Here is a 110982-nt window from a genome sequence, read left to right as displayed (position 1 = left end):
AAGTTCTTCGAGTAATTATTACAGTTGATATAAATCTTTGTCATTGGCTATTTTAAATTACGTCCAATATTAATGCGAGGATCCAAGTACTGGCTATTGAGGACATCCATTTTTCTTTCGTCTGCCCCATGACCCGTTATTTCTGCCATTACTCATCGGTTTGCTTTCGCTGTTTTCGCCGGAGGGCCATTGACTTTCTGTACCTCACGTGTTTTATGTAACCTCCCCCTCTTATTTCTCCCACACAACAAAAACCAATTCTCTCTGACATTCAACAATCAACGGTTCACTAATTTTTACTTCTTATTCCAAAGGTTTTACAGCCCAATATTGCTTGTCACTGATTTACCCGTACGTATCAACTTCACGAGTGGTCACTGCGTCTTCAGATCTTGTACCTTCTTCAGATGAGTGACGATGGTTAATACACTTTACACCTCCGTTATAAAGTTGAGAATTACTTGATTACTTAATTCGAAGACTTGTGCGCGCCGGTTCTTTAGGCAACTTGTCTTTTGCGGCTTCAGAAGTTACCCTTCGATTAACAACACCTGTGTGACGTGGTAATAGGGTAGAATTTCGCTTAAACGTCAGTTTTAGAGGTGTGTAGTAACATTTATGTTTTAAAGGAAAAGCGTCTGTTGAAAACCGGACACAGGAACGCATGTGAAGAGAACTTTCTTTCATTTTTTACGAAAGGATGTCGTAGGTGCGTTTGACCTACATATTTTTGGATGACGTAATAAGAATGCCTACTGACGCGTAGCTTCAAAAGAATGTTATTGTGCCTTCCAGACGTCATTTGAAGACGGATCTTGGTCATTGACCCAATAAAAGGAAAGGTAGAAATAACAAAATGAAGTCGTTATATTATTTTGATTGCAACATTTCGTGAAAATTCTTCCTAGTCAATTATTCTTTATTCGGCTGACAACTAAATCCGGTAACTGTTTAAGTGTTAATTAACGCTAGTAGTTATTAAAATAAGCATTAAAATTGATATTTTGGATCAAATATTAGATATCAAATTGGATTCTCGAAAAATCCAATAGTATAGAAGTACAAATGAAAAATAAAAGAAAGTGTGTACCTACTTTGGAACATAAAATTAAATTCCAAATGAGCAATATTTTTTATAATTGCTAGTTTTAATTGCGATTTGTTAAGTTCTAACAAAATAAAAAATTCATTGGTTGGGTTTTTGTGGCGGTCAAGCTGTAGATCCTGGCTACACAGGAGTTGCAGTGGTGGGAACGAGAGGTGGGAATAGTCCCGTAATATAAAAAATGCTGAAAATTTCCTACAGTTTCAAGATAAAAATACTGTATTAGCAAAATATTGTTGATCTGGTAGTTTGACTATTGGATTACAACACGAATTGCAGGTTCGTATCCCGCTGGGAGCAAATTCTTTTCAAATATTACATTATTTACTTCAGTCATATTAATTAGCAATTCGTAATGATCTTTGAAATTAAGACAATCACCATCAATCCATAATTTTTAAGTGGGTCTATGATAATACTTAAAAGGCATTTTGTTTTCATAGAGGTCACTTAAAAATTAGGGATTGATGGTGAAAACGGGCATTAGTGTGCTGTCTGTAAGGAACTGATTAAAATACATACGATCATAATTATAACTTTAAAATAATAATGGATAATGTTAATCTGTTAAGATACGTAGTATAACATACTGTAGCATAATTCTACGTCATTCATTCACAACTTTGAGTTATAGTTTCCGGTAGTTGAGTGTATAACTTGACTCATATCTTCTTGTCACTACACCTTTCACTTGAGATATGAATAAAGACAGTAGTAAAACGAGTATTTTTCCTTATATGTTTTTATAGGGAACAATAATTCTTTAACAATAGATTTTCAATTAAATAGACAAATTAGTATAAATAGGAGTAGCTAAGCTAAGCTACGAGTACAATAAAGAAAGAAAAATAGTACATACTATTTGGGATATGAGTACAAGAGCATTATAAGACATTCCATAAGTAAAACGTTGCTTCCAAAGCGTAGTTTTTGATTTATGCGAGTAGAAATTCACAGCCTCTGCATCACCAATATTAAGTCGTCAACCTATACCATACCTACATAGTAAAATAAGAAAGTGATATCTAGTTTCTGTGACAGGATGTAGACATTACGTAAAATATTCTCACGTGCCCACAAATTTTAGTACTACGTTAGATAATTAGAGAATCTCAGATTTCATTAACCATCGTGTTTGTATAATCACGAGAAAACAGGTGTTGCTTACGTAAAACGGGAATCCTGATTTCAGTTAAGCGTTTGAGTTTGCCGCCATTCATGTTTAACTTGGTCTTATGCAATACCAAATCGATTTGTGATCTAATGAATGGACGTCTGTAAATCGCCAGACTGTCTGTTGCCACCTGCCGAAATGTATACTGGTTTTGTTGCGCAACCGATATGAGGTGTCCTACAAGGCAGTATTTTGGAACTACCACTATTCCTAATTCAGAAAAGTGTTACGTTTGATGTGAAGATAAGTAAATTAACACTGTGACTAATTTTCATCTATCAAAGCGGGAAATCGCTGTGATCACGCACGTCTGCGAGAGAGTAACGTGAGCAAACAATAGGCCGATGCCTAAAGGTGGCCGTACATCTAAGCTCCTTTTTTGGCACAGGTCAAATTGAAACGTACGTGTAAAAATGTTACTCATAATCCCATCTCATAGTGAAATGAAATAAGATAGATGTGAATCAATTGTCAATATTTGGCTATTTTTAACACGGGTGATACTCTCAATCTAGTCAATAACAACAGCAACTGCAACATCAGGCGTTTTCTTCCCTACAACCTTTTAATTAAGAATCTTACATAATAAAGGTCTGATGCCCGCGCCGGTCTACTGCTGGCACTTAGTAAGTATGTAATTTTTTCTGATTTATCTGTTTAAATATGCATCTTTATCCGATCTTTAGGATTTTTCTTTGAATAGCATATTTCTTATCCAAAAAACCGTTAAAAGAGAATACAAAGATACGAAGTTACCATTAACGAACTTGTGTTACATTACAACGCAACACTTCAATGTACAATCACCTCAAAACTAACACGGATACAATCACAACCGGAACAAAACCAACTAGGCTCAACGCAACGGTGTGTTTCTATTTCTCTTCAGCGTCGATAATGCCACGATTCTTATTTATCGACAATTAAAGTTAATGAAGCACTTCCATTTTAGATTACTTTTTTTCTATAAAAACGGTTGATGTGGGAAAATGGTAATTTTATAATTTTTATGTGTGACTGCTTTGATTTACATTCATGACCAAAATTAGTGAACTGATATTTTGAGATAAAGGTTTATTATTTTGTGTAGCGGCCGCAGCTCACACTAAGGTTTTAACTTGACGCAGATGGCTCAGTTATTCTGTCTATCTTATTGTATGATGTAGGGTTCATAGAGCGTAAATGACTGTAATATTCATTAGATTAAAAGTAGACCTTTTTGAAAAAAACCTACCACACTATCCTAATAGTCCAGTCAATAAATAGTCCAGTAGAATTAGCTTTTAAATCGGAAATAATTCCTACAAAAGATTTTATTGTTTTAATGGCTTCATTGGTTGCCCATTAAGACTCTCCTAAGTTTTCGACTTCGACGGAGTTGTGCTTAAGTGGTGGGGGCCCCCGAAAGAGGCATTTTTTCGGTTTTCCGGTTATACCGCGTAAAGGACTTACCCTATCAAAAAGTGGTCTTCATAACGGTTGAAGGGCACTTAATCCTGCATTGAATAAGACCAAATTGATATGTTTTGGACAAACCGTTCTCGAGCTAATGCTCGGCAAAGTAGAAAATATACGTATAATTAATGACCCTCTCCACGTCCAATGGTTTGTTACCCACAGGCTTGAAAGTCTTGAAAAGGGCCACCTCAACCAGTGTAACCCTATCAAGGCTTACGAGCTTGATGCGCCTATCCTTGTTCGTCCCAGCCGTTCCTTAACTGCGGTTGCTGCACCTCTTCCTGGCACTCACCTGAACGACTCTGTGTTACCTACTGTGGCTGCCCCTCTTCCTTGTATCCTCCTGCATGACTACGTTGCCTAGCTGTATGGCTGGTCTAAGGTTCGACGCCAAAAATCAACAACAACAAGTTCATATTAAAACGCTGAAGAGTTTTTTGTTTGTTTGTTTGAACGCGCTAATCTTAAGAATTACTAGTTTGATTGAAATCATTATTTTTGTGTTGAATAGCTCATACATTGAGGAAGGCTATAGGATATATACAATCACTCTACGACTAATAGAGGCGAAGCAGTAAAGAAAAATGTTGCAAGCACGGAAAATAGTATTTAAACTATTTTCACGCGTACAAAGTTGATTTTGTGGCGTCGAACTTTGGACCAGGCATATAGCTAAGCAATGCAATCGTACAGGAGGGTACAAGGAAGAGAGGCAGCCACATTAGGTAACACAGAGTCGTTCAGGAGAGTGTCAGGAAGAGGTGCAGCAACCGCAGTTAAGGAACGGCTGGGACGAACAAGGATAAGCGAATCAAACTCGTGAGCCTTGTTAGGGTTACACTGATTAAGGCGACTCTTTACAAGGCTTGGAAGCATGTGGGTAACAAGCCATTGGACGTGGAGAGGGTCATTAAATATACGTATATTTTCTACTTTGCCGAACTTTAGCGCGAGAACGGTTTGTCCAAAACATATGAATTTGGTCTTATTCAATGCAGGATTAAGTGCCCTTTAACCGTCATGAAGACCACTTTTCGATAGGGTAAGTCCTTTACGCGGTATAACCGGAAAACCGAAAAACGCCGCTTTCGGGGCCCCCACCACTTAAGCACAACTCCGTCAAAGTCGAAAACTTAGGAGAGTCTTAATGGGCAACCAATGAAGCCATTAAAGCAAAAAAATCTTTTGTAGGAATTATTTCCGATTTAATCAATTTTTGTGTTTAATTCTACTGGCCTAAAAGCATTATAGATGGAAATCATTTATCACGCATTTCTCTCTACGCCGTCGTTAAAGCATTCATTGACTGGACTATAATTGAATTCGGGTAGGTATTAGGTATTTAGATATTACGCATGATTGCGAGAACTTTTCTGAAAATTTTATCTCACAAGTTAAAAACTTCATTTCTGTTTTTAGCGATTGCTTAAATTATGTTGACTGTAGACAATGATACCGTGGCGTGGTGAAATCCGGTAAATTGTTAGGCAGCTCTAATTCGTAGGCTGAGTTGAACCACCTAACTTTAACCGTAACTGTAACGATAACCGGTGCTTTTTGTATGGAGTCCGCAGATTTTTGACGTTTGTCAAAGTTAAAGTAAGATGGTGCAACCCAGCCTAAGCGGTGTGTAGCCGGTTGCTAGGTCTAAAGCTGTCAATTGACATTGACAGCTGACATGTTTAGATAGGATGTGAGACGCGCGTGCGCCGAATGATGCCAATTAATGTTTGTAAAGCATTATTTTAGATAATTATGAAAGTATTAGCAAGTTAAGTTGGATATTGTGTTTAATTTATCAAATTACAGCCTGTATTCATCAATCGTGTTATTGCCGAGTAGATTTTTTCACTAATGTCAGTTTTTTTAGGTCCCGCTAACTCCTCGTGTTAAGCTAAATGTGCTTGTGTAACGAGTGGGTTCGCCACAATAGTCACGCGGCGGGGTTCGATCCCGCGTACCTTGGATCTCGATTCGGCTAGTCTATGACCGAGACTACTGGGGTGTTGTCACTTCAGAACTTTACATGTCATATTATTTATTTACTATGTTCGTTCGTGTTAGCCAAATGACGTCCACTGCTGGACTAAGGCCTCCCCCAAGGTTTTCCACAATGAACGGTCCTGCGCTGCCCGCATCCAGGCTCTTTCCGCGACCTTTGCCAGATCGTCGGTCCACCTAGTAGGAGGCCTGCCCACGCTACGTCTTCCAGCCCGTGGTCGCCACTCGAGAACGTTCCTGCCCCAACGGCCATCGTCTCTACAAGCTATGTGCCCCGCCCACTGCCACTTGATTTTTAGCTATTCTGCGAGTTATGTCGGTTATTTACTACGTAATTATGAATATTCTTACAATGTTCTTTAATTTATTAGTGTCGTTTCTTAAATTTTCTTTACCAACAACCATTAATTTAAAAGCAGTAAAAATGTCATCAGTAATTAATCATTCAAGCTCGTTAGCTGTCAATAAAAACTATTCTAGGAGTATAGATTAAATATGAATAATACATTCATCATATTGTAAAACCGTTGTTGAGACTTCATGTGTAGTAAGTGAAAATAAATTTGCTCATATTCATAATCCAAGACTGTTTTGGAATAATTGTCGCATGGCTTAAGACCCTTGTCCTCAATTTAAGTAGTTCCTGTTATTTTTATCAGCTCCACATGTTCCTTGTGCTTTAATAGGTCCACAGTCTAATAAAAGAGTGAATTAGTTTGGTTAGATCTCCAGCTTTTTTTTTTTCAATTAATAGCAACCATCTTCTTTAAATGGCTCTTAAGTGTGTAGTGTACCCATCAGCCAGAGTAAAGGTACAGAAGGGCTACACACTAAAACCTGACGTTGCCCTAGGTAGCCATGTGAATCTAACTGATGGTCAGGATATCACCATCCGCAGTAATTTCAAGTATTCACTCCTTTTCCCCCTCGTCGTTTGGCTTGCTTTATGAGGATCAAGCGCTATCCATATTGAGACGACAATTTCTACCGCTGAATATGTCACACTATCATCATCATTTTTTGTTTTCAGCCATAAGACGTCCACTGCTGAACGTAGCCGCCCCCAATGATTTCCATATTGACCCATTGGTAGCGTCTTCCTGCTACCTTTATAAGGTCGTCGGTCCACCTTGTGGGTGGATGTCCTACACTACTTACGCCTTCTCTTATCTTACACAAGCCAGACGTCAAATACTGTAAAACCTGCTGCGAGAAATGTTCCTGCAAAATATTTAGTGCTGACAAAAACCGTAACAAATCCGTCGGGTACGCGGATAGCTGATAAATGTTCAGCAGTGGATGACTAAAGACTCAAATGATGATGAACAGTTATTTGGATTAGCCGGAAAAAAGATACAGTTCTACGGACCATGAAAAATGGTAGGTGTTCTGATATATTACTTTGCGCATGATTGGTTTCAGACGTTCGATCGATTTTTATTTTATTATATTTTTGATAAAACCTTAGGATTACTGGACTTGTGGATTCCAGTATATATTTGTAAAACAATCTAATATTGCTATTATTTTTCAGATTTTAACTTAAACATTATAAGCCTCGTGCCCAATCGTTTAAGGGCTGATTTTTCAATCGTCGGATAACTGTTAACTAATAAGTTTGGCACATTGAAAGTTTCAGTATGGGAATTATGTCAAAATGATATCTTATCATGATGATGAAAAAAGATATCTGACGATTGCAAAATCAGCCCTAAGTAAATTATACATTTAATTTAACAAATTATACAACACATGCCCATTAATTCAGGTAACCGGAGCTAAGTAAGCGGCTATGCAAAATTACTAAAAGAAACCATCAGAAATTAATTTCATGTAAATCTAACACATTTTTACCATCATCATCACTTGTCAACATCATTTTTACCAGATCAATTAGGTTCCACTTCAAAAGCATTATCCTTTATTCTCAGAAGCATGCAAGCGGTTTCAATTTTGAACTTATTACAAAACACAATCTGGGGTATAAATACGGCCCCGTCTAGCCAACAAGAGGCGTTTTTTTCGCCTCATCTAACTTGTAAACGCGATCATGTAGCGTGATCGTCCCACATTCAAACAACGGCACCGTATCATCTGCTGTTAGAACGTTATCATAGCGGTATCGAGAAAAATAATTTACTTAGCGAATATAATGCGTATAACGTACGCGCAAGAGTGGATCGGGTATGATATGATTGTAAGATAGAAATGTCAGATCCTCGGTATGAATACGGTGATTTGGAAATTTATTTTGTTCATTATGACCGCCGCCTCTGTGGTCTAGTGGTAAGACCACCTGCTTCAGATTGGGTTCGATTCCCAGTGGGGGCAGATTTTTCTGTTCGGTTTGGTTGGTGGTAGGGCTTATTCTAAGTCCGCCTGGCTAGCTACCACCATCTTACCTAAGTCAAGTCAACAACAATGTTAACAGCATTGTTGTGTTGCGACAGTTCGAGTTACCTCTATCTATCTAATTAAATCTATCTAGGCTATCTTACGATAGCCAGTTCCTTCGTGGTTGAGGATTCCGGGTGAAGCTCGCTTCCACCTTCGGTCTGATCATCACTTACCATCAGGTGAGATACAGGCCAAGAGCTTCCTCGTTGAGGATAAAAAAAAAAGAAAATATGAACCTACTGCATCTCTCCAATACTCGAAATCATCTCATTGATCTCTGGAGGGCGACTGATGATACTAGCTTACTTACTACAATTCCTTGACCCTACACGCTGGTGTTACCCGAAGTCTTAATCAATCCAGGGTCAATTGCTTCTCTTAGAAGCCAACGCAAAGTGACAACTTGATAATTGTATCTTTGGCATGAAACGGGGGTTTGATAGTAAAATTGAGCATGTACAATAATTGCATAACAGAAAACTAAGTGCAGAATTTCCATGAGCATGACCGTGACATAACTGCCTCTAGATCTAGACTACCTGTCTCACGTGTCATACGTACCGGGTTCAATCCTAAATGTGATGAAGCAAGTGCAGTTTTTTTGAAAATTCTCTATGTTGATTGAAACCTACAACTTAGAACGAAGAACAAGTGCCAAAGTCTCAGCAGTTTCAAAAATATATAATTTTGTACGACTAATGACCCACAGTCATCATCACCCTAAAATTTAGGGTGATTTAGGGCCTAAATCATCCTTATGTAAAAGATGAGCACGCTCAAGCTGTAATTCTTGGTTCAGAAACTGTCACAAACGTTTTTCATCCTGATAGAGTAAAGACCACTAGGATGTAACACGTTTGTGTCTGATTGATTTATCAGAATATTTACTGAATCCTTTGTATGTGATTCGAGCTCAAAAACAGATAATAATGTAACGTTTGTAGGACCTTCAGAACCAAAGAGTATCAACTCTCTAGTTAGTACCTATACAACATTATAAGCATGATGTAAGAGATCTTGGACTGTGCATTTTGTTCAAAAATAACCCCTATTGCCACCACATAACACACCACAGTGTTTGATGAGACGTCGATACAAAATTTTGTCGTGATCACAATGTCGATTAATATGGCACTTATTTTGCGTGTATTTAATCGATCGCGTTTTTCTCTTGGTTTTCTTGATATTGAAATGAAGAGTTTTTCTTTGGGGTGTATGACATCATTCATGTGTGTGAAAGTCGCTCATGAGCTATAAGTGGTGATTAGGTTTTTGTATGAGCATTGACTCGATTTGGATGGAAAATTAATGGTCAGTGCGTTCGTTTCAGCCGAATGACGTTCACTGCTGGACAAAGGCCTCCTCCCCTAAGGATGATAAGTGAAAATATACACTAAAATATTACGCAAACTTTTAGGACTAGGGATTAAGTACTCTGCTGTCTGTTTTTAGGTTTCCGTAGTCCTGACAAGGAACCCTTATAGTTTCGATATGTCTGGCTGTCTGTCTGTCCGAGGTTTTGCTTGGAAACTAGCTAATCCGTCACATTATAGCACATAGCACGCAGGGCACGTAGCACGCACAACTGGGATGGGGCAGCAAGGTTCCGGAGTTGAGGCTACGTACCGGTCAAGCGCACCGTAAGACGTCAAATAATCCACCTTATGGGTTGACAACTTACACTGAAGACCTCATAAAGGTAGTAGGAAATCGCTGAATGCAGGCCCCTATAAACCGGTTAATTTGGAAATCATTGGGAGGGGCCTATGTTTAGCAGTGGATGTCTTAATGCTGAAATAATGATTATGATGAATGTAGGACTCTTATTAAATTTCGTTTAGTTAGTTCATTTCAGCCAAATAACTGCTGCCATTGTCCACTGCTGGACAATGGCCTCTTCCAAGGATTTACATACATTACTGAGAAAATGAAATGAAATTAAAAATAAAGGGAGTTCCTTTTAATTTTAATGTGCTTTTAAGATTACTTTTTGACATGTTTTTTTGCTTTTGTTTCATTTAAAGTAAAAGTAAAATAATTAAGTGTTATTGACCGACGCGCATTTGCCAAGTTTTTATTTTTTGCTCAATAATAAAGATTAAATAATTTTGTATTGTCATAAACGTTTAAAAGTCTGTTTTCATGAATGAGTAACTTTCAGTATTCAATAGTGAAATTGAAAAACAAAATAGTTTTATACATTCTAGTCGACATTATTGTTTGTACCGATGATATAAATTGTGGTTATTGAAAAATTGTTTCTATAGTTTGAAAGATTTTATGGAGCATAAGGAATAGTTTTGTAATTTTATTTTTTTTAATTTTATTTTAAGAGAAATGTGTATACCTACACCTGTAATGGTAGGATTTGGCGATCTAACTTTATTATTGCAATAACTACTGCAAATGTAATGTACCTACCCAAATTTATGCACAATAAATTATTTGATATTTGATTTGATTTGAATAATTTTATTTCACTATCGCACGTTGATTTATTTTATTCTCCTAAATATCGTAGTAGATTTTATGTGGTGAGCTTATAGATTATTTTTTGGTTTATTCAAGTCAAGAGAATGATGATAATCAAGATCTCCCCAAACCGTCTGGCCAGTGTGGGGAGTCAAAATCCTCAATTTTGCCTCTGGTAAATTAGAGAGGGTCGTGCTCCTGCAATGGAGACAGACTGATTGAACTGATTCTAAAGTCGTAGCTATTTGAGGAAATAAATTAAACGAACGAACGAACATATTATTTTGTAATTCGTAAAAATTTTGGTAGATAATGCTGCGGTCTAAGACTAGTCCAAAATAAATATTAAAAACCGATCAAATGCATTAAAATTTTTGATATCACGCTTTCTCTACATGCTGTTTTGTAAATAACAAAAATATTAATAACTGATTACTTTCATTGATTTGCAATTCCGAATAGTGCTTATTACCGTTTTTAGCAAATCAAATTCTAAATAAATCATCGTATATATAAATTTTAATCGTATATAATTAATTGGTTTTTTACTTCCTACGCAGTAGGAGATAATTATTGTTTATAGCAAAGCGGTTTTGTAATGTTTAAATAATTTATTATTTATTATTAAACTTATTTGCATCAATTTAATCACATAATATGCCTAGACACTATTTACACTGTGAGGAAATTGTAAATAACATAGTTATAAAATTGAATAACTTTTAAAATCACTTAAAAATTGAAAGGAATACAAAACTGTTGAGCATGAAAATTTATTTTTCACTAACTTAGATACGGGACTACTCCCACCTCTCGTTCCCACCGCTGCAACTCTTGTGTAGCCAGGATTTCAGCCAATAAAAACCCAACCCAACAACTTCATAAAAAGTGATGGTCAAGTTTGTCCCGGGTGTAAGATAAACTGTCATTGGACCCGCAACGAAATTAATGAAGAACACAGAAGGAGTTTGAAGGGAAAGAACTAAGAACTAACTTAACTCTACCAACAACACCAATATTATGGTCATAAACCTTCAATTTGAATAAAAGCCTACCCCAAGGATTTGCACAACGAACGGTCCTGCGCTGCCCGCATCCAGGTGCTTCTCGATACCTTCATCAGATCCGAACGAGAGGCTTGCCTACACTAAGTACGTACTACATGTAAAAATCGAGTCTTAGGCCTGAATACTAAAATGGATTATGAATCAATACTCAATAATCAAGTGGCAGTGGGCGGGGCACATAGCTCGTAGAGACGATGGCCGTTGGGGCAGGAAAGTTCTCGAGTGGCGACCACGGGCTGGAAGACGTAGCGTGGGCAGGCCTCCTACTAGGTGGACCGACGATCTGGTAAAGGTCGCGGGAAGAGCCTGGATGCGGGCAGCGCAGGACCGTTCATTGTGGAAAACCTTGGGGGAGGCCTTTGTCCAGCAGTGGACGTCATTTGGCTGAAAAGAAGACTCAATAATAGGTTTAACCCAACCTTGACTCTTCAATCCGGCGACGTGGACCGTGGACCAAGCTAAAAGTGGGCCAAATCGCTGGAAGGCTCCTCAAAAATTCAACAAGTACAGAATGTAAATTGGCACTAAATAATATATTCAAAACTGCCACGCGGTCTCGTGCTAGATGGGCTGTCTTAAAGGCCACCTTCTATCAACAGGAGCGCGTGGTAAGTAACCTGCTTCTGAATGTATTGTAACTTCCTACTTTTTTATATTTTTAAACCGGCAGACAGTGGTGACTGAGTTTGTTGCGGCGCTTCTTCTCAGCACTTGCCAAATGTTTGTCTCGAAGCGCTGGTAGGGCAAAAAAAGAATGAGACATGTATAGGCTCCTTAAGAGCATTAAAATTTGACGATTTGCAAGAACTAATTTAATTAGTCTAAACAAATAAAGAAAATTTTGATTTTGATTTTCGATTTTTGAAATCAATGCTCCAATTGTTTCTTTGACAGGGTGATTTTTTTTTGCATTTATTTGAGGTTTTCAAAACTCCTTTTGATTTCAAGATTTGCGATGGAACGAGACAACATGAATGGCATTGGACAGTAAACACTGTTGCCAATAGTACTAAGTGGTGGATGATTTACTTTTAGTATACTCGTACTTACTTACATAATTTACCTTTTCAACCTAGGTACTCGCTTGGGAACTCAACTTACAATATTTGAGCCAAGAGAGTCAAACTGTATATCGCTAGATGTAGCGAAGCGATCACGAACTAAAATTGATAATTGCCCGTGTTCACAAACGATGCTTACTTAAGTGAAGCAGCAAGTCGAACGCACAGCGTTAGAGCTCTGTGATTGGTTCGTGTGTCACCCTGTACGTTCACGCGCACTGTGAGACCTCATAGTAATGTTTGTGAATACGGGCGAATCAATGTTGACAATGCTCATAGCGTGACTTAACGCCTTTAGCGGTAGGTTCAACTCCCGATCAGGGCAATTAAGTTACATAATAGCTCATTTACTATATTGATGTGTTGTTATGAAAAATTAACATTATTAATTTAATGTTGTGTAACTATGGACTACAAATAATAGTAATTAATTAACGTAATTTATTTGTTTACTCCTAACCAAAGTTGTATCGGTTATTGAAATTTTTTTTCATAATTTTTCATTCTTCATTTCTATTACGTTTGAAAGTGGCAGTAGTTTTCCTTACTCTGATGTAATAATCGTTTGCAAACCCCTTTTGAATCTTTTTCCTATCGTGTCGACAACAAACCTACACAGTGTCAGCCCAAAACTCCGCTACAAGAGTGGCGTTGTCAGCAGCATTCATTAAATCCTCCTGCGTGCAGTTGTTCGGACACTCAGAGCATACCATGTGCTTCATCGACTGGGGAACAAAACTTTTTAATGGAGCTTTATTAGGCACTGTATCGTTTAAAATAATCCTTTGTGTTTATTTTCTAGTCGTTACTTTTATATCGAGCTTGCTCCATAGTTAACGGTTTCGCTTACAGTTTCTAGATTCGCTGGAAATCTTTAGTAGGTACTTCTGATGTGAAATTTTCTTCTATAAGAAATACTGTTAAATTAACTGCTCGTAGTGTCGGTAAACTCTATACTACTCGTAATAAAATTAATATCTAATAATGTTTTGCTATCACCTAACTCCTGGATTAATCGGCAAATTTTTCTTAACAAATATTGGTGAAAGCCTCTTCGGGATCCAACGAATAAGGCCCAGTTTTTTGATTCGTAGTTAAAATAACTAATTGTTAAATTTTGATACTAATAAAATGTAAACTAATAGTTAAAAATGTACTAGAAGTCGAGCTAACCATTGTTCGAAATAAAATATTCTGATATTATTTTAATCACTTGTCATTTGACATCTGTCAAATTTTGACTATTGGTTAGTTAAAATATCCAATAGTCAAATTTGACTCATCATCATCTCAGCCAGTCGTCCACTGCTGAACATAGGCCTCCCTTAATGCTTTCCATGTTGCCCGGTTGGTAGCGGCTTGCGTCCAGCGCCTTCCTGATACCTTTATGATTTGACTATCGGTGAGTCAATTAATCGAAATAATATGAAAATTAAACATTGTACTAAATTATTAGTAAACTCCATGTGCAATGCAGCTTGTACAAGTTTAAATAAAATAAATTAATTGAAAATTTACACCCTCAGGGTCCTATAATATCATCCCCAAACTAAACTCTCTGATATCAGTCTATCAGTACTATCACTGAAGCTCGGTTCAATATACTCACACTGATACAGTCGACGAGAAAAATGTTATTTTTTACTGTTAATTTCATTTTCTTTTGATACGCAGTGACGAACCTAAATTCTGTTTTTTTCCCATGCTATGTCAATTTTGTGGATAGTTTAAAATTTAAAAATTCGTTAAAAATCTAGTCACTTTATAACTTTACTATTTTAACAATATTTATAAAGAATATTATCAGTTTCACTCTAAAATCCATGACCATAAAACGGCATAATTAACGTAAATTGATGCAAGTGCTCATAATAGTCAACAGTAAGAGCCAAATCACACGATGCGTTGCGGTGGCGGTGCGACGCCGGAGCGGTGTCGCTGCGTCTTCTTTCATACAAATATCTGCGGCGGGCACTCAAGCCGTTACGGCGCCGTAGCGCGCGATACGTCGAAACCTTTGCGATGCAGCGCCGCATCGCATCTTGTGCTTTGGCTCTAAGATTGGAACCCGCAACCCACAGCTGGCATCGTAGTCTGATTCGCAAACCACCAGGCCAGTGGGCAGGCATTGAAGGGCCTTTGGACGGGCCTTCCAAAATAGTTTTTCGTAAATACGCTCTAAGCCTGTGAACGTCCTATGCATCTTTATACACTTTTCATGATGTAAAATCTCCAAATATTCTTATGATGCAATGAAAACCTATGAGTGGGTTTTCATTTTGACCTCATCTATGATCTGAGGTTTTGACAGTAATGAATTGCTGAAACTGGAATATTAAAGACTGCTATGCCCTACAGGGTCTATTCTGTACCTACTATATTATTTTGAATTTGAATTTAATTTGCCTTAATACAATTATTTTGGTTAGACAATAAAGAAACAGTAAGAGCACTGTCAATGCTTGAATTCAGTTTGGCAGTGTTGATGGAGCTGTTGATTTGCTTTATTGCCGGTCATAATTTATTGCCTAAAAATACAAAGCCTACGATCAAGTCAGATGGCAGTCAGAAAGAGCAAGGTAGAGCCAAAAACGTTTCAAAGTCAAAAACGAACTAACAATTTTATCCACAACAGTCCGACTGACTGCATAAATGCATCGATGCATCCCTCTCAGTAACGTCCACTGTACCGTGAAACTAAGCGCATATAAACGCTTACAGTGCTCTAGTTTAAAACACAGTGCCCATACAGCGAACGGCGTGAAGACAACGTCACGATGGTACCACATTACCTCCTAATTTTGACCTTGGCAGTCGCTGCCAGCGCCAGGACGGCGTCAACAAACAAAAATACCCTGGATGAAGCCAGGAGTACAGAGGACAGTGTTCTAGGCGATCTGAAAATCGCATACGAAACATACAGGGATTGTAGTGGTGGCGACCTCTCTAGCTGTCTTAAGAGAAAACTGGCGAAAGCTATTACGAGGATATCGAAAAGTGATGAGGTGTCAGTCCTTAGTGGAGTCACGATAACCAAAGATAAGGATGCGAAGGTCAACGACGTTGAGGTCGAGGAGGCGATCCCTAGAGGTCTTGACGAGAGCTCTCTGGACAACCTTATCTTGGACAAGATCGTTGGATTCATGCAGACTCACACAATCCAGGTAAGGATCAATCAAATTTTAGCTTCACCGCAAACAGAAAATTCTAGGAAATACTTTAGTCATTAATTTTCTAAAACCAATGACATATTTTAAGCTCTAAGCAATCTTCTACACAATCCAGGTAAGGACTGTTCAAATTTTAGCTTCACCAGACAGAAAATTCTAGGATATACTTCAGTCATTAATTTTTTAAAGTTTAATTATTGTAAGCTCTATGAAATGAAAATAAAATATAAGAAAATAAAACAAACGATGTTCATTAGTTGGTTCGTGTCAATTGCTAATAAGGATATGCTTTACTAACATTAAAAACTTTTCTTTGGCTTTTAATTGTTAGTTTTGTTAATTGTAACTTTGTTTTTTTTTTTCATCCTTATACATTCAATTTTTCTTTTAACTTCCTAAGTAGATAATTCGAAAATTATTTAATTTAACTTGGTTATTAAAAATATTCAAATAATTAGTTTTATTGTAAGTTTACAGTACAGTACTTATCTAAATGGATCTAGACAACCGTCGAATACTTATTTATATTATATATGAAATCTAAGAATCTTGTAAAGATAATTAACCTGAAACTTTAATAACTATCACAACTAAAACTAAACAAAAAATACTGTACTAAAACTGTACAAAAAAAGAAAAGTAACAATAAACCTACCTAAAGTTATGAGCCAGTCAATACATTTCTTATTGCTGTTGCTAAAAGAAAATCAATTGTCAGTCGGTGCGTGCGCATGAAATTGATTAGCGACGACAAATTACGCGCTTTGACAGGTTGATGGGCAATTATGATCAAAGATGGAGCGATTATAGTTGTTATGTAACTAATTGTTACTTTAAATAGTGGTAGGGTCAAGGTGACAGTATTATAACGTCTAACGCCGAAAAAGGACGGAGACAAAGATATTTTTCATGATACAAAACTTTAACCTTACGTCCTTTAAGGACCTCCAAGTAATGTCCATGCAAACTAAAAGATGAAGACGAGGGTGCCCTGCTCGATGGACTGACGACCGAAAGAAGATATGAAGGTGATGACTGGATGAAAATGGCGGGAAATTGTGCAGTACTGGACTTCTATAGGTTGATATTATTAATGATAGTGTCAAACTATTAGAGACACAATAAGGTTGAAATTGTAGATGACGTCATCGTATTCCCAAGAGGTTTGAAATATTTTAGAATACTCATAGTATAAAATAATAAAATCTGTCTTAACTACTCTCACCCATGAACTTTGTCATGAAATACCGCATTTTTTGACAGAAGGTTACGTTTTGAAGGATTTTTTTAGGTAAGGTCGGATGTGATATTTGTGGGTAAAAACCCAGTAACTTTGAGGGCAGCCAGGGGATATAATAACCCCTGGCTGCCCTCACAGTTACTGAGTAAATGTTAAAAATTGACCCCAGTATGCAAGTCCGACCTTATTCATCCCTTACCTGCAGACCCAGAAGGGTCCGTATCCTTACCTACACCGTCTAGAAAATACTCACTTTTTCAGCCCATATGATGACATTATTCTGACACTGAAATTACGTTGGATTTAGTAACGACCATAACTTTGAAGATTACATGTCTTCCATGTTACATAACTGTAAGAATTACATTGTTGATGGAAAAAAAATCAAATTAAGAAGATTTCGGATTCGCTCTTTACATGCCTACTATAAGATCTTGTTTCTAGCCAAATATCAATTTTATGTTAATGGGTAGTTAAAGGTTTTGGCAAAAGGCCAACGAACTGATTTAATTGGGGTTATTTTTTCCCTCTGAAGTACGGAACCTAGGATCCAAGGCATGCAGGCAGACAATAACATCTTATTACTAATTAAATTTTAATTGATACTAATATTGCAGTACCTTACTGGGTAGACCTACCATCTGTACTGTGCCTAACTACCCTTAGAGCACGCAAAAAGGAATATGAACTCTTTAAATTGCACGAGTGTAGATTCATGTTGATAAAATGCTAATTTTGAAATGAGCTTCTTACGAGTACGAACAAAGCACACTTTTAAAGTCTATCTTTTAGTTTATCTCGTGTTTATTTTGATTGACATCTTCTATTTCTACTTTAATAATTCTTAATGCCTTTGGTGTTTGATACCTTATTCTGCATTTATTATGCATGCAATAGCTTCTAGAAATTAATCCTTATTTGTTAAGTAAACATGAGCTGAATTTCATTATAGCGATCGAAGATTCTTCTCGTGGTGTCTTTGATAAATTATTGGAAAATTCGTTCCGAACGGCTACCAATCTTGTAATTACCCCCATTTCTAACAATCAAAGCTTATTAATATACATGTTTCCAATAACAACCAAGCAAAAAAGGCATACATAAACCAACGGATTGCACGAAATGCATAATGCACAGCTTTCTACTGCATCTCGGTAATTGCATGTTATTAATTTATCTTCACTTTTTTACAAGACACAGTCTATTTAGCAGTTCTCAGTCCAGCCTACTTACGGCAGCGTTTCTTCGCTAATTGGTGTGCGCACGAGTCGGTGGCGTGAACGCACTGGGGTGGTTTCTACTAGTTGGTACTTGATGAGTTGACAAGCTATTTTCGGTCTTATTGCATTAGATTTAGGAGGAATATAGATAACAGTCATTAGGAAACCAATGAGACTCAGGAAATAAAGACCATTTGCTAATTTACTGATTTGTGAGACTCTTTCCTTACAATGGGACAACAATAAAGTTAGTTGATATTTCGCATAGCACTGGGATGGTTTCTAGTAAATAGTTCTTGATGCGAACATCGAGTTAGTAGACAAGAAACTTCTCCTCACAACAGCCTCATTGGGTTAGATATTAGAAATTAGGAAATAAAGAACGTTTGCTAAAAATTTGCGCGTTTGAGACTCTTCTTTCCACAGTTTTATTTTACCATTTTACGATTAGAAGGAATACCTTACAACACGGCAACATTGATAGTTTGATGTTATTTCATCGGACATCATGACCTTGACATCATACAATGTACAATTTAGGGACACTTTTTTTCTCATGACCTGGTCTACTAATGTTCATAAGATTATTCCCACCTTTGGTTCCCACCGATGCAACTCTATGACCAGGATTTACAGCTTGACCGGTGAAGCCAACCAGTGAAGGTCAAGGCCAAGTTGCTCCCAGGAGAAAGTTTAATTGTCATTGAACTCAGGGCACATCTTCATATACGTTCAGAGTTCTCGGGTTCAAAGGTCAGTCAGGTCAACAAAAAGTAAATAGAGAAAGACTTATTATTTTGATGAAATATCAAATTTTTTTTCCGTTTTATTTTGATGCGGGGTCAACTGATTCCCCTGCAGGATCTTCACTAATTGAATCTTAGTTTCTTCGGTTTTTGTGCAGTTCCAATAATTACTCCACATGATCTTTACTAGTTGAGTTTTATTGCTGGTCCAGCTGTGGATCTAACTTACACAAGAATTGCAGAGGTCAAACCAAGACTACGACTTCATTCAATTGTGTGCATTCATCTTTAGTTATCATTATTATGAAAATACAACATGTGTTTTCATTTGTCTTCGAAGTAATTGTCAATTAATACATTATGAACAGTTAAATTTGTAAAGTTAGTCCAAGTTAAGTGATAATGTAATAAATCGATTCCAATAATACTTATTGAATTGTTTCCTGAATATTATTAATAAGCGATTTGTAAGCCTCATTAAGCAAATTATAGTGGCTTTCTACTTATGTAAGGATATTAATATAAGAAAACACGTGTTTTATATCTAGCACCTACCTATACTTAGAAAATTATTCCATTAATGCTTCGGAAATTAAACTTCTTTAAACACTTGTGTATTTTGTCTGGCAACCTAACTTTGCTAAGTTTGGGACTAAATTGTCCAGTACAAAATACTGGTAATTTATCGCCACAACAATCAGAGGTCAACATGGATTGAACTCGATCCTCGATTTGGAAGTCCAGTACTTACCTAAAATGTTCGACCATTGTCGACACTTCGGAGAATGTGCGAAGGAATTACATGACCTAATTCCACCAGCCCCCTTCCATCACCGGGGAACCAAACGCAGGTTAGCGTACCATCCCTACATTGTCGCCATTCCACCAGCTCGCACTAATCGTTTCGATAATAATTTTATAATGTGAACAGCTAGGGACTGGAATTCGCTGCCTGCTGCTGTCTTTACCGATCACTTTAACATTTTTTTAAGGTGAGAGAGAGTGAAGAAGCATGTAGGTACGTAGGGCAGATTTGTACCATCCTAAACTGCAAAAAAAGACTGGCTTTTAAATCGTGCTTATACATAACTAGGTTTAATTTCCTTAACCAATTTTTATTTTATTGGACTGTCATTAGCTGACTTATGCTACAATTATCTTAATAGTGCGGAAGTTCCGAATCACATGAAGCACGACTGTTTTGTAGGGTTGTCACGTGTAGGGTTATAAATATTTAATTAAATGAATTAGTTCACAGAAAAAGTATAAAAAAGATGAGTCCCTTAATGCAGAAAGACCTCCATTAATGCTCATTTTTATATTATGAAGACCTCAATTAATGATCATCTTCATATTATGAAGATGGATGTAAATCTATCGATAGCAGCCTTTGTGGTTCGTCTTCGAAGATAGGCCTCCTCTTCAACCTTCCACCTACTTCTGTCCCTGGCCACTTGCAGTTTATTCCAGCTCATTGCCGGATGTCATCTGTCCATCTTTTCGGCGATCTTCCTCTGTCGCGGGTATCATTGCGGGGGTCTCTACTCTAATGTATTTCTGCATTAATGGATACTCATATTTTTTATTGTCGTAAGTCAAGACTCACTTTAGGTCAATGCGCCATCTTAGTTAGTTATGCATCATCTTACAATTATTTACTTACGTTCAATAATTATACATAATATTATGTTCTTCTTCTTCTTATTCGTTTCGCTCTTGGCAGAGCGGTCGTGGTCACGTTGAGGCCTTGTTCATTTCGGTTGTAATTAGGTATATGCTGTATGCATAACTTTATCTAACATGGCAAGGCATTATAGATTGTGATATAATCATGATATAAAAATGTTCATTACATAATATGCAAATAAGCGTTTTGCATCGTGTGAAAAAAAAAGTTTAACAAAATCAAGAAGAAAGTGACAGCCCTAATTTGATTTGTAGGAAATATTATTACTTTATTTTTTTCCGCACTTTCGTTAGTATCATGTAGGGTAGGTATCGCATGTATACTGATATAATCGACCTATGTGGACCTAATCATCTATTGTATTAGAATTTATTACTTGAAATTACTAAAAATGAAGTAGTAGGGATTGAAATACTTTCTCATAATAATATCATATGAACAAGAGTAGAGTTAATGATTTCCTACTTTAAGCTACTAGATTTTGCCCGCGGCTTCGCCTATGCCTTTTGTCGGGACTCAAACTTTAACTCAACTGGAGTGCTAGACCTCTCTTTATGGTAATCCTTGACTAAAATAAACGAACAGACGCCTATCATTGGTTAAAGTAAATCCAACCGATCGCAAATTATAAACTACTAGCGGCCGCCCGCGACTTCGTACGCGTGGATTCCGTTTTACTCCCTTCATCTATCTTACGCGGTTTAGATTTTTTCATACAAATGTTTTTCCCGCTAACTCCCGTTCCCGTGGGAATTTTGCAATATTCTGTTGTAACTAAGCTTTAAGTTTACTAAGGTACCTGCATGCTAAATTTCAAGCGTCTAACTTAAGCGGTTTAGATTTTTCATACAAAAGGATTTTCCCGCTAATTCCCGTTCCCGTAGGAATTTCGGGAATTCCTTTCTTAGTGCACCTCTACGGTACTTAGGCTACGTCCCTTCTAAATTTCAAGTGCCTACGTTTAGCCGTTTAGGCTGTGCGTTAATACGTCAGTCATTCAGTCAGTCAGTTTCTCCTTTTATATATTTAGATTTTGGATGTTTTTTCTTTCAATTATTAAGATCAGAAACCTCTCCGTACTTCCAGGTCAAATTCCCCACCGGCGCTGACCTGCAGTCCGCCGAAGGTCGCAGCAGGAGGAAGAAGCTCGCCCCTCTCCTGGCTATCCCTCTCCTAATCGGTGGTATGCTGGTACCCCTGGCCTTTGGAGCCCTGGCTCTCTTAGCGGGCAAGGCCTTGATCGTGTCTAAGCTGGCGCTGGTGCTGGCTGGTATCATTGGGCTGAAGAAACTCCTGTCGCCGAGCGGTGGTGGAGAGGCCCATGAGGTGGTGGTTTCGTCTGCTGGGCACGGAGGCTCGGGATGGAGCAGGTATTGATACTTTTAGAAGATTTATTGATAGAGTTTCGTTGTTCATATTTTTACGGTTATCTTGAAGTCAAATAAATATTCTAGGAGAAAATGAACATAACCTTACTCGAGCTTCAAATTAAAGTACTATTACACTACACTTTGTCATGTTGAATAGTACCTACATACTTGGACAGGATTTTTACAAACACCTTTTGTCAAAATTTATTGCATACCTTAATTATCTAGGAATCAAATCAAGGCCTGGATAATAAAGTCAAAGTTTTGCAACGTCCTGACTATACTGAGAACAAAATGCAAGAAGTGGTTTTACGGGGGGTCATTTTAGGGGGTGTCATACTTGCTATCGAACGTCGAAGTATCTATTGTCTAGATATTGACAACTATGCATCAACGGGTCGCTACATCTACGGTACTCTATATTAATTAGTACGTTACAATGAATGTTTTGTTATCGAACGTCGATGTATTTATTGTCTATATATCGACAACTATGCATCAACGGGTCGCTACATCTACAGTACTCCATAATAATTAGTAGGTACGTTACAATGAATGTTGCTGTATCTATTTGTATTCCCGCTTTGGCATGGGTTTTTTAACGTACGCCCGCAACCCACGGATTTGCTCGCAAGGACTTCGTCACACACACGCACGCGTATGTACTCAAATGTCTCCGCAGCGCCTAGTCGTTGTTGCCCCGTTCCGTTGACAGCAATATGGGATCATCTTTAATATATCTGTAACAGTTTCAAAATCCGATTAAAAATCCAATGTCGCTTAAAGTGAGAGAAATGTCTAAAGTTCTAATAGAATTGAAAGTTTTATTCGGTCAAAATTCTTATAGCAATAATTAGTAATACATTTCAAATATTAAGTACCTATACAGGGTGGAAACGATAAGTGATCTAACTCGATTATTTCTAAACTACACAAGATACCGAAAAACTGATTACTGATCCTGAAAGTGCTTCACGAGCTCTTTCAAACGATATTAGTAATAGGTTACAGACTGGATAATATCCGAAAATTCAATGTTACTAGCTTCCATACATTTAGTACTGCCACAGTAATGGCACTCATTACTTGATAATGTTAGCAAGTAAAGCCTAAAACCAATGTTTTCCATGAATAATTTTAAATAAGAATGCAAGTTAAATAGGTGGTAGTAAATAATAATTATTTTATCATTAAAATTGAATATTTTGATATTGATAAAATTGAATATACCTTTCGATTCAAATACCGAATATTTTTCAATCGATAAATTATCGAGAACTGTTAATAATAAATTGGCATTTAATAATTAATTACTTTATTTCATTATTTAAATACACAATTATGTATGACTAGCGGCCGCCCGCGACTTCGTACGCGTGGATCCCGTTTTACCCCCTTCATCTATCTTACGCGGTTTAGATTTTTTCATACAAATGTTTTTTTCCGCTAACTCCCGTTCCCGTGGGAATTTTGCAATATCCTGTTGTAACTAAGCTTCAAGTTTACTAAGGTACCTGCATGCCAAATTTCAAGCGTCTAACTTAAGCGGTTTAGATTTTTCATACAAATGTTTTTTCCCGCTTACTCCCGTTCCCGTGGGAATTTTGCAATATCCTGTTGTAACTAAGCTTTAAGTTTACTAAGGTACCTGCATGCCGAATTTCAAGCGTCTAACTTAAGCGGTTCAGATTTTTCATACAAAACGATTTTCCCGCTAATTCCCATTCCCGTGGGAATTCCTAACTATCCTATAACCTGCCCAGGAGTATGAAGAATAATTGTACCAAGTTTCGTTAAAATCCGTCGAGTAGTTTTTGTTTCTATAAGGAACATACAGACAGACAGACAGACAGACAGACAGACAAAAATTTTACTCATTGCATTTTTGGCATCAGTATCGATCACTAATCACCCCCTGATAGTTATTTTGAAAATATATTTAATGTACAGAATTGACCTCTCTACAGATTTATTATAAGTATAGATTAAAAAATTGTTTTTTCTTAATACTTTACCTTTTAGTACAAAATTTGGTAGGAAAATATTACTTACCCACCCTGAGAAGTTCGTTATTTACCCACCGCGACTTTTGATGTCATGACACTGATTAAACAACCGATTGATTTCATGACTTTTAATATGGAGTACCGTAGATGTAGCGACCCGTTGATTTCATGACTTTTAATATGGAGTACCGTAGATGTAGCGACCCGTTGATGCATAGTTGTCGATATCTAGACAATAGATACTTCAACGTTCGATAGCAAGTATGACACCCCATTTTAGGCACCCTTTCTCTTATGTGCCAACTTGTATCATTTGAAACATTTTGCGCAGCAATAGATGATTCTGATTCTATTTAAGTATGTCCCATCTAAGCATCGATCTTCTGACTCAAGAGACGCCTATTTCTGTATTCACTACTATGTTGCTGATTATTTTAAAGAGTGAGTCTTCAAACACCCATTTAGTTAGTTCACATGGATTTGTCGCGAAAGTCGAATCGCCGACATCCGCAGGGCGTGGGTATATGGGCCGTAGAAATCGTAATGGCCATGTAATTTTCTAATTATACATCTTCATCGGCTAATTGGAGCGCATTGCGGCTCGGCGGTTTGGGAATTTTCCTCAAACATAGTAGAGTTAATTAATAAGCATTTATTTATTACATGTTTAATTTATAGTGTCGACAGGAAAAGCTTACCTTTTTACATATTATGCCTTTTACCTTTAGATTTAATTCTCACGATTAAGCTGTAACATGAGTACCTTATCAAGAGCGAGCGTGCAAGAATGTCATTCTCCAAGTTTTTTGTGAAAAATAACGAAATACACCTTCAGGGGACTTTCCAGATGAAATGATGGTGATTTTTTACAATAAAAATTATGTTTTTTTTTATTTTCATTATTTGGCAATAAGCTTAGACGTGCACTGCGTCGCACGTTCAACTCCCAACAAAATACAGTGGTTATCGTTATAGTTATGGTCAAAATTTCGTCCGATTTTCTTTGCCTCGTCTGCTACAGTGTTGTCATTTAATGTTGACATTGTGGATTAATTGATTTTATTATAATTTCTAGTATTTTGTATAATCAATTTTTCTCTCATTCCAGGTCGCTGGAGAACGCCCAAGACTTAGCGTACAACGCGTACTCCCAATAGTCTGAACCCACCAAACAATTCATTATGCTACAAGGAACAACCGTAACGTTTTTCCTACTACATAATTATTAGCACTTACTGTATAATACAGTGAAAACCCACTGAGTTTGGTAAGACCCAAACGGAGTTAATCAATGTTCGACATACTGAAAATTGGTAACTACAGAGACGGATTTACACGACACGATTTTTGTCCACGACTGATGTAAAGTCCATGTTGGTAGCTTGGTTGTTTTTGTTATATTTTGGAAAAAATAGGTCTACGTGCTTATATAAAAAGCACCAAGCTTTGTCAATGTGTTCGCGGCTAGCTACGCAACATGGATCTGTGTAGAAAATTAAGTTTTTAATTTTACGCAGGGGTCGCAGCAAATGTTTGATCACAGATTAAAAAACTTGGCCTTGCATTTAATGCTGGCTGGTGACCGAAATCGGTGCGTGTAAATCCTGCTCGATTAAAGAGTAACGTCTTTGTTAGATAAAATCGTGACATAACAGCTTGTGAAAAACGTGGTCAGTATTATCGTGTGAGTGGTAAGGACGATTTATATGTTGCGTTTTTTTCTAATGCGGATTACTACGACATAATGGCATGCATGAATGGATTTTGAGACGTAAAATAACATTGAATGAGTTAGAGAATACTATTCGGTTTCTCTTAGCATCGACGATGTTGAAATACCTCGTACTCTTCTGGAAAAGGTTATAATATGCACTGTAAATTATTTAACCTACTTATTTATTTATCATAGTTAGACCAACAGTAAAACGTAAGTGTATTTTTAATTTTAACATATATTTATGTACAATGTGAACGAGCCTTTGGATGTTGCTTTAATATATGTACGTATTTATTTTGCCGATTATATTGTTTTATAGATTTATTTATCCATTTTGAGTTATTTTTTATTTTATATACGTAAATGGTGTGTACAAAGATCATGCTTATCTATCACGTATTTATTTTAGTAACAATTATTTATTCAATTATTATATTTACGTATTTATCATAAAAGTATATTTTTTTTTTGCAATGTACATAATGTAAATAAATTATTGCATTTATTTAATTTATATAATAAAATAAATATACATATCAAAGTATATATGAAATAAACATATTATTTATATTATTTTGTGTTAACACTATCACAGACTGATCTCATATTATGTATTCGTCTACTATTTAATGAAATATATAAATAATATTGTTATGGTGCTCATTATTGTAATGTAAATATATTTATACTTGTATTTCTCATTGAATGTTATATTCGAGTCAAACGATTAATTTATTAACTTATTTAATAGCAGAATGTTATCATTATAACTGTTGGTTACGCGATGTTTGTATTTATTTCGGAATCCCAAATCCCTAATTCCCATTATTTATCATTAAATGACGAAGCACATTTATCAACCCCGAAACGGATCGTAGTCGTATCAACTCGAGGCGGTCAGTATTCTTTGTATGAAACTCCATACTGCAACGCGCGAAAGGTGATGACAGCTCGCAAAAGGCGATACCGTGTTGATCCCTTTCCGAGTTGATAAGTCTGCTATGAGTTTAAATCGGTTGACTAATGACGCGCGTCCACCCACATGGTGAACCAACGACCTCATAAAGGAAGGCGCTGGATGCAGGCCGCTACCAACCGTGCAATGTGGAAGTCATTGGGGGAGGCCTATGTTCAGCAGTGGACGTCATGGGGCTGATAATGATGATGACTTGCTCCTAAACTAAGCAAAGCTTCCAATAAAGCAATTAGTTAACGCATAAAAATACTGAAATAAGAAAATGTCGAATGTCGAATCAGAAATGAGGAGATCCGTAAACGAACCAAAGTCGCTGACATAGCCCGACGGATTAGCAAGCTGAAGTGGCAATGGGCAGGGCACATAGTACGCAGAACTGACGGCCGATGGGGCAGAAAGGTTCTGGAATGGAGGCCGCGTACCGGAAAACGCAGCGTGGGACGTCCACCTACAAGGTGGACCGACGACATCGTAAATGTAGCAGGGAAGCGCTGGACGCAGGCCGCTACCAATCGATCAACATGGAATGCATTGGGGGAGGCCTATGTTCAGCAGTGGACGTACTATGGCTGAAATGATGATGATGATGATCATTAAATGACGAAGCACACTTATCAACCCCGAAACGGATCGTAACCGTATCATCTCGAGGCGGTCAGTATTCTTTGAATGAAACTCCATACTGGAACGCTCGAAAGGTGATGACAGCTCGCAAAAGGCGATACGGTGTTGATCCCTTTCCGAGTTGATAAGTCTGCTATGAGCTTAAATCGAGTGACTAATGACGCGCTTCCACCCACAAGGTGAACCAACGACCTCATAAAGGATGCAGGCCGCTACCAACCATGCGATGTGGAAGTTATTGGGGGAGGCCTATGTTCAGCAGTGGACGTCACGTAAATGATGATGATGATTTGCTCCTAAACTAAGCAAAGCTTCCATTATAGTGATTAGTTAATGCATAAAAATACTGTGATAAGAAAATATACGACATAATTTTATATTTCGTCAATTCTGGAATTCAATTCTGGAATTCGCAGGAGAACCAAAGTAACTAACATAGCTCGCAGAATTGCTAAAATCAAGTGGCAGTGGGCGTGGCACATAGCTCGTAGAGACGATGGCCATTGGGGCAGGAAAGTTCTCAAGTGGCGACCACGGGCTGGAAGACGTAGCGTGGGCAGGCCTCCTACTAGGTGGTCCGACGATCTGGTAAAGGTCGCGGGAAGAGCATGGATGCGGGCAGCGCAGGACCGTTCATTATGGAAAACCTTGGGGGAGGCCTTTGTTCAGCTGTAGACGTCATTTGGCTGAAACGAATATTGTCGTCAATAGATACTGTCAATTTTGCGAACTTTATACATGTCAAACTTTGCATATTCTTAACGATAATAATTACTCAATACTTTGACCAAAAAAACATAACCACCAGACACATTCAGACACGTACTCATGCATAATGTAAGCGGCTTTTGTGTCCAAAAATTCATACGTCCGAAGAATTATGTCAACCATTTTGTATGCTGGTTGACGTTAAATTTGCAAATCGGGTCACCGTACGGAACAGATTTTTGAAAGTGAAATTTTATTATGTAGATCGAACTATTTGCAATCAAATGAAAAGAGAAATGGCATAGCCAATATACATAGATTTGTATTCGTATGGGGGAGGCCTTTGTCCAGCAGTGGACGTGACGTCATTTGACTCGAACGAACAAACAAAATTGTTATCGTAGCTATAAACTAACAAACAATTGAAAAATAATAGAATTGATACTGCATAATTTATTTGGTCTATCCCTATACTGGTTACTTATGCACTGTAGGTACTGACTAAGTATAATCGTCACGGGACTATTCCCACCTCTCGTTACCACCGCTGCTACTCGTGTAGCCAAAATCTACAGCTTAACCGCCAATGAAAACCCAACCAGTGAAGGTCAAGTTTGTCCACGGGGAAAGTTAAACTGTCATTGGACCTGCAAGGAAATTAATCAGAATAATATTGGAGGAGTCCGGCTTCTCTCCAGTGTAAAGCGGATGACAGGTGACAAACAAGTAAAGTTTTCTATGGAAACCACGTAAATCTAACTGCACCAGGCAATCTGCTAACAGGAATAGAGGGCGGGAGATCATGCGGAGAGCTGTATCCGCCTCTACAACAGACGTGAACGCCGACCACTCTGCTAAAAGCAAAACGACTAAGAAGTAGAATTGTTATACTCATTTAGGAATTATTTTTATGTGATAATCAGGCCGAGAGTGAAGGTCACCCTACATTAGAGTCTTCTACTTTCATGGAGGCTGTAACAGTACGAGCTAGAGTTAATGAATTTTGCAAATGCTAAGATCTACGTATGGTCTTACAGGAATACATTTTAACCAATTCCTAGAGAATCAAGGAATTATTATTCCCTTTAAAAACCGAAAACATCGCCGGAGTGTAAAAGCTTTTTTTTAATTAAATAAAAGAATTTAAGAATTAAGTACCTCAAGACATTTTTAAATAATTTTCTTTTGTAAAATCTTTCTTAATTTCTGGACATAGGGTAAACCGACAGTCATTGGACAAAACAACCCTTGAATTTTCTTAAAATGAATATTCATTCAAATACAATGAATATTCCTTAAAAAAAACGCCCTTTTATCTCCATCAGTTGGAATCTCTCAGTTGTTGAAATAGAAATGCTATTTGTAATTCAGTAAATAACTGTCCAATAACTTTCTTAAGTGTTCAATGACTGGAAGTTTAGTTTACTATAATATTTTTAATTGTATGGTCAAGTTACTAAAATTCTTCTTATATCACAAAATCCGCATACACCTGATCTTTATTTGACTCTACCACTTTTCCTGGCTACAATAAAACTTGTTAAATAACAAAATTTATTTCCAGCGAGTTCAATAACATAGAAAACTTAACAACATTGTCACTCACATCGTACAATGAACTTGGTTACTTAAGTGAGTAATATATTTTACCCATAAACCATTTGTAGTAATTTTCACATGTATTTGCTTTCGCTGGGAAATAATAGGATAGAAAACAGTGCGTTTAGTCCTTGTGAAGATAATTTATTTATTTAAAATCTTTGTTGCACACATAAAAAACAGTGGTACAACAGGCGAGCTTAATGCCATGTGGCATTCTCTTCCAGCTAACCAGAAAATTAGACAAAACAGAGAATTTAAGTAGGCGGTGCAAAATAGTACAAATACTAAAAAATTATACTAATATAATACATAAAATATTATACTATACGACATATTAATACAAAATACCTACATAAATACATACATATCGTCGGGGATAGTCCAATACCGCGCAAGTAGCACCTGCAAATACCGCGTAAGTGTAATATTATTCGCATAATATTAATAGCTAATCCTAAAGATATATTTCATTGAGCCTAAAGCTGTATAAATATCACATTTATATCTCTAGGTAAATTTATATTAGTTCCAAAGGAAATCTCTCTATATTTATACATGTATGGTGTCTGGCTGTTGCTTAAAATTATAGAAGAAAATACGCTATTCTTTTATAAAAATACATATACAGGGTGTTAGGTAAATGGGTATATGAGCCGTCACTAGCCCATGTTAACATATGCATATAAATGGTATGGTGAAGTCAGAAAATTGATATCATCATTTTAATTATTTTAATTTTCATACAAATCTGATTTTATAAATTTTATTTTGTATGAATTATTTTAATTTTCATACAAATCTGATTTTATAAATTTTATTTTGTATGAACATTAAAAAATTTAAATGATGATATCAAATTTCTGACTTCACCATACCATTTACATGCATATGTTAACATGGGCTAGTGTCGGCTCATATACCCATTTACCTAACACCCTGTATATAGAGACAGGTTGTTTTTGAAGAAGAAAAATGTCAATGTAGAGATCTAAGATAAAACTGAAAAACTGAATGAAAAAATAACTTACAATTACAAGTCTCTAATTATTCAAAAATGGAAAATTCGTAAGCTTAAGGGACGTAGCACACTCATAAATGCCTCTCCTAGCGGTTGAAAGCACGCGAAATACAATGATAGCTCGCGAAAGGCGATACGGTGTTGATCCTTTTCCGAATTGATAAATCTGTTATGACCTTTTTGACGAATTAATGATCGTTGTGGTCATAGAGTGAAATCCAAGAGGCTAAAGAATTTTCCATTTCTCTCTCATTTCCATAAGATAAGAGCTGCTGTATTTCCTGAACACTATAATCCGGGCGTTTTCAAGGCGAGAGTGAATAGGCACCTACAGGGCAGATATATACCATCCTAGACTGCATCTCACTTAACACCAGGTGCGATTGCGGTCAAATACCTGCCTTGTCTAGCATAAAAAAAGAGTTACTGTATTCATTTTCACTGTGAAATACGTACAGTATCTCTAGAAAACTTCCCATATTTTCAACCTTACTAGCTTAGACTTATGGAACTATACAACAACTAGTAAAGTATAATAATCCAGTTAGTGTAAGCCTTCCAGTTCTATTAGAGAACTGAAAGTGACCGCAGCTCTCTCATGGTAATAATGTGTTGTAGTGATGCTTATATCATATAGTTACACATGTCGTGGTGTAGGTGTTAGATATATTATTATGAGGAGACAAGTGAAAAAGAACTTTTGTGTAGAAAACAAGCGTGGGTACTAGTACTATCCATTTCACTGCAAATTATGTTCTTTTAAACTTATATTAGCTGTGAGACTCTGAAATTGGCCAGAGTTATGTAATGTACTACTCTATAACATGTAAATTATCGACAAAGCTGTTGAGTTTCCAAATAAATAAAAAAATACCGAGTTGAACTGAGTTGAGTACTTTATAAAAAGGTTGAAATGTATATTAACTGAAATCGAAATTATTTCAGTTTTTCACTTATTAAAGGTGAATGATATTTTAATTCAGGGTTCAACGACCCTAATATCAGAATAGTGGATAAACAATAATGTTATATTTATCTACCAAATTTTAAATATGTCATAATATGGCCGCTAGACTATTTATTGTGGTGAACCCACTCATAATACAAGCATTATTTAGCTTAACTGGAATCGCTAAGGGGACTATTAGTAATTTTGTGCAATGAATTTCTAATATTATTTTTAAAAAGAAACCCCCGGGGCCAATTTTCTTTACTGTAGATCCTGGCTACACAGGAGTTGTATTTATAGAGAAAATCATAGATGGAAATGGTCAATCAATCAATCAATCAACCTAACCTATATAAAAAAGAGGTAAGTTTCAAAAACATCTCACCACGTGTTCATTACATTTACTTCATCTATACTACTGATAATGACCTAGAAACATTACATAATGGAATGCATTACAAAAGAAAAACCAAACGACAAAAGAAGAAGTAAAAGTTACGTCACGGAGCTGTTTTTGTGCTACTTTCTTTCGTATGAGTAATTTGATTTTTTTGGTGAGAGTATTTGTAAACCATGTTAGTAAAAAAGATTGGGTATTACACTATGAGGTTACAAAAAATGTGTGGCCTACATTCTTTAGTTTTTTGTTGGTTACTGGCCAGATATTGATACGTAGATGAAAACAAAAAGATTCTGTATTTGAGTACTAGAATCACTTCTAGTACTCAAATACAGAATGAAAGGATGATGATGATGTTAATGTAATATCATCATCATCATCCTTTCAGCCACAGGACGTCCACTGCTGAACATAGGCCTCCCCCAATGACTTCCACATCGCACGGTTGGTAGCGGCCTGCATCCAGCGCCTTCCTGCTACCTTTATCAGGTCGACAGTCCTTGTGAGTCGCCTAATTCTTACGTTTTTGAGACCTAGTGGATACATGTCAGATATATTCAACTCATGGGATAGGTAGAATGTAGTAATCTAACACTAACTATCATCAGGTCATTTTGTCTTCACTAGGAGAACACAGCTTACTCTAATTTGCCAAAAGAGTTCAGGAGGCCTAATGTTCACTGGCCCGTTTATAATCCCCAAGCAGTGGTAGGGTTAACACTGGGACATGTAAAAGTGCTTTTTAAAAGCCTACTTGCAAAAATAAAATGAGTTTTATGAGTTTCTTTGCTTTCCAAATGTATTCCGTTTACGCATTTGTGAATCAGCAGTATTTACCTTTCTCTCAAATTAATTGGGCTTAACACCTCGTTATGCCATGCATACGAATATCTTGAAGATTAATTTCATCATGATGTTATCAGATCTAAAGAGTGTGTTAATATAGATAATGTTATGTCCATTTTTGTTCATACGGTTCATAGACAGCTTTTCCTTAGTTATTATGATAGAGTTAAAAAAAAGGAAAAATTTGAAAGCAGACTTCCAAAATCCCACGAATCCATGTTATAATTTTCTAAACAATGAAACAACAGATGTTATTGAATTTAATAAATAAGCCACGGGCAAGAGCAAATTATCCAAAGAGTTTCATCATCATCATCATCATTTCAGTTCAGCCAAAGGAAGTCCACTGCTGAACTTAGGCCTCCCCCAATGATTTCTTAATTAGCCGGTTAGCAGCAGCCTGCACCCAATGCTTCTCTGCAACCTTTTATGAGTCATCTGTCCACCTATGTGTGGACGTCCAACGCTGCGCTTACCGGTATGTAGCCTCCTTTCCAGAAACTTGCTGCCCCATTGGCCGTCAGTTCTGCGTGCTATGTGCTTGCCCATTGCCACTTCAGCTTGCTAATACGTCGGTCTATGTCAGTGACCGTGGAAATCATTGGGGGAGGCCTGTGTTCAGCAGTGGACGCCCTTTGGTTGAAATGATGATGATGATGTCAGTGACTTTAGTTCGTTTATGGATCTCACAATTTCTGATTCGATCTCTAGTTTATTGGGTATAAAAATTCCAATAGCGAACATTATCCCGGCATTAATGTTATGAAGTTCGTTGTGTCATTCTGCTCCTCACCGACATTAAAGCCTAAGGCATAGGCTCGTTAGTACTTTAAAACTCCTTATTTATTATTAAACTACCGTTGCAAACTCTCTGATCAACAGATAAAGGGAAATTAGCATCAACGCTACTATCGCTGTAAAATCTTTTATATACTTGGACTGGTACTCCGAAATTGGCTAAGAAATTTAATTATTACACCGGATGTGTTTTTAGATATAGGTCAAGAATAATGCAGTCTACACACTAAAGCCACATGAGTCGGTGTCTTTGGACATGTTGTCAAAAGTCATGGAAATTACAAGTCATCGACATGATTCTCTTGAAATAAAGTCGCCGACATCAAGGGCTTGGTGTGTAAAATCTTTAACACGCACTCACGTACCTACAAATACGAGTATATAATATAAAGTATGAGTTTAAGTAATATAAGTAGGTATTAAAATTTATATTATTACTTTGGTCCATTTGATTATTTCGAGTAGATTTTCGTTTGGAACCATATTATCAACCTCTAACCGCAACTAAAGATAAATTGATAAACCTAATAGACTTTTCTTAGCCACCAGAAAGTTTTATTAATAATACTGTGTATAAATTATGTAAATATATTAATACAAAAATGTTAAGATTAATACTAGATCTGTAACAAATAGATTTCTCATAAGCCTTCAGATTAAATCGAACAACAGCCTTAGAGAGAAGTAATAAGCCATTAGAAATTTTAATGAAATTATAAGTTACATGTATTAAAGTGAGTATGGAAGCTAATTTTCCAAGACCTAAAGCCAGTGAAAATGGAAAGTAAAGTTATCACTGGTATCTTTTCATTGTTCTTAGTCGAGTGGGAAGAATAAAGGTTACACCTTTAGTTTCTGTGGCCTTGCCAGGGCCCTAGCTAGGGAATAAAATGCCTTTAGGTGACCTAATGAAAGGCCTAACAGAAATTGTCTGTCTTCAGTTGTTTGAATGATCAAAGATTTTGGAATATTTCGGTGTGATACCTATGGATTATAAATTAATGATACCTTTTAAAACTAAAGAAATAAAATTGATAGCGGTTTGAAGTTCTGGGACATTGACATTGCTGTAAAATATAGTATGGTTCATCTTAGCTTCTTTAATTTAATGAAAACCATAAGATGAGTAAAAAAATTTGAAAATTATAGATTACTTACGTAACTATTATCCGTTAAGCTAGCACCCATAATACAAGTATTAAGTTGCTTACTTTGGGGCTGGTGCTGTGTGAAATTGTCAAAAGATTTATTTATTTATTGTCTACAAACAACGCTCACTTTCATTAATTGGAATATTGAGTTTTCTAGGAACTAGTTCCTAGAGGTTATACGTGTAAGCATGCGTAAGTATGGGCCCATAACCTCTAGGGGCTAGGAACTCTACAAAACTACATGATCGCTCCCTCATCTCTCTCTTTTTTTTCTTTTAATAAATCTTAGTTCCATCAGCACTCTGTACTCTGTACTTTTGTACTGATTTATTGGAAGATATTGGTATCTTAATACACCTCTGTCTGTAACAATAGATCGTCTATGCACGTTTTGACTTGGGAATAAATAGTAGACATTATTACTAGGTCCGATAAGATCTTTGTTTTTAATCAAAGAAATTGTAGCACAGAACGTGTAGACTTTTCATCAATGCATAGTTAATTATTGATTAGACAAACGAAAATAATTAGTTCACATTGTTCAGTAAACTCATGAATGGAAATTTTATGTTTTTGTGAGACATTTATGAATAGAGTAAATTTTCCCTTATTTATGTGCTTTGGTAGAGATCTTATAAGTTAACGTAATAGAAAACATTTTAATTCTGTGGTATAACTCACAATCGATTAATTTGTGCACACTTAAAAATAGTATAATTTATGTACAAATAACAAAATTTTCTTTTTTTAACAGTCCCGGAAAAGTGCTCTTAATTACAAACAAATTACCTATACATGCAACTACTATCATTAGTCTAAAACCTGCTTTTCACTATCACTTCCTTCCTTAATCGAATTCCGAGCTAGATTAAAAATCGATTCGGCAGTCGATTACGCAACGAACACCTGTAACAAAACGCGCGCGGGTGCATCTCACGCAAGTGGCACGACGACCATTGATCCGGAACGCACACAGCGTCATCTACACACACATACACACCGTAGAACCCCGAAAATGCGTACACGCAAGTGCTCGTATTGAAACAATTTCGTCGTACGCGTTTTAATCGGCCGTTTTCGGACTTGTCCGGTTGCGTAGTGGGGTGAGGGACTTAAAACTGACTGGCATTGAATCGACGCTACATTTTGTGCTAAGCTTTCCGTAGGGGTAGTTCTACCAGTCATGAGGCGTTACGTGTTTGCCCTACTTTTAGTCGCGTCGGCGCGGGCGATGCCTGCGGTCGAGAGCGAGAATGATCCAGGCCTCATGGGACGCGTTTTAGGAGCAGTTAAGGAGTGTGTTGACGGAGATGTTACCTTGTGTTTGAAGGTGGGATCAGTGATAAGTGAAATAAGTGTTGTGATCAGTGATTTGTGGAATTACTAAGTATATCTTTTGGTTGCAGGAGAAAGCGTTGAAGTTCACGGAGAGTTTTACGGCGCGGGAGATGAGTTTGGCTGATGGGGTGACCTTGCTGGGAACTGGGTCTCCGAGGTCTGCGAGGGCTCTGGAGCCGTTGTCTGAGGAGCCTAAGGCCAGGGAAGCCCAGGTGGAGTCCAGGCTGGTCGACTCCGCAGCTGACTTCCTGGAGAACCATGTCATCCAGTTCAAACTGCCCACATCAGCCGTCGAGGGAATGAAGAGGTCACTTGAAGAAGGTGCGTATTTTTGATTATTTATCAGGAATAATTAATTTATAAAAAAAATATCAAAGTGATCTCGTTTAGCCGGTTGTAAAATAACGTAAATTATCAAATAATGTAGATATTATAAGTATGTTTTTGCTTAAAAAATTATAGATAAATCTCATTAATTTAAAAAAAGTAAAATAAACAATATTGACAACAACACAAAAACAAATATTTAACACACATCTCATTTTCTTCTAATGAAATTACTTTTTTACTCACTAATTAAGTAATTTAAGTTAAAAATTACTTTTGAAATCATTAAAAAAATAACAAGAAAACAAGTAGATACATTAGACAAATCTAATGTAAAACAAATAAGTCTTAACGTGTGACATAAATATTACCAAATCAAATCAATAGGACAGAAGATGACTGCTAAATTATGCTAATTTGACAGTCCGGTTAGTTTATTATGTTCTCGTGAGAGAAACCCTAAATCTAAAAAGATTTAAGCTGTTTGTAAAAATAATAATAAGACAGATTAATATAGTAATTACTGTATAAAGAGGCATAGGACAATAAGTAAACAGTTTGTGAGTTCATTTCAAAATCAAATCAGAGATAAAGCTTAGAAATCACTAATTAATATAATTGCACTAAAAATAGACGTCGTTTTTTCATTACGTAAACTCTACAGAAGCTGATAAAAAAGAAAGAATCATTACATAAATCAAAGTAGAAAAAACAAACGACGAAAAAGAAACAAATGCAACACAATAAAACAAAATAGAAACGGAAGAATGAAATAAGTCTAAACAAGCAGATGTAATGGTTCGTGGTACACTTTATTTCAATGTTAAACAAATAGAGCAAAAATGATTGCGGTTTGATAACTATTATAGTTTTGAAGTCACGACGACCGGATGCTAAGTGATATCGGGTTTCAAATTAATCTGATACGAACAACTTTTACTTTTTGTCTGCCGGTCTGATTATTATAGTTAGTAAAGTATACTGTAATTTAAATTCTTCGGTTTATCTTAACGGTTATCTTAACTTACGTTATACTAATCCACTTAAGTGTAAAATTGTTGAAGTGAACTAAATGGTTAGTTATCATAATATCAGTACACTCGTAAGTCATACCAATTTCATTTTATAATGTTTCATCAATTTTGATTGAATATTTTAAGAAGAGTGATGATAGATCGTGTAGACAATTAACTTCACACCATTTCACGATTTATTTCCTGAAAAAACTGTTAAAATAAATTAATTTAAGTAATTGGGTGTCAATAATCAATCAACAAGCCTGAGAATAATTGGAAGGAAATAATTGTGAATCAATGAACTGCAAAGAAGCCGCTTCCGTATTATGATTTATTTATTTTTAACAACTTATCAAGTACACTCTAAATTCTTATTCTAAATTTCTAAGTGTGACTCGTTTACAACTTAATATTCCTGATATGGACTCGGACAACGGTACCGTGTGTACAGTTGCTGACAAAAATTTGATTACATTTCTTTATGTTTATTCTCAATATTTGTTCCGATTGCGATAGAAATAACATTTACATTTTTGGTTTCTTCGTGGTCATGCTTCGTGGATTAGATGATAGATCATCATAAATCGTTTGTTATGACTCACTTCACACTACCATTGATCGTAGGCTTAAATCCGGTCAGTAACAATATCCAAATTAAACTCGTTAAAGTATTAAAGTATTATAATATCCGGAAGCTAAAGATAAATTATCAAAAATGTCCTACCATTAACTCTTATCTCGGTTCGGCCGAGAAATTATTCTGTCACTTTAAACTATATGTAAAATTTACGAATGTATTTTTTAGAAAATGTCAAATAAAATAAAATCATAAACTACGTGTGATATACAGGTGCGTGTTTTTACATTCCACCAAACCTTTTTCCATTCGACTGTACCGAACTTGTTTGCTTTAGTTAACTAGCCGCTTTGACATACTAGCTTAGTTTATTATCACTTGCTTCTAGTTTCACCTTTTTGAACTTTACGTTTAACGTGTAGGAATCTGCTAGTCATGCAGTGAAATTATCATCGTTGGTGCTTCCAACGAGATTCCGCGAGTAAGGTTTATTACAAATGTAGTACTCGTACATGTGTTATCATTGCAATATCTACGTAAATGACAGTTGGCTTTATCATAGTACATTAAACGCAAAACCATGAGTTTTCATTATGTATCTGTTATTAATTTTAATACCTAAATATTGTTCAATTTCTCATTCATGGTAGTAAATTCAAATTGTTAATTGGTATTTAGGCCTACCTTTTCAGGTCACTTTGTATAAGATTCTAATATAACTTGCTAGCTAATGATAAAGTATCAACACAATATTCCTTGTTGATCCTCAGAATTACGAAGATATCATTTATCACCCATTCGTTTCTCTATACATAAAACGCCACTGACCTTGCTCAATTCCTAATGCAACTTAATTTTACTGTCCAATAACATTCTAGCTACTTCTTCATTATCAAACCTCCTTTCTAAGAGCTAAGCTTCACTATCATCCACCAATTCTTGACACATTTCACTATCTAATCAAAATTTACTACCAACCGTTTCTTCATATCGCACCTTAGAATTCCATTCAAGTCCAAAAACGTTACGCACACTGACTGGGTCAGGAAAGCGGCTCGCATTCCTGCCTATTAGACAGGTTTAGTCCTTCTGAACTTTCATGATGGAACCTGTTCCAAGCCGGGGCCAGTCATCGTGAAATCGAGCCATAACTGAGCATCTTCTCCGAAGAAAGTTGTCTCGCCTTTCCAATGAAGCGAGCCTTTGATATTCTTGCGGTAATTTGATGTTTTCCTTTGTAATTGAGATTGTTGACAACAATTCTATTATGAAGGCGATAAACACTAGATTTACACCCGTATTCACAAACATTACTATGCGCACAGTGTGACACACGAACCAATCACAGAGTTCTATTCAACGCTGTACGTTCGATTTGCTGCTCCACCAAACATCGTTTGTGAATACGGGCGATAGTATAAAATTCGAACCTTTGATGAATGACAGTTTGAATTATTTGGTACGAAGAGCATCTGCTCTTTTATTTTGAATCTCTATGGTGCAGCTAATACTACTGATTTCAAAAATGATATTCACTCTTTAATTATTTTTACTAGTGAAAGTTATATTTTGCATAATTTTACCAATAACTTGTTTTAATCAGAGGCCTTGAAGTAGAGAAAGTGATCTGAATATTTTTTATTGAATGAAGTTCACATTTGTATACAATCAGCGTTTTCTTTGTCCTTGTTTTATTAAACATCTGTACCTTATTATTTTCTTAATACTGTCTTCTTATTCTTATTCATGGTTTGCTATGATTTCAAATGAGAAAACCATTTTTATTACTAATTGGTTTACTCAAGCATATAGAGGTAGATTCAAACAATAATCTACCGAACTAGGACATGGAAGCGAACAATTAACTAGCAGGCCAACATGGTTCTAATAATACAGGAAATACTACTAATGCAAATAAAAACTCCTCTGCAATTTCGAAGCACGCAAGTACAGACCGCACATCAAGCTGGTTACTGTAGAATCTTATTTCGTAGTAATAGGTGAGCTTTTGCTATAAAAATGTACAGCTTGATGTGATGTCGCCCGTACATGGGATGTTTTATAGGTTACCGGTACTTACTGGAGTGTACTCGATACGTAAGATGACCGGTTCACTGAATATTGTACAAGTAGGCACGCATACTTAATTAAATATACAGTAAGATATTATCAGATGGTTTCAAGAGTAGGCTAACAATAAGCATTTGCATACTTTCTTGAATAACATTTTACTTGTTTGTTTTTGTGTTGAAATGAACTTCCTTATTAGCGTTAATAAGTATAAACGCTGGATGATTGGATATAGGTGACCGACATATTTTGAAGGAATATTCTTGTGTTTATAATTTTTTCATTGTTCTTTTTGCCTCTGGTAAATTAGAGAGTGACTTAATCTTCTTACAATGGAGACAAAATGACCTAATGATGGTGATGATTATACAAGATACAATAAAATTCTCTTTTACAGCTCGTGGCAAGAAAAAGAAGATCAAGCAGCTCATCCCTCTCTTCGCTTTGGCCAAGTTGAAGATCACCGCCCTCATTCCTTTGTTCCTCGGCATCATCGCCTTCGCCGCCACCAAAGCCCTGCTCTTGGCCAAGGTCTCCCTCCTCGTCGCCGGTATCATTGCCCTCAAGAAACTCCTGGCCAGCAAACACCATGAAACCAGCTACGAAGTTGTCGCTCATCCACACCACGAAGAACACTTCGCTAGCAGTGGCCACGGGTGGGGCAGGTCAATCGATGACGCCCAAAACCTAGCGTACGCTGGCCATATCAAATCTGATTAAGCTTTTGATTTAGATAACACATTGAGGGGCAACCCAAGGGTGTATTTTAAGTCCCTCTTTGTATAACGTGTAAAATAGTCACAATATCGTGTCTACGAATGTGTATATTGATTTTATTTATTACTAGTTAAGGTTTAATTTATTTCGTAACTTATTCTGCGACCCTTTGTAAGGGATGAACGAAATCTTGTTGTTGTTATCCAAAAAGTGTTCCAAGTTTGTATGATTCCTCGTGTATGTTATTAGTATACTATATTAGTATTTTTTTTCACACCCTATACGGTATCCGTATTTGTGTATTTTGTTTAAAAAACTCTTTAGTTTCTACTTATTATGTGTTTAACTGTTTTAAGTATGTTTTTATACTTTCTAGTCCTACTACTCTAAGTCCTTTTATTTTCAACCGACTTCAAAAAAGGAGGAGGTTCTCAATTCGACCCGTATGTTTTTTTTTTTTTTTTTTTCTATGTTTGTTACGCGATAACTCCGCCAATTATGAACCGATTTGAACAAATCTTTTTTCGGCGTATAGGTAATACCTCAAGGGTGGTCCCATTTAAATTTAATAATAGAAAAAACAACCCCCAAGGGTGGAAAATTGGGGATGAACTTTTTTATACGCAATATCTCCGCCGATTATAAATCAATTTGAACGATTATTTTTTTGTTGAATAGGTATTATCAAAAGGGTGGTTTCATGCGAATTTGAAGAAAATATTTCACCCCCAAGGGTGGAAAATTGGGGATGAACTTTTTTATACGCAATATTTTTAATTTTTAGTTTTTTTTTTGTGTTCACGCATTTGAAGTCGGTTTTATTTTTTTAAAAAGTTAATTATTATCTTAATAATTTTTATCTTGTATGAAAGCATCTAAATATTGGTTTATACGTTCAAGTATTTATATTTATTATTATTTATATTATAATATTATATGTATGTGATATTTATTTATCAGTTTATATTATTTTTATCATATTTGATTATTTTGTACAAAGTACAATATTTTTATTTAGTATTATTGTTTATCTGTGTATATAATTATTATTTTGTGATATTTTTTGTTTTATAATATTGTTCCGCCTCGTATATATCATGATTTGCGAAACAATAATTATTATTTGTGTGTATTTGTATTATTTATATAACACCAATCGTACAAATAAAGAACTGAATGTTATTATGCTTTTTAATTAACTTTACGTGTTTAATCTTCCAATTAAAAAGGATACGCTAATAATAGAGCAATTATCATGATTGATCACTTTATTAGTCATGCCGATGGATCTAAGAGTTAAACCGTCTTTAATTCATTAATCGACTAAAAATAAAAGAAATTAAAATACTTTCAATACATCCGAATACAATAGCCATCTCAAGCCACAGCTTTATTAAGTCATCTTTACAAGAGTTATGACTATTACGATAATTTCAAAGTTGCAAGATAGTCCAATTGGTCACAGTACATTACAGAAGTGTATACTTATTACATGCGGTACTGCGATGGTATGTGGTTAGAGAACTGGCTGTTTTCACGGTCTTGCATGTTAAGTAGTTAATATCAGGGTCATTTGGAAGGGCGAGGCAGTTGTACTAACGGGACTGAGGACTCCTTTGGTGACAAAGTTTATACAGATTTTTTTTATAGTTGTCATTCCAAAGTTCTGTAACCCATCTTGAAATAACTTTCTTATGAATCCCATCTCTACTTCTTACTATTAATTTATTGATCTACCACTGTATCGGATAATAATTTAGGAGTTGACGGGTAACAGTCGCAATTGTGGAAATACCACCATAGTCCTACCTACACAAACCTCGAAATCCTGGATTATAATTTATAATGCATTAACTGTGGAGAGACTGGATTTGAGAGTAACATAGTTTTAGTAGTTTATTGTACTTTCTTTTCCATGTAGATTGTCTGGTAGCTTTAGCGATAAGTCCAGCTAAAGTCTGATCTTTTGTGATTGATGAATTGTTACTGTTTATTTTTGCGCTCGTTACAACGAGCGCAAAAATAAACAAGCTTACAAGCTCCATCTATCTCTATCACGACTAAAAATGGACTCTACTAAATTCATGAATCAATTTTTGACGAAAGAGTCAGCTAAATTAATCCCGAAGTGACAAATATTCCTATTTTACTCTTCGGTTTCTTGACACTACAAAATAAATAAGTCAACTTTGTCTCGAGGTGAAAATAAAGCATATCAATAGATAATTGTAATACATATTTGAAGTAGAGACAATTAATTTGATTGATAAAATGCAATGCAGTATGCAATCGAATAGAGCGAAACCTAGCTAAGAATCTAGATAGGATATCTTCCGCAAAGCAAGCAGATCTAACAACAAAATCAATTAAAGAAAGCACACGAAGAAAAGGCGGTAGAAGTTCAATGGGTTTTAAACAGATGGCGCTGTAATAAACTTTCACTGATTTGAAAGCTTTTAGTTTTAGATCGCATGTTTGAATGTTTTTATGATTTTGTAGATTACCCACGGTTGGGATCGAAAGAATTGAAGAATGTTTTATAGCAATTAGTCAATGTTAATTTCTACAAGTAAAAGTTTGTTTATTTGCAATTTCATATTCCCACAAGTACAAAAACTATGTAACATGTCAGTAGATGCACTTAAAAGTTGAGTCAATATTAAAACAGGTTGCAGGTCCAATGACAGTTTAACTTTCCCCGGTACAAATTTGACCTTCACTGGTTGGGTTTTTATTGGCGGTCAAGCTATACAATCCTGGCTACACAGGAGTCGCAGCGGTGGGAACGAGAGGTGGGAATAGTCTCGTTTGGTATTAACACAGATTAAATTGCTTACTTTGGTCATAAATAGGGTTGGGACTCTCTCAAAAGTTTTGCAAACCCTATATTAGGAAAGGCCGAGTTTCAATCAAGTTAAGAGAAAATAGGGCGTTTCTTCCGTCTCTCTCAAAGAATTCTCTCCTTGCATCACCCAGGCGTTCCGTGGGCTCAGGTTGGTCATGTCATATGCGTAACATCCACTTTCTTCGATGGGCGTGCCGGATCTTCGATATTCGTGATTCACACGGTCCGCTCCGATGGCACGGCTGTCAAATATTACACAATCAAGCTCGGGTCATGAATAAAATTAATGGTGAATAAATTGTCTGGAACTAAAGGCCTGTCCGATTATTTAAACAAAAGATAGTCGATTGAAAAATATAAAATGTAGACGATCTATTTCATTTATGGAATAATATACTTAGGCTGGGTTGCATCATCAAATATTTAACAAACGTCAAAAATCTGTCAAAATCCATACAAAAAACACCGGTTATTGTTATAGTTACGGTAAAGTAAGTTGGTGCAACTCAGCCTTACTGTTTACTTTGTAATTATTATTAATTTATGAGATTTTACACCAGAACCCTACGCTCTAGTGGTTTGAGATGCTAAATCCGATCTAGGTACCTACAGAAAATCACTTCTTTTATTGTTTCCCAGTTTGGTGAGTCTGAACCAGTAAATTCTGATTTTCTCTACCTGCAAAAATATAGGTGGGTATGCAGAGGGTATGAAAAATCGGCAATTTACTTGAACCATACTGAACATAGGCCTCACCCAATGATTTCTTTCCATATCGCGCGGTTGGTAGCCCGCATCCAGCGCCTTCCTGCTACCTTTATGAGGTCATCGGTCCACCTTGTGGGTGGACATCCCACGTCAGACGCACATAACAGCTCATAAAATTTAAACTCAAGAGACCTAGATTATATAAGGTGTTATTTTTTGTACTGATCATACTTTACCAACGCATCTAATAAAATCATACAAATACAACCCAAGTGTTTTTAAAAAAAAATTCAGGCTAGTTTTCGAGTAAAACGACAAAGAATGTTTCGAAAAAAATAAAAAATAAATCATCCTTTGAGCGCGGTGAGTATTCGTTTGTACGCACTATCGTAGTAGCCGGCCGAGGGCAACGACCACTGCCACGTGCCGCGCCGCGTGAGTCGGCCATATTGATATCGCTGCCAGTCGCTCCGCGCCCACAGCCCGCGCCGAGCCGCCGATCGGCATGCGGGAGCGCAACAACATAAATAATCGTCCCAGTCCGTCCAATGCGCCCAAACGTATTGCAGTGTATGTGTGATTTATTACAATGCCGCGCTTGATCAATAACAAAACGCAGGTGAAATTATGTTTCGGGCACACTAACTGGCCGACGAGAAACATTGACGAGTCGAAAACCTTCATACCTTGCTTGTTTGGAGCCGCGCAGCGCTTCAGGGAGCGCAGCCGTATCCTGACTTGACGAGATTCCGTGCGCTTCGAGGACGAAGTTCTGGATTTCAATTTCAATCACCGGCACAGTGCTGGCGGTACCCAGATGCGAGCGCCGCAGACGGCGGCTTTTGCGTAAAAATACGGAATGCCTTATCAAGGAGTTGTTGCCAGAGGGCCACGACCGCGACCTAGTTCTATCGATGGTTATTGCGGAAGTCTACCTAGGTACATACCTACAGTGTGATTTGGACAGATGAGTGCTTGTTTACGCGAAAGGGACTTTTTCCGTAAAAAAGTTAGTGCGCGAATTGTGAATACAACATCCGACGTGGTGTCTAGTGAACAGCAAGCAAGTGTGCAGCCCGAAAGCATTACCTCAATTCGATCGTGGCTAGATTAGACAGTGCAAGACAGTGTTTACGTGAACATTCAACAAAGGCTTGACGTTCAAAATGTATTGTGATTAGTGTAATAATAACCTAGGAACTTTAAATAACAACATTCAAAATAGGTAAATGTGTGAATAAGTAAAATCAATGAATCTAAAGTGTGATGGCAAATCATAATTTAGGAATTAAAACCAGGAAAATTGATCAGTGAGTTTTATTTACAACACCTATTCATATTCAATATTAGGGTGCATTTCCACTGAAGCGAAGCGAAGTAGTAATAGGTATGTACCTATCAATTTTTTATTACGTCTCTAAATAAATTGCGTAGGCATTACGAAACCGTAGATATTGAATTCCAATTTCTATCCTTTTTTAAATTTCTAGTTTAACGCGGATGATTCGCCTCGGTTCGTTGGAAAAGTCCCCCGCTATTACACTAATGAAAATACACTTATTTACCTACTTATGTAGCTAGATTTTGTTTCTCCCAGCGCGTAGTACCTATTAACATGACGTAACATCGTACATACTCACGAGTGATAATTTTTGGTAACGTAGGTTTAGTGTAATCTAACCTTTATGTGTGTGAACGTTGAATGAATGCGCGCGGCCATTGTTCGTACTCGTATGAATGAAATGAGTAAAGAAAGAGAGAGAGGCAGTGAGTGAAGACAGGATGGTTGTAAAAATAATATCTTTTTTTTGTTAGGAAAAGTAAAAACAAAAACTAGCCTGAATTTTTTTTTAAAAACACTTGGGTTGTATTTGTATGATTTTATTAGATGCGTTGGTAAAGTATGATCAGTACAAAAAATAACACCTTATATAACCACAGAAAATTCACATTTAAAGACTTTTTGATGAAATGATTACGTTAAGTGCTTTTTAAGGGCTTAACTATGTTGTACTTTCTTCAACAACTTCATTGAGTAGGAAGTTTGGCTGTCACAATGAACAATACAATAAACTCACATTTATTCCCTTATGTACCACGAATTCCACCTTTTTACTCGACTGGCCAGAATGAGGGTTATTCCTTATTCCAGTGTTAGAGTGTATGGATTTATGCAGCAGTGGACGTCTTTTGTTTGAAATATTAGTTATAATAGATTTAACACTGAATTTGAGCACGCAACGAGTGTGTTGTGGTATGGAACCGCTTTAGACTTGATTGGGCGACTTGAAACCTGCTTATGTGAATACTCGTAAATGAAATAACTATAGCAAGTAGGCTAGTACCCGTTTTCACCATCAATCCCTAATTTTTAAGTGACCCCTATGGTAACACATAACAGGAATTTTGTTTTCATAGGGGTTACTTAAAAATTTGGGATTGATGGCGAAAACGGCCATAAGACGCTCTTACTTTGTGGAAATCACTTGAACAAAAACGGAATAAACCAACACATGATAGCTCTATGTTTTATGATCTTGTGTGAACTCGAGAAAGTTTGGATGAAATTTCTACGTTTAATGTGTGGATATACTGCATTGTTCACATGTCGCATTTTGAGAATATAACTTACGGAAACGTTGGCAGCCATTATAACAATATAAAGAATTTAAGAGGGGTTCCGTAACAAGCAACAGAATTTTATTAATAAGGTGGGTTTTTAAATGCACAATAATTTTATGTGTAGAAGACTCATGTGTGTCATCAACTTCAAAAGCTATTAAGGCAGAATTGGCACACAAAATATTTGCGAAAACACTCGTATGAATGAAATACTATATTTTTTTTTTCTTTTTTATTAATAGAGCATTATTTCTACATGATATTTTATTACTTTAAAGGAAGAAAAACACCAAAATATTTTTGCAAGTAGGTAGGTATTTACAAAAGCTTTCGCAACCTCTACAATGTCCCACTAACATGTGCTTAATATTCGTTTTTTCAGTGACGCCACAGTTATCCAACTGACGGATGTAGGTAACCGAATGCGCGTGCGTTGAATGAACGTCGGAAGTTGAATTAGGTAATCGCGAATCGCTCGAGTAACGTCTCAGCGCTGGTTTGTAGCGTATGCAAAAAAAAAAGTTTTTGACTTAGTTGTACCGCAGAATCGCTAAAATCAAGTGGCAGTGACATAGCTCATAGAGCTGATGGCCGCTGGGGCAGGAAAGTTCTTGAGTGGCAACCACGAGCCGGAAGACGTGGCGTGGTGGACCGACGATCTGGTGAGGGTCACGGGAGATGCCTGGATGCGAGCGGCGCAGGACCGGTCTTTGTGGAAATCCTTGGGGGAGGCCTTTGTCCAGCAGTGGACGTCTTTCGGCTGAAACGAACGACACCTAGTAGACAACAGATTAATTAGTTAAGAGATTAAGATTGGGTTTTTATTGACTGTAGATTTTAGATCTTAGGTACATAAGATTTAGTTGGAATATGCTCCCTTTTTTTGGCGATCAAGCTGTAGTTCTTACATCCTGCCTGAGAGTTGCAGTGGTGGGAGCTAGAGGTAAGAATAGTCCCGTGAATTTTACCTGTAAGATAGAATCTACATGATGTCCTATGATCTGAGATGATGTCACAGTGTTTAAGGCGTTTTGTACATAGAACCGTCATTGTTCGGCAGTGTTTGGGAAAAGATTATGCCTAACATTGGACATGGACATGAAGTGGATCCGATGATGAACAAACTAAACTTGAAAAGGTTCAGATGAAAATGAGAACTCATTTAATCAACCCTTTTGTTAGGAAAAAGCAAGGTGTTTTGTATACATTTTGTAGCGCTATATTTGAAGGATATTAAAATAACAAAACATTTTTAAAACCACCCAGTTGAATCCACGCCACCACGGAGAAAATTCATGAAATGCAATAAGTTTTTAACATTGAGTTTTGACAAGTAATTTAAGAATCAAAACTTCACGGTGCGCGCTGTCTAATGGATAAACGACCAATGATTCATCGTGCACTGAACTAACAACTTATTATGCTATAATACGCAACATGTTAGAGATTCCAAACATTATCAGACAGCCTGTCTAGACCGGATTTAGCTGCTACTTTGTTAAAGCTCAAATTGTACAGCCATCTCTTTTTCATCATTCATCATCATTTCAGCCATAGGACGTCCACTGCTGAACATAGGCCTCCCCTAATGCTTTCCACGTTGCCAATGATTTTCACGTTGACCGGTTGGTAGCGGTCTGCGTCCAGCGTCTACCTGCTACCGTATGGTGTCGTCGGTCCACCTTGTGGACATCCCACGCTGCTAGTAGCCTTTAACTCATGACATTGGCATGGAAATTTTAATAAAGAGTCTAATAACAAGAGAACATAAACAAAAGAAGACGAAGGTAGAGAAATAATTACTTACCTACTGTTTTTGTTTAACTTGTGCATGAAGAATCTTTTTCAGTTGAAATAGAGGCGATTTTACAACTTCAATGTGTAAGTCTATTGATGCTGTCGACTGTATATGAATACAGATACAGATAGCCAAATACAAATGTAGGCTCCCTTAACTGACCACCCACGATGACACCGTGTTGAACATTGTATGTAGGAGTTTTGTTTGAATATGTGAATTTAAATCAACGCGTAGGTTTATCACGTAAAAGAAATTTTACCAGAAAAGCTGGATTCAAACGCTTTCCTACAAAAGCAGTAGAAAATTCTACACAAAAACATCTTGGAAGCAATGGCCTAGAAGCTGAAATGATATTCCCTGGGTAAGGTTTCCGAAAACCACTAAAACAGGTGCTTTGGAACAAGTGGGAGGCCCTGATCTTCCGAAGTTTGATAATGATGATTTTAATTGTGGACAAAAAAGTCAAACAATTTTTTTTTCGTGGAACCCAAGCTGCCCACCTGAATAGTAAAAGCACACCAACCGGTTTAGGTAACAATCGCACGCCACCGCTCATACATCATTAACACCTTACGGCGCGTACGGGAGAAATCCCAGCACACTTGTATTCCGTGGGTGATCTGCCCGTACCACACAAGCGGCAAACACTGTTCTAGAATGAAAAACTTTACTAAGACCAAGGATTGATGATTGTGAGATGCTTATTTACTTTAGAAAAACATAGGTAGGTACACAAAATAATAATGAGATCCGACAAATATACGCTTGCAATCTGCCGACAGTAGTTTTCGTGTTAATTCAGTAAAAAGTACGACTGACGCTCAGTGATGTATATTGTCTTCAAAACCTTTGCTTTAGGCTTCTAATGAAGGAGACCATGCTCATTAATTAAGTCTTTTGAATGTTGGTTGCAGTTACTTTAATCACTTTGGTTTGGAGGCAAGGTCGATTGCAATTTTTGAACGATTTAAACTTACTCTCAATGCGTGAGACCATTTTCTCTGAATATTGCTGTATTTTTTGGTGAAAGTAGTACTTACACAATTCAGATATTTTTTTAAACTAACATTCAGGTATAATAGTATCAATTACATGCAAAATTGTTTGAACGTGATCCTGCACGCAAGTATTTACAGTAGGTTAGCGTGTATTTTAGTTATTTACCTATGTTTTGAACTGGCTTTTAGTCAGAATAGTTAAAATCTAAACCAATTACTAACATAATTCAAAAACTGGTAATTTTATTGATTACAGTTTACTAAATCACGAACAGTATTTACAGCAGTTGCATTAAACATTATAGTATTTAAAAGTTATACTAACCATTAGTAGGGCCTACCAGTGATAAACAGATCGTTCTAAGCGCCAACTTTGTGCCTAGAAACCGTGAGTTCCTGCAAATGGACTGTCCAATCAATTTGAAACTTAACGTGTCCAGTTAAGATCTATTTCAGAACCGTCCATTCTCCTCGATGAATATGCACTGAACTCTCACCGATTTGACTGTCATTGTGAGGCATAATAATGGCTCGTCGTTTAGTGCACCATTAGCCAATTATTCTGTATTATGTTCTTTGCATTATTGTAATTGATTGATAGCTTCTCACCTCTTGTTAGGTAGAAACAATGATGGAGCGGCGAGAAATGAACGGAATTAACGACTTGATCTTTGTTATTTGCAGTGTTTTGTTTTGCTTTAACTTCTTAATTAGCTTTGGATTGGGCTTAGAGTTCTTTTGCTATTTCTTATACTAATCTTTATTCTGTGACAGTTTTTAATGATACACGATTTCATACATTAGTCTTCTTTTTAGACTTATTTACTATCTGATTGCTATTTTTTATAGAATTTGGAATCAGCCTATGTTTGGTTTATGATGTTTAGACGATTATCAAAATGAACATTGTTTATAAAACTAAGACCAAGAATCGAGAACAGGTAAGCTGCGCCGGGCTGCTAACTGCTGGACCATTACATCATCACCGTACCACAGATAATCCCATAAAGTACTTTCTTTATTATTAATAGTATGCAATTAAGCAGAAAAAGTTATAGCATTCAAACACTGACCTATGAGATGATCAGCAATATTTCTCTCACGGACGATTTGGCTTGATCTAAGCCGACATTTTTGAATCTCTTGATGAAGCGGCATCTCTATTGTGTCAAACATAATAAATTCACTAATTTATACATCGAAGGGACGTAATGAAAATTGCGTAATGCGTTTCCTCATTTTGATTATAAATTATTCATGCAGTTAAAGAAAGCTTATGTTACATCATTCTGAGGTAACAAAGGTTTGATGCGCCGATATAATAAAACAGGTAAGACCAAGAAGTTTTGTTATAACATAATTTTGTCGTTTATATGCTACAATGACGTTCCTGGCGGGTAATTTTAACTTTCGCTTGCTGTACCGCCTTCCAATAGTCAAAAACTGTTAAAGAATACAAATGGTCAGTAAAATATATAGGTAATAGGCAATATACAGTCCAAAGCGATAATAGGTAAAATATTATCGGTTTTAGAAAGTGATTTTGCAACCTTCGCACCACATTTCTAAATTTCTGTTAGGATTACTTACATAGGCTCAAGAATTTAGTAAGTATGTAATAAATAATATTTTTTTAGCCTATGTGAATCAGTAAAATGAACTTAGTAACTTTATTTAAATTTTTCGACTAAAGCCCTTAATGAATATCAAATTAAGACAAAAATATAGGTCATGTGTGTGTATTGCATTAAGATGACCCTTGACTTAAGAAGTAGACATTTTAAAAGGATGTATAATTTTATGGCTGTGACCTTAAATTGATATTTGATATGACTAATTCTGCGAAACCGACCCGAACTCAACCCAAGAATGTGCCAGTGCCCAAAATCGGCAAATAAAAATCGGCCTACAAAATTTAAGGATCGTCAAAAATTTTAAAAATCCACCGCCTCCAATACAATGTCACCCTAACACACTTTTATTCCATTAAAAACTAGCATAAACGTGTTAATACGCTCAACATCTGAGCTTTAGGCTCGATTTCGTCATTCGCATTGACAGCGAGCGTGACATATGAAATTGAGAGGGGGGGACTCAAAATAAAACTCAGCGTCTTACAGCCATCCTCAACAATTGGTGCTTAGCAACGAACATGAAGGTTTACGTGGTGGCTTTGTGTGTGGTAGCAGCTGCCTCGGCCCTGCCGATGGCCAAGGAAGAAGGAGCAATGGAGAAGTTCATCACCACATTAAGGGATTGCGTGGAGACCGACACCTTGCTGTGCTTGAAGGTGTGTTCAGTGAAGTGAAGTGATGTGCAGTGATTAGTGATAAGGAACAGTGTTTTAAATAGGCCATGGACGTTAAGGATGTGATTCCAAAATTAGGTCATCAGTGAATCTGAGAATTTTGGAAAATTTTCAACATTAAATCCAAATGGATCTGGAAGTGATACCGTTATTTTTGGAAGTGGAACGATAGTGGGTTCGATTCCCAGCGTTGACGCTGACCATCTGTAGAGGCAATTAAGTGGTTGATGAGGCGGTATCATTAAGTCTAATTAGGCAGTGGTTACGGAGTTAATTTAGTCACTTTGAACTTAACGACCGAGATAAAACTAATTTCGAATTTTAATAGCCACTAAACGTTACTAAGTCAGAATTGGAGTAAAAACCATTTCAACTTTTTTTTAAACTAATTTTGACTCTCTCGAATTCATTGAGTAACAAAAAATATTAGTTATCTTCCTTTTTATAACAATACATAATTTATTCCATATTTTTTCATTGATGAAAAAAGAACATTCATTCACTCGCTATATTAAAAATCAACTTCGAGATGCAAGTCTTAACGCTAAAAATTTTAATAACAATTAATTATGTCCACAGGAAAAAGCAATGAAGTACACAGAAAACCTCGCAAACTCTAAGGACATGAGCGTCGTCGATGGCATCTCCTTCACCAGAACTGGAAGCCCCCGATCAGCCCGAAGCTACGAGCCTCTCCCTGATGACCCCAAGGCCAGGGAATCCCAGATAGAAGAAAGGATCCTGGACAATGTGGTTGATTTCCTGGACAACCATGCTCTACAGCTGAGAATGCCCAGGGTTTTCGAAGACGACAACTCAGTAGGTGATGAGGAAGGTAATATACATTGATTTGTAAAATTTTTAGATGAAAATATCTAGATTATTTTCTAAATTATTTCATAAATTCTAAATTGAGCTTTTAAAATTGACCAGATCACTTAGATAATTCACTTTGTATCCCAAAGTCAACAGTTTAATTTGTTTCCTTGTGCATAAATCAACATAAATGTGAATAGCAAATGCAACAAAGACACGAGCTAGATGATTGATAAAGTTGAATCTCATTAAATGTATGCTAATGCAGTATGCGAATCGAATATGTAATTTATTTCGGAAATACAAATTACCAATCCCAACAATTGGTCAGTATTTTTAAGATAGAAATCTGGTTTGAATTTGAAAATTTTGGTATGAACAAGTCAAGCAACTACCAAATGAAAGCTTGGTTAAAAAAAGCTACTGATTTTAGGCGCCAATTGCACATAACAGAACACTTAACTTTTGAAATCGATTGTTTTTGTAACGGTGAAAACTATTAATCTTATTCACACGATTGTGAACTGGGATGGTACGTGTGAACATGAAAATGGCGGTGCAAGTTCATAAGGCCAGAAACACACGACGGAATAGAAATTAGGTGACATGATAGAGCTATTAACCTGGTACTTATTGTCGTAACTAGAATTAATTGCTATTAAAAGTAATTTCTAATGTCTCATAATTATTATTGCAAGAAATTTTACTTGAAAAGTCAAACCTAAGGTAAATTGATACTCAAAAAAACCTCAATAAGGAGCTGCTTTTCCAAAATTGATGCTCCATAACGTATTACGCAATCAGTAAAAAATTACGTCACAAAATGACCCTTACGTAACTTATGTTAACTTTCTCATTATGAAATCGAAATGAAAATGTCCTTTCAAAAGGAGCCAAATTACTGTGTTGTCACAAAAAAGTCACCGTGACTAACACTTCGCGAATGCAAATCTCTCAAAGATTGCAACATTTACCGCAAAGTGAAAATTCGAAAAGCCGCTAACCACTAACGTTATGGCCATTTCTTTGTTGTTGTCCATATGTGTCCGGGACATAGTATTGTGCCCTGAGTTGACCTCGTTAGTTTGCGAGACTGGACGCATAACTATTGCTGTAATTGAACAGTGCATTTTGTTACATGCACTTTAAACAATTATAATAAGCATTTACAACGAAAATTTTGTTAAGTAAAGACTTATTTTTGTTATGTACACGTACAAGATAGCAGTAATAAAAAAAAACAATTTCCTAGATAATTAAAAAAATAATCGTCGTTTTGTTTTCGTATTATGTATTTATTTACAGTTATAGAATGTTAGTGCTTTTAAGTACTATTTTTTCCAGTATTTATAAATTAATACACTGTTGCAACAAGTTTTTCTAAACCTGTCATTTGTTTCCATTTCTGTCAAAGTACTTGAGACGATACCCCAAATTCAAAAGTTCTTAAAAAATGACGATTAACACTCTCATCACTTGACATGTCCCCGAAAGCTCATGCACACCAAGCCTTAGCAGTTTTAATTTCTTTTCCATAACCATCGTTTGAACTCTCGAGACCTTCATCTTTTGTGCAGGTACCAAAACTAAAGAGAGATTCAATTGTTATACCTCATTAGTATCTTGATTGTAATTTGTCTCGTTATCCGAGTATTATCTTGTCAAAGGTCCATTGTATTGTCCTAACTGACCCTTGGGTAATAAAAGATATTAAGATTTGTCTAAGACGCCCATATAAATGACTTACCGTTATAAATGTAACCGTAGAACTAAAATTTTATTCATAAACAATGGTCAAATTAACGCATTATCATCAGCTGTCTTGCCTTTAATGTAGGATTCTTCTTAGAATTATCACACAGCTTCAATCGCACCTATTCGTGTGTCAATAGAAAGTTCTTGAACAAGTAATATTTGGATGAGCCTATAAGCTAGTTCCAGTTGGTCAAGCCCACACGGATGACCGTAATCATGGTGAGAACTAAAACCAGTGTAAGCAAGTTTCCCAAATGTACGAGTTGCAACTATTAAAGCCTGTTATTTATTACCTAATACGTTTTCAAGTTCTTCAAGCTAGCTCTATAAGATAACTATTAGATCATTATAAAGTTTAGTTTTTTGCTAAATCTGGTCTAGATTTTGTTCTGCTTGTCTAATTACATGATCATTAATTTTATTCTCATTCCGGTTTGGTGAAAAATCGTAGTTATTATCAAACATTTTTTTCTTCGTGGTTATCAAAGTTACCTACGAGTACGTGTGAATTAAGAAAGTGGAGTAAAATTATGTATTCATATTCATGGAATTTGGAAAATTAATTTTAATTCCCATGATGCCCATCATAAACTTTATGATCGTTCCGTCTGATGTCACATTTATCATTTTAGAAACTGCCTATATTATAAAACCGTTTTTCGATCAATTCAGCACGATTCCAAAAATATGGAAATCATACCGGTTTGTGTGGTCCTCGGTCGTGTGATTTACATGTACCTACTCACTTTCACAAGCTGATTTCTCTCGAAAATACCTTCAGTTCATTTCACTTTTATTTTGGTGATCCTTCCTGACTGTGCATATTTGGCTGCAACGAGTTTGGGGCTACAATTTTTTATTGTCAACATTCTTTGTTGGTTCAACAATGCATGTTGCGTCGGCTTCGTCGAGATTCAAAAGATTATTTTTAGCTATTGATCCGGACAATACTTTCTTATACCGATATAGGCACGCGTTCGTTGACATTCACATGAAGTGCCATCAAAGAATATGCTTGACAGTCACTCTCAGAGATTTATAAATCTCAATCTCTTGATATGACGTGAAAACCTACACAGGTGTCAGCCCAAAACTCCGCTACATGAGTGGCGTTGTCAGTAGCATTCATTTAATCTTCCTGCGTGCAGTTGTTTACGCAGGGTACGACATCATGTCATGAAAGTTGCATTATTCAACGATATAGGTAGTAAATTGTTATGAAATGTGTATATTCATGAAATGCTAACATCTTCTTTGTCATTCCAGGTCGTGGCAAGAAGAAGAAGAAGCTCAAGAAACTACTGCCCATCCTCGCTCTCATCAAGCTGAAGTTGGCCGCCCTCGTTCCTTTGTTCTTAGGTATCATCGCCTTCGCCGTCTTCAAGGCTTACCTCCTCGGAAAGATCGCGTTCATCGCCGCTGCCTTTGGTGCTATCAAGAAGCTTCTTGAGAAGAAATCCAGCGGTGGATGGTCCGAGCCAGCTCACGAAGAGCACGGTTGGGAAAGCGGTGGCGGTGGCGGCTGGGGCAGGTCCCAAGACGCTCAAAGCCTAGCGTACGGTGCCCACGCTAAGCAAGCGTAGGTCTAAATTAATTTAATAATTTATTAACCAGCTCCAAAGATTAGGAGCCTCCATTTTATTTGGCTCATCAAGGGCCTTCATATTTTCTTCATTTAACTTAACCACCGTTTCATTTTTATGACAATGGTTCTATATGGATGAGTGTGAGTCGCGAATGGTCTTAACTGTATATTTTACGTTACAGTATTTTTTATATTTTCCTTTTTATTTTATTGATATTTATTTTATTTTACTTGTATCTGTCAACATCTATTTATCGTTTCGTATTTATCTGTCATTTAGATAGTTTATATTTATTATAACACTCTATTACTCTTCATATCATATTAATTACGTATCTCTATCTATGTACCTATATTGTACTCGTACGTATATATTTATATATTTTAACACGTATCTATTTTGTGTAAATATTTTACAAGTATTGTCTTAATCTCTTTAGAGAGTACTTTATTTGTTTACCAAATATTTTTTAAGTTTTTGTTCCAAAGATATTTTATTTTATTTGTGTATTTAGATTTTTTAGTTGTTCTTATTTTTTATTTAGTTAATTTTTCGTGTGATTTAATTATGAGTCATATTTATTGCCGTATGTTATGTTTTACGATTGAATGTTAATTTATTATTACGTTAAGTAATTTATTTTACGAGGATCCGCGTAAAAACGAATAAACGAATTCATACAATAATTCATGTATTTTCTCTCATTTCCTTCCTGAAACAATAAATAAATTATCAACTCTTAGGTAACATAAATTATCATAATTACAGTTATATCAATAATTATCAAAAGAATTCCGTATTTGTTGATTTATAAACTGACATGTTTTGATATACTAAATTAATTGTGTAAAGATTATACTAAATTATAGCTAATCAATTACTAGGTAATTAGCTAAGGCCTGATTAACAAACAAAACAAATTGCCGTTGTACGTGACGTACTACTATGAACTCATAATATTATGCATTCTTTGGAGAGTTAGAAAACGAATGCTCCTATACTTACTTCCTTTCAATTTGCATCATTTTAAACTACTGCCTTACGAAAAGAGCTATTTGTTCTCGAAAAAATTTCATCTTCCGGTTCAACTAAGTAATAGGTTAGAAAGTTTATCCTTTGACAGTTAGAGGTAAGATAGCCAGTTTTAAGTGGTTGTGAATTCCGGGTGAAGCTCGCTTCCACCTTCGGCCTGATCATTACTTACCATCAGGTGAGATACAAGCTAAGAGCATTCTCGTTGTGGATAAAAAAAATATACCCCTCAACCATTAACATAAACTCTAAAATGAACATGAAGTTATGACTGCCCTTTTCAAACTATTCTATGTAACTGTAAACTAGAAATAAGAATGAAGAGAGGTCATCTTATAAACTCATTTATGTTATGAATCATAGAGTTATTGAATCAAATAAAGTCTCAAATCATGCTCAAAACTCTTAACAATTTATGTGGTCTCATTAAAAGAACGAATTAAATCTCTACTTAGCCCAATTCGATCAACTTTTATCCGAGAATAACTCCTGGTATAACTGGCACATTTACAGTTTCAGTATGGGAAAACCTCTGGGAAAATTGACGATTTATTCTGAGATTAATATTTACACTTGTTTGGTCGAATCCACCCTTAATCAGAAACGTCGCCCCTTCGTTTAGTGGCTGTATGTAAAAGAAGGGGCTATAGTCTCATTATCTGTAAAATATCTATACTTACCTATTAATTATATGAAACCAACTTATAGACACCTATAAATATGTAGGTTATAAGAGAAGTTTCAGGGCATAATTATAACCTTTCGAGACAAAACTGGAATTTTATAAAAATCAAAAGTGACCCATTCTATGTAAAGTATTATTTTATTGATTTTATAAGAGAGTCGCTGGTAGATCCGTTCTATTAATCACCCAGTTTAAAATAACTCTCTTCAGGATGTTTGCTTACTGTACTTACAGTAGAAATCGTTCTTCGCACGTTTTGTAGTCAAACAATCGTTAAGTGTTCTGTTTACATTGTATAATGTATATGTTTGTAGATAGTCTATAGTAAAGGAAAGGTCACTACTTATATACAGACTTCAAGATAAGTCATCGCTTGAATTCTATTTTAAAAGAAAAAAATATAGCCTGAAATCTAAAATGTAGCACTAAATTTCAAGTAGGTACTTTTAAATAACAAGTTTGAACATTCATCGCGTAACATTTATTTTTTCTTTATTTAAAAAAGTAGGTACACCTGCAAAATATAAAACGTGTTTTTAGGTATAAATTAAACGGTAATTAATAAGTTTACTGAAAAGAAATAATTAGGCGGCTATTATGTATCTAAATACAAAAGACAATAAATAAAAACTGAATCGTTAGGTGAAAGGAAAAGTTATTTTTACTATTTATTCCTTAATTATTTCGTAACACATCGGAAACATAAAAACAATTAAATAAATATTAACTTGTTGAATACGAAATAAAAATGTCAGCAGCTTCCTTGAATATGATAAACTGAAACGATTTTTAACACGAAACTTCATTTACTAATTGAAAGGAATAATTTTATGTATTGGTGTAATTATTTCCTATTTTTGTTTATCTGTGACATATTGTGCAGTCAGTGCCCCTAGGGGCTACTTTGAAAAAGTAAAATCTTCATAGATTTTTTCGACGTACTCGCTAGCGACGTACTGGGCTATGATCGGTGTTTCTTTACGAGATCGAATCAGAAATGAGGAGATCCGTAAACGAACTAAAGTCACTGACATAGCCCGACGGATCAGCAAGCTGAAGTGGCAATGGGCAGGGCACATAGTACGCAGAACTGACGGCCGATAGGGCAGCAAGGTTCTGGAGTGGAGGCCGCGTACTGGAAAACGCAGGGTGGGACCCACAAGGTGGACCGACGACATCACAAAGGTAGCAGAAAGGCGCTGGACGCAGGCCGCTACCAGCCAGGCAGCATGGAAAGCATTGGGGGAGGCCTATGTTCAGCAGTGGACTTCCTATGGCTGAGATGATGATGACTCGCTAGCGAGCACACCTAACGTAAACTCATGGTAAATCACACTGAAGAATTATTTGCCATGGGTCAATACGTGAAAACCAACGAACTCATAAAGGTAGCAGGTAGGCGCTGGATGCAGGCCGCTACCAACCGGGCGATGTGGAATTCATTGAGGGAGGCTTATGTTCCGCAATAGATATCCTGTGACTGAAATGATGATGATGATAATCTTCTAATATAAAAGGAGAAACTGACTGACTTAGTGACAGATCAACGCACAGCCTAAACAGCTAAACGAAGGCACTTGAAATTTGGAAGGAACGTAGCTTAGGTACCGTAGAGGTCAACTAAGAAAGGAATTCCCGAAATTCCCCCGGGAACGGGAATTAGCGGGAAAATCCTTTTGTATGAAAAATCTAAACCGCGTAAGATAGATGAAGGGGGTAGAACGGGATCTACGCGCACGAAGTCGCGGGCGGCCGTTAGTATGTAAATAAATAAATATCACTGGACATTTTACACTACGCTTCTAGTCCCAAACTAAGCAAAGCTTGTACTATGAGCTATGGGTACCTACTAGACAACGGATATAAACAAACTTAAATACTTTTTTTTTGGAAAACATACATAATTAATTATACATAGTAACACACAGCCCCATCACAGAAAATAAAATTCATCATTTCAATTTTACCCGGCCGGGAATGGAACACGGGACCTCTCGGTATAATAGTCCGTTCCGAACCACTACACCATACGGCCGACAACGTTAAAAGGTAACTTGGAACTAAACACAACTTTGTAAGCTTTCATAGACATTTGACAAGTTACTATTTGGCTGACAGATTGCCCTTCGAAGCGAAGGTCATCATCACCAAGTAATTTATTCTTCACTGCAGAAGGAAGACCTTCCTTACGAGGCAGAGGAGAAGATTTGGATTACACTTCTCACGATGCATCGATGGCAAAATGTAGTCCTGATATTCGCCAATTGAATGCCAGTAATGATGAACTTAATGCCATTTGGCATTCTCTTCCAGTCAACATTTGGACCAATCAGAAAATTAGAGTAAGCGGTAACCTTACGTTAACTTTATATTTTTTGAGGTTAGTAAATGCCAAATTATGTCAAAGTTGAACAAAGCAAAAATTAAATCGATCTATAATATTTGATTCAGCGCCTTCCCGCTACCTTTATTTATTTATTTATTGAGAAACTCAAAAATATAATTTACATGGTTGAAAACATTACATTACATCAGAGATACTTAGCCAATTACTGAGTTTCATAACTGCTACAAATTCATGATTATGAGGTCGTCGGTCCACCTTATGGGTGGACGTCTTACGCTGCGCTTTCCGGTACGTGGCCCCCATTCCAGAACCTTGCTGCCTGCGCTGGATGCAGGCCGCCACCGACCGGCCATTGTGGAAATCATTGGGGGAGGCCATATTCGCGGACGTCCTATGGCTGAAAATGATGATGATGCTATAAATGTTTGATTGTCATAGCCCGCAGAATCGCTAAAATCAAGTGGCAGTGGGCAGGGCACATAGCTCGTAGAGCTGACGGCCGCTGGGGCAGGAAAGTTCTTGAGTGGCGACCACGCCACATACCACACACCTCCCACTAGGTGGACCGACGATCTGGTGAAGGTCGCGGGAGGCGCCTGGATGTGAGCGGCTCAGGACCGGTCTTTGTGGAAATCCTTGGGGGAGGCCTTTGTCCAGCAGTAGACGTCTTTCGGCTGAAAACGAAATGTTTGATTGATAATGTCATCATGGTTTCTTCAGTCGAAAATTCTGACACACACAGTGGGCCTCATACGCAAATATGGTCACGTACGAGAAGAAAGTGCTGTGATGAGTCAGTGACTGCGGCCTTGAGCCAACGGCACTACGGGTATTACGGCCCAGTGGGGTCACACTGGGTGCTTTTTATTATTGTGGACATTGTGATATTTCGGACATTACGAGTATAATAAGTAAGGCCCGCCATACACCTAGGGGACCTAGATAGGTACAGGTTACTTATGCACCTTTAAAAGTTTCATGCTTCGGGTCTTCAGGGGGTGTAATGTGAGTTTACGTCAAACGTATTCGATATCGACTACGTAAAAAAAAGTAATTAAATGTATGACGGATTTTGCAGCGCCCCTAGCGGAAACTTTTAAGAACTAAAATCATCATATTTTTTTAACGCAGTCGATATCGAATGCATTTGACGTAAACTCACACTAAGCCTCCAGTTTATTAAATTGTTGCAATTAATTTAAGTTTGCATACTGAGTCTCCTTTAACTGTTAAATCATGTAATGTATCTGTAGGGTACGTAAATTGCATGTTAATTTTATTAAACTAGGATAACGGTGTTGACTTTTTAATTACTTACCTAGTCTTTATATTTATTGAACTATCTTAAGAAAAAATATGTATTGTTCAGTTGTTTGTTTTCCTAAATAAATTTAAAAAACTATGTAACTCTTAGACAGTCTGGCTAGCTACCATCATCTTACCTAAGTCTTTCGCCATAACAACAATGTTAACAGCATTGTTGTGTTCCGGCAGTTAGAAGTGATAAGATAGCCAGTTCCTCTATGGTTGAGGATTCCGGGTGAAGCTCGCTTCCACCTTAGGCCTGATCATCACTTTCCATCAGGTGAGATATGTGAAAAATCTAAAACGTTAAAATAACGGTATCGTTATAGCCAATGAGCTGCTGTCATATGTGACATTGAGTGACAATGAGTTGACATTACGTCAATGTCACACTAGAAAGCGGGAGATTAGAGGGACGCACGGAAGACTCCGCGCGCATTTGTGCTAAGTGATAAATTGTATTTAAAATGAGGCAATATAATGTGAAAGTTAAGTATCCAGAGAATAGATTTACCGGCCTCTAACAGTTAGTAAATAATTAAACCAAAAAATCACCACGTGTGAACCATCGTTCACTCCATGGGTGCGGCCGAACTTTCGCGCTGAATCTCGGCAACCTGCACACGCCCTACGGAAGCGGACGTGGTTCGGATACCTGCTGTAGGTATACTAATTACTTGCTGGTTATTTAACTTTGGAATACTATTATCATACATCTTGTAGTTTCATCACTAATTAAAATAAAAAGTCTTTCCCTAACACAATAATCCGTGCCTTTTTAAAGCGAGAGTGAATAGGTACTCACACCCGTATTCACCAACGATGCTTGCTTAAGTGAAGCAGCAAATCAAACGCACAGCGTTGAATAGAGCTCTGTGATTGGTTTGTGTGTCACCCTGTGCGTCCACGCGCACGGTGAGACCTCATAGTAATGTTTGTGAATACGGACATCACAGCAGATAATATGTATCATTCTAGACTGCATTTCACTCGATTGCGGTCAAATAAACAAACAAAAAAATAACCCTCTCATTAGTACGCAGAAGTTTTATATAAGGATACTGCTTGGATTTATATGAGGCACTCAGAACATAGCCTCTACCAAATGGTTAGTACTTTTCTCTTTGACAAAGCTTTTGACCCATTTTGACCATCTGTTTCCCTAAAAGGGTCACTTTCTGACCTACCAGATTAAAGTAAAGTAGTTCTAGATAAAGTTTAACCAAATAGAAAGCTTTTAACTAAGAAATGTCGTCGACCTTGTTTCCTAATGTGATGTTTTCTAAATACTTGAAAGGCTAAGTGGGTGTATAGTTATCCTAATTAGTTTTTGTCTAAATTTTGGTATCATTATGGATTTTTTTTAATACTTGATGCTGGCAACTTCGTCCACAAGATAAAAAAAAGGAAAAAAGAAACTATTTTATTCTTTTATTTTACTTTTTAAGCGACAAGAACTCTATGTCAGTACCTGAATATACTGCGTGAAGTTGCTAGAATTTTATTTTTTTAATATTTGTAGAACGACTAGCCATCTTTTGTTTTTGTTTCATGCAGAACAAGGCAGATATTTGACTGCAATCGCACTTGATGTTAAATGAGATGCTGTTTATGTACACATCTGGTGAAGAAGATACAATTTTCATATTTTTTTCCATGGTTTTTAATTATTTTTCTATTTTTCACGTTTAATAAATAAGACCTTATTGTATTTTAAAATATAAAACAATATAATAGTAGAATCATAAAGGTAGCAGGAAAGCGCTGGACGCAGGCCGCTACCAACCGGGAAACATGGAAAGCATTGGGGGAGGCCTATGTTTAGCAGTGGACAACCTATGGCTGAGATGATGATGATGATGATAGTAGAATAATTTTGTAATTAAATCATTACGAGTTTTCCAATTAAAGGAGACTACGTTATTTAGAAGACGCATTCTTTTTTTGCACAATAAGCAATATAAGAAGATAATTAACGAAGTTGTTCTATCTGTTCTCACGCTTATAAACGTTTAAGAAGACAAATCGATGTGATCATAAAGTTCTGGAACAGTCTTGAGCACAATTCTGGGAATCTTCGACTTGATATTGGAAAATACCCAGACAAGCTTGCTATAGAAAACCGTTAGAACGTGAATAGGTGTATCTGTAATGGTATTTAGAATAACCAACGTTTTATTGTCAAATAGTTAACAGAATCCAAGACATTAGCTCTACACGCCCTACCTAACCTATCTAAACAAACTTTATAAGTACCTGTAGGTGCTTATTCACTCTTGCCTTGAAAGGCCCTAATTTGAAAATAAGTTGGCAATTATTTTCAAAATCAAAATCAAAATCAAAAATATTTATTCAGTTTAGACCACAAGTGGCACTTATGAACGTCAATAGAAAATAATAAAAAAAGAAAAGGTAGCCCTTATGGGGCACTTTACATGTCTCCTTATCTTTTGGGCCCTACCAGCGATTCGAGACAAACATATGGCAAGTGCTGAGAAGAAACGCCGGAACAAACTCAGTCACCACTTATTGCCAGGAATTATCTAACGGTAAGAATAGTCAAATTTAAGTACATCATCACGTATTTTGACTTGAAAACAACGTCATTGAAGCTGAGTGAATCGTTCGGCTGGTAAGAAAAGGGTCGTAGGTTTGAATCCCAATTGGTGCAGTAATCAACTGAGACTCAAGAGAGCGATCATTATTGAGTTTAGATAACTCAAAGTCAATAAATTATAATATTTGAGGTGGGATCCTAAAAAAATAGTTTAAAACATTTGAGAGACTAAAATTCAGTAAACAGTTGAGTATTCCAGCGACTTGGCCCACTTTTAGCTTGGTCCACGGGACAAGTCTCCGGATCGAATTTTAAAATATTTTTCTTCCGGCAACTGGGCTCAATGATTCTAGAGTAGTTTTTTGTTGATTTGGTGTTTAATTTATAAAAACATTGAAGGTGGGCCCAGTTGCCGACTTGGCTCGCGGAGCTAAAAGTGGGCCAAGTTGCTGAAAGACTCAACAGTTTTGGCTACAGTCAAAACAAAGTCATGGCTGGGTCGATTTTGGAAACACATTTTACACGTATTTTTCACGTCATTCCGTACATCCTTTGTAACACCAAGCACGCACCTCCTTTCACTCGCCGGCAAACGTACACTTGAACTCTGATTTAATAGTTTTATAATAACAGTTGTGTAACGTTAAATGACGTGACACAGTAACTTATAAACGGCAGACAGTACTCTTTGATGAGTATGTCTGGGCGGTTTGTCGCTTAGATGTCATATTTGGGATTCCTTCCATTCGCATAATGTTTTTGACATTGGCATTTTTTTTTCGCATAAAATTATTTTTCTGTAATTAACCGATTTAAATTGGATATAATAGTGACAAAATAGGCTTTAGCGGGGGTGCATTAGCTGCCTATTTATTTTTATCATACAAAATAAAAATTATATTATGCGTAATTACACTTTACCAAAATAATATTATGGCAAAAAATGTTATGCAAATGGATGCCCGTCATATTTATGTTTCTTTTTAGTTCCTGGAGACCATTTTGTATAGTAAAAGTTTCGTATCCTATATCCTTTAAGTATTTAACAGAGGGAAGCCGGTATATTTTTTTTTAATATTTCGAACTCCTATGTTTTTATGATTAAATTCGTTGCGGGTTCCAAGTCAGTTTGCTATCCCCCGGGACAACTCAACCTTCACTGGTTGGGTTTGACTGGAGTCCAAGCTGTAGATCCTGGCTGTACAGGAGTTGCAGTGGCGGGAAAAAATGGTGGTTTTAGTCCCGTTTTCATTTTTGTTGTCACCGTCATTATTATTATTTAGGGTCCCTTGTTCATTCCTGGAGGTTACTTTGGAGGTACTTTTGTGTAGTCGACAGTACTCAGATTTCATTTTTGTTCCAGAATATGTTTTATAAGTACATAAAGTGCCTCAGTTATAAAGCTAAAGAGTCCTCCTCCTATTTGACCGCAATTGCACCTGATGTTAAGTGGAATGCAGTCTAGGATGATACATTATGTGCCCTGTAAGTGCCTATTCACTCTCGCCTTGAAAAGGCCCGAATTACAGTGTTCTGGAAAGACAGCATTATTAACATAATACTGTTATAGCATTTATGAACATAAAAGCAATTCGTTAAACCTTTTTATCAGGAGTCTATTTTCAAACATCCTACTCGTAGTTATTTTAGGAAATCGAAAGCATTTTAATCAAATTTTAACTTGCGATAGTGTTAATTATACGGGTATTGGTGAACGAATCGCAAATGATAGTAAAATGTAGTTAATATGCAAAATAGAACCAAGATTTTCATGAAGTTTATTTACTTTTGATGGCTTGCACTTTATTGCATTGCATTTAAGGCCAATTCAATTGACGTGCGTATGTAATCCGTAATCATAGTTCATGCACCGTACAATTTTCTTTTAGTCGTTTACTCCCGTATTCACAAACGTTACTATGAGGTCTCACAGTGCGCGTGGACGCACAGGGTGACACATGAACCAATCACAGCTCTATTCAACGATGTGCGTTCGATTTGCTGCTTCACTTAAGCAATCATCGTTTGTGAATACGGCCGTAAAACTGTTAAGTGTGCCATATGAGTACAACAAAATATTTATGAATGTGTATAAAGGTCACAGAGATGCGCCGAAAACACGAAAACGTAACCCGCGCAGACGATCCGACAGAAAGTCGAATTTTAAGGTCAAGATACTAAACTTTTCCGGTTATAATCGACCTCGAATCGAAAAAATAGCTACATATAAAATTAGGACCACCTCATGCAAGAGGTAACAATCAATTTCACTTTTTATTGAAACAACCGAAAATTGAGTTACAACATTTTCACTTAGCATTATAGTGCAAACATCACTTTTTCTTTCGTTTGTGATAGCAAGAAACGCGCGAGTATTCGTGTGTAGTATGCAAACTTAGCTTTCTAACATCAAATATTTATTTTTCTACTTATCCTTACATTTTGCTTATGGCATATCAGTTAGTGTGCGACGTTAAACGACGACATACGTTACGTCAAAGTTATGGTGGGGGCTTGAAGGATAAAATCCATCACTTTTTTGGGAAAACATCATAACCTGCCAAGCGTTGGTTGGAGTAAAGCACAATGAGTATATACACGTCAATTGTATTTGTGGCCCTTCTGGCTGCAGTGCGTTGTGGGCCCGTGCAGGAAAACGGCGTAGCTGAAAATTTCGTTGGTGCGGTATCGGAATGCATAGAGAGTGACACGTCGCTATGTCTCAAGGTGAATACAATGGATTTACAGTGAAATTGTGAAGTGTTGTGAAAAATTAAAAAGGATTGACAGTATTCTCATGGAACGGTGTTTTTTGAAAAGTGTAGAAAAATGTTGATTTGTTACGGGATACGCGAAAAAATTGGGAGTGATTTGCAATGACTGAAACAGTGAATTTGTGAATATTCATCTCTGTGAAATAATTTAAAAAATATTTTTACGAATTATCTACCAATGCATAAATAAGTTTTCAGCCATTTCAAGTATCAAAATTTTATGTTATAAAAGTGTTTTCAACACATACATTAATACTAAAAATTGGGCAGAATTCAAAATAGTTTTGCCTAGTCGAATTATAAAAGGAACCTCGTGATTAATTTATCAACCTTTTTTTCTAAGCTTAATTTCGAGGAAATGGAATTTTCACACTAATTACCAGTGAATATTCATAATTTTCATTTAAACCCATTATTTAATTTCGAATAACTTTAGCAAGTCCCAAAATTAGACAAAAATGCCTAGTTTCAACTTCTTTAAAAAGATCTCGTTGGGGCGTTGATAACTTTGTGAAAAAAGTAAAAAAAAAATATTTCTGCATTAGCCAAATAAATCAAACTCATGTATTCATATAAAATCAAATCCCAACAACTAATTCCAACCAAAATTGCAGGAAAAGGCCCTCAAGCTGACCGAACGCTTGGCCATCACCAAAGATGTCAGCATCTTCGACGGTATGTCCCTCATCAACACCGGATCAGCTCGGTCAGCTCGCAGCTACGAGCCCTTAGCTGAAGACCCGAAGACCAGGGAGTACCAGATCGAAGAGAGAATCGCTGACAACATCGGAGACTTCTTGGACAATCATGTTCTTCAGCTGAGCTTAAGCGACAAGTCCGAAAATGAGTCCCGGGATTTGGATGAAGAAGGTAATTTCAACTGTATGCTAGAGTCATAGGTCATAAACTTGCTAGGTATACGTCATAATTTTGGGACAAGTCCTAGAAATTTACTAATGGTAATAAAAATTGATACACAAATTACTATATTCTAAAACGAAAACGTTTGGAGTTAATTAACCAGTCAAATGTTTATAAAATTAGTCAATAGTCAAAATTTCAGTCAAAATTTTGATACAAAAATGTGCCCTTTTGCATTTTAAATCTGGAAATATTTTCTCCTCACAATATTTTATGTCCAAAACATAAAACTAAAGAAAGATTTTCTTTAGAGAAAATGGTACATTGACTTAGCACAATAGGCAATTGAAGTGTTCGGATGTCACAATAGGTAGTAAAAGGTACAAAAGAACTTCTTACTTTGTCTCTAAAAACTATTTGTTTTGGCGTACCATTAATCATAACTCAAAGTACGTTGAAGACAATAAATCTTTACTTAGCATACTTATTAAACGGTTAACGTTTATCTCAATTTGTTCATTAGCAACTAAACTGCAATTAAGATGGTTATCTCACACAAGATCTTTAAGAAGGTGGATTAGTCATATTTGCGCAGAATCGTGAGCTTTCTTTAAATTATGGAGTTTGTAAGAGTTTTGCGTACGATTAAAATGCAGATTTTGTGTTAAGATAGAATACTCGTGATAATATTTTTGAGATTCGACTTTCTTATTTTATGGATCTAGTAAAATATGATACAATATTAGAAACGTTACACACTTGGTTACAACCTTTATTTTTTGGTGGTAGAATTGATGCCACCATATTTTGAACTCCAGTGAGATAACAATAATAACATACCTATAGTTCAAAACCAATGAAATTTTTTTCCTCTTTACCAATTATAGGGGTTAAAAAGAACGCTATTTTAAAATTTCATTTGTGTCTTTACTAATATAACCTCTTGAATTTAGTGATGCTATAAAACCAAACATTTAAAATTTCATTTCTTCCACAGCTCGCGGCAAGAAGAAGAAGAAGATCAAGAAGCTCCTGCCCCTCCTTCTTCTCTTGAAGCTCAAGATGGCCGCCCTCATCCCTCTCTTCCTTGGAATCATCGCCTTCGTCGCCGTCAAGGCCGTGTTCCTTGGCAAGATCGCTTTCGCCATGAACGCTGTGAACCTGATCAGGAAACTCCTGGCTAAGAAGGGAGGAGCTTCAGAGCCCTCAATTAGCTATGGTGCCCCTCATCATCATGATGAGCACCCAGGATATAACTACGAACCCGCTAGTCAAGGGTGGAGTCGACAGGCTACCGATGCTCAATCTCTAGCCTACGGTGGTCAGTTCTGATAGAATTTCTTGTGTGTGTCTGTGAATTTATTTATTGTGTGTGTGTATTTATTTGCCTGTTCGAAGCTGCCATCTACGAGTACCTCAGTATTTATAAAATAAAGTAATTTGTTCGAATTTTTGTTAATTTATTTCTATTAATAAGCCCCATGAATTTTAGTCCATTAAAGGTGATGTTGCACATAGATTGTCTAGTCATCTATGAGGAATTAAGTCAATTTATTTATATTTTTCTTAATCCTTTTAGTAACAAAGCGATTTTTAATAGTCACTTTGATCATAGTTAAATTATCAATAATTTCATTGAAAATTATGCATACTTATAACGTTAATGCAAAGTAGATAGCACACAAAGCTACCTAAATAATATCATATAAATATTAACCTTTAACCGACGACGTGATTTTTTTGTCACGCCGTCTGCGACGTCTGTGGGACCGCTATACTGTTTACTCAAAAAGTCATATTTTTTTGTATAAAAGTATATTAGTTTTATATTTTTTGAGAACATTATAGTATTACAAATAAACATACGTATAATTTGTGAGGAATCAATGTATATATTTTTTTTAAATATGGCTAAAACTTTTTTGACCCTTAATTTCATTGAAATTACACTAGAGCTCAATAATACCTATATAACTTGTAAATTTTAATCAAAGCAAGAAAAACTATACTCCTTCCTAAATATAGTGAACATAATGAATAAAATAAAAATAAATGACACGTACATTACATGCACAAAAAAAATATGACGTAGGGTAAACATCAGGCAAAATCAGGACATTTTTTTTACCGCATGCCAAGCATTTTCGGAATGCATATGTAACACCTGTAAGATAATTTCGTTTTCAATTTAGGTGGACTAAAATGTACGTCTTTTTTGCAGCTGTTGCAATGACATCAGGCTGATTTGGCATGTCAGAGCCTAGAATACATGTCACTGTTTGCTTTACCACCCGTTTCGCGGTATTTTTTTACAGACTACCATCTTTTACATAATATTATGTTCAAATATCAATTTGTCATTAGGAAATATCTTTTCCTAGGTTGTGGTGGCCCAGGATCCATCATTTTTACGAAAAATTTGTCGTCTAAAACAAAAACGCCAGTTTCAGTATGGGACAAAAATGTCACGTAGTCTGCGACGTGCGGTCCCACAGACCGCTGTTGAACTTCAAATCGAATTATCTTATTAAAACTGCCCTCGTCGATGTAACCACTACCTGTAATGGCGTTTGGGCAACTAAACTCGAAGGTACTGAGACGCTCGGGACACGGGAGTAAGTAGAACATTGCAATCCAGAAATTTCAAAAACCGGAGCGGTCTGTGAGACCGCACGTCGTCGGTTAAAGGTTAAAGTAATAATGTCAATTTTCAATCGAAATAATCGCTGTTTATGCAACAATAATCAAAAATATTTTCAAACAACGACTCACAGAAAACCACGTCTTCATACCATAATAGAAACGCGCCATTCTTCATAAACCGGTTTCATAAAATCAGGTTTATACAAGGAAGTGACATCCTACCAACAGAGGGCGTGAACTATGAATAAAAGAAAAAGCAGATATTATTATACTACATAACCATGCCCTATCTTTTAAAAGAACTAATTCAATTTCGGTAAATAGCATTACTACTTAGAGTATGACATACCTAGTTAATTCTTTCATCATACAAAAACAATTGACATTGGGCCTGTAAATGAGACTATCAACTAGCGAACTTTTTTTTATCAAAGAATAAAATTTTAAATCCTCTTCAAGTTGAGCTACTAGTTGCTACCAAACATTAACATAACGACTCCGTTGTCAATTTATTTAACGAGCTCTTTTGTTCCGTAGGCTTCAAAAGTTCAGAAGAAACAATGGGCTTTGCTATTCAAATGATTTTCAAAACAAGTAGGTATTCATATTATGACAATTTATTGACGCCTATCTCCAAATGTATAATTCATTATGTCTGTAACACTAATATGACAATCCTACATTGTATACTTTTAAAGGCACTATTGTAATAGAAAAAATGCTTGACTGCCTCCAGCATAAGCCCGTCAAAAGAAAATCAAAACAGTGTGATCGATGAAAATGAATTTAATACCGATGGTCACTATGGCATAGTGTCATCAAGTTTCTACAAGCCATATATTGCTTTAAAATGCTAATTCGGCAAGAGTTAGTGGGGGTATTTAGATAAAAAACTGTTACCAATCAAGTCTGGCATCACAGTTCTTTTGGTCTCGGTGTTATAGTGTTGTTGACGAGATGAAGATCTTTGGATTGTTGTGTCTAGTGGCAGTCGCCTCATGCGGCCCGGTGGCTCAAGATGAATCGGTGGTTCGTCTTATGGCCACCAATTTTGTGGATTGCGCCAACAGTGAATTGACCCTATGTCTGAAGGTAGGTCCTGTGACAAGTGACAGTGACAACAGTGAAATGGAGTGACAAAATAAAATATCAGTGATGGATAAAATAAAACGTTTTTGCTTGCGAATTATGCGACTATTAAATTATTGTGTTATTTTTACTGGTTACTTTGGATCAATTAAAATTCAAAGTCGTTGAACCCAACGGACAACAAAAAAACTCAGATCCGAAACAAATATACTGCTTAGTTATTCCATTATCATATTTTTAATAACTGTATCTCTAATCGTATGCAGTCATGCTACATAGTTGTTGTTTAGAGGCAGTTCGAACCGTTTTTTATTGCTCTACATTTTTGGACTGCTTTTTGTAGCAATATAAAATTGACCTCGTAAAATCGTTTGTATCAAATATTAGTTAATATTTTAGTTATAATAGAAAGCTTAAACAAAAGTATGTTAAAATAGATTCCTTGATGATTGATTGTAGTTATTGATTCTTGCAAAAAAGTGTAATCATTTATTTATCAGTTAGATAGCTAAGCAAACGAAAAGCAGATAAAAATGGCCGCGTTAAAACTAAACGAATTAAGATCAGAATCATCTTTTTACCAAATAAAGTTATCTAAAATGTATTGGTTTGATAGAGTTCTTTATTTTTACATGTCACAAAATAAAAAAAATCTTTATTTTTTTCTAAAATTGAATAATTTATTTGTCCAGGAACACGCTCTTAGAGCAACTGAGAAATTGAGGGCTGTGAGGAAATTGAACATCATCGATGGAGTCACCATCCTCAACAGCAGCCCTAAGGAGGCCAGGTCATTGGACACACTACCTTCGGAGCCTGAAGAAAGGAACAAAGAGGTAAGATAGTTACAACTATCAATTATTATTAGTTTATGGTAATACAAGCTAACGAAGTTAACGAAGCTACTCTTTCTTAAAAAAAAACTTTTTTATGACTTTTATGAATCAATAGGTGGTTAGTAGGTTAGTTATGCCCGTTTTCACCATCAATCTCTAAATTTAAGTGACCCCTATGAAAACAAAATGCCTGTTAGATATCTGTTACCATAGGTGTCACTTAAAAATTTAGGATTTATGGTGAAAACGGGCATTAGTGTTCTAATTGGCGTGAAGAATGAGTGGAAGAAATTGCCATTAATTATATTAAGCTCGCCTATTGTAATTAGATATGGTGTGCGTTAAACTGTAAAATATTTTTTATTCCAAAATGAATATTGTTTTCAAAAGAAGTCAAAGAACTACAAAAGGTAGTCTTGATTGCAATAATATTGTTTAAATTATGATTTATTCAATTTAAATGTTGTAAGTACCGATATAACAAATGCAAGTTGTATAACGATCACTAAAGTTAAACTACTCATATTTTAGTATACAATCAAAAATGTTATTTACCAAAGCAAAACTATTGAACCAACAAATTACCTACTCAATGTTATAAAATTCATAAAAAATCTAAATAATGTTTCTTCGTCATGATGATACACTATTAGAAAATACGTAGCATCAAAGTCCTCTGTTTCATTAATATGAAACCTAATCTAAATTCACGATTTTTCCAATTACTCCCTAACGCCATGTTTTTTTTTATCAGGTCACTGAAAGACTTTGGTCAACAGCGTCTGACCTCCTTCAGAGGTCTGAATTGGAATTGAGCTTCCCTGGATCCGAAGATGACGAAAATGACTCCAGAGCTCTCAACGAAGGTAAAGATAAAACTAATAATATTGCGAATATTGAAAATGATCTTAACAGCACTCAAAATTCTTGATACTTTATACAAAAAACTGCATGAAAAGAAAATCTTGACACACAGAAAACTAACAACTCTAGAAGAGCACAATTTGATTTACAAAATCTAATTAGCTATTGAAATGCAACACGTGTTTTCAAATGTCCCGTCTTAGGTAAGAGTGAAACTGCATTGGAAATGGACGTAACTTTGCAATTCCAATAAAAGCAAATCGCCTTAAAGCTGCGCTTCCAAATGGTCTAATTAACGGTATTGTTCACAGTTGAGGAGAGCCGTGGCAAGAAGAAGAAGGAGACCAAAAAGAAGCTGAAAATGCTGATTCCTTTAGTCCTGATCGCGAAAGCCAAAGCCATTGCTTTGGTGGTGCTGTCTTTAGTTGTCATTGCAGCTTCGATCTTCAAGTTGGCGCTGCTCGCCAAGATTGCCTTCATTGTCAAGGCCATCTCTATCCTCAAGGCTCTTCTAGCTAAGAAGAACGAGCATCACGAAGAAGAGGTTTGGGCACCTCCTCATGATGATCACGGTCACGGAGGACACGGTGGATGGGAAGGAGGCTGGTCCAGGTCGAAGAAAGACGCTGGAAACTTGGCCTACTCGGCTTACAGGAAGTAAGATTGAAGTAAGAGACATGCGATTTGGCACCTGAAGTTGGGAAAACATTGTTGGGTTATTACTTCTAAATTATTTTATTGCAGCAAAAATGCTGTATAGTTTTTGTTTAAAATAGGACCCGAGAGATTTTATTATAACTTAGGTAAATACTATTTCTGTTTAGATCAACTTCAGCATGCCAAATTCAGAGCTACCTACACTGTTCACAATCTTGTAAAACTTACTAACGGTTTCGATTTTATGTACTGTTCATTTTATAAGTTACTCATGGAGGCCAGTTAATTTATTGAGTTATTTATTCGCGTGTGTTTGTGTGATTTTAAATGTTTTGTTTAGTTGTTTTATTTATTTTCTTTTCTGTCATTTTACATGTGAAATTTTGGGTGTAAATTTTATGTTACTTGTTAATTTGACTGAAAAGGAATCTTTTTATTTTATTGTTTAGTGTATATTTGTGTAAATATTATATGTTTTAATTATGTTTTTTTTTAATTATTTATGTCTTTATTATTATTATTTTGTGTTTTTTATTTTTTGTTTTATATTTATTGCGACGTAATGCGTTATTATACCAAATACCTTCTGTTTAATAAATATTATAGGATTGTATGTATCTTTATCTCTAAATTATGTATGTATGTAATTGTTTTTGTATTGTATGGTCTATTAATTATTATTTATTGATACTTATGTATCTATTTATGATCTCTGGTTTTATGTTATATTCTTCTTTAAGCACTTTATATGTATCGTGTATCACGAATATGTTTGTTATTATTATTTGTGAGTCTGTGTGTGTGAAAGTTGTTATTTATTCGTACAATTGTAAGCCATGAAATAAACCAAAAGCGTTATTTTGTTTATTTATATCTTTTATTTCTAACCTGCATATAATATCATAAAAATAATATAAAATATTTCAGATACTTACACATTTTCCACAATGAATACTTAGATAATTCCAATATGATAATTTATTTTCCTTCAACGGAAATGTGAAAGTTGATATTGAATATAAAATACATTTATGAAATAAGTACCAAATAGTTATGTGATAATATTTATTTATCAATCAAACATTATAACTGTGCTTTAAGCTTGACAAAGCTTTTAAATCAACTCTTAACGATCTAGACATTCTTGAAGGATGTATGTGTTATAGTCGAGAAAGTTAAATCTATTTTTATTCGGCCATTGTTCCACCACCTAGATATTTGTTTGAGAATTGAATTCAAGACTGCACAATCCTGAGAATATAATATGACATCTTAATCAAAATAAATTATAAACTTTTACTTGTGTCCTCGAAAACTTTTATGACTTTTGTAGATTGGTCATTTAGCACAAAATGGAAATACAAGCTTAGCACTTTAAGAGTAGGTGGTATGAGCAAGACATATAGTGTATAGACAATTAGACAGAGCTTATTGGTTAAACAATGTTCCATTGATAAAAAAGTGACTTGAAATTCTCTGAGTATCTACTGCTTCTCACGAAATAAGTTTTTAATGGCGGTCAAGCTATAAATCCCGGCTACACAGTACACATATACGTGCTTGGAGTTTCCCTGCGTGATGGAATCAGAAATGAGGAGATCCGCACGAGAACCAAAGTGACCGACATAGCCCGCAGAATTGCTAAAATCAAGAGGCAGTGGGCGGGGCACATAGCTCGTAGAGACGATGGCTGTTGGGGCAGAAAAGTTCTCGAGTGGCGACCATGGGCTGAAAGACGTAGCGTGGGCAGGCCTCCTACTAGGTGGACCGACGATCTGGTAAAGGTCGCGGGAAGAGCCTGAATGCGGGCAGCGCAGGACCGTGCATTGTGGAAAACCTTGGAGGAGGCCATTGTCCAGCAGTGGACGTCATTTGGCTGAAACGAACGAACGAACGAACACAGTACACAGGAGTGGCAGAGCGATGGGAATGACAGGCGGGTAGTCTCGTTCTAACGAAATAATTGTTATGCCCGAGTAACTTTGGTTTACTACTATATTATAAAGCATATATCAACAAATAACATTCGTATTTAAACCAAACTCCGTTTTTCATAGCTCTATGTCATCTAAGCTTTTAAACCAATAAGCCTTTTCAAAGCATTCATTTAAGTGGAACGTTATTCTATTGAATTCCGATTGAAAGTCAACGGAAATAAATACACGTTTTGACTAAAGCCGGACTTAATTGGACAGGTTATTGTCGACCTACATCCTTGGTCGTAGCAAAGTTGGAAATAATATGAAGTCTAACAAACGGAGATTTGATATGCTTTTAAATTGTTATTCAGAAAATAGCTGACAAAAGAGCGTCTTCAAATCTTTTAAGTTTTTGACTCCAACTTTGGTTTCCACCAAGATGGAGTTGAGCAGAGAAGTAGAAATAACCAATCAGATTCCATTATTTGCACATCTCCACTCTGATTAGCTTCGGTGGAAATGGATCGAGTAGAGTGTCAGGGCACTTGTTTTCCTATAGATTTGTCTAATCTGATTTGATCGATTGATCTGTCGATTGATCTGTCGCTTTGGTGGAAATAGCCTGCCAGCTTCACCGTACAAATCCTCTCAGCTCTGCCTCGCTCTCGTCGTTTCAGCCGAAATACGTCCACTGCTGGACAAAGGCCTCCCCCAAGGATTTCCACGAAGACCGATCCTGCGCCGCTCGCATCCAGGCACCTCCCGCGACCTTCACCAGATCGTCGGTCCACCTAGTGGGAGGCCTGCCCACGCTACGTCTTCCGGCTCGTGGTAGCCACTCAAGAACTTTCCTGCCACTCTGCTTCACTTCAGTACAAATGGATCGAGCGGAGAAGTGTCGGACGCACCTGTTTTTTATAGATTTCGTCTCCGCACCGCTCCGCTCTTCTCTGCATCGCTTTGGTGGAAATTGACTGCCAGCTTCGCCGCACAAATCCTCTCGTCTCCGCACTGCTCCGTCTTGGCGAAAACCGGGCCATAAGCTTTGAAGGAGCTTACGTTCTTCACGGGGCTGCAAATGGCTGAAATGATGATGATTTTCATAAAAAAACTATTATTTACCTTACAATAGTATGATTCGAATAAATATACACTTTTCCATCTAAGTTTTCACGTTAACGCAAATACGAGTAAGTCTGACGTATGATTATGCTGATTTATGATTAAACTCCGCTTTTATAGAGCTTTTTATTAGAAACGTAAATCATAGAATATTATAATTGGAAATGTTTTCATTATTACACAGGTTAAATATAGGTTTTCTATAAAATAACCAAACCCTTGCCTTTCCCTTAAAACTTTATACATAATATATAGGAAGGTAGGTACCACTAGACCCTTCGATTTCATTATAAAAAACATACTCCTTCCTTGGCAGTTGGGTAAAAAAGGTCAGTAAAATATCATACTTGTCAATTTGAGTTCAACATTTGAGTTACTTACGCCCGTATTCACAAACGATGCTTGCTTAAGTGAAGCAGCAAATCGAACGCACAGCGTTGAATAGAGCTCTGTGATTGGTTCGTGTGTCACCCTGTGCGTCCACGCGCACTGTGAGACCTCATAGTATGTTTGTGAATACGGGCGTTATTTCCTAATTAAAGTTATGTGCAGTTATAGTTAACTGGTTAATATACACTGAAACAGATTTGTAGCCGTATTTTTATTTTCTACAAATAAGTGGGATTCTATTAACTGTAACTTAACCTGAAATAAAAAAAAATTGTCGCTAAAATTCTCATCCATTTCACAGTATCCTTTTACTATTGTAAGAGCAACAAGTTCCAATAGCACATCTCAGTGAAAACTATCTCTACTTTCTCTTACGAGTTTCTGCTAGTGAGTTATCTTTCTTGCGAAATAACTGTTACAGTGCTGTAGGCGTTTGTAAGACTCGACATAACTTAAATATTGAAATGTACTAAACTAATCTTTCAATACTATTTTTTTTATGCATAATGAGGTATGTATTTGACCACAATCGCACCTGGTGTTAAGTGGGATGCAGTCTAGGATGGTACTAAAATCTGCATTGTAAGTGCCTATTCACTCTCGCCTTGAAAAGGCCCGGATTATAGTCTTCGGGAATGACAGCAGCAGGCAGCGAATTCCAGTCCCTAAGTGAAGCCTTAGTGCTTTCAGGAAGTAAATTAAAACTATCCAAATAATGTAGTAGAATTTGGAAATGAAACAGCGTCATCTAACGAAAGCTTTCTGTACCACTATGCAATGCATTAGTTGTTAACTGCATGGTCTGCATGTGTAAAGAACCCACACGTACTGAACTATTTCTATTGAATCTTTGATCTAAGCTAAGGCACCCCAATCATTGCAAAATGTATTTATTTAATAATTAATTAATTAATTTAAAGGCACAACCACAGAACACAATTCAATACAATTACAAAGATAACTCAACTAGGTCTCACTTCGTTTCGGTTCAGCCAAATGACGTCCACTGCTGGACAAAGGCCTCCCCCAAGGTTTTCCACAATGAACGGTCCTGCGCTGCCCGCATCCAGGCTCTTCCCGCGACATTTACCAGATCGTCGGTCCACCTAGTAGGAGGCCTACCCACGCTACGTCTTCCAGCCCGTGGTCGCCACTCGAGAACTTTCCTGCCCCAACGGCCATCGTCTCTACGAGCTATGTGCCCCGCCCACTGCCACTTGGTTTTAGCAATTCTGCGAGCTATGTCGGTTACTTTGGTTCTCCTGCGGATCTCATAAAAAGGCTCAAGGTCACCCAAAGGGCGATGGAGCGGGCTATGCTCGGAGTTTCCCTGCGTGATCGAATCCGAAATGAGGTCTCACTTATTCACTTTGAAATGTAAATGAAGGCTCAAAATCAACTTTTAGTCCGATATAAAAATTAACTCCCTACTTTGGCATTATCATGTTAACCAAAGACTCAAATCACTTGCACTTTCTTTGCAATTAATAAATAAAATCTTCACATTATGAGGAGGTGATCAGGTGACTCAATAAGTTTATGAGTACAGATTAATATATACTCAACATCAAATAAACCGCACCTTCCGCCACGCGAACTTTAACGATTTTCTTCTGACACAATCATGGTGTCCCAACAATATTGGTGTTATTTGAAAGCCCAATAAATATCCTTAAAGAAAAGCACATTTAATTTCTTAATAAATGATTAACATATACCATAAATGTGACTTGAAAAAATACCTCATTTTGGGCCCACCTATGGGATCAATTAGACCAATTTTTATGGTTATAAAACCAAATAATGATTTCACGTGTCCTCTTTAACAGATGGATAGCGATTAATCACAACTTAACAGTTTTATAGCCATAAAAGTTGGTTCTAGCGTCACTACCTATTTTTTTAAGAAGTGACTCTGGATCCTTCTAAAGACACATTTTTGGGGTAAAAACCTTTCCTTTAATGAAATGAAGGTTAGACTAGGCTTTTAAATGGTGACAATATTGGTGGGAAGTGGGGATGCATACGTTTGAAAATGCTTGTCGCGGGAGGTGCGATTTATTTGATGTCGAGTGTAGTTACTCTGTGTAGAGCTATAGGCTAGACCTACGCTTAGCTCAGTCAGTGCCTGAGTTAGGTATGGGAGCGACACGGGAGGGTGTTTTGTAACATCGAACGTCAGCAAAACTTCAGATGTGCTTCAGATTTGTATGCGTCACGTCATAATATTATGTCAATGTCACCCCTCCCGTGCCGTTCCCCTACCTCAGGCAGTGACTGAATTAAGCGCTAAAAAGCTCTAGACAGACATAACCGATTTAAATCAATAATAATAATAATTAGTGAAATGTGTACCGTAGCGTTTCAAAGGCAAAGTACACTCGACGTCAAATAAATCGCACCTCCCGCGACTTAACTTCTGTGAGATACATTAGGTTTATTAACAGTTTTTATAGTTATTATCTATGTACATCAAACGAGTGATAATTTCCCACTGATCTAAAGTAATAACTATACTTCAAATCAAAACAAACACAATATGTCATTTATCTTCGATGTTTCAGAGCGGATATTTCAAAATTATGCCTTCCGTCCATCGATTAGGTTGTGTGAACGAATACTTATCGATTAGATTAGAGAGAAGGAAATGGCATAGAAGTGTCAGGAATATTTGATACTAGCCATGTACTCGCTACTTCATTATTTGTGTGGAAATCGATTTGTAACCGATTAACTGCAACATCATTTCAAGTAACTACTACAAATATAACGACACATTCTACAGGGACTAACTATCAAGATTTGCATTAAATCGCATTACGAATCGAAGTAAAATACATTGTTTTAAGCTTTCATCGTCACTAACATTTAATAATTATCTCACCCGCAAGTTTCCTCAGTTACTCCGTGACTAATATCGGAAACTTAAAATTAAGGTATACTACATAGTAAATGGTTTTCAGGTTTTTTTTGTATGATGTACAGAAAACAGCACAACATGCTAAAAACTTAGGCATCATCAGTTATTCTATGACAAATATTTTCCGCTGCTCTTAAACAAAACTAACTCAATGTTATGTGTTTGTTAAAGTCTCACGTACTTGGTATTTATTACATCGTCATAAAAATAATGCTTTTTGTTTTATATTTTGTATATAAAACAAAAAGCATTTGTGTACAGTTTTATAACGCAATTCGAGATATGAAACTATTTCTGCGCTTTCTTCGGTCATAGTAGTTTCCTCTACATCATTTTCACTTTTAATGTGACTGTTTTCTAGAGCTAAATTTAATAAAATCCATTACAATTTCACTGTTCTTATAATGAAATGAAAATCATCAGCGTCAGGTAGTTCATTTTATTAAAGTTTGTTCCTTTTCAGTTATGTTTGTCTGAAAGTGCTGTTAGGGCCTAAAAGATAACACGTAAAGTTTTTGGCGTTAATACGAGTAACTGCCAAAATATTAGTCTAAACGGACAAAATAATTTTGATTTTGAAAGGACTGAAGGAAGGAGCACGACTTTACTTAATTTAACACAAGCAAATGGAGGATTTGTCCTAAACTCCCTACGCTGGCCGTACGGGTTGGAGAGGCATGTTCACACATAATGTGTCCTTAACGCCCGTAATGCCAAATGTTGGTCTCGAAGCGCTGGTAGGGTAAAAAGATTATGAGACATGTAGAGGCTCCTTAAGAGCAAAATGACGATTTGTAAGAACTATTTATTAGGCAAAGTACACTCGACGTCAAATAAATCGCACCTCCCGCGACAAGCACTTTCAAACGTATGCATCCCCACTTCCCACCAATATTGTTACCATTTAAAAGCCTAGTTCTAAACTTTATTTCATTGAAGGAAATATTTTTGCCCCAAAATTGTAACTTTAGAAGGATCCAGAGTCACTTGATCAAAAAATAGGTAGTTACGCTTGAGCCAACTTTTATGGCTATAAAACCGTTAAGTTGGAATTAATCGCTATCCATCTGTTAAAGAGGACACGTGAAATCATTATTTATTTTTATAACCATAAAAATTGGTCTAATTGATCCCAGAGGTGAGCCCAAAGTGAGGTCTTTTTTCAAGTTACATTTATGGTATATGTTAATCATTTATTAAGAAATTAAATGTGTTTTTCTTTAAGGATATTTATTGGGCTTTCAAATAACACCAATATTGTTGGGGCACCATGATTGTGTCAGAAGAAAATCTTTAAAGTTCGCGTCGCGGAAGGTGCTGTTTATTTGATGCTGTTGATTTTAAATTGACGTTAATTCCAAAAACACCATCAAAGCCAACATACTTAAATTATATCTACCATCTGGAACTTTCTAGAAGTTCAGATCATATCTCACACTTGACATTAAGAAGAAAGCCGTAACCGGTGCAATGCCTCCAAACTAATTGCATTACGTATCAGTACAGAAACACCGCCTCTCTGAGGTAAGCATAACAAATTACTATGTTAATGTGGTCATTGTTCTTTGGATGAAGTACTGTAGTAAGTTTATTATAGACTGGCACCTTAAAAGCTTGTTTCAAATTCAAATTCAAATTTTTATTTGCACAATTTTGGGTAAACATAATGGTTTGAAATTATAAAGTTCAATATGAGTTTAGATGTTTTGCTGTGCCCTTGTAGTCATATTATGTTATCTCTAACAGCACCACTATTAAAAAAAATTATGTAACATGCAACAAATAATTTCAATTAAATTATATTTAAGAATAATTGTGATGAAGAATGGTCTAGGTATCGACTGCTGATTCATGAGGATGCTAGTTTAATAAACGTTTTGAGTTAATGGTTTTGATGTTTGGCAACTCCTTTTACTTGTAATCTTATTTGAGAGATATATTAGAAAATTGGAGAATTATTTAACCGTAATTACTTTTGTCCTTTCATACTGGTAAATAAAATAATAGGATAATAAATTAATAGGGATTTCTTTTTATTGAAAACTAGCTGACCCGGCGAACTTTGTTCCGCCTTAATGGCAATAAATAAACAGACTTTTTTTTTATTTCGAACGGGATAAAAAGTATCCTATGTCCTTCTCCTGGCTCTAAACTACCTCCCTGACAATTTTCAGCTAAATCGGTTCAGCCGTTCTTGAGTTATAAGCGAAGTAACTAACACGACTTTCTTTTATATATATAGATATAGATTCCAAGAAATGTTCCAACCAAATGACGTTTACTGTTGACTCTTTGACTATTACTTTCCTTGAAAAAACAAAAACTTTAACTTAAAACATTTATTCTCAGTTAAAAAAAGTATAATTCAAAGCAACGCACCAATACTGACTGACCTCACTAAATCACCTTGCTTGGTAGAGTCACTGTTACAACTCCGAAATCATTCATTTTTTCTTAATTGTTATGTGCATGTACACTCACAAGTAAAGCCCACTCGCCTTCATGAGTTGCAAGAACTATACCTAAGTATTTGAAAGTGTGGCCAGCAACTTTGGTAATTTATTTCTTTGTATGAGCTGAAACTGAAACTTCAATCATAGCGTTAGATTTCATCATCGTCATCAGGTCATAGTCTCTACTGCAGGAGCACCCTCTCTAATTTACCAGTCGTAAGTGGAGAATTTGACCTATAAATCTCTACGCTGGCCAGGCTGCAGCGAGTATCGAAAATAGTAACAAATTATGATCCTGAATGTTCGTTCGCAAGCAGAATGTTGCTCACGTACATTCGCAGGAATTTGCTCGTATACGTCAAAATTACACATCTCAGTTCCAGCTACCCATTTCGTTTTTTCTCTCACTCTCATCAAATGGCGATTCTTTGTGATAGAACGAAACAACATGACTGGAAATGGGTAGCTGGAACTGTGGCCCATAGTACGTGGACATTGATTTGGAGTTTTATCTTTCACATTAACTTCTGTGAGATACATTAGGTTTATTAACAGTTTTTATAGTTATTATCTATGTACATCAAACGAGTGATAATTTCCCACTGATCTAAAGTAATAACTATACTTCAAATCAAAACAAACACAATATGTCATTTATCTTCGATGTTTCAGAGCGGATATTTCAAAATTATGCCTTCCGTCCATCGATTAGGTTGTGTGAACGAATACTTATCGATTAGATTAGAGAGAAGGAAATGGCATAGAAGTGTCAGGAATATTTGATACTAGCCATGTACTCGCTACTTCATTATTTGTGTGGAAATCGATTTGTAACCGATTAACTGCAACATCATTTCAAGTAACTACTACAAATATAACGACACATTCTACAGGGACTAACTATCAAGATTTGCATTAAATCGCATTACGAATCGAAGTAAAATACATTGTTTTAAGCTTTCATCGTCACTAACATTTAATAATTATCTCACCCGCAAGTTTCCTCAGTTACTCCGTGACTAATATCGGAAACTTAAAATTAAGGTATACTACATAGTAAATGGTTTTCAGGTTTTTTTTGTATGATGTACAGAAAACAGCACAACATGCTAAAAACTTAGGCATCATCAGTTATTCTATGACAAATATTTTCCGCTGCTCTTAAACAAAACTAACTCAATGTTATGTGTTTGTTAAAGTCTCACGTACTTGGTATTTATTACATCGTCATAAAAATAATGCTTTTTGTTTTATATTTTGTCATCCCATGACAGTTTTATAACGCAATTCGAGATATGAAACTATTTCTGCGCTTTCTTCGGTCATAGTAGTTTCCTCTACATCATTTTCACTTTTAATGTGACTGTTTTCTAGAGCTAAATTTAATAAAATCCATTACAATTTCACTGTTCTTATAATGAAATGAAAATCATCAGCGTCAGGTAGTTCATTTTATTAAAGTTTGTTCCTTTTCAGTTATGTTTGTCTGAAAGTGCTGTTAGGGCCTAAAAGATAACACGTAAAGTTTTTGGCGTTAATACGAGTAACTGCCAAAATATTAGTCTAAACGGACAAAATAATTTTGATTTTGAAAGGACTGAAGGAAGGAGCACGACTTTACTTAATTTAACACAAGCAAATGGAGGATTTGTCCTAAACTCCCTACGCTGGCCGTACGGGTTGGAGAGGCATGTTCACACATAATGTGTCCTTAACGCCCGTAATGCCAAATGTTGGTCTCGAAGCGCTGGTAGGGTAAAAAGATTATGAGACATGTAGAGGCTCCTTAAGAGCAAAATGACGATTTGTAAGAACTATTTATTAGTCTAAACAAATAAAGAAATTTTGACTTTGACTTTTTGACTTCGTATTCCCAAACATTACTATGAGGTCTCAGTGCGCGTGGACGCACAGAGTCATACACGAATCAATCACAGAGCTTTATTCAACGCTGTGCGTTCGATTTGCTGCTTCACTTAAGCAAGCATCGTTTGTGACTTGTATATTATCACCTTTGGGACACTTATGAGAAGAGTAGGTTAGTAACTAGTGGTTCTATTTTATTCTCCTGGAACCAAACGGCTAACTATTAAAAGGGCATAGAATTCCCGTGCGGGAATCGAACTCGTGACCCAACGCTGCTCGTGTAAGCTTAGCACGATTTCTTCGACAGCAAATAGAGCGTGAAGGATGTGGATTTCACTGAATCAGTTTTGTTTTCATCTTTGCTAAAGGGACTGCTGTTTCTTATATTAGTTTAAATCATTATAAAATAAATTGATATTAACTTCGAACTCCTTAATTTAATTGCGGGTGCAATGACAGTTAACTTTTCCCCGGGACAAACTTAACTGGTTGGCTTTTTTGGTGGTCAAGTAGTCCTGGCTACATTGTAGCGGTGGGAACGAGAGGTGGGATTAGTCCCATTCTTTATATTAATTAAGATATGGTTTCTTGAAAAAGGAATCAATAAGTTTTTATCGGTCTTAATAGATTAATTTTATGTCTTTATTTTTCTGATAATAAGATTGATCTCTTGTTTCTCCTCTTCAAGTATTTATTTATTTATTTATTTAAACTTTAATGCCAAAATAAATTTTTACATAAGGCGAACTTAATGCATTTTGTAACATTTTAAGTATTTTGTAACAAAACCGTGAATTTAAATGCAATTTAGTCTGGATCAAAATTCATCATCTAGATCATTCCAGATTGACCAGTTGATAGCAGTGTGCATCCAGCGCTTTCTGCTTTTGTGAGGTCGTCAGTCCACCTTAACATTTATTAGCACGTCATAAAACCAACATTGAAAATAAATACTTATCTTACATTATATAGCAACGAAACGTGCACACCTACATTTCATCAATTCTTGAAGACCAATAACCCCCATAATTATCCATTCTGGAAAACCTAAGTTTAATTAATTAACTTTGACAGAGTACGCTTAATTAAAGTAACTGGACAATAAACCCAATCTTCCATATAAATAGGTTACGTTTGGATGGCTATAATTATGCTGTCTTAGTTTTTATAAGCTGTAAGAAACTGGACTGGAATTGATTCATGTGGAAAATCACTTTATTGCCTACTTACCGTAATGACTATGCAGAAGTAACAAAGTATTTAGTAGGTTAAGTTAGGTCAGCAAGCTCTTGGCCTGCATCTCACCTGATGGAAAGTGATGATTAAGCCGAAGGTGGAATCGAGCTTCACCCGGAATCCTCGACCACAGAGGAACTGGGTAGGTACTTACCCCTAACTAACGAGGGAAGTCGAATCTTAACTTCGAACTCCTCCTATGTTTTTCTGATTAATTTCGACGCAGGTCCAATGACAGTTTAACTTTCTCCCGGGACAAACTTGACCTTCACTGGTTGGGTTTTTATTGGCGGTCAAGTTGTAGATCCTGGCTACACAGGAGTTGCAGCGGTGGGAACGAGAGGTGGGAATAGTCCCGTACTTACCTACCTCTAATTACCGGAACAGAACAATGCGACCATTTTATCTTAGCCTGTCACCATAATCAAAATGAATATTGTCGTTATGACGACAGACTTAGATCAAATGGTGGTAGCTTGCCAGGCTCCACCACTAACCAAATCGAACAGAAAATTCTGCCCCCACTGGGAATCGAACCCGGGATCTCTGGGTCTGAAGCAGGTGGTCTTTCTACTAGACCACAGAGGCGGGTAGCAATTTTATAAATACAGAATCAGTGAGATCAAAGTATCTCGTACATCAGTACTTCGAATTTAATTCGGTAATAGCTGCAAGGGCAATTTCACTCAATAACAATAAGTGTAATTTAAAAAAACCTTAATATCACCAGCGTATCATTATCTTTTCTAAAGCTTTGTTTTGAGGTGTCAGCTGTCTATTTATACGTCATTCTTATTGTAACAGTATAATTTTGTATTGTTATTTAATAACAGTTGATTATAAGTAGCGAGGTTGAGAGCCTCTTTAGAACAATATACTGTAGGTAGCTATGTTTTATTGTGGAGAAAAGTTATCGTACTTTGAAATCGAAAGTTTGAAATCCGCAAGGCGCAATTCATGAATAATACCTAATAATAAAAAGAAGGTAAGTATTATTAAATATAAATTCAACAGTAATGTGTTATAGATTTTAAAGAATAGCAAGCAATTTAACTAAAATACTCGTAAGTCAGTTATCACTCTATTGTCACCTAAATGAGCTAGCAGCCATGTTTGTAAAGAAAAAAACTATCATCAATTTTCTGGATAAATCAACCATTTCACACAAAATGTCAGCAATTCTAGAGTGACATTAACAATGTATTTTATGATTTCTCTTTGTCATAGCGAAAGCTAAGTCCCTGATGCTATCAGCTGGATCGTTCAAATCGCTTGGACGTAAATCATACTTATCTCTGATCGATATAGAGTGTCTTTTGTTCTATAGACGTGTTTCCATCTAATTTGATTACAGATTAATCGCTAAACAACTGGCCATTAAGAACATAAAAAAAGTTCGGTTAAGTAATCATCTGCTTAAACTTTTTTATCTGTGTTGCGTTCATAAAGGAGGATTGTGTTTTGTTTTACAGCCAGTTATAAAATTAAAAGCATTACATTCTCCTTGTGATTCAACAGATGATGTTTGTTTTTTTAAATTAAGCAGTGTTGTTAAAGAATTAAAAGTAAACATTTGAATTTCGAAACTGAATAAGGTAATTGTTAATTACTGCGGTCAGCTGAGTACCTTCACTCTCAATGGAGACGAAATTAGTCGAAATCTCGAGAAACCCATATAGAAAGTGGAGCCTTTAATGAAATCTGCTTAAAACCAGTTTTGGACTGTTAACGAATAGTGGTCCGGTATGTAAGAAATCTCTCTTGACGCCTAATAATCATATAGTGATATAAAAATGTGGAACATACATAAATATGCATATTAGAGAGCCCCAAACCGGACTTAGCGACATGTCCGGAACTGGTGATCGGTAAAATACGGCTTTTAATCAATTTTATTAGCTATTAAATAAAAGAAAGTGAAAAATAATGGACTTGTTTACAAAATAGCTGTGCCTTCGGCCAAATGAGCACCGATTGCGTCTGATCTTTAAAGATACCATAAAGATTTCGCTTTCTTTGTAAGTAATAATAATGTATACGATCGTACAAGATCGATATGTCATTACGTACACTTTGTAACTTTCGTTTTTAAGGTTCACTTGTCATAAATCATTCTTTGTAATCTTGTGAAGTGTCAGTCAATTTACAGTTTTCTCACCACTTTTTTAATGATTATAGAGAGGTGTATCGTTAATTTACTAACTTATGAGGAATCATGAAGGTTTTTAGTGATTTAAGGCAATTTTGCGTGTCGTACAACATAAGTATAGCAGTTAGACAAATAATTATCGTTTATTATGTTGTTAATTTATCAGTCTAGTTTGTGTTTCAATAAAAATACTCATGACTACACAATTTATTATTATTTGATAGTTCATAACCTTTCGTTTACTGTGACACAATGACTACTGTAACTAGCAATAAGACAACACCGTAAATTCAATTCGTTTATTAAAGATAATGGCAATAAATTAATAATAAATAAAATAAATAAGTCTTTGTACAACAGAGGTTAAATTCGGCTATGCCCATTTGGTCTATCTACTTATTGTGGGAGTAGGCACTGTAGGCCAGGTTTTGGGCTTCGTCGAGGTTCTTGTTCCAGTCAGAGCCGTAGCTGGAGTAGCCACCACCACCATGGCCATGGCCGACGTCATGGGAGACGTGTTCTACGTGGACAGGGTGGTGAGATTCGTGGTGGTGAGCATGGGGAACCACTTCGTAGGTGGTCTTCGCGGTGTCGTGTTTGAGGCACCAGGCCACGAAGAGGATGACGGCGAGGACTAAGGCAATCTTGGCGGTGGCGAGAGCTTTGAGGGCGATGAGCTTGACGATGAAGAGCTTTCCGAGGAGGATCTTGGCGCCGAGAAGACCGATGATACCGCCCATACCGCTGTTCTTCTTCTTGCCACGGCCTGAAATACAAAAACATTCATGAAATGCGAATTTTTTGGAGCTTTCTACCCTTGCAAAAGCGCTTTTGAAGAGCTAGCTTATTTGCAGAAAATAAATCACTTTTATGGCTTTTAAAGTAAAATATCTTATTTACGTTGATAAACTTGGGTAATTAATAAAACACTTTTGATATTCGCTATAAAGATAAAAATGTATTTTTAAGATGGGAAGTGATAATAATATAATCGATTCATGGATTGCATAATTTTTAAAATTATTAATTGATCCAAGGATTCACTGAACCGAAATTGTGTAATTTTAATTAGATCTACACGAATTTACGATCCCAAAGATACAATTTACGAGAAATACTATGAATAGCAAGTCAATAATTAATTTGAAAGTTAAAATCATACACAAACATTACTCAAATTGAAACTTAATTCATGAACATCGTTGTTCATAAGTTATTTTGTAATTACTTGCGTTATCTGCAGAAGTTTCAATAAAATTATCAGATTAACATTTGCGATGTTAATACAACGAGTATTCGCTTGCTAATTTATTAATTGATAAATAAAAGATAACTAACCTTCATCGAGAGACCTCTGCAGGGTCTCCTTATCGGCCTGGTTCATCTTGACCTCCAAGGCGTGGGTCTCGAAGAGACTGACGACTCCGTCCATGAGCCTGTAGTTGACCTCCAGGTCTCTGGCTGACTCGTCCACAGGGAGGGCATCGAGCTTCTTAGCCCTCTTGTCAGGGTCACCCTTAAAGACGATTCCTTCGGCGATGGTGATGCTGCGAGACGCCCTCAGGTTGTCAACGATCCTTAACAGTTTCTCCTGAAATTCGAATTTTGGAATTAGAATTTTGAATTTAAGTTTAGAATCATTTTGAATTTTGAATATGGATTGAGATGAGTTCGAATTAGAATCTAAAGAGTTTGGTTATGTTTACAAAAGTTAAAATAAATGCTAAAAGTTATCTCAGAAACGAGTGAAATTAAAGTCCTCGGAACTCGATACCGCACACACTGAAACACGTTCCATTCACTGTTACACTTTCACTTAATAATTGAATTATGAACCTTAACACATAGGGTGTAGTCCCCTCTGCAGTCCTTGACGAAATTGATGGCCGTCTCCAGGGTCCTGTCACTGTCATCTGCGTACGCGCAAGCCAGAACGGCGAGGGCGAAAACGAAAGTGATCTTCATCTTTTTTTAATTTAAAAACTTTTTCTCACTGGCCGAATTATTGTTTTTCTGACATCGAGTGATGTCAAGTTATGTTTGGCGTGGTAGCGGGCATGCCATACAGTTTTATCGGATCCCCCCCCACCGCATTCTATGTTATGCTCATACGGCGGGCGGTTCATCTAGGTTAAGATAAAATCCGAGTCAGTTTAGACCCTAATGTTTATGTAAATAGGTTCGTTTTGACAAATATTCGATCGTGTGTAGGGTCACAGATTAGGTATGATTTTGAGGACATAGACATAATATTAAATATTTTAGCGGAATTTATGGTAATGATAATTTTCTAATTTGAAATCATAGAGCTCAGTCAATGAGCTTTTACTAAAGAAGCGTGATTATTAATCCTTTGGTAGCAGGTTCGTTTAGTTTTATTCAGCTAAATTAATAAACTAACCAATAACATCAAAATATATTTAAGTTTTTAAAATTAATTACATAAAATATTCGATTAAGTTTTGGAATATTGAAAATAATTCAGGCTTATTCAACATAAAACTTTATTCATGGCTCATTTGAAATTATTTTTGTCACATCACCTGTGAAATTTTGAATAATTTTGTAATTAATTTTCATCAAAGCTTTTTAGAATAAAAAGGAGCTTTCAAAGCAAATATAAACTTCTTTGTGTTAAACTAATATTTATACATAGGTCATTAACTTTTGCTTAAATTAGCCACAAGTTGCAACATTATGTAAATTAATCACTTTAATTATAATTAGACAAATAGCTTTCACTTGAAGATAATAATAGATAAATATAAAGATATAAGTTAAATTTTGGGAAATTTGCATTTTTTATTAATAGAACAGGCGAAATAACTCATTAATTCAATTACACAACTAGACATCCACCTGATTGTATGTACGTAAATAAAAACTAGTTCGACAAGATAATATGAGTAAATAGAAATTGGCAGCTAAAATAACTGGTTCCCATTCTGAAAAAGCATCCGATTCTCAAGTTTATGTAACGGTCGTTAACATTTTTTCAAAAGAAATTTTAATGGTATATTTCTTTGGATTACGCTCGTTATTATGATATCGCGTTTTATAATGGGTTTTGTATGACTTAGCGAGTATGATAGTGTTTTTTTTACAAGTATAATGTGTTAATTTGATTAGCTGATAGTTGAGTTGTATGTAAAAACATTCGAATGACATGAGTGTGTTATTTTAAAAAAATACGGTTATAGAGTACTCCTTCTCGTTTTAAACTCACTACATTTGAAAGGGCTAAAATCAAACCATAAACGAGTTTTCAGAAGTATTTTCAGCTCTTTTATTAAGTACTGTAACTTCTGTGTAGCCAAGATCCGTAACATGGCCATCAATGACAACAGAGAAATTTAAAAGTAAGAAAGGATTGCTAATTGTCTTGGAATTCATTACTAATCCAAAATTCATCATTGTAGGTCGCACTGTAATGAAGTGATATTTTATTAAGGGCTGGTTTTTCAATCGTCAGATATTTTTTAACTGAAGAATAACCCTATCATTATGACATATTATACTAAGGGCTGATTTTTCAATCGTCAGATATCTTTTAACTGAAGAATGACCTTGTCATTTTGACATATTCCCCATACTAAAACTGTCAATGTGCCTAACTTATTCTTCAGTCAAAAGTTATCTGACGATTGAAAAATCTGCCCTAAAACAGTCAATGTGCCAAACTTATTCTTCAGTTGAAAGTTATCCGACGATTGAAAAATCAGCCCTAAGATGGGTATTGCTAATTCAAAAACTAGTTAGCGGGATTATTGTTCGTCTTAACCTTCTTTTTAACCGACTTTTAAAAAACGGTGGTTCTCAGTTTCACCTGAATTTTGTATGTTTGTTCGCGATTCTGTTTACTTGTGCCTGTGAGCTGTGTTTATTTTTTATCATTATCCTTCTGTAAGCCCGTTGTAGTTTTAACTAAAACGAGGGACCGATAAAAAAGGTGTTTTGAATCTTTTTACAATGATGGTGTCAAGGATAATTTAGTAAGTGATAATGAAATAAAACTGCATTAATTTGATAACCAAGATCAATCGATGCCCACATCTGGAATAAAGCCCGGATATAACCTCTTCTTTGGTCATTTCCAATATATCGCTGATTGTGATCATATCATAATTTACTATAGCCAAATATAGGTGAGTATCGTTACTATCGCTATCCAGTTTGTTCATTGGAGATTAATGCTCTTTATTAAGGTCAGCGTCCGCCCGCGACTTCGTACGCGTGGATCCCGTTTTACCCCCTTAGGGGTGGAGTTTCGTAAAATTCTTTCTTAGCGGATGCCTACGTCATAACATCTACCTGCATGCCAAATTTCAGCCCGATCCGCCCAGTGGTTGGGGCTGTGCGTTGATAGATCACTATGTCAGTCAGTCAGACAGTCACCTTTGAGTTATATCCTGCATTACTGGATCCCGTAAAACTGCATTATCGTGGGAACGAGCCGTTACAGTAACAAATAGACACATAAATCACGCATTTCTGTCAAACTACCCACGAAAACGTAACCATTTTGATACAGTTCAAAACTTATTGTTTATAGGTAGTCACTTATACCATATTAAATAACACTTTATCCAATTTCAAATGGCCGTTGAAAATATTTGGAAGAAAGTTTCGCTATGAAACAATTACTCGGCTCGTGATATATTGTTAATGTTAAAAAGAGATGAGAGTATATTTTCGTATTGTGGATGAAAGAGATGAATAGTAACACATAATCGATCGATATCGAAAGTTAGATGTGAATGAAGATGACAGCAGACCGTTATGGAACCTTTACACCCGACTACATTTTACACGTTTCTTAATTTAACTGTCAGTCAAATGGAGTGACCACTTCCAAGTTTGACAGATGTGTGTTTTATGAACAGTGACATTTTTAAGTAACTCAAATTCAAAATTTATTTATTGGAAACAAGATTTGTACATGAAAAAGCGTGTACAATAATAGCCGCAATAGTTTCAGAAAACTGTGGTGCGACTACTAACGCCCACTTCCGTAAAAATATTCCATAAACATATTACTTTACTACCTTTTACTACCTTGTGTAGAATGTTTTTAGACAATGTAAATTCAGTTATCGTTTCGAGTACCTACACTATGTACACTACCTACACTTTCATCAAAGTAGCAGAGCTTTTAAAAAGCGGACTTACTGAAAGCTACGGAATGAAATGAAAATGTTATGATCCTGTAGACACATTTTTGGAAGTTTTTTTTTTTTAGCTAGACAAGGTCTTCTAAGTGGGTTACACTTAGAGGTACATTATTATGAAGAATCGGTTGTTTCATTCAACTAAAGGAAGATCACTACAGGTTATGGCTTCCCTTAAGGATTTCCATGGTCGTGCGGTATCTGCAATCTGCATTCAGTTGCGTCCCGCAACCTTCATTAGATGATTTTTGTTCGTTCGTTTGTTTCAACCAAATGACGTCCACTGCTGGACAAAGGCCTCCCCCAAGGATTTCCATAATGACCGGTCCTGCGCTGCCTGCATCTAGCTCTTTCCACGACCTTCACCAGATCATCGGTCCACCTAGTGTTTCCTTTACCAAACCTGAAAGCCAGATATTTTTTAACGTTAACCTAACACGTTATTAACTTTACTTACGATTGCAATTATTAGATGTCAGTTTTCAAATAAGTCTTGACTTATGGTCCTATGTCCCCCAGATGGGGCAGAGGGCGTCCACAACAGTCCTCCATCGCGTTCGGTCTTGAGCTATGTGTTTGATCTCGCTCCAAGTCTTGCCGATCTTCTTCGCCTCGCCTCGCCTCGTTTGCGTTTTCAAATAAGTGGCATGTACATATTTCTATATTTTTTATTTCTATTAAGGGTGGATTCGACCAAACAAGAGTAAATATTAATCTCAGAATAAATCGTCAGTTTTGACATATTTCCCATACTGAAACTGTCAATATGCCAGTTATACCAGGAGTTATTCTCGGATAAAAGTTTGGTCGAATCGGGCCTAAGTCACACTTATATTTCTTGAGAATAAATTATATTCTCAACAATAATTGAATTCTAACGTGTGAAACGTAACGATAATCGTACAGTGTAAACGGACCCAATGGCGCAATATGGGCAAATTTTTGAAACTCACCGTTAACACGAGCGCTGTGTTGCACAGCATGCGACTTTCGTTTTTTTCGTTCATCTCACTTTCAATGGCATCTACCGTGGGGCTTTTGGATTTCCCGCTTTCTTAAAAAGGGTAGGTTATGGTTTATTATCTACATATCCTTGTTCGTTGGTCGTTTCAGCTAAATGACGTCCACTGCTGGACAAAGGCCTCCAAGGATTTCTATAACGACCGGTCCTGCGCTGCCCGCATCCAGGCACCTACCGTAACCTTCACCAGATAGTCGGACCACCTAGTTTAAGTACTACGTCTTACGGACCGTGGTCGCCACTCGAGAACTTTTCTGCCCTAACGGCCACCATCGCGAGCTAGGTGCCAAAGAGTTATATTTTAATGGTGAAAGAATTTTACAAAACGATTCAGTAGTTTCGGTGCCTACTAATATCAAATCTTTCCTCTTTAGGCTGAGTTGCACCAACTTCCTTTAACCGTAATAATAGCAAGTGTTTTTGTATGGAATTTGACAGAATTTTGACGTTTGTTAGAGTTAATGTAGGATGGTGAAACTCAGCCTCTTATTATTTAGTGTAGAGAAAATTAAATATCTTTCATTTTTAATTTTATGAGGTTGTCAGTCCATCGAGCAGAGGATCATCCTAAGGTACGTTTGCCGAAACGTGGTCTCTGTTCATCTCACCAGTCCTTCTTACATGCAATCTGTCAAATGGATGAAAACATAGGCATTTTGTAAGCCAATTTGTTTCACAATCGCTACATTACTTTTTACGACGGGATCATTCTAACCAAACATTGACACAATTTTTCATTACACCATTAATTAAAAACTTTTGTTCATCTAAATGAAAGTTAATTTACTCAAACAATGGTGAAGCCATGGGAGAGTGTTAGTATTATTTTCTTTAGTCTATTGTTACCATCGAAATTCATGGTTAAATTTTTTCTTCTTCAAAATCATCGTAATGTTATTTAAGTGTGATAACACCATTGTTCGTGTTTTCCCTTACTTATGTTACGAGTGTGTGTTTGTAATGAGAGAACTATTGCTGCTAATTTGGTTTAAGTATCTTTTGTGATAATATTCAATTCAACGAAGTGCAAGGGACAGGATGAAACGTATTCCCAACGCTTAAAGTCTATGATGATTTTAAAGATTCGTTCGTTTGTTTCAGCCGAAAGACGTCCACTGCTGGACAAAGGCCTCCCCCAAGGATTTGCACAAAGATCTAGGCACCTCCCGCGACCTTCACCAGATCGTCGGTCCACATAGTGGGAGGCCTGTTCACACTACGACTTCCGGCTCGTGGTCGCCACTCGAGAACTTTTCTGTGATTGAAATTTTAATATGATTTCTTATATTGTACTAAACAGACGTTGGAAAAGCAATTAGGTAGGTAAATACTATTACATGAACGTTTCTACTTAGGACAAGCTGAAAAACACCATCAAGATGCTGAAAAGCCAAGGCCTTCCTCACCGTGGCTCACGACATACTATGCTGAGTCATTTTGCAATGGACATCGTAATTGCTAGGTGACACAGTTCACTCAACTATTTCTTGTGCTACTCAATACTAATTTATTGCATCCATGGTACCTACTGTTTTAAATTGTTTTTAAATTTATTACAACGGCAGGCACCACATGTCATGCCTACCGTTGTAATAAATATTTATTTCTTTCTTTTTACTTAAACGACCTGGACCATGGTAATATAAAATTCATCTATAGGTACTTTTAGTAAGAATTTCTATGACGGATCATTATATTATGTAGGTAAAGTCGCGTGCAGAAGTAGAGCATATTCCATCCATGTCACCCAGTTTAAGTAAATATAGATAATTTTCCTGCTCCTTGCTAAAAGCCCTAGAGAACTAGCCCCATTCGCATGCCTTCAATGAAATGCCTACAGTCAATTTACTCCACTTAGCCTATTACATTATTATCTGCATGCGTAAGAGTGTATGTGATTAGATTTCAAAGACTTTCGAAGTCTTTACCTATTGTCATTAGTAAGTCATCGACAACATACGAGTATTAGAAGATGACATTTTAAAGAGGTAAGGGTAAGAAGAAAGGGTTGGGGAGACCTATTGTTCACCTGTATAGGGAAGAGTGGGATAGTACTATTCCGAAATAACTAGGTCAACCACTAGGTCGTTGACTGCCAGGACATTTCGGATCGGCTTGACCTCTTGGCGCTGCATAGAGATGTATCTTCACTGTGCATCTTCTATCGAATGTATTACGGGGAGTGCTCCGAAGAATTGTCCGGACTTATTCCTGCCGCCACTTTTCGCCACCGATCAACCCGACAGCACTTCCATCCCCATTACTTAGACGGTTGGCAGTCCACAACAGTACGTTAATCTAGAAACTTCCTGCCCCGTACAACCAAACTGTGGAATGGACTGTCGTCTGCGGTGTTTCCGGACGGATACGACTTGCAAGCTTTCAAGAGGAGAGCGTATCTTCACCTTAAAGGCCGGCAACGCACCTGTAACGCCCCTGGGTCTGCGGGTGTCTATGGGCGACGGTAATTACTTACCATCAGGTGATCCGTCTGCTCGTTTGACTCCTGTCACATAAAAAAAACTGAAATTGCAAAACCGACACAATCCTCTGGTTCATATACAAAAATTTATTAACAAAAAATTGTAAATAATTATACTTAAAGAATCTTCAAATGGCTACAGGGATTCTTTGTGTATCTACTAACCAACCCTCTGCCCAGTATCTTTTAAACTTACTTTTCATTTCATTCACTAACAAACCACTTCAATTTCATCATCCCGCCATAAAATCGACAATATTCATTGATAACTATTAATGGAGTACAGTCACGATTTACCCTTCCATTCGAATTTAGAACTTATTGCTTTGATTTAAGAACTAACCCAAATAAGTATTGAAGTCTTCACATCCGCGTATCATAGGTATAGTTAGGCAAGAGGTCGACGGCCTATTGCGTCGATTTTGCATACTATAATTAAAATTATTGCATCACTAGCGGCCGCCCGCGACTTCATACGCGTGGATCCCGTTTTACCCCCTTAGGGGTTTCGTAAAATCATTTCTTAGCGGATGCCTACGTCATAACATCTACCTGCATGCCAAATTTCAGCCCGATCCGTCCAGTGGTTTTCGCTATGCGTTGATAGATCACTATGTCAGTCACCTTTAAGTATACTATTACTTATTCTGTTCTTTAAGTTAATAGAAGATAGAATAGCTAGCTGTGCAGATTCATTGCCCACTAAGGGCAAAACTGAATGACGTCTTAAGTATGTGATTAGGGGTGTGGTGCAGACATTTTTTTTTTCATTTAGGTGGTATAGAGATCAAACTCTCGATTTGCGAATTGTGAGAACCCTACCTTAAAACAATACCACTGTTTTTATTATTACAAAGAGGAAGATCTTGGCCTGTATCTCACGAGATAGAAAGTAATGATCAGGTCGAAGGCGGAAGCGAGATTCATTAGGAATTCTCAACTGGAGAGGAACTGGCTATGATACCTTCAGGTAGTCTTCGTCGGCCATTTGGTGTAGTGTTTCCGAACGGACTACTACGCCGAGAAGTCCTGGGTTCGATTCCCGACCGGGCAGAAATTGAAATGATGAATTTTAATTTCTGTAATGGGTCTGGGTGTTACTAATACTATGATTTATGTATAATAATATGTATGTATTTATAAAAAAAGTATTTAAGTATGTATATCCGTTGTCTAGTACCCATGGTACAAGCATTGCTTAGTTTGGGACTAGAAGCGTAGTGTAAAATGTCCAAGGATATTTTATTTTTTTATTTTTTTAGGTACTGAAATGAGTTATTTTATAATAGCTTCTGCCCCGTTTTGCCGCGTATATTTCGATGTGTCACTGATCACACAATCTACTGAAAACACAAACAGAGATATTTTCGCATTTATAATATTAGTATGGATTCTACAAATCATCAAGATAACCCAGTTAAATGTGACTAAAATCAGAAAAAAATACAAATCATAAAACGTGCTTCGAATAAAGTCGATCTCACTCAAAGATAAACAGTTAAACACAGCCACTTAGTTTACATAGTAAACGTTTAAATATCGTTATTGTAACCACCACTTTTGCTAACATAATAACTTAATACAAACAGAAAAAGTCGAAAGCAAGTCGAGGTGGTCACAGTCTCATAACTCCTAAGCTCTGAATCTATTAATAATACCACACAAGAAATAAAGTATGTAATACGCAAGTTATAAAAACAACACTTATAGTACAGTTGAGAAAAATAATACACTGATTTGAGTTAAGTTAAATGATTTGATTTGAACGCATCACAACTTGTCCTTTCTTCCTTTTACCTTATTTGCGAGTAAATTGATTACATTATTTCTATGTATAATATTTTAACTTGTAGGTATATACTTAATGATGCATTGATATATTATTACAGTGACTTTAATATACCTATTTGTGACTTCATTTGTTCGTTTTGTTTTGTTTGGCTACAATGTCCACAGCTGGACAAATACCTCTCCCAAAAATTTCCACAACGACCGGTCCTACGTTGTCCGCATCCCGGTGCTTTCCGCGACCCTCACTAGATCGTCGGTCCACCAAACAACGGCGAAATAACAATCTGTATTTAGAAATACCTAAAGAAGTTTAAAAATTAGTTTAAAACTAAGCTAAAAATTCTACTTTAAAGATATCGAATTCGCAGTTATAGACCACCATAGGCCAGTCAAATAAATCAAGCGTTTATTAAAAGAAAGTCACAAAACATTATGAGCTTCATTTACAAACGTGTTGGACGACATTTTTGCGTCTGACTGTCCCCTGGCACAAATAGTTGTAAGGGTACCCGCAGACTGCAGACTTTTTCTGGCTGTCAGTAAACGGATTGTTAATCAGAATCTTCTTCACTTCACTGGCCTATAAAAGGATACTTATGAAGTAAACGATTAGGGTCCGTGGCCGAGTCCCCCAGTATTCGACGCACCCGTGGTTGAAGCCCCCGATTTAAATAAATTTATTATCATACTTTTTTCGGCTTTTGCACTAAGTACAGTCAACGAAAACCATGCATGTTTGACGCTATTTAAAATGATGTATTTATTTTTTTGTTAAAAATAATTAAAACTTTTATTTGTAGTTAGTTAAATGTAGAGAGAGTAGAGTTATTTTAAAGACTGGTTGTTACAATTATTTTGATTAGGTAAAACGATTTACATGTTATTATAGGTAAATAAAACCTATGACAAAATATGATAGGTTAAAATAAAACCTATTATATTTTTAGGTATCACTATGGTAAAATAATATTAAACATTTATTTGTACGATCAGTATAAATATTTATTCGTTTATAAATATTTTTGTGACTGACTGTACATTTGATTAAAAATTGCTTCTATCTGACCGGGGGCGTCGACCACGGGTGCGTCGAACACAGGGGGCCTCGGCCACGGACCCAACGATTAGGTATTTAAATAGCAAGAGTGCGTGGACTTTACCTGCCAAGCTCGGACTTATTACGCAATTCTTGTTTATTGTATTTCCTGTAACTATTAACTGAAAAGGACTGACATGGGGACTGATTTTCTTCCGCCACTTCTTCTCAGCACCAGCCCATGTTATCCCGAAGTGGAGGTAGGGCAAGTCATATTTGAAGCGTGTACAAGTGCCCTGGAAAAGACCTAAGTACTGAATAAATTATTTTATTTTATTTCGCTATCCCTTTGATTTGATTATATTATAATCGTAGGGTCCAGACGTGTAACAGTGGCAAAATACTTTTCAAAAGTCTACTTACTTAAAAAAAAAAGTACACATTACACCGATTTAGTATCGGCCGATTCCTCATACAAATCAGAAGTCGACCAAACTATCCAGCTAAAAAGTCTAACGAAGATTTTTTCTGCTCAGCTCAAAGGTATACCCCCAGTGAATGCCTTTGGCATTAAGTTCGCCTTAAGTACCAATTATTATATGGCATTAAATCTTGAATAAAAAAACAAAGTCTGTAGTCTGCGGTAACCCTTACTACGAGCCTTTAAGATTTTACTTTTGCTTTCATCTCCATGTTTTTTCGCAGCCATGTTCAACATGACGCAGAGTGAGTTGTATTGTTGCTGTAATGACATTATTTAAGATTATTGTATCGCAATGCAACTACATCTTTGTACGTGGTTTTATGTGCATCCAAAGTTGCTGAGTAATTTTTGATTTAATGTAAAAGAGGATGTGGTAAAATTGCGCTTATTAGGTTAAGCTTGTGCCCAGCAGTGGGCTGGCGAAGATTTAAAAATGAACTTGTAAGCCACTGAGTCCACCATGGTCCAGTGTACGATAGCCGAACGGTGAAGGGCTCGGAGTGGCCAACTCGAGATTCGAGGAACGCGGGTTCGAATCCCACCGCCGCGCCGCTCGACTATTGTGTGGGAGCCCACTCGTAACACAAGCTCATTTAGCTTAACACGAGGGGCTAATGGGACTATTAGTAATTTGGGCAATACAAATTGCTAATAATCTTTTGTTAAAAAAAAATTATAATGTAGTACCTATCACTGTTTGTTCAAACCTAAAAAGTAAGGTTTAACTCTACATAAATTACCTACCATTATTTATCTTTTGAGCCCTTATAGCTATAACCTATATTTATAGAAGTGAAGGTCACTGATTGAGTGACTGACTGACTCACTCACGCATCACGAAATCTCAGAAACTACAAGGAGTCACAAATTTTGCATGGGGGTTCTTTTTAGAACGTAGGTGCTCACTAAGACGGGATTTTGCAAAATTCAACCCCTACGGGGATAAAACAAGATCCACGCGTACGAAGTCGCGGGCGATCGCCAGTTCAGTATAAACACGACGTATAGTTTCCAAATTATGGAAGATATTCTGTCTGTGACCTTGTCAGCCAATTTGATAACGGATATTCAAAATATTCAAAAAATTCCGCAAAACACAAAAGTATGCCATTGAGGTTCGTACATTCCTTGTGTGAGAGTTGATACCTCTTGAAGCTTTACGAGAATATACTAAGTTGAATGAATGGCATATAGTAAACACAAGCATCTTAAAGAGTTGTATTAAGAGCTATTTTGCAATACAAATGTATAACTACACTCGGCGTCAAATAAATCGCTCCTCCCGCGACAATAACTAAAGATTTTTTGCTGACACAATCATGATGCCCTAACAATAATTATATTGGTGTTATTTGAAAGCCCAATAACGGGACTATTCCTACCTCTCGTTCCCACCTCTGCAACTCCTGTGTAGCCAGGATCTACAGCTTGACTGCCAATAAAAACCCAACCAGTGAAGGACATAAACGTGACATGAAAAAAGCCAATATTGTGCCTCACCTATGGGACTATTCAGACCAATTTTTGTGGTTATAAAACCAAATAATGATCTCACGTATCCTCGTAATCGTATCCAGATGGATAACGATTAATCCCAATTTAATAATTTTATAGCCATAAAAGTTGGCTCAAGCGTAACTACTTGTTGCTTTAAGAAGATACTCTGGATCCTTCTGAAGTCACATTTTTGGGTACCAAACTTTCCGTTAACGAAATAAAGCTTAGAACTAGGCTTTTAAATGGTACCAATATTGGTGGGATTGGGATGCATACGTTTGAAAGTATTTCTCGCGGGAGGTGCGATTTATTTGACGCCGAGTGTATATGCTGACTGTACGATATGTTATGTAATGTAACTTGTCGTACGTATGTCATTTTTTAATCTCACCCGGCGATGGTCGACGAGCCTCAAAGAAACTTGTTCAGTCATAATGGAAACATAAGGAGTGAAGTTGTGACGAGCATGTTGGGTGAGCTGCTCGACGAACGAATATTAACACCAGGTGCGATTGCGGTCAAATATCTGCCTTGTCGTGCATTAAAAAAAAATCTTTTTAATCGAAATGTATTTAAAAGAATTGTGCTGAAATAATAATCTGATTGAAGTCGCAAATGGAGAGTGAAATTTTACTCTGCCTCTAATTTAAAACTTTATTCTTTTCGTTTATTTCTTTCGTCGTTAAACTTTTATGTGCACTATTAGTAGTCGAATGTCAAAAATTTTACAAAAATAAAAATTAAACTTTACCTTGTACTTTCAAAAAAGGTTCGAGGACTCGAATTCTATTGCAAAATTTTGGCCTCATTAGGTATTGTCACAGATAATTACATTGACGAATATCCAATGTGGTTTGGTTCTGGCAGGGAAAGTCCCACATAACCAGTTGGTTACAAGATCATTGGGTCGTCCCTTTGAGCAAAGCATTTCTCAACTTAAAAAAATAGGTACCTACTGACATTGACTTCAGTTTTTTGTAAAAATACGTTTACCTGTTTTGTAAAGTTATTTTATTAAAAAGTTTTATCATGAGGATTTACGTTCTACGAGAGTAATTCTGTTTAATATTTACAATTTTAACATTTTCATGTTCGCCAACATGCTCGACGCAACAACCTCCGTGTGTTTCCACACAAACAGGTGCTACGGAAGCGAGCTGGGACAAGTGTTCACTTTCACGACCGCCCGCGCCTTGCTCGGATGTAGGTTACAATAAGCCGCGGTGTGTTTTCATGGGAAACTCAATGGAATCTTCTGGAATTTGAAATTGTACACATGGATTTTGTTAGTCTCTTGTAGTCAGGAGGAAGACCGTCAGCTCTCATTTAGCAGAGACAAATTGAAGCGAAGATTTTGGCCTACACTCCCCACATTAGCCATCCAGTTTTCTTTAGTTTGACTACTTTAATATTATAGGCAGGTAGCTAATAGCTCATAAGATAGGCCCCATTAATTACCTAATGTTTATTGTCCGTGGTGCATATCTTTTTCATAAAGGTTACTAAACCTTTGTTTGTCACCTGTCATCCGCTTTGTAACGGAGGGAAGTCGAACCTTGACTTCGAACTCCTCCTATGTTCTTCCAATGACAGTTTAACTTTCCCCCGGGACAAACTTGACATTCATTGGTTGGGTTTTTATTGGCGGTCAAGCTGTAGATCCTGGCTACACAGGAGTTGCAGTGGTGGGAAAGAGAGGTGGGAATAGTCCCGTTACTTTAATACTATATTTAAAGCTTCATCATCATCACTAAATGACCTATTTAGTATCCGCTCCAGGACGAAGACCCTCTCCAATTTATCAGATACAAATGGAAGATTTGACCTACAATTTCGCGCTGGCCAGATGGGTTGATGAGGCAATTAATAGCTTAAACGTTTTCAAAGCGTTTCTACATTGATGACCTACTAGTTGATATGCTTACAATGTATTTAATGAATTTGTTGCTGTGATGAGCTTTCCTATCTTCTACACTTTAAACATAATATTTCTCTAGTATAAAAACTAACAACTCATAAAACTCATTTATTTCTGTAAATAGGCTTTAAAAAGGACTTTTACACGTCCCAGTATTAACCCTACCACTGCTTCAGGACAATAAATGGGCCAGTGCTGAGATCTGATATGAGTATCTTTTTCAAAGAATCGGCACTTAGGGATATAGGTTAATTAGTGATGATTTATCATCATCGCTCATTGATATCGATGTGAGCAGTTGATAAGAATACTGGTACCTAGATTAGGATGAGTACACATTGCCGGTAAAAATAACACCAAAACAGTTGACTATGCGTTGATGTCTTTGTAAGTAAAAACTAACGTCGACTACCAGATCGTGAATTTCTTAAAATCCAGGCATCTAGGCATTACCAATTATTTAGAAACAAAGATGCTTGAACTACCATCCTTATTAGTTTCAATTATAACCAAACATTGATATTGAATTACAGGTTTTTCAATCCCGACATTTGCTTATCAAAAGTCCAAAATATCAATAACTGTACACCAGTCGCATTATAAAAGTACTAATCCTTTTCTATAGTTTTCTTTACGTTAAATTGTAAGTATTCAATATCTACACTGTACAGTACTGTCTATTATCTAACAGAATCATTTCTGCAGTACCTTGGCCAATAAGGCCTTAAACTTGCACCAAGATAACCAAGTCCAGGGACGCCACTATTCCAATGCCAACGACTGGCATTACGTATCACTCCATAGCATAGTAACCTTGTACGTAGTTCCAATGACGTGCGATAGAGGGCGGTAGGGCGCATAGATGTCTGCTGGTGTTTTTTTTTTACCATTTTTAGTTGTATGATTGTTAATTAATGAAAATTGTATCATGCAAGCCTATGTTTCTTTTTTTGCCCCTTTGACTGTTTTTTATGAGATTGTAATAATATATAGAATCCATTATTGGCTGTAAGAACAAAAATACCTGTTTGTATTATTATTATAAAGAGCTGTGAATAAAGAAAAATAAAAAAATAAAATAAAATCATGAATCAATGGATTTTAGGGGGTTAAAATTGTATGAATTGTTAAATTGTATTGATTCGTTAATGTATCTCTCTTGAGAAGCGGCTAGAATTATGACAAGAAAAGTTTTCTGCAACTTTTGGGAAAATCTGAACGGAAAATTTTGATTTTTTCGTGATGACGGCTCTTAGGTCAGCTATCATAAAAAAAGCCTTATAAAATTATTATAAAACCACCACTTGAAGTACTCTGTCTGCTCATAAAATAACTTTGATATCTATACTTATAATAAATCTGTAGAGAGGTCAATTCTGTACATGAAATATGTTTTCAAAATAACTATCAGGGGGTGATTAGTGATCGATACTGATGCCAAAAATGCAATCAGTAAAATTTTTGTCTGTCTGTCTGTCTGTCTGTCTGTCTGTCTGTCTGTCTGTATGTTCCTTATAGAAACAAAAACTACTCGACGGATTTTAACGAAACTTGGTACAATTATTCTTCATACTCCTGGGCAGGTTATAGGATACTTAGGAATTCCCACGGGAACGGGCATTAGCGGGAAAATCCTTTTGTATGAAAAATCTAAACCGCTTAAGTTAGACGCTTGAAATTTGGCAAGCAGGTACCTTAGTAAACTTAAAGCTTAGTTATAACAGGATATTGAAAAATTCCTACGGGAACGGGAATTAGCGAGAAAAAACATTTGTATGAAAAAATCTAAGCCACTTAAGATAGACGCTTGAAATTTGACATGCAGGTACCTTAGTAAATTTAAAGCTTAGTTACAACAGGATATTCCAAAATTCTCACGGGAACGGGAGTTAGCGGGAAAAAACATTTGTATGAAAAAATCTAAACCGCGTAAGTTAGACGCTTAAAATTTGGCATGCAGGTACCTTAGTAAACTTAAAGCTTAGTTACAACAGGATATTGCAAAATTCCAACGGGAACTGGAATTAGCGGGAAATTCCTTTTGTATGACTGACTCACTGACATACCCACGCACAGCCTAAACGGCTAAACGTAGGCACTTGAAATTTATAAGGGACGTAGCTTAGGTACCGTAGAGGTGCACTAAGAAAGGAATTCCCGAAATTCCCACAGGAACAGGAATTACCGGGAAAATCCTTTTGTATGAAAAATCTAAACCGCTTAAGTTAGACGCTTGAAATTTGGCATGCAGGTCCCTTAGTAAACTTAAAGCTTAGTTACAACAGGATATTGCGAAATTCCAACGGGAACGGGAGTTAGCGGGAAAAAACATTTGTATGAAAAAATCTAAACCGCGTAAGATAGATGAAGGGGGTAAAACGGGATCCACGCGTACGAAGTCGCGGGCGGCCGCTAGTGATAAAATAAGATGAGATGAGATATTTATTTATTTGCATAAAACATGGTAGATACATGATTGCTTGTCCAAAATGAAGATTCCATACTTTGGAGGGCACGTGAAGGTGTCGATCTACATAATAATTTTTATAAAATCCGATTTGTATGAAAATTAAAATAATTAAAATGAAGATATCAATTTTCTGACTTCACAATACCATTTATATGACCATATTAACATGGGCTAGTGTCGGCTCATATACCCATTTACCTAACACCCTATATAGTCGTTATCATCTAATGGCAGCTCATAAAACTCATAATAATGTATAACCTCCATTTCACCACACGATACAGTAAAAGAAGAAAATATTGACATAGGCATTTATTAGTTGCTTGCAAAAGTTCCGAATTATATTAATGTAAAAATATATTCTCACGAAGGAGACTAATAATTTATTATAAAAATTGCAATTTGGAGCTCTTTTAAATTAGACGTTTTGTGCCGAACGTTTGTCGTGCGTTTGCAGGACCGCACTCGGTAAATTATATGACAACTGCGTCGGAATAAAATTGACAATTTACTAATAGTTAGTGTGCGGTCTTGCAAACGTACGATTATACGACGTCCTGCTGAAAACGTGTGATTTTAAAGAACCCTTAGAATTTGTGTGAGAGACTTGCATCTGTTTCTACGTAGCATCGTCCGTATGAAACAAATGCCTCCCACACTCCGTGCACTCTTTATAACAGCACAAGCTCTTAAATTTTCTAATCGTTAGCATTAAATCGCCATAATCGTGTCGATCACGCTTCTCGATCGGTTTTGACACACAATTGGGCCGTACGTGATGGAAATTGACCTATGTGTGTTGTTTTTGATGAATATGCAATGTGCCATTTTCACTTTCTATACTTGAAGGATCTACGGTGAGAATATTTAGGTTTCCATGAGTTTTTTAAATTATAATTGGCTGTAAATGTAAAGAAGTATATTTAAAATTAATAAGGTTGACTAGAAGATAATGATAAAACGGGATTAAGTACGCCTTTTGTACATACTTTCATACTATGTGTAAAAAAGTTTTTAAGTAAAAAAAAAGAATGATACCAATCTGATGGATTGAAAATTAGGTTACCTCTAAATTTTTCTGTTTCGTAGTTAAGTTCTCATGTCATTTTATCCCGTGCATCAATTTACTGTAATTAGGTAATTGAAATAATGAAGCGATAATGCGATTCTAGGCAAAATACAATTAATGATTGAATGATGAATAAAACAACAAATATAACTATGTATAAAAAATACTACTGGTTTGTCATTGCTCATTCCTTTTATTGAGATGTGAAATAAACTAGAAAATCAATCAATAACAAAAACAGCAATTATTGACATAGAAGAAAGCCGAAATAAGTGTATGGATAAGACGGATTACAAGTATTAAACTAGTTGCGACATGCTGTAATACTGTAATAATATAGATTACTCTCACTTGAGAGCATTTATCACAAGAACGGTAAGATGTTGAACAGAGATGATTTATGGATGTGGCATTCTAGCTTCGCTTTTGCCTTATGTGATGACGACACAGCCGCGATGCAGTATTGTATAGTGGATATATCAGTACTTTGTAACTGTAAGTAGGTAACCAAACCTTGAACTTAACTCGCTTCTAATTATTTAACGTTTCAGTGCTCTACATCTACTCTCACTATGCTTGCAAAAAAAAATGTCTTAGCTTCATCGTTCGTAATATGCTTACTTATGTAAAATTATATCCCTTCTTAAGTCCATCAATCTAATACGTTTTCTGTTCCGATATTTTGAACTTTATGAATGTTATTGAATGAAAGTTTGACCTTGAATCTAGTGGGTTTGAGAACTGTTTTATGATGGTCATAAATTACGACATAATACGTATTACTTATCTTTATAACCAAAATACGTCCATTGTCAGTCACACAAAGTCCTCCTGTACTCTCTGCATCCGGGTGCTTCCTGCAACCTTCTCCAGATCATCGGTATACCGAATAGAAGGTTCGCCTACATCTTTCGATCCATGTTCGCTACTCAAAATCTGAGATAGGTTTAACAGAGCAATCAAATCGGACTTAGCCTCTTCATTACACCATTGTGCGTAAAATTTAATCTAAGATAATGCCACATCTAATAAGCTCTATTTCCTAACTCCTTCCGAGATGGATCGGGCGTGTCACGCGACGCTTCGGCCGGCGATAATTTGTTACCAGCGATGCCATAATAAAACTTTCATCGACTTTATGTCTTGTCTATTGCCATTTTAATATACGGTTCTATTTCGGTGGTATTACGCGTAATTATTGAACTATGCGGCTCTCTAAAGGTGAGAGAGCAAAGGGTAATTATTACGGCATTTGGATTGAAAAGTTGAACAGGTTATTGACTACCGTTCTAATGCATATCGTAGTTAAAAAGTAGTGATGGATGTCTCAAAAAGTAGTGTCAGCTGGCCCTAGCCCTGGTGATGCTCTACCTCTGGGCTACGGCTTGATACTACTATTTGGGACACCCTGTATATGGAATTAGTGATGTACTTTTTTATTTGTAATTTATTTATTTAGAAAAATTAAACAATGTGAGTATTGTGATACACCTATTTTTCATAAATCATAAGATTTTTTTGTTAAAGTTGCAGACAGACAAACTTGGCTTTCTGGTTGGGTTACTATCTTGAATAGTGGGGATCAACGGTGGGAATGATAGATTGGAATAGACCACGAAAGCAGATAGATCCCATCAATTGGTGTTTATTGTCCGTGGTGCATTTCTTTTCTTAAAGGTTACCATACCATTGTTAGTCACCTGTCATCCGCTTTGCAATGGAGGGAAGTCGAACCTTAACTTCGAACTCCTCGTATGATTTTCTGATTAATTTCGTTGCGAGTCCAATGACAGTTTAACTCTCCTTCGAGACAAACTTGACCTTCACTGGTTGGGTTTTTATTGGCGGTCAAGCTGTAGATCCTGGCTACACAGGAGTTGCAGCGGTGGGAACATGAGGTGGGAATAGTCCCGTAGACCACGAAAGCATCAAGTATAAATACGAGAGAAATATCACAATACATTCATCATTTTCCTCTATACTCGTAACAAACCTACCAAACACGTTCTAAGGTTCAAACAAAGGCTATCTCTACTTACACCAGCCCAATCTGGCAACGGAACTTGCAATTAAAATAAGTCACGCGAAGAAATTTACACATTTACGAGGCTCGAAGTAATTAACAAAGAAGTTGCTAATTAGTTGCCTGGTCAAATCTCACTTTTACTATACCATCCAATGGCCACGGATTACGAAAAACGAGTGAAATCAAATTACAATTTCACTTAAACTACCCGGAACAAGCGAGTACTTCTATGGTGGACACAGACGGTATTAAATTAGAAGAAGCATTTTTGATAATGTATATTTTATTTTGTTCCACAGAGTAAGAACTCAAAGGCACAGATATGACTTAAAGAACATAGCTGGCAGTAGATGAATGCAGGCCGCTACCAACCGATCATTATGGAAATCATTGGGGGAGGCCTATGTTCAGCAGTGGACGTCCTGTGGCTGATATTATGATGATGTTGATGAGTAGATGGGTATAAATTTACTTCTATGCTAGCAGTTGTAATTGGGGTCATAATTCATAATAATAGGTCTTCGTCACGTCTTCGTACTCAGACGAAAACTTGATTGAAATGAACGATGATGATGGTAATAAATGGAAGATCTTGATAAAAAGGAAAATAATAAAAGTGACAGACATTCTGGTAGATCTAAATCATTGTCATTATCATTTACTCTACTTTTTGAATATGGCTAATCCATCTTTTAGTTTATTATGTAAACAATGACCGATACCTTGGGTATCTAACGAGAATGCATCCTAAAGAAAAGACTATCCAAATTGTTCAAAATCTATTTATTCTTCAAATTGTTGGTTAATGTGACAGCTCCAATGACAGTTTAAATTTCCTCCGGGACAAACTTGACCTTCACTGGTTGGGTTTTTACTGGCGGTCATGCTGTAGATCCTGGCTACACAGGAGTTGCAGCGGTGGGAACCAGAGGTAGGAATTTAGTCTCGTAAGGTAAGCAATAAAGAACTTTGTACCGCTAATCGGCTTCAAATAGCACAAATTATCTACTTACCCAACTCTACGTCATTATGGTATCGTGATTATAAGTTTATTACGTTTCTCGTATAGAATAGCGTGATCACGAAGGGAAAAGGAAATTAGGTAACATGACCACGGAATGCTATTGTAGTGAAAGTATACAAGTACTAGGTAAACACAGTAAACGTGGATAGTGATGCGAAACAATGGGTCACTTGATTACGCATCGATTGTGATTATTTTATCGATCAATTACTTCTATTCTTAATCATCGATTCTTTTATCGATCAATCTTCTATACAGTATGTAATCGGATCAATAATGCGCATAATCCAAAGTTATGGATATCGTCATGTAAAAAAAAAAAACAATATGCATCACATGTGATGGAAAGTGATGACCAGGTCAAAGGCTGGAGCGAGCGTCAACCACAGAGAACGGACTATCATAACTCCAATTGCCGGAACACAGCAATGCATCCAGCATAAGAGTGTGTCATAATTGATTTACATAAGAACTAGTGAAGGCCAAGTTTGTCTCGCGATCGATTTTTATGTTTTAGAGATCTATTTTTATGTTTTAGAGATCTATTTTAGTGGTTCGTATTAAATTTATCTTGATATCTTATTAGAGAAGTTAGGTACTGGTCTGAATGCACTATTTATTTCGAATTCATTCTCTTTTATTCCTATTGCTGCAACTCCTGTGAATCTAATACACTTGTATTAAAACCGAACTATGACGGTTGGCAATTTAATACGAACAACTATGCGTGTTTAAGAAGTTTTAAATCGATCCTTCTAAAATGTGAGTAAAAGACACTCAGATACTACATAGTTTAAAATAGACAAAACTCGACTTGTTTTCTTAAACGCTATTATTATCGATA

The 110982-nt window shown here is 36.3% G+C and overlaps 5 protein-coding genes across 5 annotated transcripts; 4 read left to right on the top strand and 1 right to left on the bottom strand.

Annotated features, from left to right (window-relative positions):
- Nucleotides 1-15422: 15422 nt before the first annotated feature.
- On the top strand, nucleotides 15423-41367 carry LOC135083638 (uncharacterized). The gene is made up of 6 exons (XM_063978342.1): nucleotides 15423-15899; nucleotides 21885-22168; nucleotides 25283-25318; nucleotides 36095-36293; nucleotides 36370-36622; nucleotides 40689-41367. The coding sequence occupies exons 1-6, from the start codon at nucleotides 15513-15515 to the stop codon at nucleotides 41009-41011; spliced, it is 1482 nt and encodes a 493-aa protein (XP_063834412.1). The 5' UTR covers nucleotides 15423-15512; the 3' UTR covers nucleotides 41012-41367.
- A 10735-nt stretch (nucleotides 41368-52102) lies between these two features.
- LOC135083890 (uncharacterized) lies at nucleotides 52103-57133 on the top strand. Its single transcript, XM_063978643.1, has 3 exons — nucleotides 52103-52272; nucleotides 52870-53125; nucleotides 56128-57133. Exons 1-3 carry the CDS (start codon nucleotides 52135-52137, stop codon nucleotides 56442-56444), a joined length of 711 nt encoding a protein of 236 aa, XP_063834713.1. The 5' UTR covers nucleotides 52103-52134; the 3' UTR covers nucleotides 56445-57133.
- A 9766-nt stretch (nucleotides 57134-66899) lies between these two features.
- LOC135083629 (uncharacterized) lies at nucleotides 66900-69457 on the top strand. Its single transcript, XM_063978331.1, has 3 exons — nucleotides 66900-67100; nucleotides 67762-68017; nucleotides 69006-69457. The coding sequence occupies exons 1-3, from the start codon at nucleotides 66960-66962 to the stop codon at nucleotides 69338-69340; spliced, it is 732 nt and encodes a 243-aa protein (XP_063834401.1). The 5' UTR covers nucleotides 66900-66959; the 3' UTR covers nucleotides 69341-69457.
- Nucleotides 69458-71543: 2086 nt separating this feature from the next.
- On the top strand, nucleotides 71544-74964 carry LOC135083628 (uncharacterized). Its single transcript, XM_063978330.1, has 4 exons — nucleotides 71544-71743; nucleotides 72433-72576; nucleotides 73331-73442; nucleotides 73752-74964. Exons 1-4 carry the CDS (start codon nucleotides 71609-71611, stop codon nucleotides 74099-74101), a joined length of 741 nt encoding a protein of 246 aa, XP_063834400.1. The 5' UTR covers nucleotides 71544-71608; the 3' UTR covers nucleotides 74102-74964.
- A 13473-nt stretch (nucleotides 74965-88437) lies between these two features.
- LOC135083644 (uncharacterized) lies at nucleotides 88438-90206 on the bottom strand. Its single transcript, XM_063978349.1, has 3 exons — nucleotides 89989-90206; nucleotides 89491-89743; nucleotides 88438-88918 (listed from the first exon to the last, which is right to left on the bottom strand). The coding sequence occupies exons 1-3, from the start codon at nucleotides 90115-90117 to the stop codon at nucleotides 88545-88547; spliced, it is 756 nt and encodes a 251-aa protein (XP_063834419.1). The 5' UTR covers nucleotides 90118-90206; the 3' UTR covers nucleotides 88438-88544.
- Between the last annotated feature and the right edge of the window lie 20776 nt (nucleotides 90207-110982).

Source organism: Ostrinia nubilalis, chromosome 24 (assembly GCF_963855985.1).
Source record: "Ostrinia nubilalis chromosome 24, ilOstNubi1.1, whole genome shotgun sequence".
Classification (NCBI taxonomy): Eukaryota; Metazoa; Arthropoda; class Insecta; order Lepidoptera; family Crambidae; genus Ostrinia; species Ostrinia nubilalis.
Note: the sequence above shows the minus strand (reverse complement) of the source record. Positions and strands in the feature narration are given on the sequence as shown.

Bases quoted from the DNA above. Each gene is read 5' to 3' on its own strand.
- LOC135083638 (XM_063978342.1), top strand. From the start codon at position 15,513: ATGGTACCACATTACCTCCTAATTTTGACCTTGGCAGTCGCTGCCAGC. The intron at 36,294-36,369 runs GTGGGATCAGTG...TTTTGGTTGCAG, and splicing joins ATGTTACCTTGTGTTTGAAG to GAGAAAGCGTTGAAGTTCAC. The intron at 36,623-40,688 runs GTGCGTATTTTT...TCTCTTTTACAG, and splicing joins GAAGAGGTCACTTGAAGAAG to CTCGTGGCAAGAAAAAGAAG.
- LOC135083890 (XM_063978643.1), top strand. From the start codon at position 52,135: ATGAAGGTTTACGTGGTGGCTTTGTGTGTGGTAGCAGCTGCCTCGGCC. The intron at 52,273-52,869 runs GTGTGTTCAGTG...TTATGTCCACAG, and splicing joins ACACCTTGCTGTGCTTGAAG to GAAAAAGCAATGAAGTACAC. The intron at 53,126-56,127 runs GTAATATACATT...TTGTCATTCCAG, and splicing joins CTCAGTAGGTGATGAGGAAG to GTCGTGGCAAGAAGAAGAAG.
- LOC135083629 (XM_063978331.1), top strand. From the start codon at position 66,960: ATGAGTATATACACGTCAATTGTATTTGTGGCCCTTCTGGCTGCAGTG. The intron at 67,101-67,761 runs GTGAATACAATG...CCAAAATTGCAG, and splicing joins ACACGTCGCTATGTCTCAAG to GAAAAGGCCCTCAAGCTGAC. The intron at 68,018-69,005 runs GTAATTTCAACT...TTTCTTCCACAG, and splicing joins CCGGGATTTGGATGAAGAAG to CTCGCGGCAAGAAGAAGAAG.
- LOC135083628 (XM_063978330.1), top strand. From the start codon at position 71,609: ATGAAGATCTTTGGATTGTTGTGTCTAGTGGCAGTCGCCTCATGCGGC. The intron at 71,744-72,432 runs GTAGGTCCTGTG...TTATTTGTCCAG, and splicing joins AATTGACCCTATGTCTGAAG to GAACACGCTCTTAGAGCAAC. The intron at 72,577-73,330 runs GTAAGATAGTTA...TTTTTTTATCAG, and splicing joins CTGAAGAAAGGAACAAAGAG to GTCACTGAAAGACTTTGGTC.
- LOC135083644 (XM_063978349.1), bottom strand. From the start codon at position 90,117: ATGAAGATCACTTTCGTTTTCGCCCTCGCCGTTCTGGCTTGCGCGTAC. The intron at 89,744-89,988 runs GTTCATAATTCA...TTCGAATTTCAG, and splicing joins ACTACACCCTATGTGTTAAG to GAGAAACTGTTAAGGATCGT. The intron at 88,919-89,490 runs GTTAGTTATCTT...TTTGTATTTCAG, and splicing joins GCAGAGGTCTCTCGATGAAG to GCCGTGGCAAGAAGAAGAAC.